At 39.1% G+C, this 129146-nt stretch overlaps 1 protein-coding gene across 1 annotated transcript; it reads left to right on the forward strand.

The window, feature by feature from the left end:
- The first annotated feature begins 61121 nt into the window (after positions 1-61121).
- CARD11 (caspase recruitment domain family member 11) lies at positions 61122-109247 on the forward strand. The gene is made up of 24 exons (XM_026083230.1): positions 61122-61391; positions 84019-84231; positions 84875-85012; positions 85666-85991; positions 87306-87485; positions 89450-89602; positions 89695-89820; positions 90312-90509; positions 90993-91172; positions 92206-92260; positions 93470-93585; positions 94733-94836; positions 97556-97608; positions 98183-98315; positions 98887-99088; positions 99985-100111; positions 101227-101467; positions 101876-101972; positions 103056-103151; positions 104107-104239; positions 104816-104995; positions 106134-106258; positions 107089-107204; positions 107745-109247. Exons 1-24 carry the CDS (start codon positions 61379-61381, stop codon positions 107947-107949), a joined length of 3510 nt encoding a protein of 1169 aa, XP_025939015.1. The 5' UTR covers positions 61122-61378; the 3' UTR covers positions 107950-109247.
- Positions 109248-129146: the final 19899 nt, after the last annotated feature.

Below are 129146 nucleotides of genomic sequence, written 5' to 3' on the forward strand. Positions count from 1 at the left end.
AAAAGTGTATATTATATAATCTGTTTGGCCTTTTAGATTAGTATGATAAATTGAAACAACTTAAAAATCATCATCTGGTTGAAATGTGTCTCTAGGAAGAAGTGTGTGTATGAGGGAACTTGTCAGATCTCTCTTTTGGCCTGATGTTTTTCAGGATCCTTCTTGGGAAATGGCATTCTGACAGTGGAAGGCTCTATAATCTGTCAGGAAAAGCATGACCTGGAAAAACAGTTGGAAACTGATGCTAGATGATTTCAGACTACAATAGGAGTCAGAGTTGTCTACAGTAAGATTGCTTCTGTGTGGTAACACTTAGGAAAACAAATCCATAAAATATATTGTAAAAAAGTTAGTCTGGAGTCTCCGTATTTAATTCTTATATCTGATAAGAGCAACTTTGCTTTGCAGCATCCTTTGAACCATGCCTGTATCTTACTACTTTCTGACTCATCTTCAGCCTTTCAAAAGAAGATTTACACAATGCCCGAGACATCTTAGAAGCATAGATTAATAAAAAATAAATTGGCCTTGGATGTTGGCAAAAGTCAAAAACGTATTTTCAGAGAGCTATTTCATTCAGTCATAATTAGTTTTTAACAAAATGAGTAGCTTTAAGCATTTGGATACCTGGGTGGAGTCTGAATCCTGCTAGCTATGTTTGAAGTCTCAGGGACTTGCAAGAGATGAAGAAAAGCTTTCATAGATGTGGCCTTACTACTTCAGCAATGTACATCTGTTCTAAATAATGTTGAGACTAATTCTGCCCATAGTCACACTGATATAAATCCAGAGTAAACCCCTGATACTGCAAGGAAATAGCATGCATACTGAACTTTAAGCATGGGACAAATCCTATTTATTACAGCAATAATGTTCATCTTCTTGAAGTTAGATGTGTGTATATCTTTGCAGGGTTTACTTTAAATAGTCACCCCTAGTTTAAAAGAATTGCACCTAGAGCAGAACTTGGTGCTACAGCTGGAAACATTATTCCTTACTATTGGTTTTCTCTTTCCCAAGCTGTGCAGGTTTACAGTCACTTAGTGTTCTTTATTTCAGCAAAAACTCATTAAAAGAGATTCTAAAAATTGATGAAATATAGGTGATTATAAACCTCTGAAAAAAAGAAATAACGCTACATCTTAAATTGTTGCCAAATACTGCAGATTTTAAATCACAAACCATTTAAAATTATTCCATTTTAGTTATTTTTAATGTATTTTTAAATAACGTATGAAAATATTTCTCTAGAAGAACATCACAAAGTGTAAAAAAGAACCTCTGTTTTAGTCTTATTCCCATGCTGCTGACAGGTTACGCTTTGCATTGGCTCTCTAATAAACATTTGAGTGGAGAATAATTCCAAAAAAGAAAAATGAAAGAGAAGCTCTCTGGTACATTGCAGTATATTGTCTTATGACACAGCTAAGTATAGCTAATTTATTTGGAGCAAAGGGGTTATTAGGGTGAAGATTAATGCACAAATAACTCTTATTCCTGAAAGCTTACTGTGAGACATAAACTCACAAAATCTGTTGCACAGGTGAGTTTACAACTGTGCCTAAAGTAGCTGAGATCTTTATATGAGTGTAGTAATGCCTAAGGTACTCTTCCAGAGGCTGTTGCAGAACAAAAAGGGGAAGGATCTAGAGATTTTCATCACCACTAACATATGTAAGCACGTATGCTGGCAGAAGAGTAATTGTATCTGTGGTTCAGGATGGTATATGATTGCAAGAGGAATTAGTACCGTGATTTCACAATGATAGGAACAGCATAGAAGCCATTAATCAACAAATGGGAATTGTTTGTCTTCTATTAACTATGTTGTATAAATGCCTAGATTATTATGGAGCCCTTTTGTTTTGCTTTTTTTTTTTTGAAGCACTGTGTATTAGACAGAAATGATATTGTGAGTTTGGTAGATCCATAATCTTGTCCTGAATAAAAACCCCTGTAATTTCCTACATGGATYTTATGCATATCTTAAGTCTAGTATAAGACGTAGTAGTAATATACCAGAATGTCCCTCTAGGAAGGGTGGACATTATAAACTGTTGTTAGTAGTTCCAAGGTCAAACATAGTTCTTTCATAGAAAGTAAAAGATAGCACTACATTACCCTGTCAAGTTAATACAGTGTGATAGAGCATCTCAGGCAGCACATCCTGAAAGACTGTAAACGTCTAATAGATTTAAGGAAACTGTACCTCAGGGAACATATTAGAAAGAATTCATCAACGGATCAAAACTGTCTTGGAGCCTTACTTATTGGGGACCAGCACAGTTTTAAATTAATACGTTCTTAAGAAAAGCCTCAAGACAAATTGTATTTCTTGGATTAGCTTTACAAGGATGGGTCAATAACTTCTAATTGAGAATTTCTAGTTGTTGTTTTTTTTAAACACTGGCATGAGCAATTTCAATAATTTTAACTCTGTTAATTAAATTTTGAGTTTTTTCCCAAATGATTTTCAAATTACTTAATGTGCTGTTTATATTCTGTCATTCTTTAGAGATGAAATTGGACATATTTGTGAAGTCTGAGCAGTGTGCCTTTAATGACAAAGAACTTTAATTATAAAATATGTTTTTGCAAGTTTTGCATTAATCAGCCATAAAATTAACAAAGTGTAAAGCTTTTGCACATGTTCACGTGCTTACAGAATATCAGCAAGTTTTCATCCGTAGGTGTGTCACAATATATGTAAACACTTGGAATCAATGCTATTTTAAGGGCAATAGCAACTAATAACAATTCTGCTATTCTGTATGCTTTGAGTAATTCCTTCTGCAAGCAGTCCCAGTAAAATCAGTTACTCTACATTTACGGTGTGAATAAAGAAGCTGGCCTTTATTTATTTTTCATATGCAATCAAATTTAAGCTCAGCTTTGGAATCTCTCATGCACTTTATAGAAATTTCAACTGTTCTGGAAAACTAGTTCAAACCAAATGGCCCAAGATTTCATCCTGTGGTCCTTTTTCTCCATTTTACTGCAACAAACATTCACTAGATTCAGAGGAGTCTCACCAATGTAAAAATGGTGTGATAGAAAGGCAGTTCATGCTGTGTGGATACATTCTAAGAAGTCATGCAACTAAAGAGGAGAACTGAAGATAAATATGCAGAAACATGAAATAACTGCAGAGTATAAGTTCAGGCATTTGATGACTTACATGCTGATAAATTCTACATGAAGTTGTTTTCCTGCTAAAATATAGCCATGCTTCATAGCTATATTTTTGTTCCAAATTCACAGAAGAACTTTCCTAAAAGGAACTTGGGCAGACTTTGGACACCCAAGTCCAGAAGTGTGTCCTTCAAAAGCTTCACCTAAGGTGCATAAGGTTTCAACAGTAAGATTTGCAAGGTATTTTAAAGTCATCTTTTTATATATGTCCCACAGTAGGCATGCTTGATCTTGATCAGGATCACTAAGTACACATTCCTTTGCTCTCTCCTAGGAAAGGGGAATTTCAAAACTCCAAAGGCTGCTTCCTGCATTTAAACAGTGTTGAATAAAATTCACGGACAGTCCTTGGAGTGGAGGTTGGAATTCACATCTCCCAGATTTAGTGCTTAAATTAGTGCTAAATTCTGTAACTAAGTTACAGAATCATGCTCTGTCTTGCCCTCTTTCTTTCTCTCTGACCTAGTTAATTCTTTCTTATAAAGTGGTGCAGCTTCAACAGCAAAGAAGAAGAATGCAACCCTCCTGGAAAGTCTTGGAACATGATTAAGCTTTGGACTTCTTCAGGCTAACCCCTGTGTAGATGCTTTTCCCATTAGTTTGTTTTATAAAAAGTGGAAGCATCAGAGGCCACCTCTATTAGCATATTAGCTTAAAACAGGAGTGGGTTTGAAGTGAATCTACCAGCTGTCCACAGTTAGTGTGCTTTGGTTTGCGTTGTGGAGTAGTCTTGCTTCATGTGAACTGGATTCATTTTGGATGAAACTAAACAAAAAGATGTTCTTCAACTGCTACTGAGTGTTCAGTCTATTGGATCAGACAAGCACAAGTCTGAAGTAAAACCTCCTGAAACACATGTAGATGTTGGGTCCTCACCATCAGTTGTTTCATTTTATAGATCTACTGTTGCATCACACTAGTTGCAAATTTAGACATGGCCTCATTCTCCTAAAAGAAAGCAGGAGCATCTGTTCCATCTTTCAGAAGGAACAGCACTTAAGCCTAGGAAAAAATGCTGTAGGCTATCACACTAAACCATCATAAGTATCTTCCTGGAATACAGAATTAGAGGYCTAAACCCTAGAAAGGAATGAGATTTAAGGCACACGTCTTTAGTATTTTCTACATGCTAGCTTTGGTGGTTCCCTTCTCAACTTGTTGTCTGTTTTAAATTCCATGTTGAGGTGCTTGTTTTTTTCTGTGGATTGTGTAAATAGTTAAAGCACCTAGCTTACAGTCATGGATTCTACTGGTGTTGGGAAATTAAAGCTTGAGATGAGCACTACAATGACTATGACTCTTTTATGAGTATAGTCTTTAGTTTAGACTTTCTGGTTAGTAAGAACTCCTTTAATGGCTATTCATATGGTAACATTTTGTTTTTCTTCAGCTGCACTTTTCCTTTCCACAAACATCTCAAGCCTGTACTGTACTGACAGTCAGCTATGTTAACCCTATTATGTTCRTGCCATTTAAAATCAGGATGAACTATAATGCACAACTTAGGAAAGCTTTATACCAAGGAGTGGATAAATACAATAGGTTAATAATCCTCCAGTTCTGGAGCAATTGCTATTTACAAAGGACAAACTGTGGTCTACTGATGACATCATTAGAGAATTGTTTTAATTAAACCCTATATTGCCTATGTCTCACTGTGACCGCCTCTTACCATAATTTGATTTGTATAGGGCGCTCATTTGCAATTGCTGCAGAATATTGCTGCAGAATAAAATTTGCTCATATTTTTGCTGGCCTGTGTTCACACAGTAATTAAGAACAAGCTTAAAGTTAAGTATATGTTTAGCTACTTTCTTGAACTGATGCCTCTTTTATTCCCCTTCATTTAAATTCATGCCTCAGAGGGAAATATTAAGGATCTGATTCTGTCAATCTTATTGATGTTGAGTAATGAGTTAATTATTAGATTATGTCATTTTGACATAAACTAATCTAATCTCAGAACAGGAAAATCCAAATGCAGGTTATTTAACAGAGTCTGTTCAAAGCTAGAATTAAAATGTTTTGACAGTATCACACAGAAGAGGAAATAAGATTTTATACTACTCTTTATTATGAAATATAAGCCATTGTTTGCAATCCGTGGAAATGACTAGATGTGTCTTCTATTTCAAGTACCTGTTGATTTTTAGTGTTGGGCAAAGTGTGATCAACCAAAATGAATTTTGGGAAAAATAGCATTGTTTTTATTACTACCTGCAATTTGACTCTAATTTTGTAGTTCCCATAACAACATCCGAATGAGTGAAAGCTCTGTACCATTGCTGYCCACTGAACCAACGGGATATAGCAGGCTATTGCTCTGTCTTCCTTGTTTCTCTGACAAAGACAAATGCTCTGAGAAGCTGACTTCACATTGTGCTTTAAAAAGCAAACTTTACTGTTAGTCACTGTCTGTATTTTCCCACCTATAAAAATGATAAAAACAAAATATCTAGTGTTGGGAAATTCTTATGTATCCTTTATAATTCATATTTCTTTTCCCCTCTGGATGMCCAGAGAAATACAATACAGCTAGGTAATTCTCAATATCATAGCAATCAAGAAATAAAAAGATTCTTTTTCAAAATAATGTTTTATTTCCCAGTACCTCATATCAGATTAGGCAGAACAACAGCAGAATCCAGCACATCAAAAAGCTGAGGGACTCTTTAAAATCATTTTAATCTTTTCTGATGCAAATGTATTAAGTACATATAAATGCTGTAAGGCAAGAAAATAATATTTTTATGGCCTGCAGCTTATTCCTTGCTAAGTTAGATGTTTATTTCTCAAAAACTTTTTTTATTCTCCAAATAATAAAGTAGACAGCTGCATGAAGTAAACCTCAAGCTGTATTCTGAAGTCTGTTTGAAGAGAGTGCTTTAGTCCAACAAATTGGGAGGACTTATACCCCCTCTGGTATGCTGTTCACAACCTGCTATTTTAGAGATAAAAAGTGCCTGAACTGCCTTTAAAATAGTGAATAGCTTACTTTGCAAGTAGCCATAATCTTTAATTTATTTATTAAAGATATTTTCATAGAATATTTGTGTTAAACATGACAGCTTGATTGCACTGGGGTCTTGCCCCAGGGCAGCTATTTGGATGCATCACATGACACAGAATATCAATATAAAATAGTTTTGCTGGAATGAAAAGTCTGTTTATCATACTGTCCGTATTTACCATCTCAAATGCACTATTCAACAGTTTAGTAAAATTGAATAGTATATGCTCCAATTCTCTCTTGGAATGTCGTGATGTTAGGAAACCGTTGTATTTCTGTGCAGAAGGAGATGAATCTTTATTCTGTAGCGAAGCCTTGCCTAGAGCATTATGGTTTTTCCCTACCCATATGTTTAATGCATGTTCCTATATACAGATTACAGTTTGGCCRACCTTCGCAACTAGCTTATAGCTATCCCTTTCAAACCATCATTATGCTAATCAAGCAATTTTTGTGTTATCCCCATACAAAACACTAAGCCAAGAAGGAAATAAGTTTGAGAATACATATTAGCATCCTTAAAATAAATACACACACACAAACACAAATACGCACATCCATACATATATATTAATTAGGGAAATGTAATACTTATTCCAAAAACCAGCATTGCAAACCTAGAAAATTACATTAATATCTTTGGACTTAAATTGATCTGCAAGGCATGGAAACAGAGTTATAGGACTTAGTAGTCTGTCAGCAATGCCATACAGTGAAACTGAAGAATTCCAACAAAGAGGAAGATCTCTCTAATGTTTTACAGCCTAACTTCAGAGTGGTATGCAAACCAAGGATGTGCTTCACATTGGTATGCAGCAAGGAAACATAGCATTGTCACCCCAGCAACAAAAGAAAAAGTTAGCAACCTCTGCAATAAGTATATAATTATAATGAAAAAATGTAGCGCTAGTTTAGAGAAAACTGAATTTTAAGCATTTTTTTCTTTTTTTTTTGAATATACTTCCTTCCAAGTCAGGGCATGTCTACACTATGCAACTGAATGAGAAACAGAGACCCCCAACTTTCCAAGAAAGCTCTGGAACCAGAGGTAACAGAGGACCTGAATTTGTCTTTGTCAGTGCTGCATTGCTCCGTGTGATCATTTTAGATTGGATTGGCACCAGCTCAGAAACTTCTGTATGGTTCTCAGTTATATCCCACAAGCATTCCATCACTGCTACAGCAGGACAGTTGAGGCTGTTTTGATGCCTTAACAGTACATTTCCTGATCTTAGCATGTTTGGATTTCTTTTGAATCTGATCTATATTGTTATTAATGCTGAGATTGCTGGATGTTGTCATTATTAATTGAAATGCCTCTCTAAAATTTGGGGCCTTTACCTGCCATTTAGAATTAGCATGTACAGTCTAAATTCCATGTTACTGTGGAACTCAATTTTTAATCGGTTTTGATCAGTTTTATGTGAGAAATTAACAAATGGGTATACTTACAAATTTTCTGAATTCGTATTTTTTAAATGTAGCAAACAATTGTAATCCTTTTTGTACAAGTGCAGATTACAATTCCATGTTAACTCTGAAACYGTGGCCTGATTCTCTCTAAGTAATAGTCATGCATATGTTTTCTCAGTGCTTTACAAAATACGGTCTTCAGCTATGTGACTGCTATTTTTTCTACAGGCTTCATGCTCCATTCAGTGCAGAGGAGTGGTCATGCTTGCTTTGAGTATGTCTGCATAGCACAGTGAWTTGGTATGCAGAAAATCCTATGGAAGCTCTGAGCAAAAATGCCTAAACTTAGAAGCAGACAATTCATAGCAGCCAAGAGCTGCAACTTCGCTGAAAAGTCCACTTAGCTTTGACTGTAGTGTGCTCAATATGGATTGAATCTTGCAGACATTAGCTACTAAAATCAAAGTCTCTAATTAGCTATGTAGGCTCATTTTTCAAAGATTTACAGCAACCACGTTTGGTCAGATTTTCAGAAGAATAGCAAAACCCAGGTCCCTGAGGTAATAGGTGCTTGCAATATTTCAGTTCAGTGTTCCAGGGTGTGAGGCTCAATGTGATCTAAACTTCCAGAAAGGTGAACGAATGGGGTATTGTTCATTGAATCTACTGAGCCTCCTCTCATATTTTATATCAAATTGTATTATATATTAATTGTTCAGAAATCCTATATTTTTAGTATTAGATCCTTCAGTTTAACTAAAAAATAACTCAGCCTAGAAAGGTCAATGGAAAGAAAATCTGTGGAGGTAGATCTATTCTTAAGGGTTTCTAAATGCAGCCTATCTGAGAAGTTCATTGGAAAGTCTAGGTGAAGGAACAGTGACAGTGCACCTGTCTCTTTTAGCTGACATCGGAATAATTAATTTCATGAAAATGACTTCTATTGGAGGTTAATTTATTTTGGCTGACAGACACATACATTAGTATACATGTCTAATGCTGCAGTCAGCCTGAGCTTTATTTAGAATAGTTTATTTATATCTTTGGGTGATTTTATTGTAAGAGATGGAAGATGTATAGGGTCATCAAGTATGAACAATTTTTTCTCAGTTCAGACAAAATAAAATACCAAAACAACAGAATATTGACTGCTTGAATATTTTGGCCTTCTGACAGAAAATTATTTCCTTTCTTGCACCAGTGAAGTTTAAGCAGTTCCTATATATGGTACATTTGGTAAGCAAACACAAAACTCCTCTCATTTCACTGATACTGATAGTGTGTGAGCATAGTGAGAAGGGGACACATTGCATTAACTCAGGATAAAAAGTAGTGTTTGTATGCAGCTCAAGTAACTCTGCTTACCTGCTCTTCTGGCCATAATTTGGTGTTTAAAATAATCTTTCTTGTAGTTGTAAAATTTACTGATACAAAGATGGCCGTCTGTAGCAGAAGATGGGGATTCCTTTGGAGTGATCTTCAGTAGGAGCCAAGCACAAAATATAGTATGTACATTTTAAATGGCACAGATGTGTTAGAATGGAATGACTCCATACTTTAGAAAGAAGAGCAAACCTGAGACTCTTTAGTGGGTTTATATGCTATTCAAGTCTGGAAAGTCCAGCAGTGGAAAATGATCTAGATGCCCATTTCAAGTTCTGAGTTCATGAAATCAGTACAATATCTTTTGAAAGTGAATTACAGTAATAATTTCCCAAGAGATACTTCTTAGGCTTTTTTTTTTTTTTTTTTTTGTGCATCTGTGTGTAGATGGGTGGAACCTAATGTAATTTTTACAGTTTAGTTTTAACCAAGCTTATACTTGTGTTCTCAGCTAATCAAGAAGAAAAAAAAGGTGGATTCTGTATTTGTGTAATTTAGGCAACATTTGGCTTCCTCAGTTTTTATGAAAAGCAAGTAGACAGTATTTGTGGGGAGAGTGGATATGCTTTTAAGGATAGATAAGTTGCCTCTTTTGACCTCATTGTCCAGTTTTCTCATGCACTGAAAGTCTCCTGGTACTTTGGCGTCCTTCCCAGAGTAGGAAGTCTTGGGTTATCTAATTAGACTTGGTCATCTTGTAGAAGGGAAAATGGAGATTCTTCCTACCCTGATATATGAATGATATATGCTAGCTCATCCATTTTCATTACACTTTTCTGTGGCTAGGGTCCAAGTATTGGATGGAATTTATATTTATCAATTTTTGTGATATCCTCCTGTTAAATCAGTGTCATTGGTACAAAGTCAAATAATATTTATATACAAGCTAGACTGAATGATGTTTCTGTTGCTCATTCTACATCCTACAAAAAGACATTTTGGGCAAAAAGATTAAATGAAAACAGGAAAGGCAAGAGAAGAAGCATTATTAAAAAGTGTTGCAATCATAAAAGATTTTTAAATAATCTTTTCCATGTATCTAAAGAGAGTAACAGAAGGGTTCTATTACTAACCAACAGAGAGAGATCACAAGTTCAGAATAGCTCCCTGAATTGAGGAAATCAGTGGCCCTGGGCCATTCCAGTTAGAGCCTCAGAATTTAAACTGCGGCCAACTCGCCTTTATTGTCTTGAAGGAACATAGAAAGAGAAATGCTTGCTCAATTATCTTAGAACTAGATTATTAAGTATATATTGAGGTGTGGTGTTGTGTTCTCCAGGACATAAGTCTGTAACCTCTGTTCGTACAAACCACAGAAAAATCCATCAGAAGGCGGCCTAACAGCCAGTCCACATGAAAATAGCTGGCATTAGATTAGAATGTAAGTTGTGAATTTTGAATCGTTTCTGCATTGTCGTGAAAGAAAGTAAAAAAAAAAAAATTGTTCACACAGAACCAAAAAGATGGAAATGAAGCAGAGAAAGGAGCTATTGTATTGGACGTAAAGCTGAAGGACCTTCACTGTATGTGGATGAACTTGTGAAACATATGGCAAGTTATATCATTGGTATATGCTAGAAGTAGGACTTCCATTTTCCAGTCTTCTTCAAAATGAGATTAATTTCAATAAATATAAAGCTTTTCTCTCCTATATTTTTATCAGCTATGTGTATGTAAGTATATGTGCAAACTGAATAATTTCTGAAAAATGCAAGAATTGCAGCAGAAATAATATTTACAGATAATAATACTAAAATAACTAATTCTCCAGATTCATTATCGTGTTTTGGTGTTTGTAGTCATTCACACTTGTGCATGGTAGTTGTAAAATCCTATGAAATCGTAATAGTAGCATTTTACAATCATTTTGCATCTATGTGTCAGGCAGTGAGAATGAGGTCCAAGCTATGTAGAATCAGATTTATTTTAATTTAGGTACAAATTTATTCTACTTGTGTGGAATACCTGGGTTATTTAAATGCAGAATGTGTATCCCGACTGTCTTCAGACTTGGGACTCAATATTAAACTCTTGAACAGATATCCCTGTAAAAATTAAGCAGAGATTACAATTCAGTAGGTCAAATGAATGAAACTGAGTCTAAGTTTAGCTAATACTTTCGTCTTCACGGATATTTCCTCAAGGATGAGGCTGCAGTTCTCATTGCTCCTGCCACAATGCTAGCCATATGGAGTTAACTTAATTGTTTTTAGTTCCAGTTTCTGAATTACAGTTTCCTTGAAGAGTCATAATATTCATCCTTCCATTCTCCTTGGTAAGTAATCTGAAAGAAGAATCAGTTCATATTCAAGCAAACTTTCTTTAAAGCACCGGTGACCACAGTTCTTGGTATAGTCTCCCTTTCTATAGACTTTGCAGATTCTATAAGTGTGCAAGGTCACTCAGAAAGGGAGGGAAAGAGAGAGAGACAATACTAATTCTGTTGCTATTGAAGTGTTACGTGGGAAATGACCTGGAAAAAAATTCCCTGAAGAGCAGTAGGGTGTCAGTGCTAACTCCCAAATAAAGAAAACAGTGAAACTATTGAACTGTGCCAAGTGTCATTTTTTTTCATCTCCTCAAACTGTTAAAAGACTGAGTAGTGTTGTTGACATAGCAAGAACTTAAAAAATCTCTCACTAGAGGTTACTCATCAGAAGAATGAACTTTATGGAATTAGTTTGGGAAATCTAATGTCTATCAAAAATCTTCCACTGCTTGTCACATGTATAGAAACTGTAAAGTATGTCAGTCTCATTTTAAAAGATTCTCTTAAAATCCCTGTCTTCCATAATAGTCCTATAGTGTCAGTAAGCAATACCATAGTAATGGTGTTGATCGGCTTTCAGTTATCCAGAATAGTGATTATCTTGGAGGGAGGGAGGGTAAATGCAAATAATATAACGTGTGTAACTTACATTATGTGCGCAGACAGTAATGGGGAAAAGACAGGTTAGTGATAATGTTGCCAGTGAAGGACAGAGATACCTGTCCAAAGTCAGCACAGCACAGCCTTCTTCAAACATATCTAGAGCTGGACTGACTCAGGTAAAGCCGATACGGCTGTCTCTGCTCCTCCTGAGAGTAAACTACACTTGTGTTCCTGGATACACGAGAGGTGATCACACTGATGCTGTATCAGTACAAATAATGGTGTGGGAACCATCACCAGGTGACACTCACAAATAGGGCATGTTAACGCTGCACAGCTAAGTCAGATGCACACGTTAGTTTTGAGCGAGCTGGAGCATCACCACAACATAATGTGGCATTATACAGAAATATTAGGTTTGGTCCTGAAAGCAATAGAGCTTTAACAGCATGGCCCTGAGCCATGGCTAATTCATAGGATCCTTCCTGAGGACTAGTTTATCCACATGCAAAAGCCATGTTGATTTGGCTACACAGTTGATTTAGTTTATTGGTGCYAACTTGGGGATATCTGCGCTGTGTTCCATTACATGTTGGTGGATTCATAGGCGCTCGGGTTATTTTTCTTAGTATGCAAATGCAAAAAACATGGGAAGAAAATGATGTCCTGTTAGTCTGGTGTTATTAGAGATTTTTTTGAAGGCACTGCTTCAAAAGACTGGGTCTGACACAGGTTTGCTGTATAAGAACAAGGCACTGGTGTTGGCTAAGGTTTCAGGAACTGGTGTATGGTGAYTTACCATTTTATTTCATGATTAGTAAAAACATATGTAAGGAAACTTATAGTTAAACATTACATTTCCGATCTTTATGCTTTTGGTAAGGCAGCCCTTAAGGCTACAACATCTATTGCTATCTGGCAGAGGGCCACTGCTACTGTCAAAAGAACAGCAACAGTAAAATGTGTGGTAACAGTTTTAACCTAAACCTTGGGCTTGATGAGAAGAGGAACTACTGCTAGTGAACTTTTTCCCACCATCCTTATGACTGTGAGTAATTTGCAATTCTGGCCCTSTACTCCACAAAATATGGTGACGTATCTACCTAGCAAGAGCAAAAACAGTCACGCGTGTGTGGGTGTGTATACTGGRAATATAGCTTTGCAAAGAAGCTGCAGTTATATACACAATACAGCATATCACACTTGCTGAACTTAGATTGGTTGAAGACTTCTTATGGAAAAAAAGTACAGAGCAGTAGAAATCATTTATTTATTTTTCTGCTTTTCCCTCTTGTTGTCATTTGTCTTTAGTATTCACTATTTTTTTCTTTTTCTTGTTGACCTAATTCTTTTCCATTGCTTTCATTTAGCCCTTCCCTGAGCTCTCAGGCTTATGGTTTTCCAACTGTAATTTTATGTTGATTATGAAAATGAAATATATCACATGAAAACACTGCTTGATGGGAAAGGTATTGGCCTACTTTACAAGACTCACTATAATTCAGACACCTTTTTCTTCCAGTACAAAGTACAAGATCTTGCACATGCAGGTGACCTTTGATCTAAGATGTATTTTGTCTGGTTTCTGTTATGTCTCAGCCTTTAAATACAAGGTAGGTCTACCTGCTTTTCCCCCTTCCAGGAAACATGTCTCATCCTGGTGAACTGCATCAGAAATTCTGACCAGAAAGAATATATTCCCTTTGGGTTAATGCTTGTATGGATGCTGCCTTGCAGCCTTTGTACATTTAGAATAATAAGGGTTTTATGGCTGAATACCATTCCTCATTTCAAAAGAAGGTGTGCAATGCTGACTTCACAGAGGCTGGACAATTTATAAATGGCAGCAGAACCCTGTGATTAAATTACAGGCTTATTATTTAGCCACGAAACTATGTATTGTTATTTGCCATGTGCATAAAGAGATTATCAGGAGTTACCCTTCAGGGACTATAATTTATAATTTACTTTGCAGGTGGAAAAAGTTTATAGTTTGAGAAACTGTGTGTGAAATCATGTTTGTGCCATTGTGTGTGATGGAGGGGAGGAGAGAGGAGGACAGACATCAATAAAATGTTTAGTTTAATAGAAAAATCCATGCAGTATATGAATATAAGGTAGAATGATCTTCTTTTCTTTTGTGTTTGCMCAGTGCACTGTTATCTGTGTAATTCTGGAGCCATCATAGCATTATGCACTTTTGCAGAGGAGTCTTTCATCTGTAGTAAGGCAGTTTCATGCTTGAAAAGATGCCAAAAGGCTCCTTATAAATTTTTCACTCAGCATTATTAAAATATACATGTAGCTCAAAAATATACAGTACACTAAAGAACATCTAATAATTGCTATATATAAAGTTTTGTGTGGTAACATGACGATTGCATTTTAGGTAGCAATTAAATTAAAGTGTATTGCACCCAATTGTCATGTTTAATAAAAACAATTCAGATTGAAAATTCAATTAAATTATTAACATCATTGATGCTATTGCACATTCATTTAAAAAAAAAAAGTTACTGGGTTACTACTTGATCTCAGTTGATTTTGGCTTTCACAATGAATATTGCCAAATCTCTGCTAGTCATTCTTTAAGAAGATAAGAAGAATTGATCAAACTAGTAGTTCATTTAGTCYGTGTCCTCTCTGACATTTGGCAGGATAAAACATTTTGGTGACGRGTGTGAAAAAACCCACTAGGTGTTTGTATTAACAGCCATAACATTGGCTTAAGGTCTGAAGCATAGAAATCTTGTATCCTTTTTAACAAGTTTATCCTCTCTGATGCAATTACAGATGTTTCTGTGTAAATGTCTGATCCTTTCTTTGAATCTACTTTATCTTTGGCCTCTGATGTCTTGTAGCAATRAGTTCCACAGGTTGATTTGCATGTATTGCCATGCAGTGTCACTAATGAGAAAGTGGTTCACAACATTTTATTATGGAAGTGTTTGCTTTTTTTTTTAAGGGGTTTTGTGCATTTTACATACATACTTACCAAGATGCAATGCACTTGCAAAGGCAGCACATGTAAGTCAATTAGATAAGCATTTAACTTATTCCTGTGAGCAGCACATGTCATCGGGGGGAGGAATCACCAAGGAGTTTGAGAGGGGCTCAGGGACTGCTGTTTAAGATAAGCAGCTTCCACTAAGTTGTAGTGGACTATTCCACAACTGTAATTCTAGGAAATGATTAAAACATATATATGCCTTGTGGCATCCCCAATTTAAAAAAAAGACAGATTCAGTGACGCACTGAAAGGGCAAAGGTCATGCTGTTGTTTCCAACAGTAAATCATGCATGAGGATTAATTAGTCAGTGTTTTTAMAATGCTTTAGAAATGTGAAACTTCATGTAAGTACTAAGTAGTCACAGTATTAGTCACAGCCACAAATTTTAGTTTTCTGATGTCTGTACTTCAATTTTTACCTTAGTATTCTTCTTTTCTTTATATGATGTGATTTTCCATTATGTAGGACAGTTTTTAGTCTGCTTGCAAGAATAAATAGCCAGTTTGCTGTAACCTGTACAAGTCACTGACAAGGAATAATAATGCAGCTATAAGTAATAGAAATAACCCCACCCTACATTTTCTGTATGTTGCTGAGCTTCTTTTCTTCCTCACTGGCCTGGGTTTTGATTTCCTACCTATGAGTTGACAGTGAATAGTCAGCCTGAGATAACTGTGCGTTTGTTTTAGGAATTGTGACATTATGTTGTGTGCTGTAAGACTGTGGCATGCTTTTAATATGGTACAGTTTGACATGACGTATATTGCAAGCCAGTGCCAACAAAGCAGAAAAAAACCAAAACAGTATATGAATATTAGATGGGATACTATGATGGATTAGGCTGCAAATATGCTTTATGCCATTTGTTCTTTTTTAATGTGCATTGTCTTTTTTATAAAGGTTGTTGTGAAGAAGGTCAGCATCTACCACAAAGCCATGTTTGAGCACGTCATTCCCGAAGATCCATGAGTTGCAGTCATTGTCCTGAGGGCTTAAATGTTATAGCCATAAAAAATATTCATGTAACACCTACATGCAGAAACTAAATTGGGAATGTCTCAGGAGTATGACCCTAGCCCACAAATCTGTTGTCAGAAGTGTTAGAAACTAAGCCAACTTCACTTAATCAGGAAGATCATGTTTCCGAGCCCATTGTTGTCCCAGATCTCCTGTGCACTTATAAAACTGCAACAGATGGTTCCCTGTGTTTGCACAGCTGCCAGAACCATTGGTGATAATAATAATGCTCTTCACTTTTATAATACTTTCCATATGACAACCTCAGAGAGGTGCATAGGTTGCTTTGGATTTTTTGTGCCATCTTGGTGAACATCCCTTGGGGACATAGTTTGCTAAAGGCTCCCAAAAGTTTTTCTCCGTTTTGTGTCCCCATCCCTAGGCATCTAGGCTGCCCCGGGCTGCAGCTCGGTTTGGTATTTATGGCCTGTTGCTGCATAGGTGCTTTTTGTTTATACACAGTCTTCTCACTGCTTTTTTACAATGTGTTTTGATCATACCCTGTTCAGAGATCTCAGGATATATTAGGTGCTGGTGAAATGATTAGAGGGGTTGACAATGGCAAAAAGGGCTTATAATTAAAATTGTTCAGTTACATGTGTYGCCGTAATACATGTATTATGTAGGCCTGTTTTACGATTTCCCACTACAGAACAGAAAACAACATATTGGTAGATCCTTYTAGGTCTTATTTTTAATGTTGTGTGAGAGAATAGTGTTATAGAAAAGTTTATGTGAACTCTTGCTTTCCACATTATATAAATCATGTATGAATGTATATGTATAGAAACACATACATATATGTGTATACAGATGCATATGTCTATAAATATACCCTATAAATGGCATATATGTGTGTGTGTGTATAATGTGTGTGTATTTGTAGATGCAAGTACATATATATGTTTGTACTTAACTCATCCTGTATATAGRTGTGTATGCGCCTGAAATCAGATGACCTTTCTGTCCTATTTTCCATTCCATTAGAGAAAAGACAGCTCTGTCCAACCTGGTTATCAGTAAACAATTCCCAGTCCAAAATGAGACAGAAAAGATAAAAGTAGAACAAACCACAGCATGTCTGAGACCTATTGCTGAATGATCACCTCCTTCATCAGGAAAAGGAGGAGAATTTGACATCAGATGCCAAATCAGTGTGATAAATGGAATGAMTGTGCTTTTGATTTATTGCTGCACAGCTACAGCATGGAGTAGTAGGGTAGTGAGGACACCTGGCCAGTAAGGAGTCCGGCCTTACCTCCGGTGGATTGGAATCTGTCCCTTGTCCATCCCACACTGTGCAGCTGGGAGGGGTTTTGATGCTGGAAAACACTTTTCCGTGCCTGAGAGCTTGCTTGTTTCTCAGTCTGTGTCAGTTGGTGTCATAAGAGAGATCCYGTACACTTTGCTTTGGCAGTAGGAAGAACAGTAATATGGAAGTGGAGATTAATAGCTCAGACCTATCCCTGTACTTCAGCTGAAAACTTTGGCATATATTTGGCTTTGTTTTCCCTAGTATAACTTCGTGGAATTTGCTAGATTTTCTTCTGATTTGTAATACCAGAGTTTACTTGTGATGTAATTTCYTTTCTTTTCTGTGGATTGTTTTCATATACTTAGGAATCTTGCAGTTTTTCCTCTTCTGCATGAAAATGGAAATAGTTCTATGTGCTCTGTGTGAGATTCCCAGACTACTCATCAACCTGTGCATCATTTTCAATATTTAAAAAAAATAGATGAAAACATTTGAGGAGAATGGGTTTTATCCTCCACTTTCTTATATTTATTCCTTTTTATTTCCTGCTTCTCAGTTGACTACATTTTCTAGCCAGTGAGCAGTGTACTGGAGGGGGTTTTTTTTGCAGAAGTCCAGCTCCAATTTCACTCAGCRCTGTAAGCTGAGAGTCCTGAGACTTGCTAATTGGACCCTTTCAAAACAGACATGTTTTTTTCCACTAAAAAGCAGCCCTACTAGTCTCAATGTAAAGAAAGCCTCTGAAAAAAAACCTTTTGCAGTCACAAGAGCATTTTTGCTTTGTTTATTTAATAGGGCTAATGATGAATGCAGCATTATCTAGAAATTGTGCACCATGGCTGTAAAACAGCTATTCTGATAAATGAAAAAGCTCTGGACAGATCAAATATGCAACAAAAGCCAGAGCCTGCCTTTACGGTGACATTTTTGGAAGACTGCCTAACTGTTATATCGTGCCATTTCAGTGGCCCCAGGCTCGTACATATATTTAACATGTACATAAATATATACATATAAATATGTAAACATATGCTTTACATATACATAAACAACCTATGTATAGAAACCAATAAAATAAAGTTGATATGGCTAACAAGCTAAAACCGAGCTTATTTTCCTTAAAAGTGCACATATTGTATGACTACTACATCCATCAATAAGAGGAAAGAAAGTGTGATATAGAAAACCAAAAATAAAACAGAGAGGAGGTTAAGGCAAAAGAACTCTGKCTGACAGAATTCCAGTTGCCGCTGTATAAAAGAGAATGACATATACTTTCTTTTTAGAGCATATGCTATAAGTTGTATTAAAGAAGAAAGGGTTTTACAGGACTTCTAAACATTCCTAGAGTTCTGGAAAGGATCTTGGAAGTAGATCTGTAATGCTTTTCATCCAAAGATCTCAAAGTGCTGTGCAGAGTGATGAATTAGAACACAGGGTAATATTAATATTTACTTTCTTGGCTGCAAAGAACCCTGCGATGCTTTAGTGATCAAGAACATCCTACATTTATATTTRTATATGCAAGGGCCTGATTTTCAAAATTGCTGAATACCCAGTAGTTTTCAGGCAAAAATGATTTAGGATTATAAACACTTAATTTTGAAAATCTTGAACAATACTCTATAAAGTCATGTTTTACAGAGACATCAGCAGTAAATCAGCAGTTAAGGCTTCACTGAGAATTTTATACAAAGTAGGACTCACACTTCAATTACTGAATTTATTCTCCAGACTAGGGATAGAACCATTCATAGGGAAAACAAATTTCCTATGAGGGTTTTTAATTAGAATATTTACTAAACTTAGGAGAAGAAATGTTTTAAAACATTCAATATTTGAAATATTGACCTGTTYTCTCACATTTTCTTTTTCCCTGGTTTTAAAGACTGCAGTCTCCACTGCAGTTATCCATGCCTTTATCATTTCCTGAATTGATTGCTGGCGTGTAATCTGTATTGGAGCTATACCAAAAGATCACTCTGAATTTCCAGCTAATGTAGAATTCTGCTGCCTTGCTTCTTAATGGAGCAACTTATCCTTGGTCTTTTTAGGTCTGATCAGCTTCCAGTTCATTTCTGGGTACAGTTCAAGGTATATAATGTTTGTAATGGTTGTAATGGTTAATTCAACGTAGTCTAGAGACCATCTTTCTTTAAGTTATACCTACTTATTTGAAAAAATCTGAGAAGCAAAACTTTATCAGGAAGCTGAGACCAGAACATTTTCCACAGAAGAGCAATTCATTTCTTTTCTTGGTCCATCAGAGCCTAAGTGTGTTAAGCTTCATAGTATCTGGTAAAACCCTACCTTTTCCCAGGGGCTACTTGTTAGCACGGTGGATTCCATGTGGGTGACTGGAGATGTTTTGCTTTCACTTTATATATACCATGCATACTTTCTAACTATTGTAGATTACCAGAACGTTCATCAGTAGACCTACTGAGAAATAAGCAAAAGCTTGCTTGGCTAKTTAAGAGTTAAAATCCATGAAGTTGTTATGGAAGTTCATACTATCCTTCTAATTTCATGAAAATAATTGCAAGCAAGTTTTCAATTGTGAAGTGGAGATTGTAGGGACATTCCTAGGTAAGTAATGCAGCAAAGCCTGAGAGAGAAACAGCTATCATATAACCAACAACRAAAGCAGTTAAAATCACACATCATGAGTTTGTTCATTTATTTTTTTCATGAATCGTTTTACAACTAGGTTCTCTGGCGTTAAGGCGGTTTGGCAGAAGTTAAAATACTGGAAGGGAAATGGAAAGCATTAATCTATGGGATTCTACATGAGCGTCTTGGGCAGTGAAAAACACAAATGCTAATTATAGAGTGAATAGGCACAACTGCTGATCAGGATTTATTACAGCATTTCTGTTTTGTGGATGTATGAATATTGGTGTGTCTGGAATTGTGTACACATGCTGTGCTTTCCRGATCATAGCATCTCTGAAATCATGAAGATATGTGCTTTGCAGCACACACTATTTCAGTTTCAGAAATGTGTGGACCTCGGCCATATGTCCAGGGTTCTGCTGCCTTTGGCTCTTTTTGGCCTCATGTTTTATATCTAGAATTGTCACTTCTGTGTTGTGATGGCTCATTCTGCCTCCAGAATGTTTGAATACCGGTGATTGACAGTTTTTACAGCAAAAATTAAAAGCCACGCATGGAACAAAAGAGCAACAGTAACCAAAACAGATATGTTCGTAAGAAAAAAAAGTCCATTCTTTCTYCTTATCTAGGAGTGGTTAGTGCAATTCTACTCTTTTTTCTTGTAAAGTAATCTAATGAAACTTATCACAGAATAGTTGGTGTTGGAAGGGACCTCTGGAGATCACCTGGTCCAGTCCCTCTGCTCAGGCAGGGTCAGCTAGAGCATGTTGCCCAGGACCATGTCCAGTCAGGTTTTGAATATCTTCAAGGACAGGGACTCCATGACCTCTCTGAGCAACCTGTTCCAATGTTCAAACACCCTCACAGTGAAGAAGTGCTCTCTTACGTTAAGATGAAATTTCCTGTGTTTCAGTTTGTGCTCATTGCCTCTCATCCTTTCACTGGGCACCACTGTTCAGAGTCTGGCCCTGTCTTCTTTACACCCTCCCATCAGGTATTTATTAACATTGCTAAGATCCTCTCTGAGCCTTCTTTTCTCCAAGCTAAACAGTCCCAGCTCTCTCAGCCTCTCCTCTTATGAGAGATGCTCCAGTACCTTCATCATTTTTGTGGCCCTTTGCTGGACTTGCTCTGGTAGCTCCATGTCCTTCTTGTACTGGGGAGCCCAGCACTGGGCACAGCACTCCAGATGTGGCCTCATCAGTGCTGAGTAGAGGGAAAGGATCACCCTCAACCTGCTGGCAATGCTCTTCCTAATGCAGCCCAGGATACCATTGACCTTCTTTGCCCCAAGGRTGCTTTGCTGGCTTATGTTCAACTTGTCCACCAGGACCCCCAAGTCCTTCTCTGCAAAACTGCTCTCAAGCTGGTTGACCTCCAGCCTGTACTGGTGCATGGGATTATTCCACCCCACATTCAGGACTTTGCATTTCCCTTTTTTGAGGGATGTCATCAGTGAGGCTGTATGCAAGGAAATCCAGAAAGGAGAGAGCGGTTGTTTGCCCTTGACATCTGTAGAAAATACTAACATTACAGCCTTTGCCTGGAAAGGAAAGATTGTTAAAGTAATATAACACCATATTCTTCCCAGTGCCTTGGGGAATAACAGGTTTGGTTCTAATCTGGTTTATTTAAAATCTTGTACCACATGCATGATGATACATAAACCTGTTCTATGGGTTTAGAATGGGTTTAGAATATAGAATGGGTCAGGTAGCCCATTCTAACTAGCAGCAGTAATTCATTCTTTCTTTCTCCCTCCATCTCAGAATATCATTAGCGGATTAAAATTATTTGTAATGATTGTATTTTGGTTTGATTCATACTTTTTTTAAAAATAATGTGATGTTCTGTGGAGTTTCTACTTGCAAAAGCCAATGGAAGAGTTGTACCTTTCTCTTGGAATGGAATTGAGGAAGGCTTATTATGAGTCTATGATTCCATGGCAGTGTCTGAGACTAACCCTGAAAAAAATCCCATCTCCTGCACACAAAAACTCTCCATTTGCTGCAGACACACCTGTCATTCKGGAGAACTGACATTGTGACTATAGGCCTCATCCTGTTGTTTCAGGAGATGATTTACATCAACAGCTCTGACTAGCAAGTGCCTGGGAAAGAAATATCRAGTCTAGATTTTGATAATATATTTTAAATGTTCCTAGTTAAACTGATCAAAGCAGTCAAATGTAGTTTGCCACTAGGAATGCTAATGAAATATTTGTAGTCATTCTACATTTCATGACTCGATGGCAGTTTCTAGTAAAGGATGGATTAACCAAGCACATGTTAGCACTGATAGTAATRTGAGCTGGTCAGCTTTAAAATGTGCAGACAGTCCTTTTCTCAGCTCRTGTAACAGATAGACTTCTAAGACACTGTTTGTTCTCAACTAACTGAAACATTGCTCCATTTATTTTCAAAATGTGTAAAGTGAAAATTGCTGCCAGGCTAAAAATTATATTACAAGTCTCTGCCTCCAGCAAGTCCTTACAGCTGAATTAAGGAAAGCTGATAATATAAACACTGATAGACTTTTTATTGTGGCTGCACCAATGTGAGAATATTGCTGAACTCTGAAGACTTGCTTCTGTCCGGCTTAGTTGTTAACAGCTGACCACCTAGGCAGCAAATTACACTGACGATTCTAGCCTGGAGCTTCTGTGCCTTGGCTGTGTCCATATAAGAGTATCTGTCTCGTCAGTGACAGCTTTCTATTTGAAAAAGAGTTGAAACTAATCTCAGTGTTTTCAAACATTTACATTTCCAGAGAAAATTAAGAGATCCAAAATATAGACTTCCCTGTCTCCTTCTTCCTTAATTTTTCTGCATCAAAGAATTTTTAAAGACCCTTAGAGGCAAATTTGCAAAGATGCCAGRCAACAGCAGCTGACTTCAGAAAGACCTTTGGTTACCTGAAGCCTATTGTAACCTGAATAGCTGTAGCACAAATTTTCCTGTGTTATTAGTGTCAGTGAAAGAGGAAGGTAGTGTTTTACAGTTTCACCAGGAAAATAACTGCATTCTGTGGCAGTGCGAACTGTGGAAAAGCCTCATATAGATATGCCTTGAGTCACCATCCCTAGTTTTCAGTTTCTGCAACGGTGGGGATATTACAAGAGTGATGTATCTACATTTTGAAGTTGGGTGTGCTATACATGGTAATTCTTTCGGATAATTAAGGCTTAGTCCTGAAAGTTCCTAAAGTCTAAATGTAAGGGACATAAGTGCTATTTTTTTCACGTGATACACCAGAAGCCAAACTCCACAGCTGTTTTCAGTGTACCTCAGAGTTCAAAACTGTTGATTTCTTTGGGTCAAACTGTTTTGCAAAGAAAACAAAACAAAATAGATAATTGGAAAATATCGGCTCTGAATGGATGATGCTTTTTCATGAATGAATAGTTTAGATTCTGTGCTCCTCTTTCTGTTCTTCCAAACCTGCTTTTGTTAGCCAATTTACTTTTGAGTATTTTGCAACAATATGGGTCTTCTGTAGTTAGTCATGAAGGAAGGCATACAGTATGAAAAGGATATTGTGCATGAAAGAGCAGCATAAAGATGTCCAGGAAGTGGGACTTTGATATGTACAGCTCACATAATGTTTCTTAACTAAGCATTGAAAAATAAAAGTCTGAATTTTAAGYTCAACATGTAGAAGTGACTTCAAGTCTTGCTCCATATCCACATCAATTCTACAATTGCTCCCTGCAAGTTATCTCTCCAGATTCCTCAGTAACCCATATAACAACCCTTTTATTGCTAATCATTTGTATAGTGGTGTTAGCTATACGCAGTGATTTACAACAGGTTGACTGTACCACGTATAAAACTGATTCCTTGCTTCAGGAGACTTGCAGATTAAAGGCTTGAGTGATGCCATATTCTGAGGTGCTGAATAAGGAGCAGAATATAGAATAAGAGTTAAATGCTATGTACTTCCAGTTAGTGTTACAGASTTACATACTATGCAGCATTTTCGTAACTGGGGTAAGTTCCTCAGTTTCTTCACTGAATCCCATACCTGTTGCTTACCCTCTGCATGGCACATCTGTTTTGTACCCTCCCTTTGCATGCAGCTTTCACAGCTTTATTATCCTGTGCACGCAGCCCTTCATAGCACTTGGCCAACTATGTCTTCTTACTGGGGATCCTGGCTGAGAAGAATAATGATAATGAGATGAGGATATAGATATCACATTGCTTTGAGTGACTGCGTGGCGACCACTTTTGCCAAGAGCTGATTGTGAGCACAGCTTTTGGTCTTTCCAGAGCAGACTCAGTGATGGCTGACAGAGTGAGATCTCTGCCAACTGCAAATTTTGTGAACTAAAACAATGATTATGTTTCAATGGGCTGGAATTCTAATTGAAGTTAAATGCTTGTTTTCTGTGCCCTCCTTCTGCCCTGGCCTCATCTCTAATTCTTAAAGCAGGAGCTAGCATGTACCATTGATCCTTCTGAATTGTACTGAGGGAGYAGGGCTTCCTATTGATGTATTAGCTTCTTTGAATGGATGATGCTTTAGAATGAGTGAACAATCCAGACTCCCTTTCTTCTTATGCACTAGCTTTTGATATTCAGTATGTGCACAGAGCATAGCGCATCATATGAAGAAGAATATTATAACCAACTTCTTCACAATTCAGAAGGGAGAGCCAAGAGGTGTGATTAGAGTAGCTGCATCCCAGAGCCAGACTCACACTGCCTTTACATTGTGGTCTGTGTCAGTGATATTTGGTGTCCGGGTAGTGATCTTCATAAGAGACTAATCTGGGTGAGGAGAAAAGCAGAAGAATAAATTCCAAATTATAATAARTAATTATTCAAATAGAGCAATGAGATTTTTCTTCTTAAATATATAACACAGAACAGCTGAATTTTATACCAAATCCTGAATGCAGAGAGGGAATGAGGGAGGGAGGGTAAAGCAGCCAGCTGACRAGAGAAACACAAAGTCATGAGGAGATGTTAAAAATGAACCAGTTTTCAGTTCATTCTTTAGAAAATAGCATCAGGTCTTTCCAGTGCCTTTCAAGCCTTATGGGTCAAATGATAGTTGACTTGTTCTTACTTCGAGGAAGCACCCTTTATGATGTGAGCTAAGAACTAGCATAATTCACTCCACTGTTGTGTTTCCTCCTCTCCCTCTGGTGTGGTGTGGACTAGGTTCTCCACTGCAGAATGTAGTAGGAAAAATCATGTTGAATGCTGCATCTTCCTGTGGTTCTAATGCAACAGGAGAGAAAGAGACACTAAAAGCTCTATACAGTAGCACCCGCCTTTCTTCATTTTTTTTTTTTTAACTGGAGCTTGCTAATTAAATCATTAAAATTTTATCTTCAYTTAACCATGGATAAAACCATTTGAAACATTTAATTAGTATTCTGCAAGAGATACATGTGAAGCCAGAAGCATTTATAGGGTGTGGGTGACAGAGAAAGATTGAGAAAGAGAATATATGAGAATGCATTTCCTTGCAGCAAAGCTGCCCATACTTTCGAATAGGCTGTAGATAAAATYGTACCGTTGGCAGGATTAGGTGCAGTTCCCACTGAGGTGATGACATTCACATGGCAATACCCATAGCTAACATCTAGATTTAAGAGCAAATATATTACAAATATGTTTTGCTTTGCCATGTTCCCTTTAGCAGGATAGTGAAAGAAGTTACAGTCCCTCGTGGAATTTGTGCATCTCTCTCACATATTGTATAGGTTCTCTTTGTCATAATCTAGAGCAGTGCCATGGAGTTGGGAATCAGGACTGTTTTTGCATACTGCCCTAGGAGCTGTGCAAAAAACCACATACTGTGCCTAGGGACATTTTAACTTCATCACGTGGTATAAGATTGCAGAGAGATGGATTTATTGGCCAAGGCTCACTTTAGGAGAGCCTTAGCCAGAGAAGGACTGGAAATGTAATTGTGGTCACGACATTTTGATGCATCACACAATAATTTTCCAGTCCATACCATAGCAGTCCTGCACTTGCTGTATAGGAAAAAAGTTTGAAAGTACAGTTAGGCAGAAAAGAATTCAAGTCTTCCAAAAACATTTGCAAGAAATTGAAAACAAGAATAGCCATTAGTAAAAGCACTTACGTGTAATGTCTGAGACCAGAATTCAAGGCTGTGCTCTGCTAGAGTTGGAACAGGGTTTGAATCTGTTCTCCAGCAGACACCAGTCTACAGTATATATGAAATACTATATTATACAGGACAAAGGCAGGAAATATTTAGTCCCTAAGCAAGCATACAATATGCTGTAGGAAACCTTGGGAGACCCAATACAGAAATTTCCTATTCTATTCCAAGTGCCCCATTTTGGGAGTCCTACTTCTTTGGGATAGTTTTGTTCAAATRAGGGGGAAGATCAAGAAAGGCTCATTGGTCTATAGCCTTCTTTCCATCTGCTCTGAAAGGGGAGTATATGTTTTGTGGGKTTTTTTAACTACATCTCTGTTCTTTCCATAACTAAATTTCTTCCCTGCTGTTTTGCTGACAGACTGGCCTCCCCCAGGCGGTTCTCATATGTCAAAAAGTTTTAAGAATTGTATAGAAAACAACATTAAATTAAAATAAAGAAGAAAAACACTTCTATTTTCTCTCTCCTTTCCCTTACCTAGCCTAAACACTGTCTTTTCTAAAATCTTATAACGYCTACAAAAATCAAAACATCTTGCAAAACATCATTGCTGTTGTTGTGTCAGGTTATAGATGTGCTGTAATAGGGAYGTGCATCTTTCAGCTCTAACAATGCATAATGACATAGCACTCTATTTAGAAATGGCAATGACAGCTATTAACCTGTTCTATTTGTTATAGGATAATAGTGGAGAGTAATCCCTTGATTTCACTTAAGCACCAAGAGAGCTTAATTCTGCCCTAAAAGACAGACTCATTGGGTTCATTTAAAGGAAATTGCAGAATACTTTTTGCCTACGTCTTTATTTTGAAAATTCTATACTCAGAGTTATAATACTTTAGTTTGGCTTGACCAAGATTTGAATTCAGTGGTGAAGAAGAGGGGTCTTAGTTTTGTTTGACCTGTACTCTTCAGTTCTTAGTTCAGACATTCATTTTTTCTTCAGTGAAACATAATTTGCATTCTGTTCTGAATTCTCCATATCTAGATCCATCCATGGCAACTGTAACTYTGACCTGGCTAGAATACCTTGGCTGAAGCAAAAATTCCTGCTATTTTTTATTTATTGCATACTGATCTTTAAAGTCAGAGGTTTCAGCTCAAACTCATTATTCTGTCCATTGATCTGAAGGTAAATAATCCATTTGCTAATGCAAACCATAATACTAAATACTAAATTTCCAGTTTCATTCAGCCTTTCTTTTTTTAAGCAGTATACATTGGTATGATTCTGAGTTAACTTGCCTTGGATTTTAAAGCTTATTCATGTGGCAGCAAAAATATTTTACCTAAATTTAGGGCAGCTTTTGGTTTCTTTGAACCAGGATAGGCTGATGGTTAGAGAAACAGACATCATATGGTATGGATAGTTCTTGCATCAGCTCTTCTCATATTCTGATTTGGCATGGCACAGACGTGCTATTTCAGCTCACCTAGGAGGCATGACTAGACAGAGGCTTGGGAACAACAGAACCCGCTCAGCATTTCTGAGTGCCTTCTGGATCACAGCTGGTTCATTACACAGGCAGGCTTGAGAACGAAGGATACTCAGTGCAGGACTGTCTGCAGTTCACCATTTAGGCATGCCCTATATTTTTCCTTTCCATGTATAGAATTAGGTTCYGATCACAGTCAGTATATGGGATTGAACTGCAACATTCAGAAYTGAGAACGTGATCACCACTGTACTCTGTTCCCATCAGCCAGGGAAAAAGATCAAATTCTGTCTCTAGAAGTTCCAGCAAAACTCTGCAGTAGCCATAATCTTCTTTATAATGGTTTTGTTTCTGCCACGGATTTATTCACATCAGCTCTTCACAAACAGAGTTTGCTAGTGTGAGGTAACTTTAATTATCTTGCATCAGACTGCTTGAAAAAAAACTCTAGAAATACCTGATACCTGCTTGAAAAAGAACTCTAGAAATACCTAAATGGTATTTTCATCAGGTTCTTCCGGATTCCCCCAAAGAATCCTTTGTTCCAAATAAAGGAGATTGGAATGATTAAGAAAAAAAAAMCAGCCAAACAAAAAAATCCCTTTGCAGTCCCCCTGAGATTTACCCTGCTTGTGCATTCTGTCTTTGGTGTGTTTACTCATATCAGAGTCAGAGGCTCACAACAGAACAGCTAAATATCAGCACAACACAGCTGCAGACTGCAGCAGAATGTAGGATCATTTATAAATTGCTGATCAAATTCTACCCAGAGTTATATTTATGCAATACTATTGTTTTAAGTAGGGTTGCCTGGAAGTRCTAAGAACAGAATCTGCCCCCTGAAGTCGTTCATAATGGTGAGACCTTTATCCTATGATGACGTCAGTCTCCCCGCATATACCATGGAAGACCATTCGTATTCATTCAAATAGCACTGGAAAATGCTACTGTGTGTTCTTTTTCTGCACATAGAGAAAAATACTATGCTCATATTTGTTTTGTGATGTAGTTTATTTGGGGGGGATCACATTGCAAGTATCAAGAGAACTGTTTGCCCTATCCCTGATTTTCTCTAGAGTAAACTCTTAGGATGCATCAGGCTTTTATTTCTGAAAAAGGAGCTTCCTGCATGCCCAGCTGACATCACCTCTGTTTGACAATTATTCTCTTTCCTTTCATGATCATCCGGCAACAGCTTAGCAGGCACAGCTGCTGGTCAGGATTGAAACCTAGGCTCTCCTGAAAATAACATCAACAGTTTCAATTCCTGATTTATTAGCCTAAACAAAGGGAGAAGTCAGCCCCATGAGACAGCTAGAACAGGGTTGGTAAGGCTGGCTGCAATACCATTGTAGCTCGTGAGTGGTTTAGGGAGCATGCTGGGTCCCAGGTTGTTCCTAGGACACATTGCCAAGTACTTCTGCTGCTCTACAGGACCCGTCTGCTATTGAGGTGGCCCAAGCTACTGCCCTTCCTGAGCAGACACTAGCATTCTGCAACCGAGGATCCTGACTCATCTTTTCTGTCTGATGTACCACAAGGGTGGTATAAGGATGGATGAACTAACTGGAGGATTAGGAACTGTTCATTCTGCAAGTTGTTGCTTTCAGGGGAGCATTTCAAATATTAGTACACCTATGATTTTATTCAGGAATCTCTGCAGGCTTTTCCCTGAGATGACAACACAGAATGTTCTTATGAGAAGTCAGTGGGGGTAGGGTTTTTGTYGTTATTCTTAGCCTGCTCTTTTCTAAGAGYGACTATGACAGAGCAGTGTAGGTGCAGCTATTGTCCATGCATTCATGTAGATTTATGACTGCGATCTCATAATGAGAATGAAAATGTTTTGCAAGTTCCCTTCCTCCTTACTTTTTCTTGGAAGAAACTGTCCCACTATTGAACTGAGGTGCTCACRTTTGCTCCCACCATGGAGAAGAGTCATAGAAGGATCAGCAGGCTTAACAGGCACATGTGCTGAGGCAGGATTCTCTCTGGAGTGCTGTGATCCTTCTTTGGGAAATGAATTTTGAGCTTACCTGTCACGGGGGTGAATGAGTAATATTTATGCGAGTAGCGTGAAAGTTTACAGCAACATTCTATAATTGCAAATCCTGTTCCACTGAGCTAAAACTGGATTATTCAGATAAGATTCTTTGACTTCAAGATCTTTGGAGCATGATAGGGAAGGAGGAAAATCTACTATCTACTTGCTGTTGTCAGGAAGAAGCCTGGCCCGTTCCCCTACCTTAGCAGAKATGTCAAATTTGAATTATTCACCTGTTTTAGTGACTTATTTTGCCATGAAGTCACAGCCATCACTGTGCAATTCTACATGCTCAAAATACCAAATTTCAGTGTTGGCCCTCTGCTTTGCATTGGCTAATTTTCTAAGTCTGATAAGGAATCAAATTCCAGCTTCTCAAGCACAGCTCTATTTCCAGTCCCCTCCTCTCATCCCAGTGTGTCAGGCTATCTTGCTAACAAATGACCTAGTTCAACTAAAAAAAATTGTATATCTTTTATAGAGGCCATAAATATCTGTTGAGCTTTTATTTATTTAATTTTTTTCAGTTCTTGTTCCAAATGAGGATATTGCTAGTGAGTTATTTATATGACAACAGGAAATGAGAGGAGGAGTGATGAGAAAAATTTCCATGCAAACCTCATACAGTTTTCAGCAGATTTCACTAAAAAGATAATTTTCTTTGCRAGTTGCATTTATATCTTGTCACTAGAGAAAGCTGCCATTGATTTATCTTAAATATTTACACAGAATTACAATCGTAAGATATACACACATATTATGAGAGAGAGCCATGTATTAAGGAAGTTTATCTCCAAATGAGAAGTTGGAAAGGTTGTGCCTACAAACATCAACTGCTTCATTCTCTGCTAATTACTGACACCTGCAGCGGAAATCATTCTCCACTGAAACTAAGCATTTCAGTCAATTCCAGTGGTAATTAGAAATCTAACAAACACATCTTCCAGTTAGCAAAATATGCCAATTGCAGAACACATAGCATATGAAGAATGAGATGGGATGGAGAGATGTCTTGTTCTTCTTTTCCCAATAAAGCAAGTATTATAACTTCTTGAACCACAGCCATTCTGAGTCTTAATGTAGCCGATGGTGGAACAGCCTGGTTGAACYATGCTTTTTTTACACTTCACTTCCCCAGAAGTGCCTTGGCCATGACTTCCTTAATTCTCCTTGGATATTTTCAATCTTTTTATTTTTCTTTTGGTGTTTTACAAGCAATTCTGGGACAGCAATTTGCAAGCTAACATGCTCTCTCTTTGGCAGCCTGTCAGAGAAGTGAGAATCTGAAGTGGAAAGAATCTTGCAACCCAGAGGTGCCAAGAATAGATGATTCCGTATGGGATTGTCCATGTATGAATGTAGAGAAGGGGAAAAAAAAGAGGGAAAAGCCCAGGTATCAACTACTCAGCTCTGTCATCTACCCTGACTCAACTCATGAGGCAAGCCTCATCCTTCTGCTCCTGTCAGGAGTTGTTAGGCAACATGCAGAGTGTTATACCAGCTCCATTTTTTGGAAAAAGAAATCAGGAGTTTGTAGGAAAAGAGAAAGAAGTATTTTCTGTTGCACATCCTTTCATCTCTTAGTATGTTGGCAAATTGAGAATTCTGTGGCTAAACTGGAAAAGGATGATTTGATGGAGAAATGCCTTCAGGCCCTTTCTTAGAAAGGAAGCTAAACATGCATGGCCTTCTCTCCTTTGTATGATCTCTGCTTTTTGCTTTGATGAACAAGTTCAGTTCCATACAGCTTAGGCAAACCCAGAATGCTCCTGGAATGGAAATGAAATACAATGGTACAGATTGACTCCCTTGAAAATGGGGGGTTAGAATTTCAAGTTTGCTTTAATATTTGTTGAGGAACAGCATGCTTGGGATAAAGGATGTAAGCATGGCTAAAAATCATCTATTCTGCTCTTTTCCTATATACATTCCCGTAGTCGCCCATTTCACTGGAGTTTGGAACAAGTTTCTCATTAGGTGACCACTGCATAAATTTAGCTCTGTATTTTATGGCTTCTAAATGCCGCAGTGAATAAGATACTTTTTTGTATCTTTTTTTGTACTTTTTGCTTTCAGACTCAAGCTTTCTGAAATGTCTTATCATCATATTGTAATAATATTGTCTCTTTCCAGAAGAACTTCAAAATAATTTGAAGAGCAGGATCATCGTGTCTGAAATTCAAGCATCTTTTTCCCCAGTGGGATTTCAAAACAGGTGGAAGAGTGTCACTATACCTAGAGTGATTTTTTTTCCCCAAGAGCTCCAAAGTGTGCAGAAGAAGGTCACTAGACTTGGAATTAAAGTGTATGCWTTGAAATATATAGAATTTTTAATGCATGTGTTGGAATGCATGGAATTTTGAAAGTTCATTCTACTTCACTATGAAGTTCCGTTGCTTCTCAGCTCATGGTAGTCTGTTGGGAAAACACTATATACAGAAGCATTTGCTTATTGCTGTACTTTTGTCACTGATATAGCCCAGATACTTCTTCAGTGATTGATGCTCCTAAAGCACCAGTTATGTATCCTGGAGATATACTTTAATGTTACAGCTCCATAAAACAGATATAATTGTTCTGTTACTATTCTTAACAGTAGATTAAAAAAAAAAAGCAGTCTTGCAGTATGGATGAATTTATCAGAATCTAAAGGTGTATATAGCTCATCCTGTCCAAAGTAAATGGGATAGTGAAGTTGATCTTGGCAAGAAGGACACAGAATTCAGGCCTGATGAAAAAAAAGGGGGGGAATTACTATAAGTTATTTAAAATATATATATATAAACATTGTCTTTCCATATAGTTTTGTATCTGATAATATATAGATTTAGATTTACATATGTTAATAATAATGAAAAGGAAGCACTGAGTACATGAGAAAATAATGTAGATGTCAAGGAGTATTTGCTATCTCTTGTTCATGTGCTGGGATACTGCKTTTATAATAAATCATTAATCCCATTCATATATAATTATTTTCTGAATCCTCCTTTCAACCTGTGTCACCAGATACCCAAATGAGAGTGAACAGGAACTGACAGTAAATTATCCGGATTTGCAGCGTAAATGTAAATTCCAAACCTCCTTGTTAGCGCTCAGTTTCTAAGTATGTAACCAAATAAGTAAGTCATTTACTTCACTTGTAACCCTTGCACCACATTTGTAATGCTTGCTTCTGTAAATGATTATAAAGGARCTGTAATTCCCAGTATGAAATATGTTGTATAGAACAAATAGTATCTCTATTTCTCCTTCTTATTTCTTTATAGTATTTTTAGATGGGCAATATTTTTAAAGAACTTTCTTGGCTGGACAGCTACATGCATTAGTGTGTGTTACTGTGATATTTCTTTTATAATGTACCTATTACATTCTCTTTGGATTTACACGTGTTATATTGCCATTGCTTATGTTACTCCACAGCTCCTCTGCGTATGTTTTTTTCCTTATGCTTCTTAAGGCAGAAGCCTAGCTTGGCTATAGGACTGTATGGTTAAACAGATAATATCAGCCTGCCCTGTGTAAGTATTTTAATAGATAAAAGAAGTAACACATTTATTTAGCAGGATGGATCTATGCTTCCACTCACTACAAGTTCATTTGAAATTGAGGTCATTTGGCAGTGAGACTAGGAGTAAATAGAGGCAACCAGGGTATCAAAGATTTGGGGCAGCTTGTAGCCTCTCCAGTTATAACATAATTCTGCATGGYGTTAACCTCTTAGTCACATTGGCAAAATGCTTGCTTATCTAAAAATTCTAAGGCGCCTTTAGGGAACTATTCCCATTAACTTGGGGGCAAGTTTCTTTGATTTTATTTCATCACAGACCTTCAGAATTACTTGTGAATTGCAGTGGATAAGTCCTTCAGAAAAATAATACCTTCCCTCCCAACAAATGAAGCTATGCTTTCTTTAGATTTTATTTGCTAAATTAATATTATAAATTCATTCTTGACTCCAGGGCCATTAGGTGGCACACTTGGGCTATGGGTTTGGCAGGGTGTGCCATGAAATTGTTTGTGGAACCCAGATTACGACTGATTAATCACAGATCTTTTAATTTATAGGGAATGAAGCAGGGAAAATGCAATAAAATAATGGTTAAACATGAAATGTTGAAGTGTTGGTCACCTGGAAACCAATAAGCTTTCAGCAGCTTTCTTTTTAGGGCCTTATAAGTGATGTCTCCAGGAATTCTGCGTTCTACCTTACACGAGTTGTATGGATTTCATTCCTGCAGTATTTGAATCCTCAGGTGTACTTAAGTGCACAATTTGCAGTGAAATCAATGGCAGTTAGATAGCCATATACCTCTGAGGATCTCCAAATGCTTAGAAAAGGGCTGTTGTTTTTATTGTTTAGAAAAAAAATAGGCCAACAAGAACATAATAAATTGAATCTTCTCCAGTTAGAAAGTTTATTTTTGGTATGGCTCTGTCACAGGAGTTACATAAACCATAGAAAAATACATCCTTAGGATTAGGTAGGTTTGTTGCACAGGGCTAAGTATTTCTCAAGTTCGTGAGATTCAAGTAGGATGCTGTCTCAAGTGAGGAAACTGAGAGGTTAATATATCTGTGAGACTGTTGGCCAATCCCATCCCAAGYGCTAATGATTTCTAGAGATCCCGCTCATGTTAAATTTCTATTCCCTATTCTCACAAGCCTGCTTCAGTTGACTGACAGTTTCTTTGTTCCAATGGATATACCTGTCATGTGAAGTCATAATTATGGGTAAATTAAGTGTCAGTATTTCGTATTCACCTCAGGCGAAGAATGTGCACATGGACAGTTTTTGCAACCCAGCTTTCGGATAGCTAAGGTAAAGCTAATGGAGAACTGTTCTGAATACGAGGACAGACACCTGGAATTCCACAGGCACCTGGCTTTTTATCCTCTGATCAAAGGGCACCGATCTGAACAGCGGAGTTCCGGGATGACATTTTCATGATATCTTGTGTCTTTTGGGTTATGATACTTTGCTGTGGTTGAAATTTGTTCCCAGTCTTCATTAATAATAGAATGAGTTACAGAAATGAAACCTGAAAGAGACAATGTGTAGATGACTGCTAGCCAGCGGATGCAATCAAAGGAAGGGTGTGTTTTCCTGGAATGGCTCTGAGGTCATCCGTTCTCATTAGAAAGAGAAAGAAGCCCAAAGGCTTTAAGTTTGTTTAAAAATCTAAGGAATGAGGCARTCCATAGTAAAAAATATGAGTGTTGGACAAGTTTCTTCAAATTTTTTACTTTATGCCTGAATCCCTTTAGCTTTACTCAGGCTTAGTATTAGCCAGCTATCTTGTGCTATATGACTGTAGAGATTGGGGTCCGACCCAGATGCRACTTGTAGTGCTACTGTATAAGAAATAATAATAATATAAACATCGTCTCAGCTTACATGCATGACTATGAGCTTCCTATGTGTCTGGAGAGAGAAACTTGAGTTACTATCGCTCCTGCACTTGCCCAGAGGTTTTATATCATCTGCAATTCCTTTTTGGATATGATTGCACACATATTCTCATCTATCTGCATTCTGATGTGAGAATTAGGTGCTCTGCTTATATGGACTTCAGAATATTTATTTAAATTTAAAATTTCTTGTTCTTTGGATGAATGTTTGTGCATGAAAACAAATGATCGGTGTTGCAGTTGCTTTGTGAAGGTATAATACAAGATTGCGTAGCATGAAAGTTGTGCTCTGCTTTCAAATTCTTTCAGAAATAAGAATAAGTTTCCAGGGAATATCTTGATGGGAATGTAAATAAACAATAAGCATACAAATAACTTTCCATTGCTTTTCATTAGTAAGGGAAGATTTTTAATTTATGATCAGGTTACAGCTAGTAATTTAAAGCTCTTAAAACATTTAGAAGGAATTCTTTGAAATATTAACATATTTTTTAAAAATCTAGAAAGTGGTAGTTTTCCTAAATTCATAGTCTCTCTGATGCTTCTACCATCATTAGAAATAAGTAGAGTGAATGTAGCTAAGGGGRTACAGGCTGAACTAAAGCAAGAATCAATAAGGACAAGAGCAGTGTCCAAATGATAAAATTTTCCACCTCTCTGCTTTGTTCTTCAGTTTCCTTACCCCAAGTAGCCTCTCGAAGAGAACGTAATGGTCCAGCAGTGTAGTGAACTATCAGSTTAAGAAAGATGAATGATTCCTGTAATTTCTACCATAAATTTGCCCTGTACAGAAACAGGGTGGAATTCAAACTCTGTTGTAATGGTGACCAAAGATGGAATCTGCAGGAATGCCACAAGTTCAGATTTTGGTGGACTGACAAAGGGCCTACGGCTTGAATACGAGGCAAGCTACAAATGTTAGCCCCAAAATATGTTTTAAAATGTGAGAGTTAAGAAGAAGCAGTTGAGGACTGAAATGGGAGTGCTTCAGAACCAGAATGAAACATACTGCCTAGGCTCTGTAAGCTCTGGTTTACGTGGAAGGTGAGTGGTACTGCTTAGAACGTATTAGCAGAGTTGGTGAAGCTGGGACTTAGAAGAGGTTCACCTCAGGATTAAGATGTATTAGCAGGGCTCCTGAGGACTAAACAATTTATGTAAAGACACAACATGAGCCATCCTGTGAAAGACATTTAAAGTTAAGATGTCTAAAAGASAGAAACGTTGCCATTTGCTATATTTGTATGAGAAGGGGGAAAACATTTTCTAATTGGCATGCAAGTGGTGATTGATCCTGACCCAGTTTTTAGCTGTCACTTGTCATCCTTTCAAACAATGGACCTTTTATTCMGATTCACACAGCTAATATTTACACAACCAAGGAGGCAAGTTCATGTAATGGGCTCTTGCCCCCTCCCCTTGCATTTTGGTTAAATGCCTCTTTAAAGTGCCACACCTTTGCTTCTTCAAAAGCTCTCCCTCTGGGCCTTTCTCACTACATGTGGCCAGCAGGACACCTAATTTGGTATAGGCTCAGCAGCCCATGTGCTAAAAAAGTGCTGAATGCTGTAGCCATAGAAAAGTATCTTTCTAGTAAACAGTAATTGTCACAAATAAATGCTGGCTTCTGATGTGTTACAGGACAGCATAGCTGAGTACCTTGGATTTGTTTTTTTCCYATGAGAAGGTAAGATCTTGGAGACCCAGATGTTAGGGAGGAGAAGATGATTTGTGCTGTATGAGTTTCATTACTCAATACTGTGCTAATTATTTTGATGACCCCTTGATAAATTCTATAGCGGTATGAATGCCAAAAGAAACATGACAGCCTTTTTTCTCTGAGGTCTGCCTGTAATGAATTTTGCTGGATAGGTATATTTCTTAAGGTTGCCACAGTCTGTAGAACTTAAAAAAAAAAAAAAACCAAAAAACAAAGATTTTTGTGAATACTATGGGGAAGTATGTTACATGGACAGAACTATATTTCTGATGTAAGTGTTCTGCATTCAGTAGATCAACAGCAGGGATTAATTTTACCTGCTTCTTCTAAGAGGTTAAATCCCCTCTGCCCTCAGTGTGCATGCAGAGGGTCCGGCCTTAGGCCCCAAGGAGCCGTACAGATGAACTGCAGCATGAACACTGCAGCAGCTCTGCAATAGTTCAGGGAGAGCAGGAGCTGCCTTTGCAGAAGTCAGAGTTAAAAACTGCCTGTTTTGAACATAGACATTACTAATGTGAAATATTTATGTGTGTCGTATTTTTTCAGTGTGGAAAGAAGTAGGTTTTATTTCAGTGATATATTTCTGTGGCATATGCCATGGCATTGTTCCACAGATGCTATCACCACTGCAGTGTTACAAAAATACAAAGTTTCAAAGCTCTGGGGTTGCTCACAAGAAGCCCAGACTTCTCAAAACTATTCAAAGCAATTTGCAGAGGAAAACCATAYCCTTATACTATATTTGGAAGAAGACAGCCTTTTGCAACTCCTCTGCATGAGAGAACTTTCAACTTGTGGTTCCTTCTGGTGTTGTTGCTTCTGGACATAGTGTTGCTGCATTATGGAACCATTGTGCAGGTCTGCTTAGTGGCACAGCATCATCTTGTCCTGTGTTGCAACAATCAGTCTTCCCACAGGACAAATTATAAAAATGGTTCTTTCTTTGAYGTGCGTTCTTTTCATGTACACACGCACACATAAACACACAAGCCCCTTGCGATTTCTGTGTGTTTGGTGTGTTTCTGTGGACATAACTTATTAAAGAACGATACATGAAGATAATTATATTTTTAAGAACAAACGTGTGTGCAGTGATCAAGTACGTAATATTCAAATAATGAGTAAAAATGCCTGTAGTGATATCYAGTAGCGGATAGTCTTTGCTTCTTCTGTAGTGTATTGAAGTGGCAGAGGGGAAGTGGTGATGAAGATGAGGATAAAGACTAGTGGCTGTGTGGCATTCCTGTTGCACAGCTTGAGGGCTGATAACAGGCTTGGGTTTAGAATTAGTAGAGAGAGTCTATAAATCAGACAAGTGCTCGGAAATTCTGATCCTATATGCTCAGCCTCTGGGGTTTATTTTTGTTTGTTTGTTTTTTATTGATTCTCWCACAGTTAATGGCCTGCTGGAATTTACTCTTAGTCTGATATGGGATGTAGGGATATAGTATAAGGGAGATACCTCCTCCTTTCAAATCCCAGAGTTGCTGGAGGTAAGACCTTGTTAAAAATGTGCAACAAAGGAGTGTTAGGAACAAATTGCCCTCTATTTTCTGATCCCAGTCATCTGACATAGGTACAGATTACAAAAAGTGAATGTCTCCTGTCACGTGGGTAGATTATTATCCATGGACTGGAGTGGCTTCTGTCACTGTCTTAACTGTCATTTCTTTTCCCAAATTTCATTCATTTTGTTATTGCAAATAAAAAGTATATGGTTATACTGAACATAGGCATTTCAGTTGTGTYGTCTGGGTAATATTTCTGTGAAAAACTGAGAGAAAACTTTCCTCCCACATATAGAAATCTTACCTTCCTTCTTTTCACCTCTGTTAATTATTTGAGYTCTTAAGGAACACAAAATTTTGGCTTCCTCTTATTTTCACTTCTGCTATCTGAGTCCTTTTGTAGTTCAGAGAAGGAAAGTACTTAGATATGAGACAATTTTCTCTTCTTTTTTGCTTTCATGTATTATTTTAAAGTAAATATCACACCTCATCRGATCAGAGAAAACACTTCATTACATGCCTATTTCCTACTAACGGGAATGGGATTTGAGGAAATACTCAAAATTAAGGACTTGATTATATTTGCTCAAACATGACTTTAGTAAGCACCATCTATTCTTAAGACAGAAGGACTGTATAATTAAAAAAGGTAAATGGAACTTTTCAACAGTTTCTGAGGGAGGTAAAGAACCTCCTTCAGAACTTCAGTGAGCCGGGGGACCTGATTCCTTTAATCACCTTTAATTCTATACTACAGTGGATGAGGGGTAATACACACACTCAACTGAGTAAAGTTGCAAGGACCTTAGCTGTGTCATTCTTAGGCTATGAGGTGGTTAGTTTTAYGACCCTGGTATTTCAGGGAAACTTTCAGGGAATGGGAGGTTATTCATTGCAATGTTGTGCACGTTGCAGTTCCAGAAAAAGCCAGGATATGCCATTATACACCCAAATCAGTATTCATCCTGAAGTTGCGCTCACTGATTGCRAAACGTTGTGTGCAAGAATACCAGAACTCTCCAGAAATGTTAGAAGAAGAACCAGGAGCAGTGAAGATCAACTGGCTTGAAGCCTGTTTACTAGGGAAGCAGAGTAAAAAGCTGTAATAGCACTAAAATGGTGATCACTGCACAGCTAGAGGCAGTGAACAAGATCCTGGTCTTGACTACAGCTCCTAATTGCAGGGGAGCCTCTCACACTCCAGTTGCTCTAAAACAGTGACAGAAGCTTAACCAATGTAGGTAATGCTGGGGAATGGTAACCTGGATGTTTTGGAAAAAAATAAGGACTAGAGGGGGTGCTGCTAAGATTTTTGTAGGTTTTAACAAGGACTTGTTAATGAGAGTAGTTAGAGGGATTGGCAGGTAGCATCAGAAACTCTTGGAGGCGGGTGTTTTAGAGTGGGATAGGCTTCAATGGGAGCTATCGAAGAGGTAGGGGCAAAGGCAGAATCTCTGGGTGGAAGAGAGAGGGACCCTGCAACCGGTATCAATATCTCGTGTGAAATACAGAGCCAGTCAGGCTTGAATTACAGAGCTGTAATTTATGCTTCGGCTTCTGCTGATGACACAATCCACTTGAGCCTCTCTCCCATAGTTTATGATGTCATCAGAAGTCCCGATGGAATTACAGCCCTGTCATTCGCGGCCGCTTTTTATTATATATGCATGTACTCAAACACATACCTCACACACAGAGACATCTTTTATACTTAGTAGCGTGCATCACACTGTGTTTTTATTCCTTGTACGTTGGTTTCCTCAACAGAGCATTATCTTATTATAAGCAGAAGAATGAGATAATATCATATCATGCCTGGATTTACTTTTCAATCAACTGCACATTGTTGCTAAGAAAAAATAACAAGCTTTTTTAGAGCTTTATCTTATCAAGATCTCTGTTTTTAATGCCGTAAAAATGAAAAGTCATTCATGGGGGGCAAAGTTAAGATTTTTTTAATCAGTGAAAAAGAATCAAAGCAGGTATAGCCAGTTTAGACTTAAAAGTAATAGAAAATTAAGGACATTCCTCTGTGTCAAGTTCTGAGTGAAATTAAGGCCCAACCTGAAATTGAATTGAACTCCTGTGGAAATGATGGGTCATATAAAGAATGCTTTATTACAGTTGAATTGTTTGGTGTCTGTAGATTCAGACATATACTGTGAGTACAATGCAGCTGCACTCTAAATGAAATTTAAATGATGGTTAATGGTGGCTGAAGTGATTTGAATGATTGTAATGGTTCCATGCTTGTAATCTAAAACCAAATCAAAAGAAAATCCCTCTCCTTGAACCAAGCGTGGGGAAGTGGACTTTAGGTAGGGAAGGATAAGATGAAATCTTGTAGTATTTGAGTACATCAGCTTAGGGGGGAGCTGCTCATCCACTTGTGGACTAGAATAACTGGTGCTGTCTAAGCATGTTAATGTGACAGTTATCGGTCCTGGGCTCTAGGTAAGTGTGGTTCCAAGGAACAGTTTCAGCGGTTGGATAGCTCATGAGTTGGGGAAGCCAATGTGAGTTTTGCAAGTCATCCCATGTAAATGGCAACTGGACAGTAGCATTTGTTCAGCCTATACCATGTTATTAGAATGAAAATTCTTTTAATGTAATTTTTTATTACAGTTTTCTCACAAGCATTATTTTTATATTTCTCCACCACTGTAAGCAAATTGTCTTGTTACCATTTACCAGGCCATGGAAAGACAAATGAGTATAATGCAATTAAAAAAAATAATAATAATAAAGTTTTTTATACCACTAGAAAATGGTCAGTCCCAGCTCTCTATTAGAATGAGGTACACATTTTGAAATCCCATACTTGGCAAAACAGTAGATTTTAAATCTGTCAGTGGTTCAGCATTATGATACCCACTACAGACCTTTAAATAGTGTCATTTGGGTAAGAAATTATATAGATGAGAGGAAAGAAAAAAAGATTTTTTTGGTGGGCATTTCTGATTAAATAAAATAGCAGTGGTGCGGAGCAGCTGCATGCCTTTGCAGGTTAGAAATAGTACTGTTGGTAGTACCTCAGTAGTTGTGAGTGTGAAGTCAAAGAATAAATTTGCTTGATCACAAGATGGCAGAAATATGAAAATGTCTGATGGTTGATCATCAGGCAAAACAAAACTGCTAGTGATCAGCACTAACTTTGACTTTCCCAGTTTTTGTCAGTTTAAGTTACATTTTTAATGATGTTTTAGCATAGTTTTCCAAAAGTAATAGAATCATGGAGAAGAAATGATACCATATATGTCACATAAACCTAGATGTAAAAGGTACAATACTGCAATACTGGGGCTTCCAACCTGCCAGGATACCTTTGTAAATGGAAATTGATTTTCTCAAGGATCCTTTACTGGGTGACATAAATTAAATATACATTTAGTTCTACTTGTTTAAAGACCTCTTTGTTAAAATAAGAACAGTGATATGGAAATACATTGTAATAAATTAGAGCAAGATAAATTATATCCAACAGCTTGCTGAATGCCTCAAGTTATGAGCTTTTTTTTACATCTGAAGAATACAATGGGGGCCTTACAGGAAGAGAGCCTGCAGATGTCACCGAAACGCTTTGACTAGCTATAAATTATTTTACCTTTGATTGTGTAGCCAGTGTGTCTAGACTCTTTTTCTTTTTTTTTTCTTTCCCTTATATGTTTTAATTCAATGGGTGTTTTTTTTTTTTTGTGAACCTTTGAGTTGGAGAGTCAGTTTAGTTTAGATCAATAGGCCCAAGTTTGACCTTTGAAATAGGATTCTCAACCTCAAAATGCTCCACAGTTTCTAATCAGACACTAAAAAAAAGTTAATGGGTTTTTAGGACATAGATGAAGCTGTTGTACTCATTTTGCTGGCATAATTTACTACACTGATGATCAAAAAAGAGTGGAAAAAACAAAGTAAAAATCTTAATTTCAAGCACCATTACAGAAATACAATAAAATAAAATAAAAAATCAGATAAATGTTCATTTGGTGTAAACTGATGGTTGTAAGAGCCCATTGCCCTAAATGGAATTAGGCTTATAGCAGCAGAAGACTGAGGTCACTATCATTTGTGAAATAGAGATTACTTAATGAGGATTTTTGTCAATGTTTTAATAGAAGAATAGAGTGAGTGATTTAAACTGTGTTTCTTTAATAATGAAGAACTGGCATTATTATGGTGATTGTGTTAATACATGATCCTGTTGTTTTAATGGCTAAGGCATTCTTGAATAAATATAGTAGACTGCAGTCTCAGTGTAACGCATCAGTCAGTGTCTTCTGTATCCCATCCTCTTGCTGGGAAGCTGGTCCTCTAGCTCCAGCTGCTCTTCTTAGTAGTCCTAGTTACGGAGATCTCACTTTCAGCTTCTGACTTGGTGAACATTTGGGATTCAAGCTGTGTGAATGTTATGGCTGTAGTCTCTCTATTTGGAGGGAATGCATAAGCTCTGGCTTAACAAGTCCCTTTTCTCTCTGTGCCTATTTGCTGGAAGAGCTGATTCTCTAGCTGCAGATGGAGAGTCCTGTATTCTACTTCACTTCTTACTGGTTCAAACATTGTTGCATAATTTAACTATCAGAGTCACATAACTCTAAGTCTCCCCAAGTCCAAAATTAGATTGTAGTCCTTGACAAAGTTCACATATGTAGGAAATGTGCAGTGCTCAGATGACCACTGTAGATCTTTCTGTAGCTGCTTCTCTCTGATGAAAATTGTGTATAAAATAGAAAGTAAAAGAAGACCGAGTATATGAGAATTCAGGGTTAAAACTGAGTAGCATCCGTTGAAACATGGGTCCTTTGAGAAGTAAAAGATTTCAGTCCCTGCAGCATTGATCAACTTCAAATAGATGTCAGAGCTGTTTCCCTGGTAAGAGCTTGAAGGCACCTCAAGTGTTGGAAGTTGTTTAAAAGCTCAGGTACAACAAGCTTGCTCAGATTAAAACTATTGTACATATTTATATCTTAGTCTAGATCTGAGCTTTGTTAATTGTTTGGTATGCATTATTTATAAATGTATGAAAATCAGTAAGAAAATCTTTGAAAAGCTAGCTGTTGAGTGCTGAAAGTGTAGCAGGAGAAATGTAATTTGGAGTAAATATATACTTCTTCTAAATAAAATAACTTCTCTAGTGCTCTTTTGCATACCAAACAGGCCTAATGACACTTCTGATATAGTTTATGCATTCTGACATTTTTACGCTCCCAGTCAGATAAACATGCAGTACACAGCAGAAGTGATTGTATTAGTTTCTTAGTTTTTGCACTGCCATTAAATAATGGCTTAGAAAAATAAAATAAATCCAGGCCATGCATAAAAATGATTTGAGTAGAATAGTAATAATGTGCATAAGTTCAGACCTTGAATCTAATGCCTTCTAGGAGATGCCAGACTCCATGTTCAGAAAATGCATACTCCTATTCTATTGAATACAAGGGAAGTGTATTTCTGGCATCTGTGAGAGCTAGATCAAGTCCCACCTTTCGAGGTGGTGATGCAGGCATTTTTTGCTGAAGGGTTCAAGTGAGCTCAATCCCTCTTCCACGAAGATGGAATACATCTTTGGATACAAAAGTTTGTCTCTCACCATGAATTAGAGTAGATGATATGCTTCCTCCAGTCTCCACACATTAAGTCTAGCGAGTACTCCTTGCTTTGGATCTCCTTACACAGAACACCCTATTGCATAGCAGAAAAGCTCCATTTCACTCACTGTGGAGCATTTGCACTCCTGACATTGTGGCAAAACATTTTCTCAGAGTCTAATTCATCCAAGATTCTCAGTACACTTTGCAGATTATAGGCCTGTGTGTGCAAATATCCATGCTGGGGAGCAGGGTGCTTGTAATTGGTAATTTGCCTGGGTTTCAAGGAGCTATATGTGATCGGAAACGCCATGCATGATAGCAAGTTGTTTTCAGAATTAGAGAGTATGATACCTAATTCTGCATCCCATTCATTTTAATAGATGTTTTTGCTGTGATAAAGTAACAAGATTAGATCAACTAATTTTTGTGGTGCAGAAACACTACAGTTTTACAGATGGGGAAACTAAACCAGAAAAGCAGAGTGACTTGAGTCTACAAACCTCTCCAGTTTCAGTGTTGGGAAAAGCATAGTATAGAATGGAATGGAACAGAATGGAACAGAACAGAACGGAGCAGAACAGATTAGAATASAATAGAAGCTTTTGCTTTATTACCTCCATCCTAACTTCTGAGACTAAAGGCCCTGGAAACCTGAGCAAAGATTTAAAATATTCCATCTCTGAAAGTGTTTGCAACTAAAATATTGACACACAATCAATACCTAAGAAATTTTACAAAAGATAACTCTGCAGTAGTTTCAACATTTTATAGGATAATTAATATTGGAACAGTACGAATTAATTTAATCATAGGTATTAAAAATATATGCAGAGACTTTGAAACCTTCAGAATAATAAGAAAAGAAACTTAGGAGAGAAATGAGCACTCTGCTTTCCCATAGTTCTCACATAACTTTGTGCGTTCCAACTTTCTTGGGCACTCTTCCAGTAAAGAAAGACCAATGAGCTCGTTCGTTCTTATTATAGGAGTCATTCTTGTCAGAGACTGAGCTGCAAAGAGAAACCTGGATTTGTTATGGAAAGAATGTGATTAGAAGGATCCAAGGTTATTCCAGGTATTTATTTCGTCAGAGGTGCCTATATATTTGTGCTAACACTAGTTGAAGTACAGTTTTTAACCTCATTATGATTATGTAATTATATTAATTTTGAGGAGTTGTTTGAATGTTTTATGTAGGAATTTGGCTTTAGGTTTTCATATGCCTCCATCCATAATCTGTTTTTTTTTAAATATATGAAGTAAAAAAGCAGTAGGGTTTTTTTTACAGTATAGCTTTCTATCACTAGCAATAATTCTGAGGCAATATGCTGATTTATCCTCTTCTACGTTTGATCATGACTGTCTTGGGAAATATATCAGGGGCACAGACAATGACAATAACAGCAGCATTAATGGAAGAACAGCTGCCCTGATCACTGCGGCCATAACCTACACCCCCAAAAGAAACCCCCACCCTAAAAAAATGAAACTTTAAAAAGATGCAAAATTATTTATGATGCTCACAAACAAGCATACGGAAAGCCAGGGAACAACTAGGCTAATCTCAGTCTCTCAAGGTGTATTAGCTATAGTTATATTTCAGATAACTTCTAATTATTAGAATGTGATTCTGTATGTCAAGTGCCTATGTGGAAAGGCACAATGGAGATAAAATTCTTTAAAAAAGACATTTAGAATAATATAAATTGGAAAACATAGTATGGGAAACCAAGAAGCAGTTAGTTAATAATTTTGTGTATTCTGTACATATTTTTTCATCCTAAGAGATCTGCTCCTTTATGAGGCTACAGAGAAGATGTGCCCTCACAAGTATTCACTAGCGTTTTGGAGACATACTCTGCATGGACTGCTCGGTATTGTGAATTAAAAAATGCTCTAAGTGAATGCAATAAAAATAAATCAGATACTGAATTCCAAAAGGGACTATGCTCATTTATTTCTGACAGGAATGATTTAGTTTTAATTATTTATAATACTTCACAGTAGATTTGTAAATRTGCTGCAGCACAGAGCAAACTCGGCCAGAGAGCGAAAGCTGAGGTGCCTGTGGATGGCACCRCATGGGGCTGGATATCTGTAGATGTCGCTCCCTAGCGATGCGTCTGGTAACTGATACTCAGCGAGGCCTCTGCGTATCATGAAGGGTCAACTTTGATAGTCGTCGGCACATATGGAGAGCAAAATCGGTGTGAGAATGAATGCTGTCAATGCAAGTCGCAATGGAGCGTTCCCAATGGTCCGAGAGGAAAAGCTATAGATGCCTGTGGAGATGGAGAGGTATTTATTGTTATCGATAGCTACTTCCTATGAATTTGTCAACCTTAAAAAACATTCAGTCTCGATTCTCCAGGTTTTCATTTTTACTGCTTTTTTAATGTTTGAATCCATTATCTATCTGAATAAAAACCTAATTTATGCACCGATCTGGTCTGTATCAATGGGGAGGAAATGTATGACATCTAGTAGGAAGAGGATTTTTTGATAGATCTTGTTTCAGGCAGTGAACCCACATATAGAAGCACACCATTGAAGGGTTGTGTTTTTACTTTTCATGTGGAAAAAAAACCCAACTCTCCATTTCTGTACATCTGTTGCATTGATAATCAAGTGGCTAATGGCTTCCCCTGGACTGCATGAAATGCTGGATCTGCACAGCTGTTTATATTTTATGTTCTTTCTTCTTCACTGTGTCCTGCTTTGACCTTGCTGTTTCATACCATTGATATATTCAACCCTGGAAATAACCCAGAGATCTTTTCCCCACATTATGATATCAGATATATCAATATAAATATGTAGCTACTACATGAAGGCAATTAAATTTATTCTAGATTTATATTTGTGTAAATGATCTACCTCTCAATAGTACTTGAAGCCCTTTGTTGCAGCAGTATGTTAATCTATGTTGACTTTGGAGAACAGCAATGTTAATGAATAGCCCAGCTTGTATAGAGGCTGTAGGATCATAGCATTTCTGGAATATGCTTTCATGGCTTATTTCCTCTAATGTCTTTCTCATGAAGCCACATTCCTGGAGTAACATGGGATTAAAAATACAAACCTTGATGCTGATCCTAAAAAGAGACTTACTAATGGCCTTAAATCACGCGCTGATACTTTAATAGGACTGTTCACAGTATGGAAAGGTAAGAATCCACATGAGTCTTTGCAGACTCAAGATCTAAAATGCTAGCCTTGTTTTAGTGTTTTTCCTTAATTATAATAGTGCACTATTTCCAGGGACAATTGCCAGCTACCTCAATTAGAAATAGCTGCCGAGCAGCAGGTTATGTTGGTGCTTTGATCCTGTAATGTCTGATTTTACAGCCCCGGTATAGTCCAGTCACTGAACTATGGACAATGCTTATTCTTATGTTCTCCTGCTTCTTTTGCACTGTGGCAGAATTAATTACCTTTTGCTTCTGACCCTTCCAGCAGTTTAGTTGGGCGCTGCCTCATCTTCCTTCTTTTTCCTTCCCCAGGAGTGCCGAATATTCATGAGAAAAAAGAGAGGTGCTGTCATACTCAAAGGTGTCTCCTCCATGAAAAGTCTCACAGTGGGTAAATCTAAGTCTGTAATCACAAAAAGAAGCAGTTGGCTGTTGCAGTGCCCCTTTCTTTGCTCTCAGGCTCATGCCAGAAAGAATCAACGAGTCCTTCCTTACTGCATTACCATATCTTCTCCCCTCACAGCATACAGGGACATTTTGAGCTGCTAAAAAGTATGTATATGCCTGATTCCAGAAATAAAATCTGTCCAGTGTCTATACCATGCACACACTTCACTACATATCCTGATGCTTTTCCCCATCACCTCTTCTCTCTTCAAGGACACTGAGTTCCTCTGAGGTCTCCTGTGATGATCATGGTTTCCTATTAGACCTGTCATAGCAAACATTGTGTTCCTGTTTCTCTATTGTAAAACTATTGAGATTTTATATAAACAAAAGTAGCTGTCCCTGGTACACTGATTCATCCAACTGACRTAAAGCTAAAATGTTGCAGATAAGCCTGCAGTAGTTTTGTAGGGAACCACGTAATGGGCCGATAAACCACACAGTTACTGCATTCTCAGATGTCACTTACTTTCTCCAGGGCAGAGAAAGCCAATATGGGGTGAGCAGTAATGGTCTCTAGCAAGTATAAAAGCAAAATGAAAAGTGACACTTTTCAACTCAGCAAAAAATAAAAGTGAGCTCAACTTTTCTCCACCCCTCTGAACACTTGAGTTTTAGCTTCTAGCCAGGGCTGTCACTTTTGACTAGACTCAGCAAAGAGTCTCTTGAAAGTATTCTATCATCATCTTAGTCCCTCTTCTTTTTCTTTCTTGTTAATTCATCTTTACTAATCCTTTATTCACTTGCTATCATACTTGTTTTGCTTCCAAGTATCCTAGGGCACCCACAATGGTTTCCCATATGGAAAAAAGTTTGGGTCCTGATTTTATACAGATCAAATTATACTAGGTCTTATAAGGGCACTTCTTGTTTGCCCATATTTGGTATTTCTGTCTGTTCTGTAAATTTCAAGTCTTGTTTTTTTTCTGCATGTGTAGGTCAGTATTACTGAGCCTTTTTCTTTGGGAAAACTAATAACTGTTGTTTTGTCTCTTCTCTCATCATTAAAGCATTGTAGGGAAAACAGATTTGTATTGTTTTCTTTCTGAAATAAAACATACCATTTTAAGAGTAGGAGCCAAGCCTGGATCTCGACTATCCCAGATCCCTTTCTAGATGAGAACAGCCTGAGAGTGTATGGAAATTAAGGAACAACAAGTTACCCCTTTTACTTCCATGAGTGTATGTCTTTATCTTTGTTACTAAATAATCCCCAAATCCAGGCTATTCAGGATGTGTCTTTGTATTTGTAGAGATTTATAGGGAATCTTTATAAGATTTTTCTCATTACAGAGATTTGTAGAGAGCCCACCATGCAGTGGGCTCAGAATGGTTTGAATGATTCCATATACATATTTACTAAAGATAGCCCCAGCACACTCTTTCACATATTCTTTAATTTGAGGTTGGTGCTGTGTGGATTAGATTATTAATCCATAGGTGACACCAATGGATATCCCTGGGAATCTAAGGCATATGATATAATTTTATTATTTGGTTTACTTAAAAAATCCTGATGAATATTAAGGAATGTACTCCCAAAAGACCTCCTCCACTTTGATGTTTTTCCCTAGGGCAAGAAATCTAATGCCATATTTGATTTGATTCTGACATAACTTCTACAAATTCCAGTTCTGTAATTCAGTTTACTCATGCCATCTATTCACTATTACCTACTACTTTTATCGCTAATTCTACCTTGACCACATCTATGTCAACAATAATTGCTATGACTACATAATTTTTTGGATAACAATCTGTAATTTTTCCTTTTAATTATACAAATTAACAACACCATTAAGGTCTTAAACATAGATATGCGTTTAGTGCAAATTAGGATTGGCATATTTCATACTCTGAGTGGAGCCTGGGCATGAGAATTCCTGTCCTATCTTCCCAGTTTCCCGTTTACCTTCGGCAAGCTGCTCAGAACTCATACATGGCTGAGCAATTGTTCTAGATTGCTCCAAGAATAATGCTGTACCCTGACACCGTCTTTGACAATCCTCTGTTCGTGTCTTCCAAATTCCAGCCAATTCTTCCAGCCTTTCAAATTTGTTTCCCTTAGCCTTTGTCACTCACTTTACTCACCTATGAAATTAGGAAGGTCATCTGCCTTCTAACTTCTTATGTTATATGAGGCTTATTTCTTGAATCCTCAGGTGAAAGGCTCAGTAGAAGTGTAGAGTACTCCTATTTATGGCAAATGCCTATTTCTTAGTTTTTGCTGAAAGTGTAATACTAGCGTTATGTTTAGAAATGTAAACTAATTCCTTGTCTATTTCAAGAAATCAGTGCAAAATCTCTGCCATTGTCTACATATTTGTACTTTCAATATTACTGATTTTTCTACACCTGTTCACCAGCACATTCCACAGACACTTTGTGTCCAAGATTTGGTTTTGTGCTCTGTCCTTTCATCACCTCAGATGCTTTATTCATGAAGGAGCCTTTGATTCTCTGCAGATTCCATGTTCAGGGCCTTCTCTTCTTCCTTGCTGTCATCTCTATTCTTCTTTATGAAGCCATCAAATGCCAGAGTATTTCTCATGCAGGTTATAGTTTTTCTGGACCAGAAGTGTGTTCTGTATGTATGAAAATGGTCAGTTGTAAGACAATTTCACCACCCTTCTTTTTCCATTACTTTTTTGCTTCCTTGTCTATAYAGAACTATAGAGATCGATCACTTTTTGTCAGCAGATCTCCACATCCTGGCTATCAACAGCTTGTACATTTGTCTTTGCAAAGAGTTCAGCTAAGTTTTCTGTAACTTATTTCATGTACCCTTCTTAACAACTCCTCTTTTGTCTCCAAACGCTGCCTGGTTTACTACATTATTACCTGCATACTTTGCTTGTAGTTGTACAAACAGACTATGTCCAAATATGAAACATTTTCTTGACCGCCTGTATTAAAAGATAAATTGAATGGGGTTATACCCCAGTGGAAAAACTCCAGCCTCTTTCTCATCCTTATCTGATTACTTCATTACATTCCAGAAAATTGCAGTCCTTCTCTTTATTACTGTTGTGTCTGGGTTAACTCTCTGTGCAGAGAATATTTTATGCATGCTCACTGTTACAGTAGGATATTATTTACCAAAGTTAATTTTGCTTGTATTACAGTGCACTTGAAAGTAAACATGCATCTTTTCCACTTAAGTGTACAGGGATCTTCCAGTGAGCAGTAATTTTAACTGAGTTACAAATGGTGAAGAAGTTCAGACACGCATTAAAGAGATGACCAGAAATATCTTGCTGAACAAAGTTAGACTCAGATACAGCCCTATACTAAGCCACTGCTTGCTTTAGGGGATCTCATGAGAGAGCATCTGCTGATGTCTTTATGGGGTTTGTGTAGCAGTTTGTTTCAGTTTCAAAAGCTGGTCACAGTTTTGCCATCTCTCTAGCAGTAGTGTAATGGTTTCCAGCCTGTTAGACATGCAAGCCTTTCTGTTTCCTTCCCTTTTTACCCTTCCCACTCCTCTTGCTTGCACATGGTCAAAGAGCCAGGAAAGGACTTTATGTTTTACTGTAGCTTTGTACTCGCTTGAAAGTGAACCCAAATGCTTGAGCTCTTTTGGTCTCTAACCCACAATCACATGCACAAAAACCAGTTCAATTTCATTGCCTCCCCCGGGCAACCACCTGTTTTTCTTTTAACTCACTTACTTTTGGATTCATTCCTGTATTACAAATAATATGTATTTAATTTAAGAAGGTACTATTACTGAAAGCAATTTTAATATAAAAAGACAATTTCTAAAACTAAAAGCCAGAGAAAAATCAGATTCTCTCTTTCAACTGCTCCTTTCATCTTTCTCCTTACATTTTATGAGCATCCTATATCTAACAGTCACCAGAGTCAGGCTCTTCAGAACAGAATAGAAAGCAGATTTCAGAGAACACTTACCAGGAAACCAATTCCCTAATGTGTCAATATAAGACTAATAGTTTTCTCAGTACCTTTCGTCTCAGCTTTCATGACAACATATGGGCAATTTGATGGTCTCTGAAGACCCAAACCGTAGGAGAATTTTTCAAACACTTTTTGCTTTTTCTTTGAGAAACTGGCTAGCACAGCTAAAAATGGATTACTGACCCTTCTTGAAGGAAGTCTTACTTCTTGTTTGTTAAGTGGATGATGCTAAATAAAACTCAAATCACCTATTAGTGAGCTGTTAAATACAGTGTATTGCAGATACACTCCCTCCACACACATGCATTTTGCACAGTCAAAGAATTACAGCAACCTGGACTATAAGATGTGCATCACTTCTCAGAAGAAAGCAAGGCAACTCTTTAATAACAGGTATGAAATYAGTAAAAGACTATATGGTGATAAGATATATATGGTGATATACGGTGAAAGAACTATTTCATATTGGATAAATCTTCAGGATTAATGTGGGGAACACGGTTAAATTCCTCAATTTTACTGGAGTAAAGAAAGAGCTCAATAGATCAGCAATTACAATAGAGAAATATAGTTTGTTTCATCATGTAAGGATAAGAATTTGATGCAGCACTTGTGGGGGGAATATATAATTCCCTAAATCCTAATATAAAATGGTAGCTGCTAAAATAGGATAAATGCATAATTGTTTCTTTTCAGAAATAAGCACTATAGTTTCTTTGTTTTCTCCAAAACTTTATAGACTCTTAAAGAACACTGAACAGTGCTGTAAATCTAAGACAAATACATTTTTTTCAAATTAAACTCTTACATGGAGGGACTGTGTCCATCTCTATGCTTCCTCCCTCAAAAAATGTAACATGTAGGCATACAGTACTGCTCTGAGTGAACAGGGATCAGTAGGCACAGCAGTCTTCTTGTGTGTTATACGTTGTTAAATCAGGTATATAGTACAGTGTCTAGTAAAATTGGACTTTCAGTTTTGTAAGAGGTCACTAGCTATTAATTCAATACATTTAAGAAATTATTACGATCATGTGGCAATTTGGATCTGCAAACAAAAATCTAGACTCAGTCTGTGTATGTTTATATTTACTTCATTTCTATTACTTATTTTGATATGTTGTATCTGCATTCTATTACATCAGATGAATCAGAAGTAACTCCACGAATGACAAGTGAATTACTCGTTATAACAAAGATTATGGTCTGTAATTTGTTTGGGTATATGAGTTTTGGAATCAAGTGAAATAAAAGTCCTATATATAGATATAAAAGTATTTAATAATCTATTGCAAAGTTGCCATGCAGTGAGAAATCGTGGCTTTCATAAATCTATACCATTGTTTCAAAGAGAAGTATTAAAAATTCAAAACCAGGTATTCGTTTATGGGTCAATAAATAGCAGTCATATCATTTTATGGTTATGTTTAATCTCACATATGTAAAATCTCCAGTGATATATGACTGCTATTTATATTCAGTTTAAGAGTTCTTCTGCAAGCATGCTTAGCTTCCCTCCCCTGGGAGCTATACAGTTAAAAAGAAAATGAACATTGAAGCTTGGAAGAACAAATACAACCAAAGACGAAAAAGTCTTTTATAAGCAACAAGTCGTAGAGAAATCACACATCCTGGTCAAGTATAACTTCACAATTTTTATTAACTCCAGGCTGTGCTAGAAGCAGAGCAGGCCAGTTCAGTCTAACAGACTGTTAAAAACCACTCAAGAATTCTCCACTACCAGCTGCTTCTGCCCTCTTTCCCAGTCCACACTGCTCCTGCTTTAGCAGGCGTTCCCATCTCTTGCTTGCAACACATTGTATGTTCAAACCTCTGCTTTCAAAAGTGGTTATTGCTATTTTGGCTGAATATCCATGCAGTTGTTGGCTAAATTTTGTTGTACCTCAAGAAACTAAGGTATAACTACATGGTAGTATCTCATTCTGACTTCTGATCTCTGATAATTTTTCTGTCAAGTTACTGACCCAACCCAAGTTTTTTGGGGCAAATTCCTGTTTCATAACCTTATCCGTGTTTCCCTCATAATGAACCAAGTCCTGTTCCTGAAGTGGTTTCTTTGCAAGAGAGGAGGTGTGTTTCCTTAAGGATGGGTTGAACATCAAAGTTAGAAAAGATGCAGTTTCTGTTCCATTCAGTGACTCGAAGATATGTTTCTTTTTCCTGTTTTCAGATTTGGATTCTATTGATAATAAAGTTAATTCATTAAAGATTTATTTTGTCTTTTTATAAAGCTTGCTGGACCAATGTTAACATAAATTAATTCTTACATTTGCCTCTAATATTCAAAATTCTTGAAGTCAGCTTATTCTTCTTACTTTTTCAATATTGTATTTTCTCTTATCTTCTGAATCTCTTCTTACCCTGAAAATAAATGTCATCTGTTTTCAAATCCATCATTAGAGATTCTTTTAGAATCTGCATGGTTACTTAGCCTTAAAATTCCTATGGAGTTTGGCAGTCTTGCAGGCATCCATGCTGGCACTGTGCTGTTTAACATATTCATAAATGATCTGGAAAACAGGATGAATAGGATGCTAATAAAATTTGTTCATGATACTAAGTTACTACAGGTAATAATGGTGAGAGCCTACTGTGAAGAACTGTAGAAGGATCTTATGAAACTGAGTGAACAATAAAATAGCAGATGAAATTAAGGGCAGAAAAATGTGAAGTGAGGCATTGGGGCAAGAGTGAGATGCAGTACTAGCTTTACGTATAAAATGATGGTCTCTGAGCTGATTGTTATAACTCAAGAATGAAATTTTGATGTTGTAGTGATTATATAAGAGAACAGCAGCTCATGCTCAGCAGTGCTCATAAAATCAAGCATTCGTTAATAATTATTAGGAAATGAATTAAGAATAGAAAGACAACATCATTATGCTATGGCATAAAGTATTTTAAATATTCCTGTGAAGTGTCTGGCCCTCCTTTTTTTGCTTTTGCAGAACTGGAAGTAGTCCAGAGAAAGGTGTCAAGGACAAAGGTCTGGAAGAGTTTCTCAACAAGCAATGACCAAGCAGACTATAACTTTTCTGTCTGGTAGACAGCTAATAGGGAGTGATATAATAGAAGTGTATAAACTCATGAGTGGCATGGAATGGAAGGGAAGGAACTGATTGTTCATTTTCTCTTCCAGTACAAGAACTAAGAGGCATCAAATGAAACCAGCAGAAAGCCAGTTCAAACAAAACAAAAAGAAGGTAAATGGCCACACAATGGGAAGTTCAGCAGTACAGATCCTTGGGACAAACTGCTGGGCCTGCTAAAGTATTACATATTTTTAAAAAGCGAAGTAAGAAAAGTGGAAGAAAATTCCAAGTTTGGAGTCACAAACATGCAAATAGCTCCTGAGCTGCAAGTAGTGGAGCTTGGAAAATTTGTGGGGAATAACACTACATAGTGGCCTTTGTCTTGTACTCTTCTTTTGACCTCTGCTATTGGCCACTCTCTGGGACAGCATACTGGGGTAGATGGATCTTTGGTTTGACCTAATACAGTTATTCTTGTTCTCATAACATATACTTATGCTGTGTTCACATGGGATTCCAAGTTCTGGTTTTGGCATGTCTCATTTATATCATAGTTTCTAGTTCAAAGCTTTTTATGGTTCTTTTTACAGATGAGAAAAGTGAAGCACACTTAGATTATGTGAACCACAGAGCATGTTTGTATAAGAACCGTGATGAAAGTTAAGAAGTTCTTAACTTCCATGTCTGTGCTCTGCTCATTAAATCATATTTAAACTATGGAAAATATCCCCTTACCATTTATTCTATATGGATTAATATATTAATCTTGTTTGAGGTATTGCATCATTTATGTTATTAAATAATTCTAATGTTATGTTTTATGTGAGGCATACAGCACTTAGTGGAAGTTTTCTTCCTTCTGACCATTTATAGAAGCTGTACAGAATAAAAAGGGAGAAATGCAGAATAATGCAGAGTCATTAAAACTCTGCAGTTGTTTTCAATTTGTCTTCATTAAAAATACACATACAATTTTAATTAGAATAAATGTTGACCTATAAAGAAGACAAGAAATCTTCTAATTTAAAACAAACAAGCAAGAATAAGTAACTTGCCTCTCCTTGCTTCTACTAAATTTCTATAGATTATATCTTTCAGATTGCAGATACGTTAAAGTCATCCTTCACAGTATAACCATCAGAATACATATTGACAATGCAGTTATTACGTAAGTGACCTTGTATTTTAAGCAAAAGATAAGATATGGAACTGATTAATTTATTTGGAAACATATTTTTAACAAAATATGTTGTTGAACTAAAATTAATTTTTCAGCATATTTTCCAGTGTAAATGATCTGAACTGTGTTGTTGTGTTTTACAGTAATATTGATTAGATACCCCCCTTTCCCCTTTTATTTTACAATGAAATGTTATTTTATAAATGTTTGCCTTCAATTTTTTAATTTTTTCCAGGTTTTGCAAAGCAGTCCCTAAGAATTTTTAAAAATTAAACTTATGTGAAAAAACTGGTTTTTTATGACTTTTAATGGGGCATCAAATATTCTCTTGTTATGTCCCCAAAACTTAGTTTCATCATCTCTTGAGTATGGATATGAATATCTAACTCACTGCTTGCTATGACACTAAGTTATTTGTCTGCAAAGCTTAAAGATACTTGGATTTTAAGCCCTATTGACGTATAATTAAGAGCATAAGAATCAGCATAAGGACCTGAGCTATGGCTCATACCCAGTTTTGATGAATAATACACATTTAATGAAAAGGGAATGGTTGGAGTAGCCACAAAATTGACTGTGGAAAGAGCGTCACAGTCTGCAGCTTTTTTCTCTTTGGCCCCAGGAGGAGGCAGAATAGATCTGAGTTACTTGTTTCGGTGGAGAGGGGCAGTTCTTTTGGCAAGGTACTATTCACCATGCTGTGGGATGTGAACCCAGCTCCTGGAATGGATTTGAACCTAATTTTCTCATAAAAAGGAGGGCAAATATGCTAACAGCTGACACAGACAGATAAGTCTCATAATGCTGCACAAGTCGATGGAGATGGTACATTTTGTGCAAAAATACACCAGCCCCAACATTGCCAAATGAAAGAGAGAATTTTACGCTCTGTGTTCTTCCTCTGATATATGCGTGGCTGTCATCTTATTTCATAGTTCAGGCAATTGAAACACTGTTTAAATGTGTATCACAAACCTATAGGTAGGAACATATCCCTACCGGTTTTAAACCATTACACCCAAAGGTGTTAAAGAAACCGTCCTGTGTGTTGCTTTTTAAGATCAAGGGGCATTTTTGATGATAATGTCTAGAAAAGGCAGATGAACACTAACAGCTGCTTATCCACAGGCTGCTGAACTGAATAGGGAAAAACTGTTCTGGAAGTCAGATCTCCAGAGAGAAATGATAAATTATGAGCATCTATAAGTAAGAGTGATAGTCTCTAAGGATAGTTGAGCAAGGTTGATAATATAAAATATGTAGAACGTAGAAAATATTTAATACTTCTGTTTCTTTGCTCTAAAGAGTTGGAAGGTTGTGTTAACAATATATACGATGCTACTGAGCTCAGACATCCAGGAGAAATGCAATATATTAATTCTCAGATCACTAGTTTGTGAAATGCATTTCTGGTATCCAGAGATTTGCAGGACTGTTCCGCTGATAAGGAGTCAAGGGCAGTCTCTTCATGGACTGGGATTGCTCTGTTGGGAGAAGGATGGAATAGAAGCAGAGGAACAGCAGATTAAGAGCTGGACAGCTTAGTGTTTCTCTGCTTCCAACTGCTGATTTTTTTCAGCTCTCCAGCCTACAACTATTTAAAGATATCTAGCAGCTTCATTTCTGAGTTATGGCCTACCATTCTGAGTGCTGATGAACCACCTCTGTAAAAAGATGTTCTACAGGCAGACGTGGTGTACATGGAGAATCTTCTACTGGATAAACACATTTGACATAACCCCTATGGCACAGACAGAAAGAGAATCTTTTGCTATAGCTACCTTAACAACAATGTCATGGTTTGGAAGTAGCTGTGAGCAAAATACTTAGGAGGCCAGCAACACTGTGAAGGAACTTCTAAGATGCAAAGTCTTCTCCACTGTTTCATCACCCTAACAGAATGCATACTGTAACTTTGAAATTGTGCTGGCTGTTTATGCAAGGATCCCAAAGTAAAAGCCTGGAGAAGGAAAGGTAAAGCAGCATAAAAGGGCTTACAGTATACTTGTTATTCAGGCTCAGATCATGCAGAATTAGAACAATTAGAGCAATTGGAAGAAACTAAAAATGCTTTCCTTTCCTGAAGTCTCTTTGAAAGACGGTGACAGCAAATACACTGCATGTGTCCCACCAGGTGCATTTCCATGTGAGGGGTAGTTGCCTTGCAGGCAGAGTTTCAATTTATTGTTTCCTGCACCAGGTATATTGAAAGTAGACTGAGAAACTGTAAGAAAAAAGTGTATTATTACCCCTTAACCTGGGCAGCTAGCTGAATTAAAAGTTCTGGTGGACTGTTTTGGTTACACGAAGAAATAGATGAAAGAGCCAGGTATCTCTTTGAGGCAATTCTGTTTACTTACAAAAAAAGGAAAATCTCTTGCTTCCCAGAATGGAATGGGAGTAAAATAACAAAGGACAGTTCAATCATACTTCTAAGTATTCTTTTTTCAGCCAGACAGTTTAGGAAAGCTCTTTCTTTTCTTTTTCTCCATATCATGTTTCCAGTGCTTGTTTTAGATGTCTTCCCAGTTTTCAACTCCTAATATATCTGTTTCTGGGTTGTTTCTTGTTGCTGCTCTCTAAAAGATATGTAGCTCTACCAGACAAGGTCCTAACCCTGCATTTGGATCAGGAAATCCACTGATTCAAATTCTGCAGCAATTTGCCATATACCTGTATTTTAGGTGGATCATCTGGATTTTCTTGAATTTTCTGGTTGCCTGACAGAACATAATTGTTTTCTTCACTTTCTAAATATCTACTGATTTGTGAAACACATCACCTCAGTCTACCAGCTTCAAGGAACTATAACGTAAATCATAACATTTTTATATCTTGAGAGAGTTTTTAAAAACTGAAACCTGGCATTAAGATTATAAATTCTTAAAAAAAAGGTGGATACTGAGTTTTTGACTGGTGACTGGATCACACTTGACTAATCTCAGTTTACCAGGAAAGTCTTTACGAGTAGGACATTTTTAGGTCTTTTGAGTTTCAGCGATAGGTTCCTTAAAGCTGTTCAGGCTTCATTGGATAATTGCTTTGTCTCTAAGGCTTCACTCTGGGCCCAGGCAATCTGTGATCTTCTTTAAAATGGTTGTTGTGCCTTTTGAAAGCTGTTTATAATCTACAGCATTAAGCAGAACAGAAGCAGAAAGAGGAACAACTACTATCTAACTCCTTGCTTGACTCCGGAGGGCAGTTTTATAGCCTACTGGCTGGTATTATCCCATTTGCTGAAGAACTCAAGGACAGAAGGGAAAACCTAAAACAAGACTTGGTGAGTTTTGACTTGAATTTCTAGCACATTCTTCCTTTCACATTAGGGACTGTGGCTTGGCCTGTGTGTGGAAGATCTGTGGTTTTTAAATGGAAGTGAAGCTACAAAGCCTCCTGTCAGCAGAGCTAATTACTCCGGTTGTGCTGCAAATGGTTCCTCAGTTGCATGCACAAATCAGCTTCCTCTATGAAAGCAGTAGAAAGCTTGGATAAGAAACAACTTATATCACTTTTGATGGAATAAGTAGGCCACAATTCTTACATCAGTATTTCACTGTTTTTCTGCAAAGTATGGCTTTTCCCCAGTTGTGCTGGTCGTGTGCCAAAAACTGCAGACCCTCATCCATGCAGTTGTCACATGGATAGACTTCTGGCTGCTCAAAGCAGGAAGCTTTGCTTGCCCTTGTCACATGCAGTGCACAGATTTGATCACAGGTGAATTTTGATAGAGTTGCACAAGAGTATAAGTAGTACATAACAGTGTAGCCCTCATTATTAAAAAAAAAAACAAACAAAAAAAGGGGATTACAGGTTCTCCTATTGTCCAGTAGAGACTGGGAGAGAGAAATTCCTGCCTTCCTTGGTTTTTGAGCTCTTCATTTAGAGAACCAGTATGCCCTTCAGAATCCTTTTCAATGTCATCCTTATGGCTAAACTTATCAATCCAAGAACAGGTGCAAACACATGAAATTAGAAGGAGAATTAAGGGAGAATTAGAGCAGGGATGCCCCACACATTTTGCTCCCCCAGCATATATATTCTGCCTTCTCCTAATCTTCATGGGATTCAAGCTTTCGGTTGAGTAAACACTTTTGAGTGTTTTTGTAATGACACTTTGAGCCATATATTTTCTCCCTTACATTTCTTCTTTTCACTATCATCTCACTTCCTCCATTCTGCTTTCTTTGATGCTGCCTGTCTTTTGATAGTGTTTCCACTGTTCTTTTATACTTACTTTCCATTCGTTGTGTTTTCCTTTGTTCTTTAACAACTATTTTTAACTTTCTCTTTCTCTCACTCCATTACCATCATCATGCCTCTTCCCTTCTCACATTCCTAAATTCTCTATCATTTGTCGCTTATGCTTATAATTCCCAGTCTTCATGCATTTCCTTCTCTAGTAGTTTCCCATATGAGATAAACACACATACATGTGTATGTATACATGTGTATATACATGTATATACACGGCTGCTTTCTTCCAACCACGGAGTCAGCCTCACACGCACACATCCCTTCTGATGCACATGTGACCCCTCAAGGAATCTTTCTTCTGACTTCTCACACATTCAGGACCTATTATTGACTTCAGTGAGCCTTCCCTTGAAGCCTCACCTCAGTCCACCCAGTGTGAAGGGCAAAGCCTAGGCAGTAACTGGGAGTGGAGCAGTATCTGTGCCTTGTTTTCCTCTGGACRTTGAACAGGCAATAGCAGAAGAAGAACCAGCAAGTGTGGCAGGCACATCRTGAGTGATTTGGGCTGAGGATCCCTAAGCAAGATGGCAGCAGTATTAAAACTTGCTGGTGATGGTGGTGAATACTGGTCCAGCAAGACTGGGAGAACAGTGAGGGAAAGGACTGCTTTACTTTGCTCTCACCAGCTTGCCTGTGGTGGGAAGCTCTGTTTTGTGACCTAGCAGGTAACTGTCCTCAATGAGACCCACCAGTTTATGGGTTTGCCCATGTGTGGCCTTGAGCCCAGAGTCCAGCATTAAAGCTACACAAGATCTCAGGGTCCAAGATACTGCAGCTATTTATGTCAGTGGAGAGTCTTCGCCCTTTGTAAAATACAGTTTAAAGTATCATTCAGCTGTAGAATAATCTAATATTTATATGAAGTAAATCTTGTTGACTTCCCTTTTAACAACAACGGCAGCTATTAATCAAATAGATGTTTCCCCAAAAAGCCTTTGAAACCTTGGGAAACCCCAAAACTCCTTCTGCCTGAAACTGTTGTTCTTGAAACTCTTTCCTGTTCAGAGAACAGTCCTTTCTTTCTTTCTTTCTTCTCGCCCTCTCTCCAGCCAGCATGTGCAATGAGAAGCAAGGACTGCTGCTTTGCGAGCTGCACAGCACCCGTAAGGCTGACATTCAGCATGTCCCCTTTTGCCTGAGGGAAACATGCTCTAAAAGCCTGGGGAACTAGAAGTGAGGCCGTGGACATAACCTCCTTTTTCTGTCTGAGCCAGTCGTTTGTGCTTGTGCTGCTGCCGACTTCGCCCTCTGCTCTTCCTGGGGAAGGGGCAGAAGTGCCTCTTTATTTGCTTGCAGTGGTACTTCAGGGCTCTGCTGTCACCTGCAAGCAGAGTCATTTGCAAACAGGCTGCATCGCTGGGGAGCAGAAATGTGTTTTTTTAAACCTTAGGCAGATTTATAGTCTGGTTTCCTGTCAGATCTTTGCATTTTCCTTCTCCGCCCCTCCCAGCCTCTGACACACTTTTTCTTACTTTGTGTCGSTCTTTGCTCATTCTGACACCGGTGTGCTTGCATCCTGTATTCCTGATTCTTCCTAAACTTTTGGCACTTTGAGGGCAAAGGAGTGTCTGGCTTCTTGTATTTCCTTTACTTTTCAACAGCTTCAGAGCACAAATAACCTCTCCAGGACTCCTGAAGAGAGACAGTAACAACTGCATGGAGGCGATGTAGGGAGTTTCAGCCTGCAACAGCTGCAGCAAGACAGCCCGGTCACTCATGAGCACCCAAGGTAAGGAGAGCAGCTATCGGATCAGCTCCACCTCACTGTTGGCTAGGACAGCACCTGACTCTAATCATACAGGTTCCACTTTCACCTTTCACTTTTGTGTTCATTTTCAAGAGGATGTTTCTTTGAGAATGGTTATGTTAGCTCCTTCCTTGCACTCCACAGGTCTCGTTGTACCTTGCATGTACAGATACTTGGAGCTCAGGGTTCAGTGAAGTAAACAGGCTGTAGCTGCTGCTGCTATGTTCTCAAATAAAGTGTGCACTGGGAAGGAGAATTGAAATGGAGGTCTAGAGGGGGGAGATGAAAGGACTGATTGTGAGCAGTGGCCTCTAGGGAATTTCTGTTTCTACCTGTGATATGTTGTGCCCTAACCTTTACTTTAAATCTCTTCACTGGGGATTTATGCTTTCTATTAAGTAATAAAATCTCTCTTCTTTGTTTTTTTTTCTCTTTGAATTTGTTCTTCTCACTGCCTTTAGTCTTTTCTCAACCTTGATGTGTCCCTTATTGTTTTTTTCGCCATCTTTTTATGTCTGTTTTCCATCAAGCATATTTTCTGTGTAACAAATGTTCCTCTTGTTCCTTTCTTTGCCTTCCTTCCCCCTCCTCTTTTTTGCCTGTGCAGTAGACTGTACATCCTCCCCCATGTTCTTAATCTTCTCTCCTTCCCCTCTGTCATTTCCTTCTTCTCTGTCTTGTGTTCCCCTTTCCCATTGCTCCTCTAGCTTCTCACACGCACTCCTACTTCCTGCCCCATCTCCTTTCTCATGCACACAGCATACACTGCTGCCCTGCAAGTTAATTTTGCACACACAGTGGTGTTCACTCTCTACTGAATTGTCCTTGCACACACATACTGCTTTCCGATCTGCCCTTTGTCTCTTGTACACATGTAGGATTTGCTAAATAACTTCCCATCTCAAAATACCAGCCTCTTATACTTGCACAGCTTCCTTCCAATTCTCACACTCATATCTGGTCATTCACAGCAAATAACCCTGTCATCCTCTCTCTCTGTTTCTCTCTGTCTCATAAACAGAATTTTCTAACACCTATAACACACCATAGCTTCCTTTCCACTTATGAATACAGCCATCTCTGACATAGGTCTTTCTATCCCTCCTCTTTCTATCATCCCACTCCTTCCTAAGCCCTTACCCCAACCTTCTACCAGGTTTCTCTATCTCTTTTTATCTTGATGTTGACTTCATATTGGAAGGAGTCACCGGTCTTACTCTCTGCTGCCTTAGCATCCCCCCGAGTACCTGTAGGGGAACTGGAGGAAGTGTTGCAGTCTTTCAGCTTCTCTTTCCTTTGCAGAATATGTAGGCTGCAGCAGAGTAAGAGCATAATGGTGGGAGTGAGTGTGGATGGAGAAATGGGAGAGCACAATCCAAAATGTTTTTGGAAAATTGTAAAAATAGTTCTGGATGAGATACTTTTTTCTGGTTGATCATAAACCATTTTACTAGACTAAATAAAGCTGCAGTTGTCCTGCACCAATGCAGGACTTCTTCTCTGACACTGAGGTAGTTTTTCTCCTGTTGATCCCCTTGGAGTTTCAGATCTCAGAGGCACAGGTTCCCTACAGTCATGCTGTGGTGGAAGTAACTTTGCTCCTGGGATCTGGAAACAGCTCATTTTTTCTATGCTAGATATACTAGTGAGTCTCAAAGATCAGACATGGCTAAAAATTGCATCCAAGAACAGTATCTGGTATTACTGCTTTTTTAAGTTTGTAAGCTTTGAACCAGATACAGCAAAGAAATAAGTTGCTTTGATGAAAAGCCTTTTTGCCTCACATTCTTAAGCAGGACTATTGAGACTGAAGATTTATTTCTAGGAAGGTTCTGATGTGGGCATCTGAGGACTGAATAAGGATGACTTATTAAATTCAGCTGAATTAATTAGAGAATTAGTATGTAGGAGAATTCTGTTAACAATCTGCCCTGTCCATCTCCTTAAAAATTGTCCATCTCCTTATGGGTGAAAGGAGCTTAAATTTTGTGTTTGCAATTTTAATATATCCTTTCTGATTCAGAGCTAGCAAACTGTGGCCTTTGAGCTATGAGCATTCTCTTCTGAATGCAGAAGCAGCTACATTATAATATCTTTGTCTTCTGGATCTTGTGAAAAGTCTGTAAACCTAGAATGATAAAATAAGAGAGAGGTTCATTTTATTCATACAGGTCTAATATGACTCTTTCTTACTCTGTTGCAACTCATCCTGTGATATGAAAAGTTCTTGTGTTCCTTTTAGTCATTCTGCAAAACTTGTATGATAGTCTTGTGCTTTGTTTTTACAGTATTCTGTGCCCCCTGTACTGTCTCTTTTGTGATGCCTTGGTATCTCCCAAGAACAAATTGGCTGAGACAACTTCCCTCTCTTCTTCTCTCTCACTCTCTCTTTTTTTTTCCATCCTCATAATTTGCCATAGGTTGAGTTAAAAACAGGCATTGTTGAAGCTGGGTAGTGCCAGTTGCAAGGGGACCAGGAGCTAGAGATAAATTATTCTTTTCACTCTAATACCTTGGGTCTAGAAGGACAATTTCAGCTGGAAAGAGCTTGGACACCTTCCATCCTACCAAGCAAATTCCTATTCTGGGAGGTGCTCCCCCAGAACAGAGATTCAGAACCTCGTGTTTAACTCCCTGTTCATATGCAAATGATTACTTCCAATTAGATTTAACTCTGAATTAAGAGAAAAATAAACTTTCAACATGGATGAGAAGAGAACAGTCTGGCTGCATGCGCCTCTGTTAGAATTAAAAGCAATTTGAACCTTCTCTACAAGGATGCAATCCAAATAAGTGTGTATATGTGGAAGAAATCTGAATGCTGTAATGCTGTAATACTGAGGCTGTCTGTAATATACCAAATGACCTAGTTTCTACTGGTGCTTGGTCAAATTTTTAATCAGTTATATGGCATTACTGACTTTGCTAACAGAGAGTGAAATTTAGAGATCTCCATTTCTCCCAATATTATGTCTATATTACTGAAAAAGAACAAACTACCCACTTTTTAGCAGATATATCAACTTTCTCTTTGATACAGAAATGAATGTGTCATGAAATATGGATATTCCCCTTAAGTGTAGTCATTAAGGTTGTGTAACTGATGGTGGAATTTGACCTACTGTAGCTTTCTTTGTAAGTAGCCTCTGTAGTGATCTAAACATAAAAGAGCAAGGAATACAGGGCCAGCTCTTGTGATTGACATTGGTGGGTAAAACCAATCAGTGGCCTTACCAAGCTGAGGGGACTTTTTCCACTGATATCCACTGATATCCGATTTTGCCCTGGCTTTTTGTCACTGTTGTCTGTAGGGTCTGGACTGCATTCCCGGAATGCTCTCCACTTCGCTGAGGAGATAGTGTTGGCAGTGAGTTTGCAATTCCTTTTTCAGAACAAATGGTGGGGTTTGCTCAGGTGTACATATAACAGGAGTCTCCATCTCCTCCCTTCCCCCAGTCTCTCTCTCAGATGCTGCTTTCACCCTGTAGCGTGGGTCAGTAATTTAATGGCGATGAACATTTTCAGGAAGGTAACCTTTCTGCTTGTGATTTGTTCAAGGACTCTGGAATTATAATGGTTGCTGTCAAATGTATATAATTGGTCTCTGTGGCACACATCCAACAAGTAATAAAAGCTTCTTTCTCTGCTTCTCCAGTCAGTATTCTCTCCCTGTGTTACCCTCTCACTTTCACCCCTCTCAGGCAATAAGAGACCACGGTGCCAGTCTGTTTTAAGTGCAATTTGACAGAACAGCATGTCTGCCATATATCCAGGCATGGTGTGTCCCAGCTGTGGGTAGTGGATTACTCCATGGCTGGAGACTGTCACACTGACTTTAGTTAAAGATAAATGTGTTTTCTGGACTTTGATTTTGAACACCTCTCTTCCCTTCATACTCTTCTGCCAAACATTTGGGCTCTAGGAATGATGGGAGTTTGTGAGCGCGGTGGCCTACCATAAATTCACATGCTTAATGATCTACAGGGGACTGCATTTGAAATTTTACCAGCAGGTAAAATCATTGTACTTTTTTATACAAAAAGCAAACACAGCTTTTTTCCACAGCTCATAGAAGTACATTACTAATAGCACCAAAAACTGCCAACATGTTGTGCATTGTATACTATCACTGCTGAACTTGTAGTGAAGTGAATATTTTTGTTATGTAAGTCCTGCAAAACCTACTTTATCTTCAGTGCTAGATGGGGCATTACTTTCTAATGCTGTCTACTTCAGTGAATCTGTTTAGCAACTCAACAGGAAAGAGGAATTTGTCAAATCTCACTGGAAATCTATCCAAAATGTCAAACTAAATGTTATAACATTCTGTTTTTGTCAAAAGGGTAAATGTATATACTGCCGTGTATGTGATATTATTGGTAGTAATTGTTGCCTCAGTGAATTTCTCTGTACAAAGTAACACTGCGTAGTATTAGCAGAAATGTTTGTTCTGGTCCCTCAGGTCAGTTTGGCCTTACATAAAGATATGTGTTACGCACGCGAGTCTGGTAGTGCCCTGTTCCTAGAGGTTCAGGGAAGGAATACAGCTTCACTGGAAGCAATGGAAAGACTCCCACGGGCCTCCCTGAGTGCTGGTTGTTTGCTGGCAAATTTTCTTCCGGTTGGAACTGAGGCACTGAAGAGTAAATTTAACATAGGGTTTCTGTTTAAAATGGGATCAATATTTTTTCTACATGAATGCAGCAAACACTGTATGCTAACGGTACATATATGGTTATCATTACCAGTTAATGGATTGTTTCCACTTCATTTTTTACGGCTCTATGTGTATAAACATTTCTAATCTAGCTGTGCCCATACTTGTAATCAGTATGAGTGTGCTTAATAGGTTGTTACACACTTCTGATATATTTGAGCACAAAAGCAAGTTCCTCCAGGGTTTGAAACAGCAATAAAGAAACCTTTCAAATGTTTCCCTCTGTGAATTCTGAATCCTGAGCAAACTGGGAAAGCACCTGAAGGTTGCTTCAACTCTTTTTCTAAAGATTACAGCAAATATACTTCATTTCTAAACTGCAGTGCAACTGGTGATTGAATCTTTTCTCCTTGATCATCAACTGAAAGATTATCACATTTAAAAGATCATTTGAAGGCTTTTGGCTTTTAACATCTCAGTTAAAATACCAGTGACATTTACCATTCATTGACCATCCTGGTCTGTTGCATGAAGTCCGTATTTAAGAAACATTTCCTCCTTGCTTGCAGCTTCCCATGGATCCTCTCCAAAGGCCACTGGTACATCCCAGTCTTTTACAAGAGCAAATCACAGTATCCATCCAGCATCTGCTGCCTGCACCTCTGCTTCTTGGCTTTTTCTGAAAGTAGTTGCCATTCCATCTGTTTTTAATAGTTTATAATGAAGTACGTGGTGAGATCATCAAATTCATTTCACTAATGACTTGCACTGATTGAAAATATAAAACTCCACAAACTTTTCCCATCTTCTTTACTACTTCTGAGCTGTTTTTCTCCTGGAAGAGCAAAGCTTCTCTGCTGTTACACTGGTATTATCTCCCTTCACACTTTCTGCCAAAATAAGACAGAATAAGTCTCAATATTGATTTGTTTAAACAGATTTTTGGCCTGTTTTGTCCTTCCAGTAACATATTCCTGTATTTCCAGTTACATATTTTTCAGGAAGACTCTAGGCTAATGTATTTTATTGTAGAAGGTTTAATTTCCTTCTGTCCTTTATTCTCTYGTTTTTGCAATTTATGCCATGAAAAATATGAATGTGCAGTGTGAAACAAAAAAATATTGAAGCTTTTGTCTTAGGTCAGAAAAGAGTGTGTTTTTCTTCTGCTTTGGTTGTTAGAAAAAAAGTGAAGGAGGATTACATTTCCTGTAAGGCTGGAAACACTGAATCAGTTTTTTTAATCTGAAATTCTGTGATCAGAAGGAAAAATGAGACTTTTGGGGCATTTTCATATGGAGTGTTACAATAAAGAATGGTGTTTGTGTGACTTGCCCATATCCACAGCGAGAACAGTGTAAGGCAGTTTTGCTGGATGAAATGCTATTGACAGTAAAACCTCCACTGAATCACTGGACAACTAGGGTTGCACACCTGGGAGAGTAGACTCTGGCTCGATAGTTACTTTAGTAGCCATGTGAGAATAAGGCATCGAGAAGGATGGAACTTTTCCACCTGCAAAGAACAACTGGAAAATGACAGGTCTGAGGCAGAAATGGTCAGGATTTGAATGCCCTTTTAGAAGGCTGGGAAGTTAATGACAAGCTCCTGATACATTTTAGAACTATCTGCAATGCAGATAAACTCAAACTCATTGCAGTTGCATCATTATAACATGATAATCGTACATAAATCCAAAGTTATTTTAGCGGGACAGTATTAGGAACATTGGATGCCAGTCTATTAAATAGCTGATGTCATCAGCACAGATCTAAATATGGTCTGTACACAAAGGCACTGGAACAGTAAAGATAGTTTGAACATTCTACTACTGTGAGGAAAAGAACATGAGAAAAGGCAGAGGGTGGTTTGTTACTGGTGTCATCTTGGTCTTCACCAGAAATCCCAGCTCCCCTCTACCTTCAGTCTGACCCTTTCATCCAACTTGCCTGACTTGTCGTCTTGTTTTACATCTCCTTTCCTCTTCTGTTTTGCTTCCCTCTTCCTCTGGTTCTGATTACTGTCCCCCATACAGTAGTTTCATCAGGCGAATGAAAATAACTAACAAAATTCTCTGCACAGCACGCTTCAGAACTGAGGATATCTGTCACCTCCCCTCAGTGACTGATTTTAAGAGGAATGAAGCATCAAGCATGGCAAATGAAAAAAAAGTCAAGAAGCAGAGATATCATGGGCCATCTTGCTCTAGCAGAGCTTCTAGACCTCACTGACAAAGTAATACTTTCATCTGGGGGATTCTTTTACATTCTTTTCTTTATGTCTCATGGAGAATGCTTAACACATACAGCTGAGTGCAGAAAGGTGGTTGTGCTGCTCTTCAGACAATGTGGTTCGGTATTGATTCTCTGTGGTCCCAGACGTTCAGCAGCCATACAAGTCAGATCAGAGCATCAGACCCTGTGGGCTGTGCAATGCCACATCCTAGCTGTTCTGTATTATGCTCTTCATGTCTAGAAGTGGATTATTTCCCACCTTTCTCCCCACCTCACATAGAGACAGTGAACTGAGCAGTCTCAGACCAGAAATTCATTCTGCCCTGGGTTTGGCTATAAGCCCAAGAGGAGGCATGCAGCTGTTCGCTGCACAAACCAGCAATCCGTATTTCCTTCAGAGAAAAAACAGTGAATTAAGTAAGTCTTCAGATGGTTGGATATGGCGTATGAGCCACCAGCTGGACCATACTGCCCAGAAGAGGCATGACAACACTGCTGGCTGAGATCTAGAAGTTTGAATACAGGAATTCAAAAGGAGAATATGGTTATTGCTTTATGCTTTAAAAATATGCTTTACTAGAATTATCCATTTCAGACCCTCAAATCAGAGAGTGAGAAAATTATTCCTTTTTTTCTTTGCTAGAGTGAGTGACATCATAAATATTAGAAAGAAGCATAAAGACCGATTCCAGGAATTTGAATCAGGATARGTCTCAATTCACTGTTTATGGTGACTGACATCATCACTGCAGTAGAGATGCTGGGGAGTTTGTATGTCGGTTCCCAATTGTTCAATGCAGGTTAGAGGTCCTCGCTCACCTCACCTCACCTCCACAACTCACCACATCACCGTAATTGCTAATAAAATGTCCAGCATTTCCCAAGTCAATTTTGATGATAGCATTGGATTGTGGCTGTTTGCCATTCCAAGTGAATGTGTAGGTGCTCAACAGCAATGTAAAGTTGTCCTGAAAAATGTAAAGTTAGGCAAAAATACAAACTGGCAGCAACTTTTGATGATTTTGGCCCTGCATTTTAAGTAAAGTTTAGAGGAGAGCAAGAGGCAGAATTATATTTTTAACATACATCCTTTGTTTCTTTTTACTCTTCTGAGGTCAGATTTCAACTCATTGCAATTGAAACTTTGCTGAATTTTATTTTTCTGATAAGACTTCTATTTCTCAGTGATTAAAAATTGTTGAATTTGTGGAACAGTACTGGGGAGTATTGGCTGAATATTGCAAGATCTCTGCTTTCCTTTCAGATTCATTGCAACTGCTGATTCATTGCAGTTATGTGGGACAGCATTCCGAAAGTGCCTAAGCAGCTTCAGCCCCGAGACTGTGGTTATGCATCTAACAGCAATCCTTCTTAAGACCTGACTTTGGCCGCTTGTTACTGCTTTTGCACTACTTTTTGTGCTTTGTTGACACAAGCATTTGTAGGGTTGTGTGGTGAGCTAGATGAAGAAACTAATCCAGCTGAAATTAGATCCTGCAAAAAATGGGTTGTTTTCAGCTGGATCAGCTCTGCCTTTGCAGAGCAGGAATGAGCAGCCAGATGAGGCAGAAGACTCTTTTTCCAGTTTCCAAAAGTTGTTAAACTCCAAAAGGTGTCATACTTATATCTTTAATTGCATGTCTATTAATGAGAACATAGGCTGCTATGTATCTATATCACTTTTGAAAACAGGACATAGGTAAGTTGGGCTCTTTTTGCAAATTTTACCAATATTTTTACCCTTGTTTCTAATATCTTTTAAAAGACAAAGAACATGAACATCAGAAAGGTGAAACTTCAGTTCAGTGACTTATGGAAAATGGTAGCCAATGCTGCTGTTATATAGTCCTAAGATACTACATTGTATTGCAGTACTATAAGGTTGTTACACAGTGATTAAGCAGCAAAACAAATTTCCAATAGCATTTAGGTCTAAGAAGCCAAGTTAGTAATGGAGTGTCAAGACAAAAATGAGCTTTTGGGGTTTATTTGCTTTTGTCAGATCTTTGATGTTACTTAAACTTAGTCTGGCTTTTTTATATTAGAGTTCTCTATTACATTTTTCTGCAACTTGTAATATTTTGCATTGCATTTTTTGCCCTTATGTGTGCCATGCTATCCATTGCTGTCAACAACCATGTCAGGATATCCTCAAAGAGATGCCATAATGGAGCTGTCCCTTTTAAGAAATTCAAGTGTGATTATGCTGCAGTGAAGACTCAAAACCCAGATCTCTGAACAGGATCCAGTTTTCAAAGCATATAACTTATTTATTGACAACAGAAAGCAGTAAAAGCTGCATATTTCACTCCTAGCAGGTGAAAACCTGAAATGTCAATTCTGTCTCTGGTAGCTCTATTTTCATTACTCCCATTCCCCCGTCTTCCTTCTCACAGCTTTCTTAGGTCTAAGCAGGCAGGGTTACTAGGAAGAAAAGGGTTAATTCAAGGGGAGGGAAGTGATCAGGATGTCAAAATAAGGTATATGGTTCTCCCTCCAGCTTTTTACTTTCTGAGAGCCTGCATTTTTCCTGCTATATGCGGGAGGAAAGTGAAGACAGAATCCAGAAAATGAATTGTTTTTAAAGAGGCTTCTTGCTGCTTTTCATCAGAGTATAAATAGAGACTGTCACTTCAGCTGGGGAGACTCGCTGATGAGAGATGGAGTGAAATACTGAAGGTATAGCAGGACAGCTGATCCGCAGAATCTGCGGACTGTGCTCTCGGTTTTGACATGATTGTCATTTACCTACTCTGTCCACGGATGTTTACAGCTGCCTGAAAATACTGCTGTACTTGCTGGGCCTGCAGTGAAAACTGAATGGTGTTTTTAAAGCGTTATGTGAGCATCAAGTGAAAAGTAGTCTGACAGAGCTTCCAGAATAGCTTCACTATCCCCAAACCACTTCTGCCACGCTACATAGAACGCTGCTTGTTTGTACAACCTCTGCTTTCCATTACAGATCATGAGGAAGAGCTGCTGGTTTTGTCACATTGCAAGGCAATAAGTTTTTATAATGCTGCAACCACATTCTGAATTTTTCCAGCTTTGAAGTCACATCAGGGAATGTACAAGAATTAAAATCTTATCCACCCAGGAGTAACCAAGACCAGCACTAATAACACCTTTTTTACCCCAGAGAATGCATTGAGATCAACTAAAGGGCATGCCCACACACAAAATTACTCCAAAAGCTTTACTTGCAATCCAGGAATCATTAATAATTACTCTCTCTCAGGACAGGTCCTGTAAACACTTCCTCCCACACTAATTTGCTGTGAACAATTTCAGTGTGAGTATAAGGAGAAAGTACAGTTTTGTGGTTACTATAGTTTGTCATCCCTTTCAGAGCTCTCCCACGGTACTTGCCCACTTCTCACTGAGTCCTCCTTCAGTGATGTTCTGCGTTTTGTGTTCCTTCACCAAGGTATCTCATGGAGCAACACTAAAAGAACGCCTGTCTCTCCTCACCTTTGCCCCAGGTGACCATCTGCATTGCTGTGCAGGGATTGTCATACACAACCCTGTCATACAGACATAGATGGGCAAAGGCAGATCAAGAGCTCTTGTCCCCTCAAGAACTCCAGAGAGAAGCTGGCAGAGGTAGCTCACAGAAGACAGAATTTCACCCAGTAATGCCAGAGTCATTGTTGGTGTCAGCCTAGGACTCACCTTCTAGGAATGCTAATAATAAAAAGACTGGACATATTTTCTGATTTAAAGAGGCTTTTAAAATTCTTCATATGCTGCTTCTAAAAAAAATTCCTTTCATCATTCTGATGTTTGCAGTACCCTGGAGAATAATATAAGTCCCTTTCTCAGGTGGTGAGTGTATTGCTTTTATAGGATTTGAAACACTTCTTGAACTGGTTAACTTATGACCAAATAGAATTTAAATTCGTATCCAACTTGCTCTACGTTGCCTCTGTTTCTAATCCAGGTTAAACTTCCTCTGTTATTATTCTATGCTTTGCATGATGCTAGATCATGCTAGAGTAATTACTGCCACAGAAGATAGAAAGGCCTTGCCATTAAAGAARGAAGCTTGTGAACACAGCGCATAATTCTTAAAAGAGCTGAAACTCAATGTGGGGAAAGCAGGAGTTAAACTGGCTTCTGCATAATAGTTGGGGTTTTTTATGCTTGAYGTTCCATCCCTGTGCTTGATTCCTCAATCTTGTCTTCCATGGTGACTTCGTTAGCAGTGAGATGCTAATTAAATTTCATATTTATGATTAGAAAATAAAATCATTGGACCTCTTTTAAATAGATTTTTATGAGTTTTGGCTCAGTCAGCTGAGTCAGCAGTATAGAGTCTGCAAGGCTGAACTTATCAGCTTTGAAAAAAAGGACAAATAGAGCAAATTATAATGGAAGAAGAGTCTAATCTAAAATCCCATGTAGTTTCTACACTGTATTAATTTTTGAGCATAAGAAAAATAATTTTGTTTTTTACTCCTCCTGGAAATATTGCTAGTGATATAGAAAGAACCTTTCTTCTTTTATTATGTTTCAGAGGGTTCAAAGCTTAAAATTTCATCTAACTCTTAAAATTTCAATTGTAGTCAAAGATAATATGTGGAAAAGATATTGATCCATCAGCAATGTTTACCATAATCTGCTCACTAGCAAAATATTTATTTCATGGATTCAGAAGGGTTAGAACATGTGAGCACTGACACATGGTGTCAGGCCTCTTCCCCTGGGAATGTTGGAGAGTTTACACAATACTGGAGAATCAGAACCATTTAAATACTGTTTCCAGCCAGATTTATAAGTGCTATGTAAAGCCATTTYCTATTCATGTAAAAATGAGCACCTCAAAAATCTTTAAAGACCAATTTTTCAAATACTGAGCATTTGAAGAACGCTACAGTCAAGGAAAGATTTTTGAAAGAGCTCAGCTTCAATTTAAGCATCTAAGAAAGAGCTGATTTTTAAAAGTGCTTAACACTCAGCAGCTCTGTGATTCATTATCCCACACTCTTGACTAAGTCTTGCAAAAATCTGGCTGTTTTGATGCCTAATGCTACCTATGCTCTTTGAAAATCTGACCCTAATTACAGGTTGTGCCCTTGAATAGGAATGAGAAATAGGAGAAATCAATACATAGGTATGGGAGACATTTGCTAGTTCTCATATTGCGTGTGACCTTACTTAATACTCAAATACAACACCACATTAAAACACACGCTTTTCTGCACAGTGTTGTTTACCTTGCGATACTTCATGCTATGGAGTTGATGCAAATAGTACACGAGGAATTGTTATGCTTCAAGGCATAAGAAAGGAGAAAGGTAAACAAATTTCACTGACTTTCACTTGGGTTTGGTGCCTTACCACCCTTTGTATCTTGAAAAATCTTCTCCTAAAGGTCAGGATTTGCAGGAAGAGAATCCTGCAAATCTTGCTTTTGTAATATTGCTTGTTTATTGATGGCAGCTGGCCATGCTCAAACACAAGGATGCTCACAGGTGGGGTGTGATTCTGACATCACATTACAGTTTCAATTTTCCTAAGTATTTATTCCCACAGTCAGCAGAGAATTCAATAAAATGTGGTCCTTCCTCCTGAGTTTGCTCCATAATTCTCCTTATGTTGGACTATTCTGAAGAGCAACACTCAGGTGAAGAGCGATAGTCAGATTTCTTTCTACTTTAGTTTTTTGCTCCTTCAGTTTTTTCCGAAGATACATATTAACCATGAACTGAACTGGCCAGAGTTTCCTGATAAAAAGAGAGTTTTGTCTCTTTCCGTRGTTAGTTAATTCTTCCAAGATAAGCTTTCCACACGAAAACTTTGCAGCATCTGATTCTGTATCATCAGGGCAACAGACTCAGTTATGGATAAAGCAACCAAAGATACCTAATTGTTCCTTGCAATGCTTTGAGGGGAGGAAATATTCGAGAATTGCCAAGTATTTGGTATTACCTCCTTCCCAAGACAGGAGGACAAGGTCTTACAGAGTTTATAGTTTAGAGAAGTAAAGTGCAGTCCTATTAAGTAAAGAGTCATACAATTTTTACATTAAGTTGCTACAGAAGTGAATTAAAACAGCCTTCCTGCAGGATGGGAAGCAATTTGTCCCTTTGTTTTCCTGGGGTTGCTTTCCTGCGCTTTCTTGATTGCATACCTTACAGTGAGGCTTCTTTAGTGACATAGAATTGTTAATTGACCCCAGCTGCAGTATCTGCAAGAAGGGAGGGTCTGTTTGAGGTCCTGGCTCTCCTGCTCCATCCAGAGCACAGCTCTCTGTAGCTATAAGAACACTTCCTCTTAGATTTTCCTCTACAGTGGTGTCATATTTAGAAGTCACCCACAACCTCTGTTCAGAAGAAAGGGGAAGTCAGGCAGCCCCCAGCACCTTTCTATCTACTATATATAGACAGTAAGTTTGTGAAAGAGGATGGTGGGTGTACGTTTCCGGAGCTACATGACACAGTCCCGCTACACCAGTGTAAGAAGGGACAGGACACAGAGCAAGAAAACGAGGAGGTGGCCAGAAAGCATAAGGGGGAGAAGTCAGTTCATAAAACAAGTACAGCCATTTCCATGGGAAAGGAAAATTTTAATTTCCAGTAATACAATACTAAGCTCCTTCTGATTCCTAGTGAGGTTTTGTCCTTTCCAGGCCAAGTTGCTTGTGCTCTACTGTATACTTCTTTTTTTGTCAAATGGCATCCAGTTTTCTGCTGTGTGTTTTGTGTTCTGCTGGCTGACAGGTTCATGTGGCTTTAGGCAACCTTAAGAGGATAGAGAATATTGTCAATTAGCCAATCAAATGGCCGTCAAGGGCCATTTCCGTTCTTCCAGYGACTTTGAGGTGGAAAGACTACTGGTACTTGTTATGTAGGACATGCATGTCATTCTTCAAGCAGCAGTCCATCTAGCATGTGCCAGAGAACAGTCTCTTCTTTAAAATTCAGGTATATTTTAAAGGAGTATTTACAAATAGGTTACAAAATGAAAAAAGGTATAGTTATCTATTTTATCTACCTGAAATTCTGTAGTTACATTAAATGAACAAAATGCATATGCAAATGATAGCAGTCATCACCCTTAGGAGACTGGACAGTGTTTGATCCTGCAAAATAGATAATAAGCTATTAAAAGCTAAACATGAATGGGTAAGTCTTCACAGGGCTAGGTGTGGAGCCATTATATCTTAGCATAATGCACTTCAGATGATTAACTGAGTCATATTCTCATCACAGGCAACATATGCTGATGTTATAATGCAGCAGTTGGCATTTCTGTTATTTTTCTTGTGTTTGGAATACTATTGTTTGCTAAGATAGATCCTCATATGAGGATTATAAGAGTTGGCTTCTTATTAGTTCATTCTTTGTATTTTGGGTATATTGTCTCGCTCAGCTGTAGGACTTTTAGTATAGGGTTCTGTCTCCTTTTTCTGTGATGTTAAAAAGCCTGATATATAAAATATCATTTGCAAATTTTCTTGGGCAATGGTGAATTGCAGTGAGATTACCTGACAGTTTTCTAGACTGGGATTTAGCCTTTTCTTTGAAAGAACAGCCTACACATTTACCGTCCGTTGTTGCTGAATGTGGAGATCGTTAAACTAGTGTGCAGTCCTCCCATCTAATGTGCTCTGCATTATCCTGTGACTGGGCATGCGAGTATCACCTACGAGGAGTCGTTGTCTGACTGCGTGGAAGACATTCTTCTTTGAATATTTGAACGAATAGTTTTTTTGCTATTTCTTGTGTAATGTAAGAGTTTGTAGAAAGTGTAAATTCTTAAAAAAACAGAATGAGTGGTAGTTTTGTATGGCACAGCTATGTTTCTTTTTCTTTTCCTCAGTTTTACGTGACTTATTGCATTAATAGAATGTGAAGTGTTGGTAACACTGATGAGAAACAGGCGATATGTGCAAGGGTTATTTGAGTTTCATATGTATAGATCAGCTAATGAATCTTTGTCCTTACTAGGTTCTTACATAGCTCAGTCTATGCAAATTACTCAGGAGCCATGGCTCTCTGTACCAGAAAATGTGCTGGGTTTTGTAATGTGAGTACATGTTTACTGGGACTTAGCTACAATCATCAAAGCTGTTTGCATGTATGGCCGACTTGAATTTTGAATTCAAGACTCCAGATCTGAGGGCAGGAACTCTCCTAATTGCACACTACTACCCGCTTGCCCCCAGTTGGGCCTCCTCCTCTTCCTAAGCTAGTTAGAATCTCTTTAAATCATAAAAACAGAGAGTCAGTCTCAAGAAAAAACCAACCTGGAACCTAGTAATGACTTTTGTAGCATTTGTTGGACCAGCATTACCATGAGCCCTTGACAGCCTGAGGATGGCAGCTTCTTTTTTAGATCTTTGCTTTTAGCACACTTTAGTTGAAAGGAAATGCCTGTGTCAGTAGTTAATGCTGCACTCAAGAAAAAAAGGCCAAACGTATAAACATATTTGTATCGTGTTAGCACAGTGATTTTTTGTTGTCCTTCTCATCATCATGTGTAACAACATGGAGGATATGTAGATTAAAGCATTTAATAAATGTCAGRCTTTCAGCTCTCCACTGCTACTTTGCAAATCCTTTTAAATAGATGCACTAACCACATTCCTGTGGTAAATTATTTATTTAAATTATTGTGCCATTATCTTGATTTGCATGCTCAGAACTAACATTAATTTCTAATATGCCAGGATCTGTGGCAGGGCCTTTCCTATTGCATACAACCTTTACGCCTTAATTTGCTTTGCACTCCATATTCTTTCCCTTTGCCTTTACTATAATCCATATCTCACTTCTGTTCTTCACTTTCATTCTTTCTATGTATTTCTCTTTTCTCTTTTTACTTCTTTTTCCTGTTCCCTTTTTATATTTCCTTTTCCCTTGTCCTCTCCATTTCTCAACCCCAAATCTCTTCTTTCTCTCTCCTCATTTCCTTTCTCCATCTCTCTCATTTCTCCTTTACTTTCACAGATATTATCAATTAATTGTCACTCAACAGAACAGTATCCATCTAAGCATCAGCGTAGACATTGCCATCTGAAGGGGCAAATCTCTCCCCGTTGACTCTAGAGGGAATCTAAGCAACTAGTTGAGCCTGGAAACCAAACTTTAGAGGGCATTTTAAGGTAGAAGTCAGAAATGGTGAGATGAAGTTCTGGACATACCCATTTCTTTTCCATCAACTACAGAGAAACTAGATTGCTAAGTTAAACTAGATGCCTAATTAAAGTTGGTGAGATGAATCCACCCTCTGTCTCTTTTTATAAAGTCTCTCCTCTATCAGTAGAGCTCAGATGGTATGTTTTTGAGTGAGTTAGAAACATCTCCACTGTATGTAGAGAATAGAGTGACACAGAGAAAAAGTGACAGAACAGTCAAAACATCATTACTACACTTCTTTGTTATTTGTAAAGGAGGATTTTTCCATTTTCTTTGTTTATTATTGGTAATATATGTTCTACAACCAGATCTGATTGGATGTTGCATGTTCGGGGTAGCACAATCTGCTGTGGGTTTGCTATTGAGACAAAATTAGTCATTTCCTTCCTGTGTGATAATATGATAAGAACTCTGAAGTTCTGAAGCTAGCAGAAATGAGGAGGACATAGACTTAGATATTCTCACCAGATGGAGAGCACAGTGAGAAAGCATAGATCTCAGCCTTTTATGAAGCAGAGATCATTACAGGATAATAATAAGTACTAGCACACTGATTAAGGTCTTTCACATCAATATTTCATTGGACAAAACAGCATTTTTAACGTGGAAACAGGTTGGTCCCCTAGAAAGTGATAGGTATTTTATAGAAATTCATATGCAATTTCAAAAGCAGATGAGAAGCTAAGTGTATTACAAAGTGTGGAATCAGTGCAAGGATTGCTCAGCTATTAAGCAATATTATTTTTCAGTACCGAAAAACTAGTATGCCTTTGGTGCGTACAGTGTTTTCTGGTTTAGGCAGTACTAAACAAACCACTGGATGTACTGCACTAACAATAACAATAATTGATCCTTGCTTTATCTATCTATTACCTTTTCTCTTTTGCTAGGATAGTTTTATGTGGATTTGGTCTTAGACAGGAGAGTAACTAAAGGCAAAGGAAGAGGTGATTAAGGAGAGCTCCTATAATATTAATTCTTCTGGTCCTCTTTTGTTGAGACAGGGGTATTGATTACAGACAAATCTCCTCTGATTTATTTTATTGTTTTCATTTTTTCTCATAGAACAGGGATACTGAATAAGAATAACATGATAGAATTCTTTAGTTCTTTTCCTCTCAATCTGTTGTTCTTGAAGTAATAGTTATGAAAATGAGGGGAATTTTCTTTCCCTCTCTGCTTGTAGAAGCAAGATGAATAGGCCTCCAGAGTCCTTTGAACTAGTTAGGGAGTTCGTTTTAGTTATTTCTGTCTCTTTTCTGCACAGAAAATGGGAATAACGTTTATAGCTATGACTATCATCTGGCTTCTCTGAAGATCTAGCTTTACCTCACTGAGCCCTTGCAAGTCTTGTGATGGTTTTATTTTTCTTTGTAGGTTGTGTGTAACAGGATGATTGACTCAATGAAAGTGGTCATAAAATATTTGTGCTAAAATAATCCCATTTTATGTTTAAAGCTTTCTGCTGTTCTACTACTTGGGTATCTCTGCTTCTATATTTTTCTTTTATATTTCTTTGAAATCGTGGCATTCAGTAGGCTGGTTGAATCTTTTATATGAAGAGGGAGTTCTGATGCAGAGTGGTTCTCTCCATGTCCAGCCTCTGTGGAAAACAGCCCAATCTATTCAACAGTGCTTCTGGCTTCAGAAAGTGTTCTAAGGCTTGAAAATATGAAGTAATAAAACTGTGCCAATAATAAATGCTTTTCTGGGGCCTCCCATCTTGGCAGTCTCAACTGTTTTGCAGTCACTAATGAATGAGTTCTACCTTTTTATAGAAATACTTCTTACCAGCCTTGTTTTCAGGTGGGGACACTGAGGTAGAAAGAATACAAAGTGCAGATAGACTTTGTTTCCTCTCTTCGGGTGTCCAGATTTAGATACCTGTATGGACTTGTAACTATACGTAAGCAAATTTAGTCTTCTGAATCAATATTTAACCTTTTTTAAGTTAGTTTTCAGTACCATCCAGAACTGTGGCCAGCATAATTAGAAACTTGGTAGTCAGCATCTCTGAATACCAGGAGGGCAAAAACAGCTCTCCTGTCTCCTTATGCAAAGGAATGTAGTTTCCTTATCATGCTTTAAACTCTGACTTTCTTCTAAAATTAAAAATAGCTCTAAATCCCTTTGTGGTTTTGTGGTTCTGATATTGCAAAACTGCATCTATCCATACATGCAGCTTTTGAGAAAATCACTCTGTTGTTATAATTCATCAGTGTGAGGTACTGTACAAACTTGAGGGAGAAAGGGCGWTGGCCCATGCAATCTAGAGATATGCATAGAAAGAGAATGTAATACAACATACCCTCAAAATGTTAAGGGTAATTACATACACAGTTTTAAAATGTTTTTGTTTCTATTTTTGCTTTAAAGTGTGATAATTTACATGTATTTTTTTCCATTTTTTACATATACATATTTAACATTTAGAGTGAACAAAGCTGTGTTTATATTAACTTCTAATTTACACAAACATTTTCTGTGTTGTGGTTTCTTTTTAAATACTGCCAGTCTGTGAACATCTGTGAAAAATGCAGAAGTCCAGAATATTCAAATAGTTCACCCCTTCCAAAATAAACTTCCTCCTGCTCCTCCATATGAAGACAACACCCTTTTTTGTATTTCACAAAGGAGATATCAAGAAATCAGCAGAGCTAGCTGAAGCCCCCTTTGCAGCCTGCTGCATGGCGATTTCTCAGGATTGATAGGCTGATGAGAATTCAGAGCAAGGGGATGCAAATAATTAAGAGGCTGAGGGGTTAATTTCTGCACCGTCATGAAATGAATCACAAAAATGAAGCTTTAGATCTAACCCAGTGATGAGCACTTTAGAGAACCCCTGGTTCTGAAGCCTGGGGCTTTATTCCCTTGATCAGTGGAGAGTGTCACTGACATATGAAAGGACGGAGTCTGAGTGAGAACAGAGAATAGCTTTAACTGCAAGGTGATTTGTTCAGTTGAAAAATATAGCAAAAAAAAAATAGCAAACACATAGAAAGGTTCACTTGTCTCTAACAGCCAAGAGAAGGATAGTCCCTGAGAGCGAAAAGGAGATGAGGGGACTAGAGTGTTTCTTTTAATGTAAAAAGGGATTGTCGCTTTTATTTGTCTGCATCTGCAGAGACCTTTGAAATAGATGGGACTAGCCAAGATTATTCCTGGGTTAGGATCTCCTGCAGTTAAAAGCTATTTTGTATACTAACTACTGAAAGGAGCAGCAGGAGAGCAATTTTTAAACTGCTGTGGCAATTCTTGCTTCTTTTTGGCTAGTGTCTGTTGAAGTCGGTCCAAGTCTGTGATTTCACACCTGTGATTTGTAATGGACACCATAGCATTTCTATGATATATCACAACTTCTGAATGTGTTAGATTACAATTCAAGAGGTGTTGGAATCAGATACTAGATAATGGTCAGGAAGATCAAATGAAATAAGTGACTATGCATTTTAAAGCTCTTTTAATCTGTCATTCCTGATTTTATAAGTGAAAACAACTTTTCTGCCATATCACCACATGAAGGAAGGAGAGAAACAGGGAATAAGTTGTTTTAAATACCTAGAAAATATATGTGCTGCTGAAAAATATCCTTTTAAAATTCAAATCACTAATGTAATACCTTTATTAGTTTCCCACTGGGTTTCAGTTGTCAGATCTGTTTTCTGACCAGTGCACCAAGATTTCAACCAATCACAAGCATTTTATTTCCTATTCAGCATTATATTACATACTGAATCAAATAAATATGTGGTCATTATGAAGGGTGCTGTACTAATATCAGCTGTCTATTCCTATTGTTTCTGGAGTAGCTCCAGGAGACAATGAAGTTAGCTGAGGGTTATACTCTTAGATCAGTCTGGCCAAAGAAACACTGCAGAGGCAACGCTCCAAGCTCCAGAGAAGAGAAGAATGCTACACGTTACCCAGCTGTAATCCCTCAGAGCAGATGAGCAACAGCACAGTGTTCTAGGAGAGAACTTAGCTGTTGTTCTGGCGGGACATTTCCAGGGCAGAAATCTAAAGAAGGAAGCAAAAGGAAGATTCTGAAATTCCTACATAGCAGTCAGGGGCTATTCCTCTTATATTATCTTTAAGGGCTTGCTCCTGATAACAGTCTTTATTTAGTAAGAGTGCGCTGCCAGAAATTTATTTTCCATTTAAAACTCTTAACCACTCATGCAATATACTTACTAGTTTCCCATTAAATATTATATCCCCAAAATAACACTATGGACATGTTTTGTCGGTAAATGAGGGGCAATTTGATAAAGGTATTTTTAATGTCATGTAAAAAATGTATTCATGTTGAGAATTACACCAATGAATGAACTCTTCTTTGAACCATTTAGTGTTTCTGAGGGAACTGCTGACAGAGAATGTAATAATTTCCAGTTCAGTGCAGGAAACTAGAAGAGATTTTGAATTGTCAACTTCAGGTAAGTGTTTCTTTTGCACTCTGATGTCCATATGTGAGCTTACTGGTAACCTCCCCAAAATCAAAGGGCCTACAACACATGTTTCTTTAGATGCAGTAGAATAGCTGTGGCTGTAAGATGACTAAAGCACTATGTGACCTTCTGCTTTACTACTTTCTATTCCCCAAAGGTCAGCTTCTCAAATTATGTAGTGTTTGTTAATTCACCTAGGAAGTGAAATAGAGTTATTTCCAGAATAATGGTGGAGAATAAGGTTCATGAGAATCATGAGATCATGAGATCAATCTATTTCATCTTTAGCAGTCATCCCACTTTTCTATTGCTGTTCATTGCTGCAGTGTTGTCTTTACCACCTAAATACTGGCATTCAGTAAGATTTGTTCCCTTGCAATTTCATGCAGTTTGTAATGAGTTCATAAGCCCAGAGTGACTTTGTTATAACAAAAGCCATGGCCCTATGATTCTGGCTCCCATCAGGCAGGTCTGGTCTTCCTTGCCCTTTGAGGATCATTGCCTATCCTGGCCCATTTAATAGCAGGTAATGGAGTGCTAAAATCTCCAAGCCATCAGCAGAGCAAATGCTAAAGAACTGGTTTCTGGGATGTGGAACTACAAAGAAAAGAACTCTGGGGGACAGAGTAAAAGAGATAACAGTATGACCCCCTAGTAATGTTCCCCTAACCTGTCCATAATATGAGAAACCCATCCAAATTTTTATGAAAGAGATATTGAACCCCAACCTAGAATTTTGGACTGCTTAGGAAGGTCTTTGAAAGCACCAAATAAAGAACAAACATTTTTGTAGGACTATGTTTTTCTATCATAATGAAATGCAGAAATCTCAAAAACATTAGTTAGCAGGCTAGCTCTTGCATTTTTAGTTTCCATAATGAGAAGGAGTTAATAGCCCCTAGCAATATAGATCAATAGCTGGTTCTGCCTGGTGATTTTCAGTGTAACACAGTCTGTTTTGCAGCTCCTAAGTTGGAAGCTGAGAAATCTGTAACGCAATGGCTGAACTCTTCTGGTCCAAGAAAAACAATGTATTTCTTTTGAGGTCTTTAGTTACTGATTAACAGCAAAGTCTCATAAAGGGCAGCTCTCTTCGCATATGACCAAAGAACTGCACATTCTTATATCGTGGTCTCTGATGGGCTAAAGCAACTCTTGAAATAGAAGCTTATCTTCCTTGTGCCACCTGGATTGTAAGATCTTGAAAAAGCAAGAATTCAAAGATCAGACTTATTTCAAACCTTAACATTTATTACAGAATTTAAGAGGGAGAGGATTCCACGTTTGACTTTTGCAAGGTTTCTTTACTATTGACTTACTTTAGTACAAATTTTCTCACCTCATTGTTGCCTGCCCTGCAACCTTCTTCAATGAGCTGATCACAGAGTGGGAGTTGACAGGAAATTGCTTAGCCAGCACTCAGAGATCATGTGATAATATTTGCATGAGTCAAGAACATTTTCAGACTTCAGTGATAAAATGCTCATACTTACCCACTCATGCACAGAAAGCCAAGGTCAGAACTCACAGGTACTTGCATTCATGCTCACACATCAGTCAGTCCCACATTCAGCTGTAGAAGGCAGGCAAACAGAGGTACTTGCCTGTGAATTAGCTATTCTTAGTTATTCAGGTGAAGTCATTTACATGTGTTGGCTCATTACATATATGCAGGAAAAAATGTGTGTTCAAATCAGTACAGCTGAGAAGGGCAAAGGAGGTGAGAATGAAAGCCGTAGTTGCCTGTAGCAAGCTTTTGCTCTCAGCTCCATACATTCATACCCTTTCCTGCATCAAACCATGTCCTTTACCATTGCTTCCGTTATGAAGAGGGATTCTCTGACTTGTACAGTCCTTCATGGAGTTAGCTGAGCTACAGATTCATCACTAGAAAGCAATATGCAATAGTTCATAGACTCAAGATAGGACTTCTCTGAACTGCCACTTTCCAGATGAGCTGTGGACTGGCTGTGCTTCAGTACAAACAGTTCCATACAAAAATACAGGGCAAATTCAGCACTCATCCGAGGTGATTCTAAACTCCTCCTATGTGACATGAAAGCACAAAAAAGTAACAGGATAGAAACCCGCCTCTTCAATTTTCGTTTACTCTTTGTTTTTCTTGTTAAGGAGGAGAGCCAGAGATGGATGACTGCCTGGAGACATTGAAAGATGAGGAGGAAGCTTTGTGGGAGAACGTAGAATGCAACCGTCACATGCTGAGCCGGTACATCAATCCAGCCAAACTGACCCCATACCTACGGCAGTGTAAAGTAATTGATGAGCAAGATGAGGATGAAGTGCTCAACTCACTTATGCTGCCCTCCAAAATTAACCGAGCAGGTAATTATTTCGCAAATGGCTACATCTGCATCCCTATCTGAACAGTATTATTTTGCTGAAACTAAGGGTGAGCCCGTATCAAATTACAGGTTATGATGGGGAAACCTGTATCTCATTTACATGAGATCTAATGTAGATGGGGGAATCTGCTGCTGCAGAAAAGAGCTATTTTTATAACAATGATACTTGCCAGTGCTGTGCACGCTGAAACTCATTGGGCTCATATTCCCAGCACAGCCCTGGCAAACATTTCAGTTAAAACAAGCAGCAGCTATTGCCATTCCTAAAGTAGGCTCTCAGCTGTCCTGCGGTGCTTCATGATTTGTCGCTGAAGGGTCTGCCATCCTCGTGTTTCAATGCTGCGTGGTAAGGGCTGCACTGAATACCGCGTCTTTTGAAATTTCTGTTCCAGAGACCAATTTGCTTGCACTCCTTTGGAATAACAATCAGCACAAACTTAAAGGATAGATGGCATTACTTTATAAGTTCCCCTGAACTCAATTAATCAGCCAGCTTTTCCATAGTGCATTGCTGTGGCATAGACAAACCTTAAACAGATTTGACTTCAGGGATACAGTACTTGCTTACGCTACTCATAGTGCTGTTATGTCATCTCTCACTCTTCTCTGTGGGCTCCACTTAGGCCGACTGCTGGACATCCTTCACACCAAGGGCCAAAGGGGCTACGTAGTTTTCTTGGAGAGCCTGGAGTTTTACTATCCTGAACTCTACAAACTGGTGACAGGGAAAGAGCCTACACGGAGATTTTCCACTATTGTTGGTGAGTAGAATCAGTCTCAAAGGAGCCTGTTGAAATGAGGACTACATTGAAGACTGGGTTTGATTTTTCTTCAGATGAGAAATGGTAATAAAAGCTAGTCTTCTAGTAGCATTCTACAGTGCCCTGTGGGAGACTCAGTTTTTCAGTCCCCTTCAAGGTGAAAAAGGATAGCAATAGATAAGGTATAAAGAAAAGAAACAGCCCAGTTGTCTGAATGAGGCTGAAGAGCTTCAAATGGAAAGGCATTACAAGAAGTCTCAAGAGAAGAAACACTGAGAACTTACACTGATGATCTACACATGTGCAATAAATTTGAAGCATTCAGGTTAATCGTACATGTACAGATTCATTTTACAAAGTTTGTGCTATTTTCACAGGCTTGTCAGCTCAGCTGAAGCAACGAGATAAATGTAAAAGCTTCATACTCTACCCAGACATAAAGTATGCCTGTATATTGTGATACTGGTAGTAGTGTGCTGTGCAGTGTTGGTACTGTTACCAAGTAGATATGTAAGTGTGTGTGTGTGTGCGCACGCATAACCTACCCCTTTGTGCATATTCTGGGTCGTTCGTTTCTTACTCAGTTCTGCTGAATCCTACTCTAGTATTGAGTTACTCTATTAGAAGTTGATAAGCTGTTCAAATATTTTCAGTGGAGGAGGGACATGAAGGCCTTACCCATTTCCTAATGAATGAGATCATTAAGCTTCAGCAGCAAGTAAAGACAAAAGATGTGCAGCGCTGTGAACTCTTGGCTAAGTCTCGCCAGTTGGAGGATGAGAGAAAGCAACTAAAATTGAACAAGATAGAGCTGCTGACCTTCCAGGAGAGATACAACAAGATGAAGGAGGAGAGGAACAACTACAATGATGAGCTGGTCAAGGTGAAGGATGAAAACTACAATCTGGCCATGAGATATGCTCAGCTGAGTGAAGAGAAAAATATGGCTGTGATGAGGAGCCGAGACCTCCAGTTAGAGGTGAGAGAAATGCTCTGGGCTGCTTTAATTAGAAAACAGCAGCAGAGGATGCCAGTGGCAGCTGGCAAAATGAGACCTTCCCTTTCAGTAGGAAGGTGTGGAGCTTTCATTTGTTTGGCTCGTCCAGGTGACTGAAGGCATGACTATACAGAAATGCCTACTGCAGTGATGTATATTAATGGTAGATAATTTACAGACTTATATTGGATTAAGATAACATATTTTAAAACAAAATATTAAAAACATAATTATTTGCTGAAAACATAATTTTACACTCTCAGGCTTGATAATATATTGGGGCAGTTGTCCGGGTTTGCGCTTCAGCTCCTCGTGGTTTATTCAAAAATTCTCATATACGTCACTGGAACAGTTTGGGGCCTTTTAGGAAGCGGAAGGGAAATACTGCAAATGCCATAAAATTCATGCTTGTGTCAAGGGCAAGTCAGAGTAAATGACTGATGGAGTATTCCACCAAGTGGATCTGGATGCTGGGTTTTATTTAAGAACCAATAAGATTAGACCTTTTACCCTACGTGATCATTTCACACACTCATTCACTCGCTCGCTCCCCCCTGCCAGCGCTATGTTCTCTAGGTCTCGACTTCCCCATGGGGAGATCACTGCTGGTGCAGGAAGATTGGGCAGAAAGCCGTGTCGGTTCATGCTCTGCCACTGCTCACAGTTACCAGTCTCAGGCATTACTGGCCAAGGTCTCTGGACGTCCCCTGACATTCATCTCCACTCCTCCCTCTGACCTCCAGGACCTTCCCACAGTTCCAGGGTTTTTCCTCTAGCCAGGATCTTCATCTTCTTCTTTCCAGGCCACCTTCTTCTTTCTGAGACCACTTATTTTTGGGAACCCTTCTTTTCGGCACCACCTCTTCTTTCCAGAACCCCAAGCCCTTGGTTTTCCCAGTCTAAATAGTCAACATGCAGAATCACAACACATGATCAGCTTCCTAAGTGGTAGTTGTGTCTCATGTCTCCTTATTAATTGAAGGGTTCAGGATGTGCCACTTTTGTTCAGCCCAGGTGTTACCAAAATTTACAGCCAGCCCATACCAGTTGTAGCYAGCAAGTAGCAGACTTCTGCTTGAGAGTTCAAAAGTTCAATTTTGGACATTCACCCCCCCCTTCCCCCACCACCCAGTTATCTGCTGCTTGTTAGCAGTAACAATTGAAGCTTTTTTTCCCACCTATGACAGTGTGTTTTCACCTTGAAGTGAGATTGTTTTGAGAGCAGTCCTTACCACAGCTAAGAATTATTTCTTTGCTTTCCTGCTTCTSCTTTTCACTGCTCCCTGGCTGTTCTAGATTGACCAGCTGAAGCATCGCTTGAACAAAGTGGAAGAGGAATGCAAGCTGGAGAGGAACCAGTCACTGAAGCTGAAAAATGATATTGAAAACCGACCAAAAAAGGAACAGGTGCTGGAGCTGGAGCGGGAGAATGAGATGATGAAGACAAAAATCCAGGAGTTACAGTCCATCATTCAGGTATAAATGCCAGTCACTGCATTTAAAAGTTAAAATGCCAGACACTTCAACTTAAGCCTCCTCCTTACCCAGATGGTGGACCGAGCAGGCTTCAGCACTCCTTTCCTCCAGGCACCCCCACGCTCTCCTCCCATACTGTCTCACATACCCCGCATCTCCTCACAGCCTGCCTTGGCTGCCACACTGAAGGATCTAAGTGTCTGGACAAGGCTGTGAGAGTGAGACAGAGAAGCAGCAGATGGTGACAGCTCCCACATACTTTCAATAAGGGACAGGGAGTTCAGTCCATAATTGGGAAACTGGTAACTCTATGAACAAGAGGAGGTAGCATGGTCTCTGCTACCACTCCTCACCTCAGACTCAATAAATGCTCCTGTTATAATGCTGGGAAGTGTTGAGTGAAACCTCTACCTCCAAAGCTGCAGTGAGCATAAGTGCAAAGTTTGAAACAACAGAAGGATGTATAGCTCCCAGCTGTCTGTGGTACTCCTTGTACCAACGCATGCATGAGGAGGAATTGTACAAAAAAAAATTGTCATCTAATAAATGAAGCTGTACATGAGAGASTGGCTTTTTCAGGATGCGAAGTGCACCTGTTTAATTGCTGAGCATTCAATTCCACRTCTTAGCCCCACTGTCGTTCTTTGTACCAGTCTGTCACTACAAAGCTGCCTTAAATAGGCAGCCTGGAAATTTCTGACAGTGGGTCTATGTACCCTGTTTTGTACTATTGTCGTATCTGTGCCAAAAGGTCTTGATGAAGAAGAGAGTAATAGAGGTTTCTGTACTTGTGTGGTCCCTAGTTACCAGAATGCCCCATAGAAGATTGCTGTAGCTTGTACAAATTTCTTAAGTAACCTTTGTTTGGGTCGATGGGAAAAAAGGCTAACTTATAGCTAATTTAGCACTGTGCTACACTGTGAAGAGCTTAGCCAAATATTAGGATGTACATGAGAATGCTCGGCACTTTGCTGGAAAAGGCTTGTGTCCTTTTAAAGTGACACTTTAAAAAGATTATCAATATATGTGCATTTCAGAATATGGCAGTGGTCTCTAGTAGTGCCTAACAATTCTTGGGTCTAATGCAAATCCAATTCAAAGGTTGAAAAAGGGCATGGTATAGAGGGTTCTATGAATTCTAGTCCATGTAGAATCTCTTGTATTAATAGAAAGAGTCTTATAACTCCTAAAGAAACAGAAAAATAATCTAAAAATATTGAAAAATAGGATTGAATTAGTATTCTCCTAAGTGAAAATATAAATAAATAAAAGGTAATTTGTCTTAGAAATATGTACTTTATTAGGTAAAGAAAATGTCAGTGAAATCTCCACCTTAATCTACATATTTTAAAAATAAATATGCATTTTGTTGCTTGCATTTTGTGCCTTTTTCATCTTCCATTTATGGTTAATTTTGGATGACAATTTATTTGTTGGAATCTGCTCTAATAACCTTGTTAATTTTAAGTCTGAAAGAAAAAGTATTTCTGGACACTATGGAAAATGAAGCAGCGGTACAAGCTACTCCAGGCATGTTTAATATTCACTGAGCATAGCCCTGTAAAACCTATGCATGCTTTAAAAATTCCCCTGAATGTTTTCTTAGGCCTTGCTCTTTAGTAAAGGGTGAATTTTGTGCTCAGTGAGAGCTGATTAACAGAGAAGAGTTTCGAGTGCAGGGCTTGGAGTGAAGAATTGTCAATGCATCCCTAATGGATCAAATTATATCCAGTACAAAAAAAAGTAAAACAGTTCCTTCATCAAACCATTCTGACAGCAAGACAGTCTTTATTTGTCTTTTCTGACTTTATTTTAAAATATGAACAAATGTCCATCTCTTCTGCTTTTCCATTGCAAGACCATGCTAATTTTCTGTTCCTCTTGTTTGTTCTTGTCTTTGTTTCTTTTTTCCTACAATACTGTTTTCTTTCTCTGGACTCTCTCTTAAAAACTTCTTTCCTCAGGCTGACAAGCGAAGTTTGCCAGATTCAGACAAAGCCATTTTGGATATTCTGGAACATGACCGTAAGGAGGCATTAGAAGATCGTCATGAGTTGGTCAACAAGATCTTTAATCTCCAAGAGGAGATTCGTCATGTGGAGGACTTGAGAGATAAGGTGAGAAATGGAAGGAGAGAAAGAAATATCTCAAGCTAGTGCCCAAAAGATTTCAGAGAGCAGTGGTGGTTAACGGTGTGTGTCATTTACAGTATCTTGAAGAGAAAGAAGACTTGGAGTTAAAGTGTTCAACGCTAGGGAAAGACTGTGAGATGTACAAACACCGTATGAACACTGTGATGATACAGCTAGAGGAGGTGGAAAAGGAGCGAGATCAGGTATTTGCATTTAAAGTGGGGGAAAATTAGTAGCAAAAGCCTGTATCTCTTGTGTGTCACTTCTGGGAATTGAGGGTAACTGTACCCAAAATACCATAAAAATTAAACAGTTACAAGAAATTACTGCTTCCCGGAATTTGTATAAATGTAATTAAGCACAGAATAATACTGGGCTGTTTCCACAGTGTAGCATCTTCCAGACAGGACCAAGTTCTTAACAACAACTGCTGTAGGCTGTATATTAGAGTCAAGTAATTCTGTTTGCTCTCTGGAGTATATTGCCACCGACTAAGATGGAGCTAGAAATGAACCTCCCCCATCATCATAATTTTTAATGGTAATACTGTGGCAGATCTTGGTTCTAATTGCTGTGTTAATTGATGGATAGACACCAGTTCTGAAGTACCTGTTCCAAAGACCTTACGATCTAAACCATGAGGAGAAGGTATCTGCTGTCTCTGTGCAAAACAGGTTTTTCCTCTCCACTGCAGGCGTTCCGTTCCCGTGATGAGGCTCAGACACAGTACTCACAGTGTCTGATTGAGAAGGATAAATACAGGAAGCAGATTCGAGAGCTGGAAGAGAGAAATGATGAACTCCGAATYGAAGTGGTTCGGAAAGAGGCTTGCATCGTTAACCTAGAGTGCAAACTCCGACGTCTCTCTAAGGACAATAACTTTCATGACCAGGTAGGGCTAAGGAAGTCTGACCTTTAAGACTCAGTCTTAAAAATATTTCAATACGAAGGGGAGAGGGGACTTTTTAAATTCCCCTCATGAATTAYGTGAAAAAATAACTTTTTTCTACTAAATGTCAATGTTGTGAGAAGTTCTTTAGTACAATGGGATTTGAGTTGGCTGTGTCTCGCACATAGCTTCTCAAAGGCTGGTGTTCCACGGCTTGAATTTAGGTGGAAGGAAAAGATATACAGAGAGACAATGAATTTCTGTTCTGGAGTAGAAACTACAAATACGTCTTCTGAGGAATGTGCCCCAGTGAACAGAAATCCCCACAGAATTAATCTGAGTTACTAGTCTGGGACAGGAAACGTTCTGCATGAGCTTCTGGAGCACTGGGTTCACAGACAGTTCAACCAGATTACACCAAAGGGAGGTCATGAGAAGTTGTGCCCAGCTCTTCTCAGAAGTAAAGTATTTCCTTCTGATTTTTAGAGTTTGCCACGGAATCTGCCAATTACCATTATTTCCCAGACCTTTGGGGCTCCTAGCCCAAAAGCCAATGGTCAGGAAGCAGATGACTCCTCCACTTCTGAAGAGTCTCCAGAAGACAACAAATTCTTCTTGCCTGATCAAGCTCGACTCAAGAGAAGAGTGAACCTAAAGGGAATCCAGGTGTGTCTTAATATGAGGCTGGAATGGTATAGTTAGGAACTGTTAGAACTAAGAGACGTAATGCATGTTCTCGTGCCTCTAAAAATGTTGTGCTGTAAAGATAGGCATAGGTTTACATATGATAATGAGCTCTCAGTTATTGCCCTGTGAAGATTTGTATATTGAGGAGCAGATGTAGTCAGGCTTCATAGACCATTTTCTACCCTTTTCTGCATTTTGTGTATTCCCCTTGCTTTTGCTGCTCATTCACATTCTTTAAGCATCTTCATTAAATTGATTCTTTACCTTCTTAACGGTAAGAAGGTATAATGCCCAAAGTCCAACACAAGGAATTGAAGACTGAAAACAAAGCACTGGTGGAAAAGCTTACATCAGCTGGAAGGAATAATAGAAAAAAATGGACAGAGTCTAGAGCAAAATTAACTGCCTAATTTAGAAATAAATTATGGCAATTTCTTCTCGCTTAAGAGTAAGGGTAGCATGAGTTAGGTCCTTGATTTCACCGACTAGCTGCATTCATACAGCTATTATCTGATACTATATTCATGAATTGTAAAAAATATGCAGTCTAACATTCAGAATTTTGAGCTCCTCTTTCCTTTCATGTGCATTTGAATTCTCCCTGCCCTACATAACCTTTCTGAGCTTTGACTGTCATTATTACTTATGGCAATAGAGCTGCATTTTTACATTGCACACTCCAAAAGGATGCCTGTTGTATTAACAGCTGCCTGAAACCAGTCCCAAGGCACCTACTTCACCTTTTGTCTTTTTGTTCCCTCAGCAGAATCTGGAAATTGCCATGCATTTGAGCCAGACTTTTAAGGTAGTTAGGTAGCTATCTGCCATTCATTGCAGTGGAATTTAGATACCTAAATATCTTCTAAATTGTGGGTTCTGTTGTTTAAAGGAGGACATACATATTGCAGCATAACAGTGAAAAGTGGTGAAAATATCTGTTTTACAGAGTATGGCAAATATCCTGCATTTGTTTGTTTGTTTGTTTGTTTGTTTTTTGTCCTTTTTCTTTTAGATAAATCCAAGAGCTAAATCCCCTGTCAGTATGAACAAAACATCAGAGTTTCAAGGTCAGAAAGAGTACCCCTGTCCTTATTCCTTTTCTTTTGCTTTGTCTCCTCCACTCCATCTCTTTTGGTTGTTTTAACAAACATGCCAGCACGGGAAATTCTTAACTAAGTCTCAGTGTCTAAAATGGGCAGTTTCTTTCATAGTGAATAATGTCATAATTTGAAGTAAAGTGTTCTACCAGATTGTCCTTTCCATCCAAAGATACCTCCACAGACACATAGCTTATCTCAGTGTTCTGTTTGCTCTATTTTCCTTTAAGTTTATAAAATTTTTAAAGGCCTTAGAATAGTGTCTGTATTAAAAGTCATTATACTATTCTCTTTTTGCTGTTGGTAAAATCCTTCAAGCTGGAGAGACCCCCAGTCTAGTGATTATCTAATGAGTCCCTTTGCCATTCAACAAAAAGGAATTCATTTTTATTCTAAAGCATTGCAAAGGCTGGGGTTTTCTTGACACACTCATCAGCCAGCTGCCAAATTATCAAATTAGTGGGTGTATACTCATGTTTGAGCTCCCCCTAATTCCTCTTATTTATCTAAGACTGTTCTCAAACCAAACAACATCTTGGCGAACACTTCCTTTATTTGTTATGTCCTGCAGCATGCTCACTGTTGTACAAAATATGGTGGGAGGCATGGTTTCYGTTCCAAGACATTGAATATTAAATAGTGTGTTTTGTATCAGGGAATGTGCAATCTTAGTCCAAATCGGAGGTGCTGAGGAAGGGAAAGCAGAATTCTGCAAAAGCATTCACAGTGTGCTACCTGGGGCTGCTGAGAGATCTCAGGCTTCTTAGTCCCTCTTGTAAATCTGTCTGAGCGTAATTCAGTGAGCCATCCTTGTTGCAGATTGCCAGATCAAGTTGATGAAGTTAAAACATGAATAAATATAACAATCTTTATTAAATTTGGTAATTGGTATTCATAGATCTAATAAAAAAATACAGGAGAGGCTGAAAGAGAGAAAGTGGGCAAGAGGGTCTCCAGTGTGATGAGCATTTCTGTATTTCRTTGGGCAACTTAAAGTGAAGGGAAAGGGGCCAGAGTAGGAAAGCAGAGGGCACTTCCTGAAACCTCTGTCCAGTAAAGGAGGAGGGAAACATGGTAATTGGAAATGGAAGGGTAATGCTAAGTGTCATTGCAAAATTGAAAGGCTGTATTGAAAGTGATCTAACATCRTTTTCTTTTTTGTCTCTCATCTGAGTGCAGCAGTCAGAGTACAGGATGAAGACGGGGCTGRTGCCAGCAATGGCCGCACAGACACTAGTTCCTCTAATCCTGTTTCCATCAGTAACTCCATCAGCAGCTGTGAAGTCAGCAAGATTGTAAGGATTTTTCAGATGTCCATTGCCTGTCTGTGACCTTCTCTCCGAATGTGGTTCAGAGCTCTTGCAACTCAGTATTAGCACTTCACTAGCATCCCAGCTGTGATCAAATTCAAACCTGTTGCCAGAAGCTCCCTTAATCCTTTTACCAGCATTGTTCAAACCATGTTATTAACCTTTTCCAAAATCACATAACTGATTTGTTTATTTTAAGATATTTCAAAGGTATTTATGACCTTTCACTGTCTCTTCATGCTGTTTAATATTTACTGTTAGAAGGAAGAGATGTTCTTTAAAAGCTGCTTTGTAATTTATTTTAAGAAGCATTTTCAAAATTCTTTTGGAGTTTTCTCATGCCTTTCCAGTCTATAAGTAACAGTGAGTCAGAAAAGGGGTGCAGATCACAGTTGGAAATTTCTGCAAACCATAGCCAAACCATTTCTCCCGTTTGCTGTATCCCCATAATCTCCCAACACAGATATTCCATTATACCTGTGTGAGCACTGACACAGCAGGACAAGCAGACAGAGAGAATGCTCTTGCAGAGTGTTAATAACAAAGAACAAAACATCTTGCTAGAACACCATGAGAAATGCTGCCCCCAGGAAATTAAAATTATACCCAAGAATAGCCAAGGAAGAACTCCCTGCCTCTCATAATAAGCTTAGCTGGTTTTAGGAATATTCTTTGAAATATCTGTTGGATACCTTGATGAATTACACTGTCTTCATGGTGGTAAAATCTAGAGTTTAGTCTCCAAACTGGTGTACTAGGTTAATTGAGTATATGGAGATCTGTAATTTTCTTACTCATTCTTTATCCCCTACTGTATGCCAGCTGTGCAAAATATGCTCCACACATGAAGGATAAAGTTAAAATTCTTCTGTAAAGCAACCAGTCATGTGGTCACAGGAAAAGATACTGTGCCAGCACAGAAAACATATGTATAGTTATGTCAATGGACTATATGAATATGAATGCTCTTGTATGTAGCATTCTATGAGCCTGGAATCACTTTTTCTTACTGTTGGATGTGCTTCTTGGCACAGAATACCATTAGCAAGCTAGCAAGTTAAYGTTTCTGCAGTTTAGAAATGATAGCACACCTAATATGAACATCCTTTCTGTCACTGTTGTTTTTTAAAAGCAAACCTTGAGAAATCGCAATGACAGTATCATGTCTACCACCCCGGAGCCTCCAGGAAATGATTCAATAGTCCGCCGTTGCAAAGAAGACGCTCCTCATTGCAGGTAGGTAGCYGTGCTGGTGAAATATGGCAGGAACCTGTTGTCACAAGGAGGAGGCAAATGGTGCCTTCGATGTCTTTGTGTCTGTCTCCAGTTGGAGAGTTCCTATTAGGCAGTAGGACATTCCTGAGCGTTTTGGAACTGCAGACCTTCATCCCTAATCTTTTAAAAAATACTCAGGAACCTCTGATGATTCAGCTGGGGTGAATGATACAGTGATACGATGGCATCATTGCCTTTTCTAGGGTATGTAATAACAAACAATACTGAAATGACTAGGCACCAGCGCTATCAGAGAACGTGCTCTACCTTTGTAGCCTAATACAGCTCCACTTTTTGCTTGCCAGCCCCATGCTGCCTGTGTCTCTGTCCCTGTCCTTGTCCCCTTCTCTCAAACCTCCTCCTCAGCAAAGCGCCAAAATGGAACGAAGTTGCTGAGCATCTGTGAGGAGCAGGGTGTGCTGGGGTGAGGGTGGGAGGGATTTTTGTTGGACTCAGAGCTCTGTATCTCAGCATAGCAATGGAGGGAGAGAGATTTATTGCCTCTGTTTCTCCTKCTGCTGCAGCTTCCACTTCTGTTAGGTCATGGCCCTCCAATACTCCCCTGCAAATGAAGTCAGGTCAGCTGGGGAAATTAGTGGCAGGAAGGAGAGAGATCTTGCCTACCTCACCATCCCCTAAATGGCACTGACCCCTTTTCTAAATGTTTTATAGCATTGCGATACTTGGAAATACTGTTTTGGTGTTGGTGGCAATAGCATCAGTGTTTGTATCAGAAACAGATATTTCTGATATCAAACCTGTCAGAAGATACAAATACACACTGGAAAGAGTGTCATAAAAACAAAACACTATCTCTTCATTCCTTTTGGAAAAAAGAATAACAAAGCAYGTATAGAACACTCTTTTAAATTTGTTTACATGTGAAGGATTTACATCTTTATTGGTGCTTTTCAAACCAAACTCATCTCTAGCAGACTGTCACTTCCACCTCTCTTTCTCTGTGTAAGTATTTGCAAGACAGCTTTCCATCAAGAGCATCCTCAACTAGTTCTCCCTCACAATTTTCTAGGCTGCTGAGGTTTTAGGCAGTGATCTATTCAAGTCTCCTTGGAGTCTTCCTGCATTGTCCTCCATGGCCCTTTTTAACTGTGTATAAATTGTGTTAATTCAAAATGGAAAAAAAAAGGGTTGTTTTGTTGCTGATTTTTGTGTTTCATGTTTCAGGTTGAAAAACCTTTGCATGCCTGAACATTTAAATATTAGCAGTATATGACAGAAGGCAGTAAAGATTACGCAGATATTTTTCATCTTGTGGCCTACTGTTATTACAGCTCTGACTATGTCCTGTTCCATATGTTAAGGCATTAGAAGACTGAGAGATATTGAAATTTAAAAATACATCTCATATTAGATGCTCTTTCCCCCTGGCAAGGGAAAGGAGAAGGTACCCTGGCTTAGCAAGGTGGGAATATGGCCTTATTTTGTTAATAATTGCTAAAGTCAAATATCTCTAGAGCATGTCCAAAAGTTATTTCTCTGTAGTTAATTCATTAATGTAGTTAATTAATCTCTGTATTTCTCTGTAGTTAATTAGCCTGTTAAGTTTTTTAAAAAACTTTTTTGTGAACATAGTCCAAAATAATTGTTATTTGCATGCCAAGTTTCAGGTTTCACAGTTCGTCTGATTTTGTTTTGTGTGAAAAAATGAAGTAATAATTTAATACAGTAGGAAAAGGTGTATTCTTTCCTTGCTTATGCAGTGTAAAAATAGCTGATTCTCCCCAGACTTGCTGCAAAAATTCATCCTTCACCTGAAGCCAAATATGCAGAATATCAGCTCCACAGGAGAACTGCAAATCATTCTGAATGGGGAAAAACAGCAGCTGTCATTTAAACAGCTTTGTATCTAAAGGACATGCTTTAATCAATCCCTTCTAGTGAAATTCASTTGGCTGGACATCCCCAATATCCCTTTAAGGGCAAAAATCGGTGCATTTTAACTGTTTTTATAGGCCAACCAATCTAGTCACCTTTAAAAGGAAAGGTTGTAGCTGACTGATGTCAGTGGGAGCTGGACTGGGTCCAGAGCTGTGGAGGAAGAGTGTCTGTGCAAAGCCTGGTGCACCATACGGTTCTGTTACTGTAGGTACCTGAGTAGCCATGTGAGGCACCATTAAGCTGTTACAAAACGCTTCAAGTACTTTAAATCAAGCAGATAAATTATTCCTTTCCCGCTGCACCTCAGTCACTTTCCTTGCATTCACTATGTCCATCCTGACATTTTAGATCCATAGTGAAAAAAGCCATATTGCAGTGTACAGCAGGTGCTACGCAACCATTATATCATTGTACGGCAGTGCTGAAGCGTGTGCAAGTCGCTCAGATGAGACCATCCGTCACCAGCCCCCTTTGCCTTCAGCAAAATCTTCATTTGCTCACTGCTGCTAACGTTTCCTTCTTCTGAATCTTCTTGCCCCTTCACCTGGCCCTTCCCGTGTTGGCTGACACACAGTTTTCCTGCCACCCTCTTACTTCTTCCCTGGGCCCACAAGCAAGTCACCATTGCTTATTTTTTTGCATCTGAGCAGCTGCTTTATCCAACACCTCCAACACCTTCCTTTTTYAGATTCCTCATTCAGAACTTAATGAAATCTGCTGAAAGGTGTAAAGTGGACATCTTTCTCTCTTCCAGTGTCTCATGTTTTGTTTTTAATTCCAGCCTGGTTGAAGAAGACAATGACAGCTTCGGATATGATACTTTGGAGCTAGATGGTAAGCAAGAGTATATCATGTATATAGTTTAACTATGAGATGTGATTACCAGCCTTAAAATAAGGAAGGCATCAAATTGAGAGGGGAAGGGGTAGAGAGGACAGAGCCAGACTCCTCTCGTTGATTCTCAGTTAAAGGACAAGAAGCAATGGGCGCAAACTGAAACACAGGAAATTCAATTTAAACATAAGAAAAGACCTTTCTACTGTGAGGGTGGTCAAACACTGGAACAACCAGGTTGCCCAGAGAAGCTGTGGAGGCCTCCATCCTTGGAGATATTCAAAACCTGACTGGACAAGGCCTTGAGCAATCTCCTCAGGCTGGCTGCTTTGAGGAGGGGGTTGGACTAGACAGTCTCCAAAGTCCTCCAACCTCAGCTGTTCTGTGAGAGTGAACAGGTAGGTTTAGTAAGCAAGATTGGCCTTCCTTGCCGTGGTCTGTGGACATTAACCATTCCTCTGCGTTAGGAATTCCCCCATTCAGCTTTGGCTGGAATCAGCTAAACCTATACTTTCCCCTTTTTTGTCTTTGTCACTCTAGGTAGGACTTGTTTTATTTTTGTTACCTTTTTCAGATGACGGTCATGACAGGCACTCACATGGAGCTCCTTCAGTGTACTCCTCCTCTTCTTCTCATCAGTCAGAAGGCCTGGATGCCTACGACCTTGAGCATGTCAACTCCATATTTAGAAAGTTCTCTCTGGAAAGGTATTTGAGATGCCAGTTTAACTACTTCAGACTGTGATGGAAGGGAAAGGCTACTATAGTAGAGCTCTCCCATTTATCTATTAGTTGCTGAAGATACAATGGCAGGAATATCATGTCACAGGTTGTCATTTGACACACAGATCTAATGATACTATGTTAAGTCTTTATTTATTTATGTCTGCAGCAATATAATATGTTATTCTGGACCTGTTTCATAGTCTGTGATCCAATGAAGGTCATCTTAAAATTTCAAACACTTCAGGGCAGATAAAATGTATCAGAGGTTTAAAAGTATTCCAATGATCTTGTTATCTTGCTGCCACATGTGGGTTGCTATTGTACATCTGGGTTATACAGTCATGTCAGAGCAGCTGAAGGTATCCAGATGCTCTTCTCCAGAATAATGTATTAAGTAATGAGAAAGATTTCTCCTGGAGTCCTTATATTCTAGTGTTTTGGTAACATTAAAAGTTCATTTGTATGTCTCATTTATCCTGCACACATTTAACTCTGGATTGGTTGTTAAAAGCTGAGATAATTGTCTAACTGTTACTTCCTTTCATGAAAACAGACCTTTTCGTCCCTCTGTCACATCTGTTGGTCGCATTAGAAACTCCTGCTATACTATCCAGCGTGTCACACTGAACGGAGACAGCCTCAACTCAGAAATTACTCTGGTTGGCGGTAATGACAAAGGGAGCTTTATTAGCTCTGTCAAGACAGGATCACTTGCAGAGAAAGCAGGTCTTCGAGAGGGACACCAGCTCCTTCTGGTAAGTATAAAATAATCAACAAGCAGTATTAGACATGTGTGCCCCTGCATGCATGCACACTCACTGAAATACTCTTCTTTGTTTCTTCCTTTATCTTGTATTAATGACAAAGCATATGACTCTTGCAGAAGAAAATCTGATATTGGCTATGAAAACATGGGAGAATAGTATTTATGTTCTGCCAACATGCACGCATCTTTGCACTTTACAGTAATTCTGAATGGAAGAGACTGAAACTAGAACAACTCCATTTCCTTTAATGCCGTCCCTTGGGGTACTGCCCCTTTGAAATGCTAGAATGGGAGTTGCTCTCAACTTTCCCAGTAGTAGTCTGCCTGAAAGGAGGTTCATGCTACTTAACTTAGCATGACAGCTCCTGAACTATTCCTTAGAGTGGCTTATTCTGGGACTGGGCATGTTATGGGAGAGAAATGGATACAGCTGCAATATGAATGGGAAGAACGACTGCACAGCTGCATAGCTGTTCCCAGCATCATGCAAGCCGGTGTTAAATGATGCTTCTGCTAAGTCATTCCCTGCTTAGCCTTTTTCCTTCATTTCCAATGTTCCCAAACCTTTTTGCTATTAAAGAAGGAAATGTTCCACCAATGCCCCCCCCCCCCAATTCTCTGGGGGGAAAAAATGGCATTCCTGCACTACTACTTCTGCAACCTCCTACTGAGAAATCTGGGATTGCCAAAGAGCTGCAATTCTATTGCCTGCTAGTATTCCTAATTGGAGAGAAATTAAATAATCCAAACATAATATCTGCATCCTGATAACAAAGTATCTGGATTGCAGGATCAGGAAAAAGACTATCTGCAGCTATAAAAAAGTGGTATAATTGACTCAGAGATTAAACCCATACTGAAGAATAATATATCTTTCATATTTAGTTGGAGGGCTGCATCAAAGGGGAAAATCAGAGTGTTCCCTTGGATACTTGCACAAAGGAAGAAGTTCACTGGACAATTCAGAGGTGCAGTGGTCCAGTAACACTCCAGTATAAACCAAATCATGAAGGTAAGACCAAAAGTATGGCTCAGGTCTGTCATAGGATGTGGTGTGGATGAGAACAACAGGACCAGAATATCTTTGAGAGGGTACTAATTATACTGGTATAAATCTGAAGCAAGTCTACTGATGTTACATATAGCTACTGTATATAACTGCACCAGGTTTTAGCACTGTAACTGAAAGCAAAAATAGTCCATACAGTTGTCACTTCAGGAATCTGAAGAACTTGCATGGTGGGTCAATAAAAACATGACTCTCAAAACACATTCACACTTATTTTTATATACTGTTTTCTATAGTAAAATGTGGCAAGCTGAATCATCTTTATCAAGCTGAGGTTTGATTTAGCATTAACATGCTGGAGTTTCCCTGTTTATTAACTTTGTGGCTTTATCTTTAGCAATTGGAGTTCATGCATGGTGAACAGAATTTGGTTTTAGTGTTCCTGGCTTGTAATGTTAATTTGGTGTTATGGATCAAAAATTACACTCCAAAAGCCATTTTTTACTGGTGCAGATACATTTTCTTTTTTTTTTCTTTTTTATGGCTGGTTAGAGAATTCCAGCTGCACAGATCACACTGGAAGTGATGTCTTTGATTTTCTTTGATGTTTCCAAAAGTAGCAAAGAATATTGCAAGTTTTTTGGAGCACCACTTTGCTGCAGATAGAGCATGTTATATAGATTGTGGGAATGCCAGTTAGAGCTAATAATAAAGCAAATAGCATGTCATTAAAATAGGTGACAGAACTCAAGCTGTATTTATATGATGGAGCTCTAGCTGCGTCTGCATCTTTACTGAGAAGTTTTCTGTTTTACGTTTCATCTGTGTGGAGCATTAAAATTGGGGTTACCTAAATGTACCACTATAAGGGGATTCTTCTTACAGACTCTGATACCTGCAGCATGACCTGTTCCTAAAGCAATGCCCCATTAGTGTCTTTAAGCTGCAGACCCATAACTTCGTGTTCTAAGCAGCATTCCAGAAGTATAGGCCGTTTCTCAGGGGAGTCTCAGAATTTCTGTGCCGTGTACTTCTCCCACAGGACTCCCAGGAATGCRGAAATACCAAGGTTTTAACTACTGATTGATCATGCTTGACCCCTTCTTTTATTGCTGCAGGTTACCGGAAGCTGCTGTCAGAACTGGAAGAAGGGCTTATCACATCAGGGGACTCATTTCATATCCGCTTGAATCTGAACATCTCCAGCCAGCTGGACTGCTGTTCCCTGTCGGTGAATTGTGATGAGATTGTACATATTCTTGACACCATGTATCAGGAGAGGTGTGAGTGGTTGTGTGCCAGAGTTGATCCTTTCACAGACAGGGATCTGGAAACAGGGACTATTCCCAGCTACAGCAGGTGAGTGTAATGCAGAGTGACCATGAGTGGGAGTAGCGGTTCCGGAAACAAGAAAATTAACTGCTATGACAAAAGAGTTGTATCTGTCAATGTTAGGGATAAGGCCTGGTGATGTTACTTTGCAGTATGAGCTTTTAGGTTTTAGAATTGTGACTCTAGATGTTACCTGAAAGAATAATGTGGGTTTCTCAGAAAGAAGGATAGGAAAACATACTATGGAGATTCTTTACTCCTTAACTGCACTGCAGTCCTGCTCATTATTTTGTTCCTCTTTATGATGTGATTCAGTCAGTCCTCACTGCTATTTCTATTTAATCTTTTCTGTGGGCACAGACCCATTGCAGTCTAACCTTCTTCCAAGTGGTTTCAAATTAATCCTGATCTGTGTGATTCTATTCTTTCTTTCAGAGCCCAGCAACTTCTTTTGGTGAAGCTGCAGCGGTTGATGCAAAGAGGAAGCAGGGATGAGACAGAAAGCTCATATAATACCCTTCGAGCACTCCGGGTAAGGACCTATAAACAAGGTCGTTTCACCATCTATGACTCAGTTGCTACTTGTCATTCTTTGTGTTAATTTTATATGAAATTCCTGTTTATTCTCATTGTAGGTTTTGATTGTCCCAGGCAATGGGTGTCTTATGTTTGCTTTAAATAATATTGGCCCCAGCAATGGACCTAGCTCCAGCAAATTATTAACCCTTCCTGCTATGAGAGAGTACACTTTAAAAGTCTAATATCTGCTCTGCATGGTAGTTAATCCCTTTCATTCTTCTCTGCCTGTAAGCCTCTAACATATGTTCACATCTACACGAGGAAGAAGCTGTGTCCTTGGAGCTAATATCCAGAATTCTTTCTCTCCTACTGTGAACAAGCAGCTAATCCACAGAGCTATCATTGTCCCATATTAGAAATATCTGTCTCCTCCAAACTACATGCTATGCAGAAAAGTGGGATTATCAGGTCTTCATGCACAACAGCCCTGCCAATTTCTCCTTTCCCCTCAGGGAAAGTAGTTTGATTTTCTTTTCTTTAGCCCCAAGAATTCCATCTTTATGCAATTAAAAACTAGCTTTCTGATGTATTAGTTACCATACGTTCTTTCTAGAACTCTTAGTAGCCCTTGGGACCACAGACAAATATGCTTCCAACGTTGTGGAGACACTGTAGCCACTGCTTGTATTTGATCTCAATCAAGGTTAAGTGTCACGCAGTCCTCCTGCACTCCAGTCCTCACTGATCAAAGGGATGGGGATCACTGGCAGAGATGCTAGTGAAAGCAAAAGCTTTGCCTGCAATTTCTCAATACAGAAATTACCTCTTTCATAAACTCTGGAGTGCCATCTCCTATGAAGAAAGGAATGTGAAAGAACAGCAGCAGAAGCAATGTTTCTCAGCATAGGCAGTGTTATGGCTACAGTTTGTTTAAAACATTGTGGAATGCATTATTTGGGGTAGTTGTTAATCAGTTACTATGCCTTTTATTGGAAATACCAGATATCTGCTTTTGCTTGTTCTGTGTCTTGGATGCTGTAATTTAAAAAACAAAAAAGAGGGAGAGAAAGAAAAATTCCTATGTTATTTTTACTAGAATACACTGCAGCCAGAGGAACCTGCCCCACTGAACGACCCAAAAACCAGCCCTCGCCTGTCCCGAGCAAGCTTTCTTTTGGGCCAAATCTTACAGGTAATAAAGTTCAAATCCCCCATGGGGTGTCTAAAATAGTAGATCTGAATAGCAGATATTCTCAGGCTATCATAATCTCCCCAGAAACTCCACCTCAGGTATAGAGGCTGTATCAGAATTTCTTCCTATCAAAAAGAGATTTAATATAAGAAGAAGAGGAATGGGTTGTGTTTTCCAACTGCTCTTGAGATGTAGGGTGTTTGTTTTTAAGTACATTCCTTCCATTAATAATATAACCTCGATGAATCAAGCATGTCTCCCATCAGGGGCTGAAATATATTTTGTCTGAACCATAAGGACACATGCATTTGGCTAGGCCAAATCCCCAAGTGTCTGTGATGTGAGCTTCCATCAGAAAATAGTACTTTAATTGTAGGTCAGTGACTCCAAGTGCTACAGGGTGTGTGGGGGTGAAGGATGAAAAAGACACATGAAGGAAGATGGTTGTGAAGGTTAGCAAACATACAGGAGGATGAATTAATGTTTGGATAGAGGAATAGCTGGGTGAATGAGGAATGAAAGCATGAAGCATTTCTCTCAGTGTAAAAATCTGCCATTTAGGAGGTTTTGAGTCTCAGTGGTGCAGCAAAGAAGGGGCAGAGCTCTGAGTATAATCTGTAAAACTGTTGTGCTACTATTCAGAGTGGGTATGTTGCTCTGCTGTGGATACATCAGTGCTTGCACTGTTGATACCAGAGCTCTGCGAAGAGAAAGAAGAACATGCTGCTTAAGAGCAGAGAACAAAATAAGAACTCCCAAAGGGGATTAACAAAGGCTCTGAATCAGATCTATGATATTTAAAGAGCCTGAGAATTCAGTCAACAGCTCCATGAAGTCTTGTTTTTGATAGATATAGGTAATTCAGACTTTGTAGATAACAAGTGTGGGCTGATGAATGCATAGAGAATAAAGAACGTAAGGAAYGAGGGTCAGATTTCTTTGTTTGCCTTTTCAGTTTGTCAGCAGGTCTGAAAACAAGTATAAGCGTATGAATAGCAATGAGCGAGTCCGTATCGTCACTGGTTGGCCCTCTGGTCTGGCACGAACCTCATCTGAAGCAAAAAAGCTCTTGCCTGATAAACTGGAAGGTATGGATATAGAATAATAGCTTTTATACACATCACACTGATATAAAGGCCATTGCATGGCTGGGAAGAAATCAGTTATCAGTCTTTCCTATCTCTAGCTTCTGTGTTCCACTCTGTACAAAAGTTAGACAGTGTTTGTGACCAAAACACTGTTTTTGCTGGAAGTGCTTGGAGCGCCAGGCCTTCACGAACAAGTTCATGACACTGAACCTTTGCATTTGGTTGGCAGCTCTTCCTAGGTTCTCTCTTCTTCTTCCTCCAAAAAGGTTTAACTCAAAGTAAGTTAACCTAATAGGCTTATTATTATATTAGCTTAAGCTAATAAGAAAATTCAAGCAAGTGGCATGTTAAACTATGAAGTAATCTCTTGAAAGCAAAAGACACTTGAATTATTTTGTATTAGGTTGGACATCATACTACTGATTACATGGAAAAGGCAATCCTGGCATTAGAGAAGGGAGAACCGGTATGAGTAACCATGTCGGTTCTCATTAAAATGCACATATTTCTCCTGTCTCTTTCTCCAAATACTGCTGGAGAGGAAATCAGAGTATAAATGTCTTGTTTTTTACTCAGATTTGGATTCCGAAAGCGAAATCGATAAGCGCCTCAGTCTGATCCCTTATAGCTTGGTGCGACCAATCCACTGCGAGCGCAGGCGCCCCGTACTCTTCACCCCCACCATGCTTGCCAAGACCTTGGTACAGAAGCTCCTCAACTCTGGAGGTGCCCTGGAATTCAACATGTGCAAGCCAGGTAAGGATACAAAGGAGGATCGTGACTGTATACCCTCAGCGTTAGAAACGCAAACATGCAGATGCACACACACACACGGGCATGCACAATTGATAGCTCTCTTCATATCGCGTCAGAGTGAAGTGTAGCTATAAATCCTGCTGTTTAAGAATGTTTGAAATATTCTGGATGTTTTTGAAACAGCCAGTGCACATGGTTATGGGGTTCTGTGTTTGTGAATATTATCCCTGCGTATGCTGTGTGGTTGCTAGGATGCTCCTCAGAGACTGGAATGCTGTGAGTGCTCTTTCTGTTTGCATACTGTTTGCATACTGCATATCTAGGCAATGTGAAGTTTTGATTAATTGTGACTAGTATTTGCTATTATGAGGAATATCTTCCCTGGAGTGACTTTAGGCTTCTATCTAGTCCAAGGCTGTGAAGATTGTGCATTTGATGTGCTCGAAAGACTGATTTTCTTCCTTGCTAAGTATTTACTATTAAAGCAATATGCAGTACTGTGACTGCTGTAGGGCAGGATTGTATACAGCACAGCATTAAACACAGCTGACGTTTCGTTTTTACACTCCTATTGAATACCCAGTGCATAGTACACAGTCCTTACAGTTATCCAGACAAACTGAAAAGTTAAGTATTATAATAAATATCCTCTGCCTTGCAACATAAAAGCTTTGGTGCAGAGCTGAAATTCACAGGGTACCAGTATCACGCATTGCAGCCTAAGCCAAATTTTTTGAAAGTTTAAACAGAAATGTTGGAACACTAAATCCATGTTTTAGGAACCTATACCACAGTGACCTTCTTTTTTTTTTAGCACTTCTCAGCATTTTCCAGCCCTGAAATGTGACTATGTAATATTAGGTGCAGGACTAGTATTTACTGCTTTAATATGATGCCTTGATAGTATTGTGGTAATTGCCCAAGGACTCACTGATGCAGGCTATAGCTGAGATACTCAGCTGTGATCAGATTAAGCTTTAATTGAATTAAATGGAAGAAATGAGGCAGCTGTTAGGACCAGCAATGAATTTACTTCCTCTTTCCCACTCTTACATCCTACTTGAACTACTATTGGATAGTTTCTTAGGTGTATTATTGCTGTAGTCTTGATCTTGTCCTCATCCACTTGTCTTTCTAGATATTTTAACAAAGGAAGAGTTCTTACGGAAGCAAAGGACAGAGACTATCATCTTCAGCAGAGAAAAGAATCTGAACACGTATGAATGTATTGTACCTGCCCATATTGAGGCTGTCACTGCCAAGGTGCTTAGAGTATCCTGTATCCCTTCAATAAGTTGTCTGTGAATCTGTCTGCAACGTGTGTTTCTTCTTAAATAAGAGAAGGACCAGTTTACAGTTGCGTGTTCTCCCTCTTGTCTGCTTTCAATCTCAGATTTCTATTTATTCCTCCAAATAGCTTTGATTTGTGCTCTTGCTTTTCCTTCCTTTTTCATCCTCAGCCATATCCTTTTATATTCTTACTCATTCTCTGCGATGACCCACATTGATATCCTTTCATTTTCTATGCCTYGTCCCTTATTTAGTCCCTTTTCATTTCATAAGTATATATAAATGTGTGTGAAACTAAGAGGTACAAGGACCTAGACAAAAGGCAGGATAGCCTGAAACACAGACATGGGGGTGTACAGTACAAAGATAACAATGTCAAAGACAGAAATCTCATATCAAGTAGAGTAAATTTGATGCGCAGCATGGAGAAAAGGAGAATTAAAGTGATGTTGTTTTCTTYGGCAAGTAGCTGTAGTCGATGTTCTATCTGAGCAAAGAGCGAGTATGTGTGTTTGTGTATATATGTAAAACTTGTATTTTATCATCCTCTTTATCTTTAGATTAAATCATTTCTATTTAAACCTTTCTGGAAAGCTATTAAACTTAGCTTTTATTTGACTGACCAACTGTAAACCGGTAGGAGGAGTTTGGACTTTAAATGTGTATTTGATTAAAAGGTTTTAAACCAGTACAATGGTAAATGGAGAACTATTCAGCTGACCCCATAAGGTACRGATAGCTTTATCTCAAGAGTCTATAGCTGTGACTGTTCCTTTGTGACACTGTTATGACTTTGTTTTTAGAATAAGCATTGTCTGCTGGAAGCTGGAATAAGCTGCACAAAGGATTTAATCAAAGCCAAGATATATCCTATTGTTCTCTTTATCAGAGTCTCAGAGAAAAACATCAAAAGGTTCAGGTAAAGTATCAAATCTTTTGCATATTTGATATTCTGTCTTATTTGGTGAATAATTCTAGAGTCCAATAATGTTATCACTGAGAGAAATACAGAACCTCTTCTCTCTTCAGCTGGTGCTTCTATGCGCGCTCTTTCCTCTCATGATTCCTCCCTGAAATCTTGTAACAGGAGAAAGTAGGATTTCCCCCAAATCTAGTATTCTTTTGCTGTCCCTGACAGCAATGAGTGTTGTGGGAAGATGAGACTGAAGAATATGTGACTTTCTCCATGCTCAGCACTCCCACAGCATTTCCTACGGTAATGCAGCTGGAACAGGAAAGGTCATAAACACATTCTCCCTGTGTTCTGTCCTCTTAAAGTGTATCCCCAAAGCAGGTGCTGGGGGGCAGGAGGAAGGACAGAGCTGGAGTAGCTGTATTCTCCACTGCTTTTATTGCTTGTACATGATCAGTAGAAAATAAATTCTTGATGGGACAGCTGGGACTATGAGATTCATTTAAAATGTAAGCCATTTATTTTTGGTCTGATCATTTGATACAGGAAACTATTGCCAAAGCCAGAGACTGAAGATGAGTTTTTACGTATGTGCCGTCTGAAGGAGAAAGAACTGGAAGCACTGCCATGTCTTTATGCCTCTGTAGAGGCAGATGCATGGAGCAGTATTGAAGATCTTATCCGAACGATAAAAGACAAGATTGGAGAAGAGCAGCGTAAAACCATCTGGATAGATGAAGATCAGCTATAAAGAACAATAAATAAAATGGAGCTCTATGGTTACATAAAGACATACCAAAGTGGAGCTGGGGCTTTCAGAATTCTCTGATTCGGTGCCCAGCGCTCCCATTTCACCCTCGCTGGCTGGGGACTCTTCCTGCTGGCAGAATGCATGTGTGGAATGGAACTGGAGCTGTGTTTAATAGTGAATGTCTCAGATGCTAGGGAGGTAGGACGTGGATCAGAACACTGCCACCACTGCTGCTTCTGACCCACCAGCATCTCTTCAGGGACAGCAGCTGTATAACATGTGAGAAGGACAAAGATCTCGAGTGGGAGCTTGGGGTAATTTATTATGTTAAAATATGGACTGCATTTGCCTCATTTAATACTGCTGATGAGACCAAATAAGTGGAATTTAGGGGAAATAAAGCACGAAGATTGGGCTAAAGGATATGAAAAGTGAGATGTGCCCCATACCCAGCCCAGAGGTGATATTCTGAACATATTCAATTAAGGAAGCTGAAGGCTGTTTGGTAGCAATAGAAACACTACCAGTGACAGCCTTAGCAGCTCTGTAATCCTGTTTTTACATGATCATTTAATCAGAAGGGAAGAAAATAACTATTATTCCTGGCATTAGTTAAAATGACAGTTTTCCCTTCACTTCTAAACCTCAGTTTTATTTAACATTTTGCAGGTTTTCTTTGTAGTCCTGGCACTTACAGCAAAGTAGACTCCAAAGTCCCAGTGGCACAACAGATCTTTCCAAGTCTGCCAATGTTTCATTTAGTTTATCTCTGCCTCTGTATTGTATTCATTTATGCACCTCTCAGTTTTTAACATTTTTTACTTGGGGAAAATACTCTGGTGCCTTCTCTAGACAACAGGTTTCTCTGTTTCTCCACTGAAATCTGTATTCCTCCGCAACATCATTTCCTGCCAACATGCCTGGTCTCAACAGGAGGGATGGTTCTGAGAAGAGGAAAAGCAGAATTTCATAAGCCGGTATGACCTCTTGACCTCTCTGCCATGACTGACAGCAGGGACCAGTGAGCATCACACTGTGCTGTGGCACGTAGGGTGACATTTTCAAAAGTGTGTACATGACTTAGAAGACCACATCCCATTTTGAAAAGTACTTCAGTCGCCAGAGAGTTTAAGTTTCACTGATAATGAGTGGAAGTTGGACTCCTAAACCTCTTAGGGCTTTTAAAATTTTTCCTCTACACAGCCAGATTGATTCAATAAAAATGATTGGATAATAATGACTTGCACAACTGCTGATCTGAAATGCAATAAAGTCTGACCTACGGATGAAAAGCTGTACATACCATTATCCTTAAGTCCTTCATTCCTGCCCTGTCCCTACCTTCTGAGGCAAATTTTATAACAAATTTGTCTTTGCTTCTGTGTTCATCCTCAACCCCCCATCTTGGTGCTTCAGGCCAGCCTGCAGCAGCTGGTAGTAAAAAGACAGAATCCAAGCAAAACATCTGGACTGATTGCCCTCACTAGATTAGATGCTACATTGTCCTTGAGATGAGCTTCTGATGTTGTGGATGTCTCTCAGGTGGACTGGGTCAGTTCATGTTGGCTTGTGTGACTGTGCTTTTTTGCTCTTCTTTTACTTTCATGCACTTCATTTTTTAACTAATGGTACCTTCTAGAAATCATTTATGTCACTTTACATCTAACTTTCTGCTGCTGTGTTTCTACCATTATTAATGTTTGAAAGACTGTTCATAGCTAGCACTTCTCAGAGAATAGCTGTTTACTTGCCCCATGCCATCTGCTTGGACTCTGCAAGCAGAGGGATACTACTATTTTGCAATCTCTACAAAGTGCAGGCTGCATACACAATTTGCAACTCCCTCCAGGGCAAAGAATGACAACCAGTCGTGGTATATGTAGAAAGCATTGGATGTGTCTTCAGAGATCCTCTGTAGCTCAACAAAAAATAAGTACCAGTTAGAGAAGTTAAGTCTTCCAAGAGCATTGTCCAGACATTCCTAATGTCCTGATAATGTAGCCCTGGGTAACAGCTTGTGGTCTATTGGTGCCCATCTTTTGAAAGGTTTGAGCCCACAGCTGAGCAGTGGAAGTGGCTGTGAGAACATTCCTCAGCTGCTTCAGCAAAAAAGTCAGCCAGGTCAGCTCCCCATCCCTTCAGGATGGGACTGACTTCTCACAGGACACAAATCATATGATGTCCATGTCCACAGGCTGTGCCACAGGGATCAATAACTAGAGATGGAGACAGAGAATAATAATAGATCTAATTATTTCTGTGAAACACGAGAGGAGGGAATACATGGAATAAATTTGTCAACTTGGTGTCTGAGTTAACCTCCTGTAAATTCCCAGCTTTGCAGATACTGTAAGGCATTGTGGTTGGCAGTTCATTTAATGCAAAGCAACCAGATTCTGTTAAGTGAAGTTCACTGACAGAGCTGTGTGTGTAGCCTGCATAACCCTCATCCCTCTTTCATTCAGTGGAGAAGGACTGAAAACTGTATTCTCCCTTGACTTCTGGATATGAACTTAGAGAGCAGATCTGTAAGAGGAGCACGTTCTCAGAAGTGCACCAGAGCAAAAGGGGCCATTATCATTTCCACCAGCTGAAGAAATGCTTCTGATCTAGACCAAATGCCATTCATCTAAACTGAAATAAATTAACCTCCGCATCTTTTGAAATATATTCAAAACTACAGGCTTGAAAAGAGGACGTGAATTTACCTGTCAGTGTTGGAATCAGTGTGTGAATTCCAGGTCCTCAAGTGGTAGGCTTGAAGTGCAAACTTGGAACTTAGGCTGTAGATCATTTTTGATTCTGCTAATTCTTACTTGTGAGGTATTACTTTAAGCTACCAACCACTTTCCTCCTCCCATGTAAATGTAATATATACACTCCTTGATTCCTGGTCACATATACGAATGGCCACCTAGGTACAGACATCTTACTGATCAACCTTCGGTAGTGATCATATTGTTAAGAAACTGGAAACAAGGACAAGAAAAGGAAATGGAAACTGGAAATGGTTCCATTTGCTGTAAACGGTATCACAACTGAACCCAAAGCAGACTCTCCGTCTGATCTCCTCTAAGTGTAAAGGTCTGACAGGCTTTCTGGTGGAGTGTTCTTTGGGCCTTTTTGTATTGTTATACAGCACTTGGTACCTGGTTTGTGATCAATGACTGGATTTATGGGTACCACTGGAATTCAGACGAATTATCTAACTCAATCTAATAGAGAAAAAAAATCAAGTTACGGACCCAGGTTTGAGCTGGAATCCATGTTTGGACGTCAAGAGTTCAGATCAAGCCCTCTGACAGAGACATGTCAGGATACCAGCTGCATATGCCTGGCTGAGGTGAGCAATGTTTACATCCATCCCTTCTAAAATCAAGTCACTCAAGGTTTTAATTGAAGTCTGGGAATATTTCTCAACTTTATTTATATTTTAAGTGAAACAAGGAGTTATCAGAAAGTCAGGGCAATTTCCCTACTATTTGGTATGCTACTTTTTCTGTAAAAAGATGTACAGAATAGAACAGTAACAGGCTTTTAAAAAGTGTTATTGGAAACAGCTTCTTCCCTTTAAGAGCTCACAAGACCTTGTTGGAAAATATTCAGATGTAGAGTGTTCTTTGGAAAATGTCATTGAAAAATTGGCCACTGGAAAATGCAATTGGGAAATTTTTCAATGGAATATTCTTCTGTTAGAAAATGTGTTTTCATCCAAATCAATTTTCCATCAAAATGTATTAATTTCCATAATATTACATTAAAACATTTTAAAAGTTTTTCTGTAATACTGAAATAGTCTTTTTCATTATTTCACAACAGTTTTTTACTTAGAAACAATTCTTTGTTTTGAGTTTTTTATTTTTTTATAGTTGAAATATTTTTAAAAGTCTCCATTAAATCATTTGATTGAAACACTCTTTGAAGGAAATTTTATATTTGATGTTTATATATTTCAAATGAATAGAAGTAATTGCTTATAGGTATCAGATGTGCTATAATTTCTATGATCATGAGAAAAAGCAAATTAAATTTGGCTTTACATTCTGTTTATCTCTACTGCTAAAACGATGTTGTAAGCTGGTATCATATAGTTAAGTCAGGTAAGCTATCCTGCAGATAAGTCAGTGTCATGCAGTTCAGCATATCTGGGAATTGTTGCAGGTGAAAATTTCATGCAAACTTTATTACACAGAATTTGATATTCTTTTGAACCAGAGTTCTGGCTGGAGGCTAAGCTGTCAATCGGTCTGTCTGCAGCACCGACAGCTCTGGTAGCACAATTTGCAAGGGAGCAGGAACACACACAGAGCAGACTTTTGCCTATGAACGCTAAATGGAGGTAGTTGACAAAGCTGGAAAAATGCCTGTAAGCCCGTTAGTGGTGTCTGCATTCTTTTATGCCAAGCTGTATTCATGGAGTCCTCAAGGCTGGAGGACTCTATAGCAAGGACGGAGTCAGGCAGACGGTATTCAGGTAGGCTGAATTCAGTTCTGACGGATTCAGAGCTGTATGTAACCCCGGAGCTGTCGTGTGGGCTAGAACACACTGACCGCATGACCACGTAAGGCGAAGACTTTTAAACAGTTATTATGCTGTTTTCTAGAGACTGGAAAAGCAAGGCGCAGCTAGGGATTTGGGACTCCTGGAAGAGCGACATTCTAGGGTTTTGTGTCTATTTGAGTTGACTGCTCCAAATCTTTCAGCATTAATCTATTATACTGTGAAGCTTATCATGTGTGTTCCCTCTTGGGGCAGTTACTATCTCCCTTGCTCTTGTTCCATTCTGAGAAGTGCCCAAAACACTTGCAAGTGACTGCTAACCCTGATGTCTCTGGCCCGTACGTCTGTGCATGACGCAGTGTATGCACATGTACACACATACACATTTGCACACAAAGTGGGCATTGGTCCTTACGTATTACAGTATCACAGCTTCTATTTTAACACAGCACTATTTTGTGCTATACACTATTAAAAGATGCRTAAGATTTCAGCCAAGAGGTATGTGATTATTTTCTTATGAGTTACTTTTTCCCCCTGTTTCTCCTGCCTGGCCTAGTTGCCAGAGTTCTTATTTGTTCTCCACTCCATGTAATGAACACACAGATTCAGGGCTGGCAGCACGCTTGGGTTGCCCTCAGATCCTTCATCAGAGCACTACTCTGTGCAGTGGTCACGTGCATCAAACAATTAAGGGAAGTGTGTAAATTGAAACTGTAATTCCAGAAAAGAGTTTTGCTTTGTTGGACTTACCTGCAGGAGAAAAAGGAGGCTCTCTTTTGGATCAATGCAATGTGCAATGGCCTTTTGACTTTGGAGACCTAATCCCAGYGTGATTTTTGGTGCAAGCATGATGGATATAGTTCTTTTGCTCTGGCAGTAGTGGTAGTACAGTCACTGGCTGACACACTCCTCCTGGCATAGCAGGAGTTACACCGATGCCGCTGTGTGAGAGACCTGCCCACACAGTACCTGGTGGAACCGGTGGAACCATCCTGTCTGACACTTCCCTGACCAGAAAACCTAACTCAGCCGACGCACCGCTGAAAGACTGTGACAGGAAATTTCCTTCTTCATCTTCCAGGGACCACAGCATTCTGCAGGGCTCCTAGAAATCGTACTTGATCTTTCCACAAAACTCTCTGACCCTCAGGGATCATCCTGGACTAAGAAGAATGAAGAATTTGGCACTGAAGAATTTGTGCCATTCTCAAGGACTTTGCCCTGAGTCTTTCTCRTATAAATTCTGATCTCTGCCTCTGAGCCTGCAAGGGAGAACAGAAGGCCTCCCATGCCTATAATTTGCATCTATAGAACTAATGCTTCTTTATGAGCACTAACGTCTTTGTACAGATGGGGAAACTGGACAGAGAGTTGATGTGGCTTGTCCGTGCAGATCAGTGACAGGGTCTGGCTCATAACCCCTGCTCAATGCTGGCTCCCATCGATGTAAACTGCTCTGGTCTCAAGTCTGACAGCTGTATCAAGGATTTGAGTGGTGGCTGCCTTCAGCGGTGAGATTTCTAGTTTGATTTGAGAGCTCTACCAGTAAGCCAAGTTCAGAACAACAGGAAGCTCATCCACCCTCCCTCCCCCGCCTCCTTTTTTCTGTTCCTCTGCTGCAGAAACTTTCTGATGTTCAGATCACAGGGTCTCCGGGGTTAAATGCACCATTAGTCACTGGAAAAAAAGGAAAAAAAAGACCCTGTAGAAGCAGATGGTGGGTGATAGAGAAACTGTCTGGGAGTAAATATCTACACCAGCATGGCTGCTTCATCAGATATTAGCATCAAAAGCTGTTTGACAATTTAGCAACAAAAAGCAATATTGATTTTCTTCCAAACTGCAGACAYAGAAGGACAAAGATGGAGATGATTCTTTCATAGGATCCCCATCGTGCCTGGCCAAATAACAAGACAGGACTGCTAGACAGTGGAGTACCCACAACACCCAATCCAGGTGCCGTGTTAACAGCACCCAGGAGGTTAGAAGTTATTAAAGGATTCACAAGCTATTTGAGCTCCGAGCTGACTCCAGGCTTCTCAGTAGTGTGTGCAGAATGGAGTACTACTGTCCCAGGGATGAGGAACTGGGACAGGGGCCAGGACCAGGCTTTCCCACCATAGAAAATGGAAAGGTAGCATAAAGTAGAGGATCTGGGATGGATTGTGGAAGAGTCCTGGGGTGCAGCTTGCTTCTCTTGCTATTTTCGGGCAGAGATGACTTCATTGCTACAAAGGAGTCTAAACACTAATAGCTACCACTCCACAAATCCCTCCCTTAGCTGCAGCAGCCATCCTGACTTTTCAGGGCACTGGCAAAGTAGCCATTCTGCCACCTGGGCTGTCTGGAAGAATTCCACCTGAAAGCTAAGATGCAACTATTTTCTCCTTTATTCTCTATCCCATTAACTTCTCTTTCACAAGTTGGTAGAAAGCCTTACTGTGTTCAGCAATCAGATCTTGGAACCGTTTCTTGATGACAAGTCTTTGGTATATCCAATCCTTTGGAAAAGAGTTTTCTTTTTCTGATTTAAAGTCTCTACAACTATTGCTCTTACAGAAAGTACATTAATTATGCACATTTCTCCTTGTCTCTCCGTCTGAAATGTCAGTGAATCTGATAATTTTTGCTCACAGAGGAGGTGAGGAACTAACAGGGATCTCTGGCACAGCCTGCAGTGATTGCATCTATCAAGGCATTAGCAAAACAGCAAGGAAACAGAAACGGGTACTGAAGCTCGCTCATGTTTAATCCCTTCGCTCTCAAACCAGTATTCGGTGCCTAAGTGCTGACAGAGTGCTTAAGAAAGGGCTGAAGCACATCAGGACAGTGCTCAGGGAGGGCCACAACACCCAAGGCAATGTCCTCCCTGGCCACAGGGGAATCCAGAATGTCCAGGAAAGAACAAAACATGGTAAGAAATAAAGACTAACCCAGGATTAGAGGAAGCTGAGAGATTTATTCCTTGTATAAATGGACACAATTCCATTAAATTTCAGTTCGTCTAAATAAGTAGCAGAAGAAACTAAGCTGGCTATCTACTCTGACCTAGTGGAAGTCCTTTATAGCAACGTTGCTGTATTGTTAAAATACTGTTTTACAAGACAGTTTTTGGTTGTTGCCTTCACTTTTTCACCCTAGAGAAAGCCAGTGGGGTAACTTCTATTAAATGAATGTGAAAAATTGATGCCTGGTTCTGAGTGCACATTTATAAATATAACATCAAAACCAGTGGCCCACAACAGCATCGCTCCCAAAGAGCTCTGCCCTCCAAGCACTGCCTTCCCCGCTGTAGTAATGGTCTTTCCCTTACCAGCTGCCTGAAATAGTCAAGCAGCTTTCCAAAGACAACTGCTCATGCTGGCGAGATTTAGCTTTGTCACGGTAGCATGTCTGCAGCATTTATTTCTCCATATCCTGGTGCTGAGCTGATTTGCTCATTATCAGATTGCTGTTTATTAATCAAAGCAGCAACAATGGGACAGAGAAGCTGGAATACAGCACAAACAGTGCTTCATTTGTTCCAATTGATTTTCCTATCACATTTTATTACTACTATTTACTTTGTGTGCCTCAGAAAGATTGAACTGCACTGTGCAGTAGGGGTATGTATCTGAATTTCTCTTCTTCTTTGCTCTTGCTATTTCTATTATGATAGAACGGTTGGTTCTTCCACCAACTAAGTCATGCCCTTCTCTGATAGGAGATAGTGTATGGAGATTTTCTGATAATTAGACTCTACCAGTGTGTTAAGTCCTGTATGTGAAGTCCTAGGGAGAGCCATGAGAATCATGGATTTTGAGCACTTCTGAAAATTAGTTCTCCAAGATGGCATGTCTTAAAAGCTCTCAGCACTGATCAGACCAGTTACTACAGCTAATGCAGATAGAAGGTACAATGAAAGGGTATGCAGAATATTCATACACACATGCTTAGGCAGTTTCAGAATGAGGTTTTGTTTTTCAGTAAAAAATAATGAAGATGATGGTGATGATGATACATGTTTTTTTTCCTGCTTCTTCCTAGTTCCTTGCTAATCGATCGCTGTTTACAAGCTGGATCTTGCAGACTTCATGCAACACATCTAAAATATCAAGGAAGACCAGATGAGTGCTGTCAGGTAGTGTGCAGTGCTTTATGGAAAATGGTATTTGAGTCAACAAAAAGACAAAGGATGGCAGATGTTGTAAGTTTACATTAATCATCTCTTTTCCATAAACAAGGCTCACTGAGAAACAAAAGCAACTTAAAAACTTTGCCTGAAAAACCTATGAAAATCTGTGATGAAACTCCCATTTTCAGTGTAGCTAGGATTTCACTCTAGAGATTTATAAGCATTTGAGCTATATTTATTCTGAAATTGCCCCATTCAATGAGTACAACAGGAAACCCATGGTTGGCTGCAGCTGTAGGTATGAGATACAAATGCGTGGGGAGGTGACGAAAACATATGTGAAAAAAAGCTTTGTTTTCTACATTAATTTTATAATTAGCCTAATTCAGGAGTGAGGAGGCAGCTAGCAGGTGGCAAGGGCAATCAGCATGTGTCATTAATAAAGTTCAAAACAGAAACCACAAATAGTCAGCTGAGCTGAAAGTTTCCATGGGTTCATGCCTGTTACTGGAAATGTGAGGGTCCCTCACGCAGGAATTTCTTTCTTATCACGTGTTTTATCTTGCTGAGATGCTGTTTTGTACTTAAGCAGAATGTAGGACTGTTTGTGTCTGTGCGCACACACATCTGTGTGCACATATGCACCACATACCTGCATGTGTACATATAGGCTTGTGTGCAACATCACCCTCCTTGGGAACGTGCCACACACTGCATCGGATGGAATTACTCTTTTTTTCTGCTAGCTCAACTAGAACTGCTTCTTTGTTCTACTCACAGAAGCTTTCGGATTTTAGAGCAGAAGATGCTGAGTCTGAGTGCCCTGGCCCCCTCTCTCAAGTACATACATACACTTGTYGGTTGTCCGACAGTGCATGATTAGGGTGGCTTTGAACTTGCCTGATGCATCCGTATCCTCCCGCAGCTGATGACCTTGAGCTGTACCAAATAATTATTTTCTCACTAGGTTTTTTGAGTAGCAGTCAGGGTAATTGAATGATTGTAAAATGGGCCACTAGGCCACTAGGGGTTAAGTGAAAACTAAAATAATGCCATCTACAGGAACATTTTTTGGTCACACTTAAGGTCACAGTTAGATAAAGGGTTAGGAAATATCAGTTTGAGACTGTAACATCATAAATGGGTTTCTGCTAGTGCAGCTTGTGAGCACTGGGAGGGGGTGAGGTAGAACGAGGAGAATACACAGACACTGGTGGTGGATTTAACCTGGACTAGGTTCAGATCCTGGATAAGATGCAGTTGAGCAGTATTGATCAGAGTGGAAACATTAAGTATCTTTGTTAATCTGGCACTGTTTCATTCATGCCGTATTATTATTGTTATTACGACCTGTGATTTACTGCGTCCAGCCTGGACCAAATCCAACAGCTGTATTTCTCGAGATTATTTTTCTCTCCTTTCTTATTTAAATGCATTTGTGCCAGCAGAAGTTTTACAGCTTTCTAAAGGAATGATGTCTCCCCCCAGCGGTAAAGTGACATAGCTTTGGTTTCCAAAATCAATTAGGCCCTGTGACTGTGAGTATGTGAGTGTGCATGACAATACACTTATATGTGAAATAATTTTGTGACACATATAAGAAGAGAATGACTCTTCATTATTAGCCACTTATTTTATAACGTTTCTTCCAGTAGAACTACCCGGTTTCTTTAACAATCCTCTCTTATATAGCAAATCTCATTTTAATACTCTTCATTTCAACAAAAGTTTAATATATGCAAATAGCACTGAAGTCCCACTTAATTTGCATGTTTTACTATTTCAATAGCATGGTGTTTCTATCCCCTGAGTCCAGAGTTGTAGGATAAAATATTGTATTGTGCCCCATTGCCTTGTAGCATGAGGTAATACAGTGCTTCAGACATTTTGTAGAAAAAAATCTCCTTGGATTAAGCTGTTTTCGGTTCAGAAGAGACATGTTCAAGCCCCGGTCACCTTGTAACACTAAGCCTTATGATACAAGTGCACTGGGGTGAGAAGATATTGATTTACCTTCTGTAAAAATAAATGTAAAGTCAAAAGCCCAAGCATTTTTCAGCACCTCTCCAGTACTCTGCCTGATTTGTGTGACCCCGCTGCAAGCCCCAAGTCTTCCACTATCTTCCACTATACATGCCACATCTTTCTATTCATCCCTGAATTGCAGGTTTTTACTATAAGTTGCAAAACTTGTGTAGCCTGTGTTGTGAGCCAYGAGTACTCCCTTACCTATGTCTTGTACGCCTTACTGTAAGTAAAAGTTCTCCATTTTCCCCTCTATCTTCACATTTCCAAATGTGATATGAACTTCATAAACCACTTTTATTAACGTCCATATGCCTTACTGCRGTCCCAGTAGAATTACTTAGTGCAATATTAGAAAGGATATTGAAATAGTAGAGTAATATCTCAAAAAACTTGCAAGAGCATTGTTTTATGTAAACCAGTATTTAGTGTCAATTATGCTTTTCCTTTCAATAATGAATAACCACTCTGTGCTGAAACTGGAAGACTAACTCAGAAAGGGTCCATGTGATTATTTGATTATAATAAGTGAGCAATGCTTGGAGTTACCATTCTGCTGATTTCAGGCCAAAACAATGGACTCTGACAGCTTCAGAATCAGCTAAACAACTCTGAGAAGTTGGTTTTTTTYCCAAAGATCTTCCTTCTGGCATGGGTGACATTTTAAATGTAACTTCTGTGCATGAAATTTAACTGCAGTGKCTCCAAAGGCTGTATTACCACATTCTCATGTCCAATAAAACTGCAGTTGCAAAAATTGCTCAAAAAGTGTCATAAATGAATTGGAGAAAATAATAGAAAATGTCTTAAACTTAGTATTTGTGTATTTTATTCCTGAACTCTTTCATCATCTGAACTATGACATAGAACAGCTTTCTTCAGTGCGTATTGTATCATAGCCATTTGCTGAAATACGAATATATTTTTGAAGATAAAATGTCATCTTGTCTCTTCCTGGAGAATGCATTTTCATTCTGTTTATTTTGCCCTGTCACCCACAAATATTCACTGTATGTTTCTTTCTCCTTCTCTTCTAGCCAAGGTTATAAATTAAAATTCAATTTCATTAAAATCGTAAGTGATCATTCTCTGGCTCTCATTACTAATGATTCGGTGCAGGGGGATCCCGGCTGCTCCCACAACTGTAATTCAATTGGACTCACCAGCCCTTGTTCACAAATCGCTTGAGCTGCACTTTCTTCACAAATTTATGGCATCAGCACTGTCCAGAGGTTGAATTACAGCTGCCGGTTTGATCGGGGACTGCATTATTCTGCATCTAATCCCCGCGTTCTGACAGCAGCAGGGGGGAGCCCTGCTGTTTTACAGGAGCTTCGCATTGTTCTTCTGCTTCACGTCAGGGGCTGAATCGCCTTAGGAATCAGGGACCTGTCAGCGCAAAGCTGCAAGCAAACAAGAAGATCAAAATGACCTGGTATGTAAATAACGAACATGGAGACAGTTGAAAGCCAGCTTGCTTTCTCCTGCATTCCCCACGATTTTGCTCCTGAATTAACGGAATGGTGATTGACCACAGACTGCTCTTGCATCGCTGGATGCTCTCTGAATATATTACAATCACATCTGTTGAAATGTGACTCCCAGTTTTTACCAAAAACTAAGAATGTTGATATTCACCGGTGGCAGAAAGTCACTTAAATATTAATTAATTTAATTAATTATTTCAACCAGAAGCCCTCAATGCACACAGAAGCCCTTCCCCTCAGGCAGACACCTGCAACCTGTGGCATTCATACCAAAAAGGGTACGTCAGCAGATTTGGAAAGGCTTACAGCAGAACTGATGCTGTTTTCTGGAGAGGTAACATGCCACCTATCAACCRATGTCCAGCACTTTGTCTACTGCAAGGCAATATCCCCAGTTTGAACCCAGGGGGAACCAGAAGTCCCTGCCTCACTTTGAGCTGTGGTATTATCATTCAGCTGACTGAAGCAGGGACTCCTACGTCTCCCTTTGGAGCTGATCTTCATTAGGACTGCAGAGGCACGCTCCCCTGATGTGCTTAGCCTTGGTTTGGGAAGGAAAAAAAATCTAGTGCGTTGCCTTTGAAAGTTTCTCCTGCTTTAATGTATCCGTATGCACATGCTCCTACAACACAGAACTGTAGCTGGCATGTATCATTATCTACTACTCACTTAATTGAGCTTTAGTGCTAAGTAATTAATGGAAATCACTTAATGTTGCAATATGGTAGCTTCACCAACGTTCTGCTTCTTGTGGCTTCCAGTAATTTTCTTGTGCAGTTTTCTGTGTTTAATAGCAAAACTCGTCACATTCTAGTTTTGCAAAAACCCTACGAGGCAAATCCTACGGGGTGTGGAAAAAATGCCTGTTGATTTTAATGATGGTTGTGTTCAGTAAAATAAGAATCTAACTTACTCCACAATTTATTTTCAGTTTAAACTCTAATTTCATCTGCAGGGTTTTATTTTAAAAACTACTTTTAGAGGAAACTGAAGGTTATTTTATTTCTTTATGCAACCTTGCCATTTTTTTATATGCTTCGTTGTCGGAGAGAATCTGACATGAGACAGGATATGGGAAATGTCTGCTTTCATATGACAAGTCAGAGCAATAGCATTTGGCTCCTGGACTGCAGTTTTTAACTGAGCTGTCTGAATCACCTGTTGTGTGCAGTCCCTGGTGGCTGCAGACTCCYCTTGCCAGAATCTCAGTCACTGTTTCCCAGGTGTGTTCCAATGTGTTTTCAGTGTATTTTAGCTCTTTCATTTGCTCATTTTTTATTCCTTTGCAGACTGAAATATATTTTTCCACTCCTAATTAACTCCCTGCCACCCTGCTTGTGGTAAAGCCTGATTTATTTTCCCTTTTCTGCTTTGAGAGAACAGGATACTTAATCTCCTCTGGGTGGACGCTGAAACACCATCTGAATAAAATGCTGATCACTCATCTGGTTAGTTCCTGCCAGCTCTTTTCTGCATTCCTGCTGCCCAGGTTTTGCATCATTTGCTGTCGTTTCTTTAAATGACACAATCCTTTCCCTCTCCACTGTTGGAGACTAATAATTCCTAAATTAGCTAGTAGTCACATTTAGGTGTGCATGTGTTTGTTTATCCTTCCATATTATCTGTGAGACCATGAACGTTCACAGGCTAACAAAGACGGTTTAGATAAATACTTTGCGAGGGTATTAAGCCAATGGATACGATCTATTGCACTTGCTGTTCTTTCTTTTGGAGCTTTTTTCTGTTGACAGGGACCTGCTTTTCATGTTAATCTCCACTTGGTAGCTGCAGAGGAATAAGGAAAGCTTGGGATCCCCCCATCCAGGGAGCAATGAATAAACATGGAGGAACAAGCAAGTATTACAGCCCAATGAATTAGCATTTTGAAAGCCTCTGTGTTTGAAACCCATCTGCAAAGTGAAAACTGAATATCAGATATATGTGGATGCATTCATACATGTTTGCAGTGGCAATCTCTTTCAGATGGCAAAGACTCACTGTAAGTGCCAATGTTTTTCACATCTTGAAAATATTTGTATAAAAATGGAAGGAGAAAAGATTGCCCATCTGCAATGTGTACTGAAAAATTATGTGGGCAGAATGCACAACATGTGCTAAGTGAAGGGAGCCAGGTGAACAAGGTAAAGAATCAAGATTTTTCTTCTTCATACCGAAGCCTCGAGAGACCTGTTTAGTGACATCTCTAATAGTACCCTTCTCTGATGTGCATCCCTTCTGCCTTTCCTTCGAAACAAACCTATACTGAGAAATGTAACAACRAATTCAGCACGTGGACTTGGAAGCCCGGCCTGCCAGCCCATTAATGGTCTCAGGCAAATACTGTGGACTCAGCTCTATTTATTCGTCCTAAAGTGTAGGTGTGAAGAAATATGAGGCTGGTGAGTGGGTGACATGGCATCTGCAAGCATCGCCTCAGCAATTCAGGTCAGCCTTGGAGCAATATTGTAAAAAATTGCATCATTTGTAACCTTTCCAGCACCAGCCTTTTTAAAAACAACAGTAACCAACAGCTTTCCTTCGGACCTGAAGCGAATARCTAAAGAGAACATCTGTTTTCTCTTCAGATGTGGAACTGCCATAGTAAGCCATGCATGAATTTTATTAAGGCTTGCTAATTTCCTACTAGTTTGGGGAGCTACATGTTACCCATAGAGATACTTGGCTCTGTATCACCAGATGAAAAGTCATTTTAAAAATGATGCAGAAAAAATGGGCATAGCTTGGCAGCAGTCACCATAAGTTCTGTTCTGAGGGAGCTCCATTTTTTGTGTTTGTTTTGGTACTTTTTGAGATTTTGCCTTATTTCTTTCCTGTTAATGTTACTCATCTTGTATTCCAATGACTTTTTATAGCATAGACATCTAAACGAAACATGAGCCTGAACTGACCATACTACTTATCGCTTCAGTCTTTTGTACTCCAAATCAGAGGTCTGAGCACGTTTAGGACTTTTATCTGCTTTTGYATTGTTTTGCTGTTTTTTGGGGGTACTCTGAAGATAAATTTTCCCAGCCAGCATGTAGCTGTTCTGTCACTGTGTATTCTGAGAATATGTCCACAGATTCAGAACTCAGAACCACGAGCTGTTGAGACATAACCCACACTCAGATCCCATGGGCTCCGTTTCTGTGTCCTCTGAGAAAACATCTTCAGGAGATCCTCACTTTCTGTTCTCTCTATACTCTCAGGACCAAGATGCACCATCCCTGGAGGTAACCAAGATAACCTTACACTAAGAAATTACAGCCTGCAAGACACCTAGCAGGGCATGCCTTGAATTAAACAATGTGCCTTATTGCATGAAATCAGTGGAAAAGTCACAGATTGGGTTAAAACTATGCTTGTCTTCTCCCAATAATTAATTGTTTGGGAATTAACATGAGGTTTTGTGTTTTGAAAGTAAACTAATCCACTAGTTGGCTGGTGTGAAATGAAGGATAACAGGCTACTGTCAAGCAGTCTGAAAATAGTGAAAATTAACTGGGTGAGGGTGCCACAATTCACATACTTTTATGTATATGAACAATGTATCCTCTGTGGGACAGAAGATGAAAATGTCACATAGAAGAGAAAAAAATGTGCCCACAGATTTAATGAAAGGAGCAGACATACTTTGCTTCACAGCATCCTTTGGCAATTTTATTGCTTGGTAGTGGCTGGGCCATTGCAAGAGAATCCAYGTTTGGGAACTCACATGAGACATGAACCAGACGTTCTACAGTTTCCGTACTCACAGAGCTAACAATGGAGAAAGAAAATGTAATTAAAAATCAGAATATATTGAAAACAAAAAATTAGAATTTGAAAGCACTTTTTGGTTATCCATTCCTCTTCCACTCTTACTGTTACAAGGCTGTTCCTGGTTCTCTAGTTCTTTGTCTAGGCTTGCTTTTAATGTCTTGATGTCCGTAGTTAGAAGTTTCAATGAGGTTAGGCAAATCCAGATCCTGAAAAACGGATGTGTCCCAAACTCAGCTGTATATTAAAGCAAAGTTAAAAGGGGAAAAGGCAAAGTGGAGATCCAGATTCACTATTAAGTGTGTTTTTTTCTTGGGAGATGCCAAGTTGCTTCAGTTTTCATTTACTTCATGGGAGTTGAGACTGCTACCACTTCAAAGAATTGGGATCTCAAAGAATAAGCAAATTACAATAGGGATCATAAAAACTTGCAGAAAACGTCCAGTCAAGGTCTCAATACCTCTAGCAAAAACTAATATATTATTACTGGAAAGAACCCATACACTTAATGAGGTTACTAGAAATAGTAGATCTATTTGAATGATTTTTGTTTCATTCCTCCCCTGGAAGACATGGTTCAGTTTGTCCCTCTCTATTTTTTCAGTCTGCTATGGAGAATATGGAGAGAGGTAGCCACCGAAAAAGCTATGTAAAACCTCTGAGAATTCTATAAGCAGAATGCAGTTCTTTTAACATTACAAATCTACTAGCTTAGGTAAGGGCTTGAAGTGCATTTATACTGCAGCACCTCCTCAGATAAGCAAAGAGAGTCACAGTCTCAGCAACAGAGAAAAAGCAAAAGGAGCTTAGATCATAAATCCTCAAATCTAGAAGCTTTGCTATCTAAATGAACAACAAGCAATTCAAGGGTACCAACCTCTTTAAATAAGTCACGCTAAGCCAGGACTGCTTCTGCCCTGTGGTAACTAACAACAGTTCAGTATTTTGTCTCATTTGACTCAGTTTGATCATCTGACAGTGGTCAGAAAGGACAAGGTGGGTGATTTGTCAACTCAGGTGATTCTTTTCATGCATACTTTATCCTTCTGTTGTCTTAAGAAAGCCAGRTACTTGCCTAAATTCTGAAGTTTAAATTACGTTAGAGCTAGGTACAACATTGTTGCATGGTGCTGTACTGCAATGTGTAGGTATACCCTCACTGTTGCTTTATTTGCTTCCCAATTTCACCAAGCAAAATATTTTTCCTGGCAGTGATAGTGTTTGGCAATGCTTGGGAAAATGATATCAGTGTCCCAGGTATGGGCAAACATTCAGTTTGTGTAGCACTTATAGGGTCTATCAGCTGTGTTCTCAGCTGAAGTGATAGCACCTCCTCCACTCTGCGCCTCCTCCACTGTTGATGATAATGCGCTTTTACAGGACAGATTGTAGTTTTTAAGCTATGGGTCACATAAGCTATGGGACTGGGTAAAGAATGGGCTACCATCCAGATGGGGCCTCAGGAAGAATTAGAGGTTAGTCAACTACAAGGTTCAAGATGCTGAAATGATAGCTCTGCACCCTTTCAAAGGCTAAATCATATATTCCCCTCTGTGCTTGACCCAAGCTGAAACAAGTGAGGCTAGACACAAGTAAAAAGAGCCAAGGCCAGGCACCTCAGACCTCTTCATTTCATGTGCTTGGTGCCAGCATTCATCAATGAGGCCATGTCCTCTTCTGGGCTCTCTGTAATGATCATAGAAAAAGCGCCTTACTGACTGGAATTCGGTATTAGGGCTTCTTATGTAACTTCTTCCTCGTTTTCCAGTGCTGCCCAGATGTCACCTCCATCTGCAATAAGGTCTTCACATACAAGCTGTCCATTAGCTTCTCCATCTGTCATATAACCTTTCAGCTCTAACCTTTTGCTGTCTCTTTTCAAGGCCTCAGAAGTTCATGCTCCAACCTTTACCCCAAGAGTTCCCCATCTTTTTGCTCATAATCCAGTTGCTTTGTAGCCGATAAGGGAAATGGAAATAATGTTACCCTCATTCCTTCTTTCTTTCTGTCCTCCAATCCTCTATTTTCTCCCATCTTTCAGTCTCCTTCTTCCTTGCTGTGGGAGACAAAGTAAGGAGAAATAGAAACAGCTGTACAGGTATTTCTTCACCTCAGCAAAAAGAGAACAAGAGTTATAGAAAGTAACAGAGAGTGGGGAAGAGAAAATAGAGTAGCAATAGAGAAAAGAACTTAGGAAGTAAAAGAAGGAATAGAAAAATGAAAACATAAATATTATTTTATTCTAGCTTGTATTAATATAAATTGTTTTGATTTTGATATAAGCCCAAAGAAGTGAGGAAAGAAGACAGATGAACTGGGAGTCTTAAAATGTGGAACTGGGCAGATAGTAAGAAAATGGAAAATGGGAAAGTGTTGAGACTGCGTTCAAGCCTTTCTACACCTATTGCTTATGCTCATAGAAAAACATCTGCAGCAACATCAACAGATATCTTCACATGCATTTGGGACATTCCACCTAGTCCCTCAGCAGAGCAACAGAAGGTATATTGCTGCAGCTCTACAACAGTAAACAAATTATTTTCTGTCCTGTTTTTAGAACAGCTTCTGAATGAATAGATAAGCAACAACGGTGCTGTGGGAGAGTGAGGGAGGGGTGGACCTTTTTGACAGTTATATGTGAGCTACTGAAAGCTGTTTTCATGGATGAATGCGCAAAGAACTAAGGATGTCTGGCAACTGATTTGTCTGCAGAGTTTATTGTATACTATAATTTCACTCTTACTTACAGATGAAGCAGCAGGCCTATCATGGGAGCTAGTCTTCTCAGTTGTTTGAACTCTTTGCCAAAAATCCTTAGAACCCCAGAAGCCTGAAGAGGTCCTCAAATGGAGACCAGACAAAGCTAGTGAAGCAGGAGTAACCGAGCTAATCAGAAAATACCAATCTGGGCACTTCACAGTTATATAGGGTCTGATTTTCAGGCTGCTTAGCATCTGTGGATTCCAGCGGGAGTTCTGAGCGCTCAGCTGTTCTGAAAATCAGGCCTACAGAGTATGGGGGGTTTGGGGATTGATTTATTTGTCTCCATCCTGCTAGTCTGAGTGGCTTCTTGTGGGGCAATGAGGACATCCAGTGGGTGAACTTGTGAATTACAGCAGTATTTCCTAAGTGGAACGAGCTGCTGCTGAGTTTGAAAACTGCAATCAGAGTAAGATCATGGGAGAGAAAATAACTTTCTCAAAAAAGGTTTTGCCCTTTAGTGAATGGCTTGCTTTGTACTGCAGCACCTTGTGCAGTTCTCCTCCTGACTGCAATACCCAAAGGTGTTTTTAAGTCACTGCTCTCACTAAGAAGAAAAAACTTGGTTTGGGGGGAGAGCGTTGACAACAACATTTTGGTTTGATTAATAGTCACACTGGATACTTACTTCCCTGGAGGGTTTTGTTTAATTTTTTTTGCTAAATCTGTGAACTCCATCATCTTTTGTGGCAACTTAAGGCCCTAACAGCCCTCTCTATGAAATCCTAGTCATTCTACTAGTTTCCCCCAGTGTTCGGTGCATTTGTGTCACTTTGCCCAGTACATGCTAGCATACGTTGCCCAATATTTGGGGGTGGGTACAGGCCTGGGGCAGAATTAACTAGTTGAAGCTTAAATTTGATTAGATGGTTATGACATAAGTTACTGGAAGCAGACACAAAAGAAGATATACAGAAGGGATCATATCATGCTGTAGAAGGGAGGACATGTGTCCGTTATTTATGATTTCATTTGGTAGCCAGAAGGCGTGGGATCCCAGCTGCTGCTAGGTGATCACATACCAGCTGCTTTCAAAAATGTTTTTTCCTCCAGTACCTAATCAGGAGACTAAGGGGATTTTCTTTCAGATGTGTACTTTGATACTTTAATCCCTGCCTCATCATCAGCCCTGCACTAGATTGCTTCAATATGCTTTACATGGAATTATACCTGACGTCAATCAAGAAATTAAACTTCAAGCAGAAAATAACCATGTGTTGTAGTACTTTTCAGTAGAGGACACAGCTCCAATGCTCTCCGTTGGCAGTGGCTGTTTACTGTTCTCCAGGTAGCCTTTAAAATGTTGGCTGTAACCTATAAAGGTCTAAAAGCTCAGGAACGATTTCCTGGGACAGCTGTTAGTCAGTTAGCACTCTTGGTTAGCGCCGCACCCAAGGCTGTGGCCTGCAGCGAGGTCCTAGTTCGGTCCCCTCGCTGTGGCAGAGGGGATTTGCGGCGGGGCCTCCTCCGCAGGGCGGCTTCTGCTCCGCGGCCTCCACGGCCATGCCCGGTTCTCCAGCAACCACGTGGCAGCRCGCGTGGCGGGTGGGCCGAGCCGAGAGGCACTCGTATTGGTGAATGGTTTTCAGTCGCAGGAATGCTTTGCTCTGAACAGCTGGTTAAAGCTTCCTGGGGTTTGTTATTTGTGCGCAGGGGTGGACAGTGAGGGGTGGACAGCCAGGCCCTCCAGCGCACTTCAACTGCAAAGGGAGGGAATAGGAGAAATCTTTATGTGGCTTTGCAAATTGGCTAAATAAAAGGACACTACAAATACTTAAATGTCCTGACTTTATGTAGTTGTTCCACGATATCAGTGCAGACACACTTCTGTCACCTCACTACTTTCAATGCACCTTGACCTCTGAAACGCTGACGTCCGAACGACACTCCTGCTACTTGGTCTTCACCAGTACGTTGTGATCACACATCCCCTCACGTTAACATGATTTGCTCGGGGAGTTAAACGTCCGTTACGAGCACAGCTGTGGCTCCGTGTCACTGAGCCCCTGTCAGGGCTTGGGGACAACACGGCCCCGCCGCCTCAGCCGGTCCCGCGGCAGCGCTCAACGGCCACCAACGGCCACCAACGGCCACCAACGGCCCGGCACGCGGCGTGACGTCACGCCTCGCCCTTCGCAGGCGAGCTCGCCTTCTCCCACAGAGAGGCCCAGGTCCCGCCTCCTGCGGGATCACCCCGCCCGCGGCCCGGCCCGCTCTCCTCTGATTGGCGCTCCGGCGTCTTGCCCTGCCTCCTCCCGGGAGCTCCTCCCCCTTTCCCCGCCTCCACGCTGTCCCTCCGGGCCTTGCCTTGCCTTGAGTCCTGTCTCCTGCTTGTCCCCGCCCCCCACTGCRGCTTCTCCAATTGGAAGCGGGAGCCCTTGACCGACACCCCCCTCGCCCAATGGGACGCGGAGCGGCGGAGCGGGGGGAGGGAGCCGGGGGGTACCTCCCTCAGCAGGCGGCGGCGGCGCGCCCTGACTGAGGGGCCGGGGCCGCGCCGTCCCCGCCGCGCCTCAGCGGGACCGGAGGCGGCCGCCGGCTGAGCACC

Source organism: Apteryx rowi, unplaced genomic scaffold (genome assembly GCF_003343035.1).
Source record: "Apteryx rowi isolate R43461 unplaced genomic scaffold, aptRow1 scaffold_6, whole genome shotgun sequence".
In the NCBI taxonomy this organism is placed as follows: Eukaryota; Metazoa; Chordata; class Aves; order Apterygiformes; family Apterygidae; genus Apteryx; species Apteryx rowi.